We start from the raw sequence: 140,074 nt of genomic DNA on the forward strand, positions 1-140,074 counted from the left end.
GAGCGTTTTTTCCGGGGCAGGTAAGGGCGTATCAAGTCGAAATGAATATCACGTAGTGCGGTTGGTGGTAGCTTGGCGGGATCAAAGTTTTAAGATTGTAAGTGAAGGCAGCGAGGAGTTGCGGCCATTTACGTCGCGTGTTGTGAAAGACGGAGAGACGGGACGCGTCTCGACGCGAAGCGCCGCCTAGCCCAGAACCGTGAGACGCGTAAAGAAACAAAGTTTGACAGTACAACTGAAGGAAAGTGACGGAAAGTGTTTAATTTGTAACTACATAAGTCGAAACAGTGGCTTTTGCGTGAGTTTGTGTAATCCGTTTTTCGGTTACTATTTGCGTCTTTGAGAGCGTTTTTTCCGGGGCAGGTAAGGGCGTATCAAGTCGAAATGAATATCACGTAGTGCGGTTGGTGGTAGCTTGGCGGGATCAAAGTTTTAAGATTGTAAGTGAAGGCAGCGAGGAGTTGCGGCCATTTACGTCGCGTGTTGTGAAAGACGGAGAGACGGGACGCGACTCGACGCGAAGCGCCGCCTAGCCCAGAACCGTGAGACGCGTAAAGAAACAAAGTTTGACAGTACAACTGAAGGAAAGTGACGGAAAGTGTTTAATTTGTAACTACATAAGTCGAAACAGTGGCTTTTGCGTGAGTTTGTGTAATCCGTTTTTCGGTTACTATTTGCGTCTTTGAGAGCGTTTTTTCCGGGGCAGGTAAGGGCGTATCAAGTCGAAATGAATATCACGTAGTGCGGTTGGTGGTAGCTTGGCGGGATCAAAGTTTTAAGATTGTAAGTGAAGGCAGCGAGGAGTTGCGGCCATTTACGTCGCGTGTTGTGAAAGACGGAGAGACGGGACGCGTCTCGACGCGAAGCGCCGCCTAGCCCAGAACCGTGAGACGCGTAAAGAAACAAAGTTTGACAGTACAACTGAAGGAAAGTGACGGAAAGTGTTTAATTTGTAACTACATAAGTCGAAACAGTGGCTTTTGCGTGAGTTTGTGTAATCCGTTTTTCGGTTACTATTTGCGTCTTTGAGAGCGTTTTTTCCGGGGCAGGTAAGGGCGTATCAAGTCGAAATGAATATCACGTAGTGCGGTTGGTGGTAGCTTGGCGGGATCAAAGTTTTAAGATTGTAAGTGAAGGCAGCGAGGAGTTGCGGCCATTTACGTCGCGTGTTGTGAAAGACGGAGAGACGGGACGCGTCTCGACGCGAAGCGCCGCCTAGCCCAGAACCGTGAGACGCGTAAAGAAACAAAGTTTGACAGTACAACTGAAGGAAAGTGACGGAAAGTGTTTAATTTGTAACTACATAAGTCGAAACAGTGGCTTTTGCGTGAGTTTGTGTAATCCGTTTTTCGGTTACTATTTGCGTCTTTGAGAGCGTTTTTTCCGGGGCAGGTAAGGGCGTATCAAGTCGAAATGAATATCACGTAGTGCGGTTGGTGGTAGCTTGGCGGGATCAAAGTTTTAAGATTGTAAGTGAAGGCAGCGAGGAGTTGCGGCCATTTACGTCGCGTGTTGTGAAAGACGGAGAGACGGGACGCGACTCGACGCGAAGCGCCGCCTAGCCCAGAACCGTGAGACGCGTAAAGAAACAAAGTTTGACAGTACAACTGAAGGAAAGTGACGGAAAGTGTTTAATTTGTAACTACATAAGTCGAAACAGTGGCTTTTGCGTGAGTTTGTGTAATCCGTTTTTCGGTTACTATTTGCGTCTTTGAGAGCGTTTTTTCCGGGGCAGGTAAGGGCGTATCAAGTCGAAATGAATATCACGTAGTGCGGTTGGTGGTAGCTTGGCGGGATCAAAGTTTTAAGATTGTAAGTGAAGGCAGCGAGGAGTTGCGGCCATTTACGTCGCGTGTTGTGAAAGACGGAGAGACGGGACGCGTCTCGACGCGAAGCGCCGCCTAGCCCAGAACCGTGAGACGCGTAAAGAAACAAAGTTTGACAGTACAACTGAAGGAAAGTGACGGAAAGTGTTTAATTTGTAACTACATAAGTCGAAACAGTGGCTTTTGCGTGAGTTTGTGTAATCCGTTTTTCGGTTACTATTTGCGTCTTTGAGATCGTTTCTCCGGGGAAGGTAAGGGCGTATCAAGTCGAAATGAATATCGCGTAGTGCGGTTGGTGGTAGCTTGGCGGGCTCAAAGTTTTAAGATTGTAAGTGAAGGCAGCGAGGAGTTACGGCCATTTACGTCGCGTGTTGTGAAAGACGGAGAGACGGGAGGCGTCTCGACGCGAAGCGCCGCCTAGCCCAGAACCGTGAGACGCGTAAAGAAACAAAGTTTTACAGTACAACTGAAGGAAAGTGACGGAAAGTGTTTAATTTGTAACTACATAAGTCGAAACAGTGGCTTTTGCGTGAGTTTGTGTAATCCGTTTATCGGTTACTATTTGCGTCTTTGAGAGCGTTTTTTCCGGGGAAGGTAAGGGCGTATCAAGTCGAAATGAATATCGCGTAGTGCGGATGGTGGTAGCTTGGCGGGCTCAAAGTTTTAAGATTGTAAGTGAAGGCAGCGAGGAGTTACGGCCATTTACGTCGCGTGTTGTGAAAGACGGAGAGACGGGACGCGTCTCGACGCGAAGCGCCGCCTAGCCCAGAACCGTGAGACGCGTAAAGAAACAAAGTTTGACAGTACAACTGAAGGAAAGTGACGGAAAGTGTTTAATTTGTAACTACATAAGTCGAAACAGTGGCTTTTGCGTGAGTTTGTGTAATCCGTTTATCGGTTACTATTTGCGTCTTTGAGAGCGTTTTTTCCGGGGAAGGTAAGGGCGTATCAAGTCGAAATGAATATCACGTAGTGCGGTTGGTGGTAGCTTGGCGGGATCAAAGTTTTAAGATTGTAAGTGAAGGCAGCGAGGAGTTGCGGCCATTTACGTCGCGTGTTGTGAAAGACGGAGAGACGGGACGCGTCTCGACGCGAAGCGCCGCCTAGCCCAGAACCGTGAGACGCGTAAAGAAACAAAGTTTGACAGTACAACTGAAGGAAAGTGACGGAAAGTGTTTAATTTGTAACTACATAAGTCGAAACAGTGGCTTTTGCGTGAGTTTGTGTAATCCGTTTTTCGGTTACTATTTGCGTCTTTGAGAGCGTTTTTTCCGGGGCAGGTAAGGGCGTATCAAGTCGAAATGAATATCACGTAGTGCGGTTGGTGGTAGCTTGGCGGGATCAAAGTTTTAAGATTGTAAGTGAAGGCAGCGAGGAGTTGCGGCCATTTACGTCGCGTGTTGTGAAAGACGGAGAGACGGGACGCGTCTCGACGCGAAGCGCCGCCTAGCCCAGAACCGTGAGACGCGTAAAGAAACAAAGTTTGACAGTACAACTGAAGGAAAGTGACGGAAAGTGTTTAATTTGTAACTACATAAGTCGAAACAGTGGCTTTTGCGTGAGTTTGTGTAATCCGTTTTTCGGTTACTATTTGCGTCTTTGAGAGCGTTTTTTCCGGGGCAGGTAAGGGCGTATCAAGTCGAAATGAATATCACGTAGTGCGGTTGGTGGTAGCTTGGCGGGATCAAAGTTTTAAGATTGTAAGTGAAGGCAGCGAGGAGTTGCGGCCATTTACGTCGCGTGTTGTGAAAGACGGAGAGACGGGACGCGTCTCGACGCGAAGCGCCGCCTAGCCCAGAACCGTGAGACGCGTAAAGAAACAAAGTTTGACAGTACAACTGAAGGAAAGTGACGGAAAGTGTTTAATTTGTAACTACATAAGTCGAAACAGTGGCTTTTGCGTGAGTTTGTGTAATCCGTTTTTCGGTTACTATTTGCGTCTTTGAGAGCGTTTTTTCCGGGGCAGGTAAGGGCGTATCAAGTCGAAATGAATATCACGTAGTGCGGTTGGTGGTAGCTTGGCGGGATCAAAGTTTTAAGATTGTAAGTGAAGGCAGCGAGGAGTTGCGGCCATTTACGTCGCGTGTTGTGAAAGACGGAGAGACGGGACGCGTCTCGACGCGAAGCGCCGCCTAGCCCAGAACCGTGAGACGCGTAAAGAAACAAAGTTTGACAGTACAACTGAAGGAAAGTGACGGAAAGTGTTTAATTTGTAACTACATAAGTCGAAACAGTGGCTTTTGCGTGAGTTTGTGTAATCCGTTTTTCGGTTACTATTTGCGTCTTTGAGAGCGTTTTTTCCGGGGCAGGTAAGGGCGTATCAAGTCGAAATGAATATCACGTAGTGCGGTTGGTGGTAGCTTGGCGGGATCAAAGTTTTAAGATTGTAAGTGAAGGCAGCGAGGAGTTGCGGCCATTTACGTCGCGTGTTGTGAAAGACGGAGAGACGGGACGCGACTCGACGCGAAGCGCCGCCTAGCCCAGAACCGTGAGACGCGTAAAGAAACAAAGTTTGACAGTACAACTGAAGGAAAGTGACGGAAAGTGTTTAATTTGTAACTACATAAGTCGAAACAGTGGCTTTTGCGTGAGTTTGTGTAATCCGTTTTTCGGTTACTATTTGCGTCTTTGAGAGCGTTTTTTCCGGGGCAGGTAAGGGCGTATCAAGTCGAAATGAATATCACGTAGTGCGGTTGGTGGTAGCTTGGCGGGATCAAAGTTTTAAGATTGTAAGTGAAGGCAGCGAGGAGTTGCGGCCATTTACGTCGCGTGTTGTGAAAGACGGAGAGACGGGACGCGTCTCGACGCGAAGCGCCGCCTAGCCCAGAACCGTGAGACGCGTAAAGAAACAAAGTTTGACAGTACAACTGAAGGAAAGTGACGGAAAGTGTTTAATTTGTAACTACATAAGTCGAAACAGTGGCTTTTGCGTGAGTTTGTGTAATCCGTTTTTCGGTTACTATTTGCGTCTTTGAGATCGTTTCTCCGGGGAAGGTAAGGGCGTATCAAGTCGAAATGAATATCGCGTAGTGAGGTTGGTGGTAGCTTGGCGGGCTCAAAGTTTTAAGATTGTAAGTGAAGGCAGCGAGGAGTTACGGCCATTTACGTCGCGTGTTGTGAAAGACGGAGAGACGGGAGGCGTCTCGACGCGAAGCGCCGCCTAGCCCAGAACCGTGAGACGCGTAAAGAAACAAAGTTTTACAGTACAACTGAAGGAAAGTGACGGAAAGTGTTTAATTTGTAACTACATAAGTCGAAACAGTGGCTTTTGCGTGAGTTTGTGTAATCCGTTTATCGGTTACTATTTGCGTCTTTGAGAGCGTTTTTTCCGGGGAAGGTAAGGGCGTATCAAGTCGAAATGAATATCGCGTAGTGCGGATGGTGGTAGCTTGGCGGGCTCAAAGTTTTAAGATTGTAAGTGAAGGCAGCGAGGAGTTACGGCCATTTACGTCGCGTGTTGTGAAAGACGGAGAGACGGGACGCGTCTCGACGCGAAGCGCCGCCTAGCCCAGAACCGTGAGACGCGTAAAGAAACAAAGTTTGACAGTACAACTGAAGGAAAGTGACGGAAAGTGTTTAATTTGTAACTACATAAGTCGAAACAGTGGCTTTTGCGTGAGTTTGTGTAATCCGTTTATCGGTTACTATTTGCGTCTTTGAGAGCGTTTTTTCCGGGGAAGGTAAGGGCGTATCAAGTCGAAATGAATATCACGTAGTGCGGTTGGTGGTAGCTTGGCGCCCTCAAAGTCTTAAGATTGTAAGTGAAGGCAGCGAGGAGTTGCGGCCATTTACGTCGCGTGTTGTGAAAGACGGAGGGACGGGACGCGTCGCGACGCGAAGCGCCGCCTAGCCCAGAACCGTGAGACGCGTAAAAATACAAAGTTTGACAGTACAACTGTAGGAAAGTGACGGAAAGTGTTTAATTTGTAACTACATAAGTCGAAATAGTGGCTTTTGCGTGAGTTTGTGTAATCCGTTTTTCGGTTTGTATTTGCGTCTTTGAGAGCGTTTTTTCCGGGGAAGGTAAGGGCGTATCAAGTCGAAATGAATATCACGTAGTGCGGTTAGTGGTAGCTTGGCGGGCTCAAAGTTTTAAGATTGTAAGTGAAGGCAGCGAGGAGTTACGGCCATTTACGTCGCGTGTTGTGAAAGACGGAGAGACGGGAGGCGTCTCGACGCGAAGCGCCGCCTAGCCCAGAACCGTGAGACGCGTAAAGAAACAAAGTTTGACAGTACAACTGAAGGAAAGTGACGGAAAGTGTTTAATTTGTAACTACATAAGTCGAAATAGTGGCTTTTGCGTGAGTTTGTGTAATCCGTTTTTCGGTTTGTATTTGCGTCTTTGAGAGCGTTTTTTCCGGGGAAGGTAAGGGCGTATCAAGTCGAAATGAATATCACGTAGTGCGGTTGGTGGTAGCTTGGCGGGCTCAAAGTTTTAAGATTGTAAGTGAAGGCAGCGAGGAGTTACGGCCATTTACGTCGCGTGTTGTGAAAGACGGAGAGACGGGACGCGTCTCGACGCGAAGCGCCGCCGAGCACAGAACCGTGAGACGCGTAAAGAAACAAAGTTTGACAGTACAACTGAAGGAAAGTGACGGAAAGTGTTTAATTTGTAACTACATAAGTCGAAACAGTGGCTTTTGCGTGAGTTTGTGTAATCCGTTTTTCGGTTTGTATTTGCGTCTTTGAGAGCGTTTTTTCCGGGGAAGGAAAGGGCGTATCAAGTCGAAATGAATATCACGTAGTGCGGTTGGTGGTAGCTTGGCGGCCTCAAAGTCTTAAGATTGTAAGTGAAGGCAGCGAGGAGTTGCGGCCATTTACGTCGCGTGTTGTGAAAGACGGAGAGACGGGACGCGTCGCGACGCGAAGCGCCGCCTAGCCCAGAACCGTGAGACGCGTAAAAATACAAAGTTTGACAGTACAACTGTAGGAAAGTGACGGAAAGTGTTTAATTTGTAACTACATAAGTCGAAACAATGGCTTTTGCGTGAGTTTGTGTAATCCGTTTTTCGGTTACTATTTGCGTCTTTGAGAGCGTTTTTTCCGGGGAAGGTAAGGGCGTATCAAGTCGAAATGAATATCACGTAGTGCGGTTGGTGGTAGCTTGGCGGGCTCAAAGTTTTAAGATTGTAAGTGAAGGCAGCGAGGAGTTACGGCCATTTACGTCGCGTGTTGTGAAAGACGGAGAGACGGGACGCGTCTCGACGCGAAGCGCCGCCGAGCACAGAACCGTGAGACGCGTAAAGAAACAAAGTTTGACAGTACAACTGAAGGAAAGTGACGGAAAGTGTTTAATTTGTAACTACATAAGTCGAAACAGTGGCTTTTGCGTGAGTTTGTGTAATCCGTTTTTCGGTTTGTATTTGCGTCTTTGAGAGCGTTTTTTCCGGGGAAGGAAAGGGCGTATCAAGTCGAAATGAATATCACGTAGTGCGGTTGGTGGTAGCTTGGCGGCCTCAAAGTCTTAAGATTGTAAGTGAAGGCAGCGAGGAGTTGCGGCCATTTACGTCGCGTGTTGTGAAAGACGGAGAGACGGGACGCGTCGCGACGCGAAGCGCCGCCTAGCCCAGAACCGTGAGACGCGTAAAAATACAAAGTTTGACAGTACAACTGTAGGAAAGTGACGGAAAGTGTTTAATTTGTAACTACATAAGTCGAAACAGTGGCTTTTGCGTGAGTTTGTGTAATCCGTTTTTCGGTTACTATTTGCGTCTTTGAGAGCGTTTTTTCCGGGGAAGGTAAGGGCGTATCAAGTCGAAATGAATATCACGTAGTGCGGTTAGTGGTAGCTTGGCGGGCTCAAAGTTTTAAGATTGTAAGTGAAGGCAGCGAGGAGTTGCGGCCATTTACGTCGCGTGTTGTGAAAGACGGAGAGACGGGACGCGTCGCGACGCGAAGCGCCGCCTAGCCCAGAACCGTGAGACGCGTAAAAAAACAAAGTTTGACAGTACAACTGTAGGAAAGTGACGGAAAGTCTTTAATTTGTAACTACATAAGTCGAAACAGTGGCTTTTGCGTGAGTTTGTGTAATCCGTTTTTCGGTTACTATTTGCGTCTTTGAGAGCGTTTTTTCCGGGGAAGGTAAGGGCGTATCAAGTCGAAATGAATATCACGAAGTGCGGTTGGTGGTAACTTGGCGGGCTCAAAGTTTTAAGATTGTAAGTGAAGGCAGCGAGGAGTTACGGCCATTTACGTCGCGTGTTGTGAAAGACGGAGAGACGGGACGCGTCGCGACGCGAAGCGCCGCTTAGCCCAGAACCGTGAGACGCGTAAAGAAACAAAGTTTGACAGTACAACTGAAGGAAAGTGACGGAAAGTGTTTAATTTGTAACTACATAAGTCGAAACAGTGGCTTTTGCGTGAGTTTGTGTAATCCGTTTTTCGGTCACTATTTGCGTCTTTGAGAGCGTTTTTTCCGGGGAAGGTAAGGGCGTATCAAGTCGAAATGAATATCACGTAGTGCGGTTGGTGGTAGCTTGGCGGGCTCAAAGTTTTAAGATTGTAAGTGAAGGCAGCGAGGAGTTGCGGCCATTTACGTCGCGTGTTGTGAAAGACGGAGAGACGGGACGCGTCTCGACGCGAAGCGCCGCCTAGCCCAGAACCGTGAGACGCGTAAAGAAACAAAGTTTGACAGTACAACTGAAGGAAAGTGACGGAAAGTGTTTAATTTGTAACTACATAAGTCGAAACAGTGGCTTTTGCGTGAGTTTGTGTAATCCGTTTTTCGGTCACTATTTGCGTCTTTGAGAGCGTTTTTTCCGGGGAAGGTAAGGGCGTATCAAGTCGAAATGAATATCACGTAGTGCGGTTGGTGGTAGCTTGGCGGGCTCAAAGTTTTAAGATTGTAAGTGAAGGCAGCGAGGAGTTGCGGCCATTTACGTCGCGTGTTGTGAAAGACGGAGAGACGGGACGCGTCTCGACGCGAAGCGCCGCCTAGCCCAGAACCGTGAGACGCGTAAAGAAACAAAGTTTGACAGTACAACTGAAGGAAAGTGACGGAAAGTGTTTAATTTGTAACTACATAAGTCGAAACAGTGGCTTTTGCGTGAGTTTGTGTAATCCGTTTTTCGGTCACTATTTGCGTCTTTGAGAGCGTTTTTTCCGGGGAAGGTAAGGGCGTATCAAGTCGAAATGAATATCACGTAGTGCGGTTGGTGGTAGCTTGGCGGGCTCAAAGTTTTAAGATTGTAAGTGAAGGCAGCGAGGAGTTGCGGCCATTTACGTCGCGTGTTGTGAAAGACGGAGAGACGGGACGCGTCTCGACGCGAAGCGCCGCCTAGCCCAGAACCGTGAGACGCGTAAAGAAACAAAGTTTGACAGTACAACTGAAGGAAAGTGACGGAAAGTGTTTAATTTGTAACTACATAAGTCGAAACAGTGGCTTTTGCGTGAGTTTGTGTAATCCGTTTTTCGGTTACTATTTGCGTCTTTGAGAGCGTTTTTTCCGGGGAAGGTAAGGGCGTATCAAGTCGAAATGAATATCACGTAGTGCGGTTGGTGGTAGCTTGGCGGGCTCAAAGTTTTAAGATTGTAAGTGAAGGCAGCGAGGAGTTGCGGCCATTTACATCGCGTGTTGTGAAAGACAGAGAGACGGGACGCGTCGCGACGCGAAGCGCCGCCTAGCCCAGAACCGTGAGACGCGTAAAAAAACAAATTTTGACAGTACAACTGTAGGAAAGTGACGGAAAGTGTTTAATTTGTAACTACATAAGTCGAAACAGTGGCTTTTGCGTGAGTTTGTGTAATCCGTTTTTCGGTTACCATTTGCGTCTTTGAGAGCGTTTTTTCCGGGGAAGGTAAGGGCGTATCAAGTCGAAATGAATATCACGTAGTGCGGTTGGTGGTAGCTTGGCGGCCTCAAAGTCTTAAGATTGTAAGTGAAGGCAGCGACGAGTTACGGCCATTTACGTCGCGTGTTGTGAAAGACGGAGAGACGGGAGGCGTCTCGACGCGAAGCGCCGCCTAGCCCAGAACCGTGAGACGCGTAAAGAAACAAAGTTTGACAGTACAACTGAAGGAAAGTGACGGAAAGTGTTTAATTTGTAACTACATAAGTCGAAACAGTGGCTTTTGCGTGAGTTTGTGTAATCCGTTTTTCGGTTACTATTTGCGTCTTTGAGAGCGTTTTTCCGGGGAAGGTAAGGGCGTATCAAGTCGAAATGAATATCACGTAGTGCGGTTGGTGGTAGCTTGGCGGGCTCAAAGTTTTAAGATTGTAAGTGAAGGCAGCGAGGAGTTGCGGCCATTTACGTCGCGTGTTGTGAAAGACGGAGAGACGGGACGCGTCGCGACGCGAAGCGCCGCCTAGCCCAGAACCGTGAGACGCGTAAAAAAACAAAGTTTGACAGTACAACTGTAGGAAAGTGACGGAAAGTGTTTAATTTGTAACTACATAAGTCGAAACAGTGGGTTTTGCGTGAGTTCGTGTAATCCGTTTTTCGGTTTGTATTTGCGTCTTTGAGAGCGTTTTTTCCGGGGAAGGTAAGGGCGTATCAAGTCGAAATGAATATCACGTAGTGCGGTTGGTGGTAGCTTGGCGGGCTCAAAGTTTTAAGATTGTAAGTGAAGGCAGCGAGGAGTTCCGGCCATTTACGTCGCGTGTTGTGAAAGACAGAGAGACGGGACGCGTCGCGACGCGAAGCGCCGTCTAGCCCAGAACCGTGAGACGCGTAAAAAAACAAAGTTTGACAGTACAACTGTAGGAAAGTGACGGAAAGTGTTTAATTTGTAACTACATAAGTCGAAATAGTGGCTTTTGCGTGAGTTTGTGTAATCCGTTTTTTGGTTTGTATATTGCGTCTTTGAGAGCGTTTTTTCCGGGGAAGGGAAGGGCGTATCAAGTCGAAATGAATATCACGTAGTGCGGTTGGTGGTAGCTTGGCGGGCTCAAAGTTTTAAGATTGTAAGTGAAGGCAGCGAGGAGTTACGGCTATTTACGTCGCGTGTTGTGAAAGACGGGACGCGTCGCGACGCGAAGCGCCGTCTAGCCCAGAACCGTGAGACGGGTAAAAAAACAAAGTTTGACAGTACAACTGTAGGAAAGTCACGGAAAGTGTTTAATTTGTAACTACATAAGTCGAAACAGTGGCCTTTGCGTGAGTATGTGTAATCCGTTTTTCGGTTACTATTTGCGTCTTTGAGAGCGTGTTTCCGGGGAAGGTAAGGGCGTATCAAGTCGAAATGAATATCACGTAGTGCGGTTGGTGGTAGCTTGGCGGGCTCAAAGTTTTAAGATTGTAAGTGAAGGCAGCGAGGAGTTGCGGCCATTTACGTCGCGTGTTGTGAAAGACGGAGAGACGGGACGCGTCGCGACGCGAAGCGCCGCCTAGCCCAGAACCGTGAGACGCGTAAAGAAACAAAGTTTGACAGTACAACTGAAGGAAAGTGACGGAAAGTGTTTAATTTGTAACTACATAAGTCGAAACAGTGGCTTTTGCGTGAGTTTGTGTAATCCGTTTTTCGGTTTGTATTTGCGTCTTTGAGAGCGTTTTTTCCGGGGAAGGTAAGGGCGTATCAAGTCGAAATGAATATCACGTAGTGCGGTTGGTGGTAGCTTGGCGGGCTCAAAGTTTTAAGATTGTAAGTGAAGGCAGCGAGGAGTTACGGCCATTTACGTCGCGTGTTGTGAAAGACGGAGAGACGGGACGCGTCTCGACGCGAAGCGCCGCCTAGCCCAGAACCGTGAGACGCGTAAAGAAACAAAGTTTGACAGTACAACTGAAGGAAAGTGACGGAAAGTGTTTAATTTGTAACTACATAAGTCGAAACAGTTGCTTTTGCGTGAGTTTGTGTAATCCGTTTTTCGGTTACTATTTGCGTCTTTGAGAGCGTTTTTTCCGGGGAAGGTAAGGGCGTATCAAGTCGAAATGAATATCACGTACTGCGGTTGGTGGTAGCTTGGCGCGCTCAAAGTTTTAAGATTGTAAGTGAAGGCAGCGAGGTGTTGCGGCCATTTACGTCGCGTGTTGTGAAAGACGGAGAGACGGGACGCGTCGCGACGCGAAGCGGCGCCTAGCCCAGAACCGTGAGACGCGTAAAGAAACAAAGTTTGACAGTACAACTGAAGGAAAGTGACGGAAAGTGTTTAATTTGTAACTACATAAGTCGAAATAGTGGCTTTTGCGTGAGTTTGTGTAATCCGTTTTTCGGTTTGTATTTGCGTCTTTGAGAGCGTTTTTTCCGGGGAACGTAAGGGCGTATCAAGTCGAAATGAATATCACGTAGTGCGGTTGGTGGTAGCTTGGCGGGCTCAAAGTTTTAAGATTGTAAGTGAAGGCAGCGAGGAGTTGCGGCCATTTACGTCGCGTGTTGTGAAAGACGGAGAGACGGGACGCGTCGCGACGCGAAGCGCCGCCTAGCCCAGAACCGTGAGACGCGTAAAAAAACAAATTTTGACAGTACAACTGTAGGAAAGTGACGGAAAGTGTTTAATTTGTAACTACATAAGTCGAAACAGTGGCTTTTGCGTGAGTTTGTGTAATCCGTTTTTCGGTTACCATTTGCGTCTTTGAGAGCGTTTTTTCCGGGGAAGGTAAGGGCGTATCAAGTCGAAATGAATATCACGTAGTGCGGTTGGTGGTAGCTTGGCGGGCTCAAAGTTTTAAGATTGTAAGTGAAGGCAGCGAGGAGTTGCGGCCATTTACGTCGCGTGTTGTGAAAGACGGAGAGACGGGACGCGTCGCGACGCGAAGCGCCGTCTAGCCCAGAACCGTGAGACGCGTAAAAAAACAAAGTTTGACAGTACAACTGTAGGAAAGTGACGGAAAGTGTTTAATTTGTGACTACATAAGTCGTAACAGTGGCTTTTGCGTGAGTTTGTGTAATCCGTTTTTCGGTTACTAATTGCGTCTTTGAGAGCGTTTTTTCCGGGGAAGGTAAGGGCGTATCAAGTCGAAATGAATATCACGTAGTGCGGTTGGTGGTAGCTTGGCGGGCTCAAAGTTTTAAGATTGTAAGTGAAGGCAGCGAGGAGTCGCGGGCATTTACGTCGCGTGTTGTGAAAGACAGAGAGACGGGACGCGTCGCGACGCGAAGCGCCGTCTAGCCCAGAACCGTGAGACGCGTAAAAAAACAAAGTTTGACAGTACAACTGTAGGAAAGTGACGGAAAGTGTTTAATTTGTAACTACATAAGTCGAAATAGTGGCTTTTGCGTGAGTTTGTGTAATCCGTTTTTCGGTTTGTATTTGCGTCTTTGAGAGCGTTTTTTCCGGGGAAGGTAAGGGCGTATCAAGTCGAAATGAATATCACGTAGTGCGGTTGGTGGTAGCTTGGCGGACTCAAAGTTTTAAGATTGTAAGTGAAGGCAGCGAGGAGTTGCGGCCATTTACGTCGCGTGTTGTGAAAAGCGGGACGCGTCGCGACGCGAAGCGCCGTCTAGCCCAGAACCGTGAGACGCGTAAAAAAACAAAGTTTGACAGTACAACTGTAGGAAAGTGACGGAAAGTGTTTAATTTGTAACTACATAAGTCGAAACAGTGGCCTTTGCGTGAGTATGTGTAATCCGTTTTTCGGTTACTATTTGCGTCTTTGAGAGCGTGTTTCCGGGGAAGGTAAGGGCGTATCAAGTCGAAATGAATATCACGTAGTGCGGTTGGTGGTAGCTTGGCGGGCTCAAAGTTTTAAGATTGTAAGTGAAGGCAGCGAGGAGTTGCGGCCATTTACGTCGCGTGTTGTGAAAGACGGAGAGACGGGACGCGTCGCGACGCGAAGCGCCGTCTAGCCCAGAACCGTGAGACGCGTAAAGAAACAAAGTTTGACAGTACAACTGAAGGAAAGTGACGGAAAGTGTTTAATTAGTAACTACATAAGTCGAAACAGTGGCTTTTGCGTGAGTTTGTGTAATCCGTTTTTCGGTTACTATTTGCGTCTTTGAGAGCGTTTTTTCCGGGGAAGGTAAGGGCGTATCAAGTCCAATTGAATATCACGTAGTGCGGTTGGTGGTAGCTTGGCGGGCTCAAAGTTTTAAGATTGTAAGTGAAGGCAGCGAGGTGTTGCGGCCATATACGTCGCGTGTTGTGAAAGACGGAGAGACGGGACGCGTCGCGACGCGAAGCGCCGTCTAGCCCAGAACCGTGAGACGCGTAAAGAAACAAAGTTTGACAGTACAACTGAAGGAAAGTGACGGAAAGTGTTTAATTTGTAACTACATAAGTCAAAACAGTGGCTTTTGCGTGAGTTTGTGTAATCCGTTTTTCGGTTACTATTTGCGTCTTTGAAGCGTTTTTTCCGGGGAAGGTAAGGGCGTATCAAGTCGAAATGAATATCACGTAGTGCGGTTGGTGGTAGCTTGGCGGGCTCAAAGTTTTAAGATTGTAAGTGAAGGCAGCGAGGAGTTGCGGCCATTTACGTCGCGTGTTGTGAAAGACGGAGAGACGGGACGCGTCGCGACGCGAAGCGCCGCCTACCCCAGAACCGTGAGACTCGCAAAGAAACAACGTTTGACAGTACAACTGAAGGAAAGTGACGGAAAGTGTTTAATTTGTAACTACATAAGTCGAAAGAGTGGCTTTTGCGTGAGTTTGTGTAATCCGTTTTTCGGTTACTATTTGCGTCTTTGAGAGCTTTTTTTCCGGGGAAGGTAAGGGCGTATCAAGTCGAAATGAATATCACGTAGTGCGGTTGGTGGTAGCTTGGCGGGCTCAAAGTTTTAAGATTGTAAGTGAAGGCAGCGAGGAGTTGCGGCCATTTACGTCGCGTGTTGTGAAAGACGGAGAGACGGGACGCGTCTCGACGCGAAGCGCCGCCTAGCCCAGAACCGTGAGACGCGTAAAGAAACAAAGTTTTTACAGTACAACTGAACGAAAGTGACGGAAAGTGTTTAATTTGTAACTACATAAGTCGAAAAAGTGGCTTTTGCGTGAGTTTGTGTAATCCGTTTTTCGGTTACTATTTGCGTCTTTGAGAGCGTTTTTTCCGGGGAAGGTAAGGGCGTATCAAGTCGAAATGAATATCACGTAGTGCGGTTGGTGGTAGCTTGGCGGGCTCAAAGTTTTAAGATTGTAAGTGAAGGCAGCGAGGAGTTGCGGCCATTTGCGTCGCGTGTTGTGAAAGACGGAGAGACGGGACGCGTCGCGACGCGAAGCGCCGTCTAGCCCAGAACCGTGAGACGCGTAAAGAAACAAAGTTTGACAGTACAACTGAAGGAAAGTGACGGAAAGTGTTTAATTTGTAACTACATAAGTCGAAAAAGTGGCTTTTGCGTGAGTTTGTGTAATCCGTTTTTCGGTTTGTATTTGCGTCTTTGAGAGCGTTTTTTCCGGGGAAGGTAAGGGCGTATCAAGTCGAAATGGGTATCACGTAGTGCGGTTGGTGGTAGCTTGGCGGGCTCAAAGTTTTAAGATAGTAAGTGAAGGCAGCGAGGAGTTGCGGCCATTTACGTCGCGTGTTGTGAAAGACGGAGAGACGGGACGCGTCTCGACGCGAAGCGCCGCCTAGCCCTGAACCGTGAGACGCGTAAAGAAACAAAGTTTTTACAGTACAACTGAAGGAAAGTGACGGAAAGTGTTTAATTTGTAACTACATAAGTCGAAAAAGTGGCTTTTGCGTGAGTTTGTGTAATCCGTTTTTCGGTTACTATTTGCGTCTTTGAGAGCGTTTTTTCCGGGGAAGGTAAGGGCGTATCAAGTCGAAATGAATATCACGTAGTGCGGTCGGTGGTAGCTTGGCGGGCTCAAAGTTTTAAGATTGTAAGTGAAGGCAGCGAGGAGTTGCGGCCATTTGCGTCGCCTGTTGTGAAAGACGGAGAGACGGGACGCGTCGCGACGCGAAGCGCCGTCTAGCCCAGAACCGTGAGACGCGTAAAGAAACAAAGTTTGACAGCACAACTGAAGGAAAGTGACGGAAAGTGTTTAATTTGTAACTACATAAGTCGAAAAAGTAGCTTTTGCGTGGGTTTGTGTAATCCGTGTTTCGGTTACTATTTGCGTCTTTGAGAGCTTCTTTTCCGGGTAAGGTAAGGGCGTATCAAGTCGAAATGAATATCACGTAGTGCGGTTGGTGGTAGCTTGGCGGGCTCAAAGTTTTAAGATTGTAAGTGAAGGCAGCGGGAGCTGCGGCCATTTACGTCGCGTGTTGTGAAAGACGGAGAGACGGGACGCGTCGCGACGCGAAGCGCCGCCTAGCCCAGAACCGTGAGTCGCGTAAAGAAACAAAGTTTGACAGTACAACTGAAGGAAAGTGACGGAAAGTGTTTAATTTGTAACTACATAAGTCGAAACAGTGGCGTTTGCGTGAGTTTGTGTAATCCGTTTTTCGGTTACTATTTGCGTCTTTGAGAGCGTTTTTTCCGGGGAAGGTAAGGGCGTATCAAGTCGAAATGAATATCACGTAGTGCGGTTGGTGGTAGCTTGGCGGGCTCAAAGTTTTAGGATTGTAAGTGAAGGCAGCGAGGAGTTACGGCCATTTACGTCGCGTGTTGTGAAAGACGGAGAGACGGGACGCGTCGCGACGCGAAGCGCCGCCTAGCCCAGAACCGTGAGACGCGTAAAGAAACAAAGTTTGACAGTACAACTGAAGGAAAGTGACGGAAAGTGTTTAATTTGTAACTACATAAGTCGAAACAGTGGCTTTTGCATGAGTTTGTGTAATCCGTTTTTCGGTTTGTATTTGCGTCTTTGAGAGCGTTTTTTCGTGGGAAGGTAAGGGCGTATCAAGTCGAAATCGATATCACGTAGTGCGGTTGGTGGTAGCTTGGCGGGCTCAAAGTTTTAAGATAGTAAGTGAAGGCAGCGAGGAGTTGCGGCCATTTACGTCGCGTGTTGTGAAAGACGGAGAGACGGGACGCGTCGCGACGCGAAGCGCCGTCTAGCCCAGAACCGTGAGACGCGTAAAGAAACAAAGTTTGACAGTACAACTGAAGGAAAGTGACGGAAAGTGTTTAATTTGTAACTACATAAGTCGAAACAGTGGCTTTTGCGTGAGTTTGTGTAATCCGTTTTTCGGTTTGTATTTGCGTCTTTGAGAGCGTTTTTTCGTGGGAAGGTAAGGGCGTATCGAGTCGAAATCGATATCACGTAGTGCGGTTGGTGGTAGCTTGGCGGGCTCAAAGTTTTAAGATTGTAAGTGAAGGCAGCGAGGAGTTGCGGCCATTTACGTCGCGTGTTGTGAAAGACGGAGAGACGGGACGCGTCGCGACGCGAAGCGCCGCCTAGTCCAGAACCGTGAGTCGCGTAAAGAAACAAAGTTTGACAGTACAACTGAAGGAAAGTGACGGAAAGTGTTTAATTTGTAACTACATAAGTCGAAACAGTGGCGTTTGCGTGAGATTGTGTAATCCGATTTTCGGTTACTAGTTGCGTCTTTGAGAGCGTTTTTTCCGGGGAAGGTAAGGGCGTATCAAGTCGAAATGAATATCACGTAGTGCGGTTGGTGGTAGCTTGGCGGGCTCAAAGTTTTAGGATTGTAAGTGAAGGCAGCGAGGAATTACGGCCATTTACGTCGCGTGTTGTGAAAGACGGAGAGACGGGACGCGTCGCGACGCGAAGCGCCGTCTAGCCCAGATACGAAAGACGCGTAAAGAAACAAAGTTTGACAGTACAACTGAAGGAAAGTGACGGAAAGTGTTTAATTTGTAACTACATAAGTCGAAACAGTGGCTTTTGCGTGAGTTTGTGTAATCCGTTTTTCGGTTTGTATTTGCGTCTTTGAGAGCGTTTTTTCGTGGGAAGGTAAGGGCGTATCAAGTCGAAATCGATATCACGTAGTGCCGTTGGTGGTAGCTTGGCGGGCTCAAAGTTTTAAGATTGTAAGTGAAGGCAGCGAGGAGTTGCGGCCATTTACGTCGCGTGTTGTGAAAGACGGAGAGACGGGACGCGTCGCGACGCGAAGCGCCGCCTAGCCCAGAACCGTGAGTCGCGTAAAGAAACAAAGTTTGACAGTACAACTGAAGGAAAGTGACGGAGAGTGTTTAATTTGTAACTACATAAGTCGAAACAGTGGCGTTTGCGTGAGTTTGTGTAATCCGTTTTTCGGTTACTATTTGCGTCTTTGAGAGCGTTTTTTCCGGGGAAGGTAAGGGCGTATCAAGTCGAAATGAATATCACGTAGTGCGGTTGGTGGTAGCTTGGCGGGCTCAAAGTTTTAGGATTGTAAGTGAAGGCAGCGAGGAGTTACGGCCATTTACGTCGCGTGTTGTGAAAGACGGAGAGACGGGACGCGTCGCGACGCGAAGCGCCGCCTAGCCCAGAACCGTGAGACGCGTAAAGAAACAAAGTTTGACAGTACAACTGAAGGAAAGTGACGGAAAGTGTTTAATTTGTAACTACATAAGTCGAAACAGTGGCTTTTGCGTGAGTTTGTGTAATCCGTTTTTCGGTTTGTATTTGCGTCTTTGAGAGCGTTTTTTCCGGGGAAGGTAAGGGCGTATCAAGTCGAAATGGGTATCACGTAGTGCGGTTGGTGGTAGCTTGGCGGGCTCAAAGTTTTAAGATAGTAAGTGAAGGCAGCGAGGAGTTGCGGCCATTTGCGTCGCGTGTTGTGAAAGACGGAGAGACGGGACGCGTCGCGACGCGAAGCGCCGTCTAGCCCAGAACCGTGAGACGCGTAAAGAAACAAAGTTTGACAGTACAACTGAAGGAAAGTGACGGAAAGTGTTTAATTTGTAACTACATAAGTCAAAAAAGTGGCTTTTGCGTGGGTTTGTGTAATCCGTGTTTCGGTTACTATTTGCGTCTTTGAGAGCTTCTTTTCCGGGGAAGGTAAGGGCGTATCAAGTCGAAATGAATATCACGTAGTGCGGTTGGTGGTAGCTTGGCGGGCTCAAAGTTTTAAGATTGTAAGTGAAGGCAGCGAGGAGTTGCGGCCATTTACGTCGCGTGTTGTGAAAGACGGAGAGACGGGACGCGTCGCGACGCGAAGCGCCGTCTAGCCCAGAACCGTGAGACGCGTAAAGAAACAAAGTTTGACAGTACAACTGAAGGAAAGTGACGGAAAGTGTTTAATTTGTAACTACATAAGTCGAAAAAGTGGCTTTTGCGTGGGTTTGTGTAATCCGTGTTTCGGTTACTATTTGCGTCTTTGAGAGCTTCTTTTCCGGGGAAGGTAAGGGCGTATCAAGTCGAAATGAATATCACGTAGTGCGGTTGGTGGTAGCTTGGCGGGCTCAAAGTTTTAAGATAGTAAGTGAAGGCAGCGAGGAGTTGCGGCCATTTACGTCGCGTGTTGTGAAAGACGGAGAGACGGGACGCGTCGCGACGCGAAGCGCCGTCTAGCCCAGAACCGTGAGACGCGTAAAGAAACAAAGTTTGACAGTACAACTGAAGGAAAGTGACGGAAAGTGTTTAATTTGTAACTACATAAGTCGAAACAGTGGCTTTTGCGTGAGTTTGTGTAATCCGTTTTTCGGTTTGTATTTGCGTCTTTGAGAGCGTTTTTTCGTGGGAAGGTAAGGGCGTATCAAGTCGAAATCGATATCACGTAGTGCGGTTGGTGGTAGCTTGGCGGGCTCAAAGTTTTAAGATTGTAAGTGAAGGCAGCGAGGAGTTGCGGCCATTTACGTCGCGTGTTGTGAAAGACGGAGAGACGGGACGCGTCGCGACGCGAAGCGCCGCCTAGCCCAGAACCGTGAGTCGCGTAAAGAAACAAAGTTTGACAGTACAACTGAAGGAAAGTGACGGAAAGTGTTTAATTTGTAACTACATAAGTCGAAACAGTGGCGTTTGCGTGAGTTTGTGTAATCCGTTTTTCGGTTACTATTTGCGTCTTTGAGAGCGTTTTTTCCGGGGAAGGTAAGGGCGTATCAAGTCGAAATCGATATCACGTAGTGCGGTTGGTGGTAGCTTGGCGGGCTCAAAGTTTTAAGATTGTAAGTGAAGGCAGCGAGGAGTTGCGGCCATTTACGTCGCGTGTTGTGAAAGACGGAGAGACGGGACGCGTCGCGACGCGAAGCGCCGCCTAGCCCAGAACCGTGAGTCGCGTAAAGAAACAAAGTTTGACAGTACAACTGAAGAAAAGTGACGGACAGTGTTTAATTTGTAACTACATAAGTCGAAACAGTGGCTTTTGCGTGGGTTTGTGTAATCCGTTTTTCGGTTACTATTTGCGTCTTTGAGAGCTTTTTTTCCGGGGAAGGTAAGGGTGTATCAAGTCGAAATGAATATCACGTAGTGCGGTTGGTGGTAGCTTGGCGGGCTCAAAGTTTTAAGATTGAAGGTGAAGGCAGCGAGGAGTTGCGGCCATTTACGTCGCGTGTTGTGAAAGACGGAGAGACGGGACGCGTCGCGACGCGAAGCGCCGCCTAGTCCAGAACCGTGAGTCGCGTAAAGAAACAAAGTTTGACAGTACAACTGAAGGAAAGTGACGGAAAGTGTTTAATTTGTAACTACATAAGTCGAAACAGTGGCGTTTGCGTGAGATTGTGTAATCCGATTTTCGGTTACTAGTTGCGTCTTTGAGAGCGTTTTTTCCGGGGAAGGTAAGGGCGTATCAAGTCGAAATGAATATCACGTAGTGCGGTTGGTGGTAGCTTGGCGGGCTCAAAGTTTTAGGATTGTAAGTGAAGGCAGCGAGGAATTACGGCCATTTACGTCGCGTGTTGTGAAAGACGGAGAGACGGGACGCATCGCGACGCGAAGCGCCGTCTAGCCCAGATACGAAAGACGCGTAAAGAAACAAAGTTTGACAGTACAACTGAAGGAAAGTGACGGAAAGTGTTTAATTTGTAACTACATAAGTCGAAACAGTGGCTTTTGCGTGAGTTTGTGTAATCCGTTTTTCGGTTTGTATTTGCGTCTTTGAGAGCGTTTTTTCGTGGGAAGGTAAGGGCGTATCAAGTCGAAGTCGATATCACGTAGTGCGGTTGGTGGTAGCTTGGCGGGCTCAAAGTTTTAAGATTGTAAGTGAAGGCAGCGAGGAGTTGCGGCCATTTACGTCGCGTGTTGTGAAAGACGGAGAGACGGGACGCGTCGCGACGCGAAGCGCCGCCTAGCCCAGAACCGTGAGTCGCGTAAAGAAACAAAGTTTGACAGTACAACTGAAGGAAAGTGACGGAAAGTGTTTAATTTGTAACTACATAAGTCGAAACAGTGGCGTTTGCGTGAGTTTGTGTAATCCGTTTTTCGGTTACTATTTGCGTCTTTGAGAGCGTTTTTTCCGGGGAAGGTAAGGGCGTATCAAGTCGAAATGAATATCACGTAGTGCGGTTGGTGGTAGCTTGGCGGGCTCAAAGTTTTAGGATTGTAAGTGAAGGCAGCGAGGAGTTACGGCCATTTACGTCGCGTGTTGTGAAAGACGGAGAGACGGGACGCGTCGCGACGCGAAGCGCCTTCTAGCCCAGAACCGTGAGACGCGTAAAGAAACAAAGTTTGACAGTACAACTGAAGGAAAGTGACGGAAAGTGTTTAATTTGTAACTACATAAGTCGAAACAGTGGCTTTTGCGTGAGTTTGTGTAATCCGTTTTTCGGTTTGTATTTGCGTCTTTGAGAGCGTTTTTTCCGGGGAAGGTAAGGGCGTATCAAGTCGAAATGGGTATCACGTAGTGCGGTTGGTGGTAGCTTGCCGGGCTCAAAGTTTTAAGATAGTAAGTGAAGGCAGCGAGGAGTTGCGGCCATTTGCGTCGCGTGTTGTGAAAGACGGAGAGACGGGACGCGTCGCGACGCGAAGCGCCGTCTAGCCCAGAACCGTGAGACGCGTAAAGAAACAAAGTTTGACAGTACAACTGAAGGAAAGTGACGGAAAGTGTTTAATTTGTAACTACATAAGTCGAAACAGTGGCTTTTGCGTGAGTTTGTGTAATCCGTTTTTCGGTTTGTATTTGCGTCTTTGAGAGCGTTTTTTCCGGGGAAGGTAAGGGCGTATCAAGTCGAAATGGGTATCACGTAGTGCGGTTGGTGGTAGCTTGGCGGGCTCAAAGTTTTAAGATAGTAAGTGAAGGCAGCGAGGAGTTGCGGCCATTTACGTCGCGTGTTGTGAAAGACGGAGAGACGGGACGCGTCGCGACGCGAAGCGCCGCCTAGCCCAGAACCGTGAGTCGCGTAAAGAAACAAAGTTTGACAGTACAACTGAAGGAAAGTGACGGAAAGTGTTTAATTTGTAACTACATAAGTCGAAAAAGTGGCTTTTGCGTGGGTTTGTGTAATCCGTGTTTCGGTTACTATTTGCGTCTTTGAGAGCTTCTTCTCCGGGGAAGGTAAGGGCGTATCAAGTCGAAATGAATATCACGTAGTGCGGTTGGTGGTAGCTTGGCGGGCTCAAAGTTTTAAGATTGTAAGTGAAGGCAGCGAGGAGTTGCGGCCATTTACGTCGCGTGTTGTGAAAGACGGAGAGACGGGACGCGTCGCGACGCGAAGCGCCGCCTAGCCCAGAACCGTGAGTCGCGTAAAGAAACAAAGTTTGACAGTACAACTGAAGGAAAGTGACGGAAAGTGTTTAATTTGTAACTACATAAGTCGAAACAGTGGCGTTTGCGTGAGTTTGTGTAATCCGTTTTTCGGTTACTATTTGCGTCTTTGAGAGCGTTTTTTCCGGGGAAGGTAAGGGCGTATCAAGTCGAAATGAATATCACGTAGTGCGGTTGGTGGTAGCTTGGCGGGCTCAAAGTTTTAGGATTGTAAGTGAAGGCAGCGAGGAGTTACGGCCATTTACGTCGCGTGTTGTGAAAGACGGAGAGACGGGACGCGTCGCGACGCGAAGCGCCGCCTAGCCCAGAACCGTGAGACGCGTAAAGAAACAAAGTTTGACAGTACAACTGAAGGAAAGTGACGGAAAGTGTTTAATTTGTAACTACATAAGTCGAAACAGTGGCGTTTGCGTGAGTTTGTGTAATCCGTTTTTCGGTTACTATTTGCGTCTTTGAGAGCGTTTTTTCCGGGGAAGGTAAGGGCGTATCAAGTCGAAATCGATATCACGTAGTGCGGTTGGTGGTAGCTTGGCGGGCTCAAAGTTTTAAGATTGTAAGTGAAGGCAGCGAGGAGTTGCGGCCATTTACGTCGCGTGTTGTGAAAGACGGAGAGACGGGACGCGTCGCGACGCGAAGCGCCGCCTAGCCCAGAACCGTGAGTCGCGTAAAGAAACAAAGTTTGACAGTACAACTGAAGGAAAGTGACGGACAGTGTTTAATTTGTAACTACATAAGTCGAAACAGTGGCTTTTGCGTGGGTTTGTGTAATCCGTTTTTCGGTTACTATTTGCGTCTTTGAGAGCTTTTTTTCCGGGGAAGGTAAGGGTGTATCAAGTCGAAATGAATATCACGTAGTGCGGTTGGTGGTAGCTTGGCGGGCTCAAAGTTTTAAGATTGTAAGTGAAGGCAGCGAGGAGTTGCGGCCATTTACGTCGCGTGTTGTGAAAGACGGAGAGACGGGACGCGTCGCGACGCGAAGCGCCGCCTAGTCCAGAACCGTGAGTCGCGTAAAGAAACAAAGTTTGACAGTACAACTGAAGGAAAGTGACGGAAAGTGTTTAATTTGTAACTACATAAGTCGAAACAGTGGCGTTTGCGTGAGATTGTGTAATCCGTTTTTCGGTTACTATTTGCGTCTTTGAGAGCGTTTTTTCCGGGGAAGGTAAGGGCGTATCAAGTCGAAATGAATATCACGTAGTGCGGTTGGTGGTAGCTTGGCGGGCTCAAAGTTTTAGGATTGTAAGTGAAGGCAGCGAGGAATTACGGCCATTTACGTCGCGTGTTGTGAAAGACGGAGAGACGGGACGCGTCGCGACGCGAAGCGCCGTCTAGCCCAGAACCGTGAGGCGCGTAAACAAACAAAGTTTGACAGTACAACTGAGGGAAAGTGACGGAAAGTGTTTAATTTGTAACTACATAAGTCGAAACAGTGGCTTTTGCGTGAGTTTGTGTAATCCGTTTTTCGGTTTGTATTTGCGTCTTTGAGAGCGATTTTTCCGGGGAAGGTAAGGGCGTATCAAGTCGAAATCGATATCACGTAGTGCGGTTGGTGGTAGCTTGGCGGGCTCAAAGTTTTAAGATTGAAAGCGAAGGCAGCGAGGAGTTACGGCCATTTACGTCGCGTGTTGTGAAAGATGGAGAGACGGGACGCGTCGCGACGCGAAGCGCCGTCTAGCCCAGAACCGTGAGACGCGTAAAGAAACAAAGTTTGACAGTACAACTGAAGGAAAGTGACGGAAAGTGTTTAATTTGTAACTACATAAGTCGAAACAGTGGCTTTTGCGTGAGTTTGTGTAATCCGTTTTTCGGTTACTATTTGCGTCTTTGAGAGCGTTTTTTCCGGGGAAGGTAAGGGCGTATCAAGTCGAAATGAATATCACGTAGTGCGGTTGGTGGTAGCTTGGCGGGCTCAAAGTTTTAAGATTGTAAGTGAAGGCAGCGAGGAGCTGCGGCCATTTACGTCGCGCGTTGTGAAAAACGGAGAGACATGACGCGTCGCGACGCGAAGCGCCGTCTAGCCCAGAACCGTGAGACGCGTAAAGAAACAAAGTTTGACAGTACAACTGAAGGAAAGTGGCGGAAAGTGTTTAATTTGTAACTACATAAGTCGAAACAGTGGCTTTGCGTGAGTTTGTGTAATCCGTTTTTCGGTTTGTATTTGCGTCTTTGAGAGCTTTTTTTCCGGGGAAGGTAAGGGCGTATCAAGTCGAAATGAATATCACGTAGTGCGGTTGGTGGTAGCTTGGCGGGCTCAAAGTTTTAAGATTGTAAGTGAAGGCAGCGAGGTGTTGCGGCCATTTACGTCGCGTGTTGTGAAAGACGGAGAGACGGGACGCGTCGCGACGCGAAGCGCCGCCTAGCGCAGAACCGTGAGACGCGTAAAGAAACAAAGTTTGACAGTACAACTGAAGGAAAGTGACGGAAAGTGTTTAATTTGTAACTACATAAGTCGAAACAGTGGCTTTTGCGTGAGTTTGTGTAATCCGTTTTTCGGTTACTATTTGCGTCTTTGAGAGCGTTTTTTCCGGGGAAGGTAAGGGCGTATCAAGTCGAAATGGATATCACGTAGTGCGGTTGGTGGTAGCTTGGCGGGCTCAAAGTTTTAAGATTGTAAGTGAAGGCAGCGAGGAGTTGCGGCCATTTACGTCGCGTGTTGTGAAAGACGGAGAGACGGGACGCGTCGCGACGCGAAGCGCCGCCTAGCGCAGAACCGTAAGACGCGTAAAGAAACAAAGTTTGACAGTACAACTGAAGGAAAGTGACGGAAAGTGTGTAATTTGTAACTACATAAGTCGAAACAGTGGCTTTTGCGTGAGTTTTTGTAATCCGCTTTTCGGTTTGTATTTGCGTCTTTGAGAGCGTTTTTTCCGGGGAAGGTAAGGGCGTATCAACTCGAAATGGATATCACGTAGTGCGGTTGGTGGTAGCTTGGCGGGCTCAAAGTTTTAAGATTGAAAGCGAAGGCAACGAGGAGTTACGGCCATTTACGTCGCGGGTTGCGAAAGACGGAGAGACGGGACGCGTCGCGACGCGAAGCGCCGTCTAGCCCAGAACTGTGAGACGCGTAAAGAAACAAAGTTTGACAGTACAACTGAAGGAAAGTGACGGAAAGTGTTTAATTTGTAACTACATAAGTCGAAACAGTGGCTTTTGCGTGAGTTTGTGTAATCCGTTTTTCGGTTACTATTTGCGTCTTTGAGAGCGTTTTTTCCGGGGAAGGTAAGGGCGTATCAAGTCGAAATGAATATCACGTAGTGCGGTTGGTGGTAGCTTGGCGGGCTCAAAGTTTTAAGATTGTAAGTGAAGGCAGCGAGGAGTTGCGGCCATTTACGTCGCGTGTTGTGAAAGACGGAGAGACGGGACGCGTCGCGACGCGAAGCGCCGTCTAGCCCAGAACCGTGAGACGCGTAAAGAAACAAAGTTAGTCAGTACAACTGAAGGAAAGAGACGGAAAGTGTTTAATTTGTAACTACATAAGTCGAAAAAGTGGCTTTTGCGTGAGTTTGTGTAATCCGTTTTTCGGTTTGTATTTGCGTCTTTGAGAGTGTTTTTTCCGGGGAAGGTAAGGGCGTATCAAGTCGAAATGGATATCACGTAGTGCGGTTGGTGGTAGCTTGGCGGGCTCAAAGTTTTAAGATTGTAAGTGAAGGCAGCGAGGAGTTGCGGCCATTTACGTCGCGTGTTGTGAAAGACGGAGAGACGGGACGCGTCGCGACGCGAAGCGCCGCCTAGCCCAGAACCGTGAGACGCGTAAAGAAACAAAGTTTGACAGTACAACTGAAGGAAAGTGACGGAAAGTGTTTAATTAGTAACTACATAAGTCGAAACAGTGGCTTTTGCGTGAGTTTGTGTAATCCGTTTTTCGGTTACTAGTTGCGTCTTTGAGAGCGTTTTTTCCGGGGAAGGTAAGGGCGTATCAAGTCGAAATGAATATCACGTAGTGCGGTTGGTGGTAGCTTGGCGGGCTCAAAGTTTTAGGATTGTAAGTGAAGGCAGCGAGGAGTTGCGGCCATTTGCGTCGCGTGTTGTGAAAGACGGAGAGACGGGACGCGTCGCGACGCGAAGCGCCGCCTAGCCCAGAACCGTGAGACGCGTAAAGAAACAAAGTTTGACAGTACAACTGAAGGAAAGTGACGGAAAGTGTTTAATTAGTAACTTCATAAGTCGAAACAGTGGCTTTTGCGTGAGTTTGTGTAATCCGTTTTTCGGTTACTATTTGCGTCTTTGAGAGCGTTTTTTCCGGGGAAGGTAAGGGCGTAACAAGTCGAAATGAATATCACGTAGTGCGGTTGGTGGTAGCTTGGCGGGCTCAAAGTTTTAAGATTGTAAGTGAAGGCAGCGAGGAGTTGCGGTCATTTACGTCACGTGTTGTGAAAGACGGAGAGACGGGACGCGTCGCGACGCGAAGCGCCGTCTAGCCCAGAACCGTGAGACGCGTAAAGAAACAAAGTTTGACAGTACAACTGAAGGAAAGTGACGGAAAGTGTTTAATTTGTAACTACATAAGTCGAAACAGTGGCTTTTGCGTGAGTTTGTGTAATCCGTTTTTCGGTTTGTATTTGCGTCTTTGAGAGCGTTTTTTCCGGGGAAGGTAAGGGCGTATCAAGTCGAAATGAATATCACGTAGTGCGGTTGGTGGTAGCTTGGCGGGCTCAAAGTTTTAAGATAGTAAGTGAAGGCAGCGAGGAGTTGCGGCCATTTACGTCGCGTGTTGTGAAAGACGGAGAGACGGGACGCGTCGCGACGCGAAGCGCCGCCTAGCCCAGAACCGTGAGACGCGTAAAGAAGCAAAGTTTGACAGTACAACTGAAGGAAAGTGACGGAATGTGTTTAATTAGTAACTACATAAGTCGAAACAGTGGCTTTTGCGTGAGTTTGTGTAATCCGTTTTTCGGTTACTATTTGCGTCTTTGAGAGCGTTTTTTCCGGGGAAGGTAAGGGCGTATCAAGTCGAAATGGATATCACGTAGTGCGGTTGGTGGTAGCTTGGCGGGCTCAAAGTTTTAAGATAGTAAGTGAAGGTAGCGAGGAGTTGCGGCCATTTACGTCGCATGTTGTGAAAGACGGAGAGACGGGACGCGTCGCGACGCGAAGCGCCGCCTAGCCCAGAACAGTGAGACGCGTAAAGAAACAAAGTTTGACAGTACAACTGAAGGAAAGTTACGGATAGTGTTTAATTTGTAACTACATAAGTCGAAACAGTGGCTTTTGCGTGAGTTTGTGTAACCCGTTTTTCGGTTACTATTTGCGTCTTTGAGAGCGTTTTTTCCGGGGAAGGGAAGGGCGTATCAAGTCGAAATGGTTATCACGTAGTGCGGTTGGTGGTAGCTTGGCGGGCTCAAAGTTTTAAGATAGTAAGTGAAGGTAATGAGGAGTTGCGGCCATTTACGTCGCGTGTTGTGAAAGACGGAGAGACGGGACGCGTCGCGACGCGAAGCGCCGCCTAGCCCAGAACAGTGAGACGCGTAAAGAAACAAAGTTTGACAGTACAACTGAAGGAAAGTGACGGATAGTGTTTAATTTGTAACTACATAAGTCGAAACAGTGGCTTTTGCGTGAGTTTGTGTAATCCGTTTTTCGGTTTGTATTTGCGTCTTTGAGAGCGTTTTTTCCGGGGAAGGTAAGGGCGTATCAATTTGAAATGAATATCACGTAGTGCGGTTGGTGGTAGCTTGGCGGGCTCAAAGGTTTAAGATTGTAAGTGAAGGCAGCGAGGTGTTGCGGCCATTTACGTCGCGTGTTGTGAAAGACGGAGAGACGGGACGCGTCGCGACGCGAAGCGCCGCCTAGCCCAGAACAGTGAGACGCGTAAAGAAACAAAGTTTGACAGTACAACTGAAGGAAAGTGACGGATAGTGTTTCATTTGTAACTACATAAGTCGAAACAGTGGCTTTTGCGTGAGTTTGTGTAATCCGATTTTCGGTTACTATTTGCGTCTTTGAGAGCGTTTTTTCCGGGGAAGGTAAGGGCGTATCAAGTCGAAATGGATATCACGTAGTGCGGTTGGTGGTAGCTTGGCGGGCTCAAAGTTTTAAGATAGTAAGTGAAGGTAGCGAGGAGTTGCGGCCATTTACGTCGCGTGTTGCGAAAGACGGAGAGACGGGACGCGTCGCGACGCGAAGCGCCGCCTAGCCCAGAACAGTGAGACGCGTAAAGAAACAAAGTTTGACAGTACAACTGAAGGAAAGTGACGGATAGTGTTTAATTTGTGACTACATAAGTCGAAACAGTGGCTTTTGCGTGAGTTTGTGTAATCCGTTTTTCGGTTACTATTTGCGTCTTTGAAAGCATTTTTTCCGGGGAAGGTAAGGGCGTATCAATTTGAAATGAATATCACGTAGTGCGGTTGGTGGTAGCTTGGCGGGCTCAAAGTTTTAAGATTGTAAGTGAAGGCAGCGAGGTGTTGCGGCCATTTACGTCGCGTGTTGTGAAAGACGGAGAAACGGGACGCGTCGCGACGCGAAGCGCCGCCTAGCCCAGAACAGTGAGACGCTTAAAAAAACAAAGTTTGACAGTACAACAGAAGGAAAGTGACGGAAAGTGTTTAATTTGTAACTACATAAGTCGAAACAGTGGCTTTTGCGTGAGTTTGTGTAATCCGTTTTCGGTTAGTATTTGCGTCTTTGAGAGCGTTTTTTCCGGGGAAGGTAGGGGCGTATCAAGTCAAAATGAATATCACGTAGTGCGGTTGGTGGTAGCTTGGCGGGCTCAAAGTTTTAAGATTGTAAGTGAAGGCAACGAGGAGTTGCGGCCATTTACGTCGCGTGTTGTGAAAGACGGAGAGACGGGACGCGTCGCGACGCGAAGCGCCGCCTAGCCCAGAACCGTGAGACGCTTGAAGAAACAAAGTTTGACAGTACAACTGAAGGAAAGTGACGGAAAGTGTTTAATTTGTAACTACATAAGTCGAAACAGTGGCTTTTGCGTGAGTTTGTGTAATCCGTTTTTCGGTTACTATTTGCGTCTTTGAGAGCGTTTTTTTCCGGGGAAGGTAAGGGCGTATCAAGTCGAAATGAATATCACATAGTGCGGTTGGTTGGTAGCTTGGCGGGCTCAAAGTTTTAAGATTGTAAGTGAAGGCAGCGAGGAGTTGCGGCCATTTACGTCGCGTGTTGTGAAAGACGGAGAGACGGGACGCGTCGCGACGCGAAGCGCCGCCTAGCCCAGAACCGTGAGACGCGTAAAGAAACAAAGTTTGACAGTACAACTGAAGGAAAGTGACGGAAAGTGTTTAATTTGTAACTACATAAGTCGAAACAGTGGCTTTTGCGTGAGTTTGTGTAATCCGTTTTTCGGTTACTATTTGCGTCTTTGAGAGCGTTTTTTCCGGGGAAGGTAAGGGCGTATCAAGTCGAAATGAATATCACGCAGTGCGGTTGGTGGTAGCTTGGCGGGCTCAAAGTTTTAAGACTGTAAGTGAAGGCAGCGATTAGTTGCGGCCATTTACGTCGCGTGTTGTGAAAGACGGAGAGACGGGACGCGTCGCGACGCGAAGCGCCGCCTAGCCCAGAACCGTGAGACGCGTAAAGAAACAAAGTTTGACAGTACAACTGAAGGAAAGTGACGGAAAGTGTTTAATTTGTAACTACATAAGTCGAAACAGTGGCTTTTGCGTGAGTTTGTGTAATCCGTTTCTCGGTTTGTATTTGCGTCTTTGTGAGCGTTTTTTCCGGGGAAGGTAAGGGTGTATCAAGTCGAAATGGATATCACGTAGTGCGGTTGGTGGTAGCTTGGCGGGCCCAAAGTTTTAAGATTGTAAGTGAAGGCAGCGGGGAGTTACGGCCATTTACGTCGGGTGTTGTGAAAGACGGAGAGACGGGACGCTTCGCGACGCGAAGCGCCGTCTCGCCCAGAACCGTGAGACGCGTAAAGAAACAAAGTTTGACAGTACAACTGAAGGAAAGTGACGGAAAGTGTTTAATTTGTAACTACATAAGTCGAAACAGTGGCTTTTGCGTGAGTTTGTGTAATCCGTTTTTCGGTTACTATTTGCGTCTTTGAGAGCGTTTTTTCCGGGGAAGGTAAGGGCGTATCAAGTCGAAATGAAAATCACGTAGTGCGGTTGGTGGTAGCTTGGCGGGCTCAAAGTTTTAAGATTGTAAGTGAAGGCAGCGAGGAGTTGCGGCCATTTACGTCGCGTGTTGTGAAAGACGGAGAGACGGGACGCGTCGCGACGCGAAGCGCCGCCTAGCCCAGAACCGTGAGACGCGTAAAGAAACAAAGTTTGACAGTACAACTGAAGGAAAGTGACGGAAAGTGTTTAATTTGTAACTACATAAGTCGAAACAGTGGCTTTTGCGTGAGTTTGTGTAATCCGTTTTTCGGTTACTATTTGCGTCTTTGAGAGCGTTTTTTCCGGGGAAGGTAAGGGCGTATCAAGTCGAAATGAATATCACGTAGTGCGGTTGGTTGGTAGCTTGGCGGGCTCAAAGTTTTAAGATTGTAAGTGAAGGCAGCGAGGAGTTGCGGCCATTTACGTCGCGTGTTGTGAAAGACGGAGAGACGGGACGCGTCGCGACGCGAAGCGCCGCCTAGCCCGGAACCGTGAGACGCGTAAAGAAACAAAGTTTGACAGTACAACTGAAGGAAAGTGACGGAAAGTGTTTAATTTGTAACTACATAAGTCGAAAAAGTGGCTTTTGCGTGAGTTTGTGTAATCCGTTTTTCGGTTTGTATTTGCGTCTTTGAGAGCGTTTTTTCCGGGGAAGGTAAGGGCGTATCAAGTCGAAATGAATATCACGTAGTGCGGTTGGTGGTAGCTTGGCGGGCTCAAAGTTTTAAGATTGTAAGTGAAGGCAGCGGGGAGTTAGGGCCATTTACGTCGCGTGTTGTGAAAGACGGAGAGACGGGACACGTCGCGACGCGAAGCGCCGCCTAGCCCAGAACCGTGAGACGCGTAAAGAAACAAAGTTTGACAGTACAACTGAAGGAAAGTGACGGAAAGTGTTTAATTTGTAACTACATAAGTCGAAACAGTGGCTTTTACGTGAGTTTGTGTAATCCGTTTTTCGGTTACTATTTGCGTCTGTGAGAGCTTCTGTTCCGGGGAAGGTAAGGGCGTAACAAGTCGAAATGGATATCACGTAGTGCGGTTGGTGGTAGCTTGGCGGACACAAAGTTTTAAGATTGTAAGTGAAGGCAGCGGGGAGTTGCGGCCATTTACGTCGCGTGTTGTGAAAGACGGAGAGACGGGACGCGTCGCGACGCGAAGCGCCGCCTAGCCCAGAACCGTGAGACGCGTAAAGAAACAAAGTTTGACAGTACAACTGAAGGAAAGTGACGGAAAGTGTTTAATTTGTAACTACATAAGTCGAAAAAGTGGCTTTTGCGTGAGTTTGTGTAATCCGTTTTTCGGTTTGTATTTGCGTCTTTGAGAGCGTTTTTTCCGGGGAAGGTAAGGGCGTATCAAGTCGAAATGAATATCACGTAGTGCGGTTGGTGGTAGCTTGGCGGGCTCAAAGTTTTAAGATTGTAAGTGAAGGCAGCGGGGAGTTAGGGCCATTTACGTCGCGTGTTGTGAAAGACGGAGAGACGGGACGCGTCGCGACGCGAAGCGCCGCCTAGCCCAGAACCGTGAGACGCGTAAAGAAACAAAGTTTGACAGTACAACTGAAGGAAAGTGACGGAAAGTGTTTAATTTGTAACTACATAAGTCGAAACAGTGGCTTTTGCGTGAGTTTGTGTAATCCGTTTTTCGGTTTCTATTTGCGTCTTTGAAAGCGTTTTTTCCGGGGAAGGTAAGGGCGTATCAAGTCGAAATGAATATCACGTAGTGCGGTTGGTGGTAGCTTGGCGGGCTCAAAGTTTTAAGATTGTAAGTGAAGGCAGCGAGGAGTTGCGGCCATTTACGTCGCGTGTTGTGAAAGACGGAGAGACGGGACGCGTCGCGACGCGAAGCGCCGTCTAGCCCAGAACCGTGAGACGCGTAAAGAAACATAGTTTGACAGTACAACTGAAGGAAAGTGACGGAAAGTGTTTAATTTGTAACTACATAAGTCGAAACAGTGGCTATTGCGTGAGTTTGTGTAATCCGTTTTTCGGTTAGTATTTGCGTCTTTGAGAGCGTTTTTGCGGGGAAGGTAAGGGCGTATCAGGTCAAAATAAATATCACGTAGTGCGGTTGGTGGTAGCTTGGCGGGCTCAAAGTTTTAAGATTGTAAGTGAAGGCAGCGAGGAGTTGCGGCCATTTACGTCGCGTGTTGTGAAAGACGGAGAGACGGGACGCGTCGCGACGCGAAGCGCCGCCTAGCCCAGAACCGTGAGACGCGTAAAGAAACAAAGTTTGACAGTACAACTGAAGGAAAGTGACGGAAAGTGTTTAATTTGTAACTACATAAGTCGAAACAGTGGCTTTTGCGTGAGTTTGTGTAATCCGTTTTTCGGTTTCTATTTGCGTCTTTGAAAGCGTTTTTTCCGGGGAAGGTAAGGGCGTATCAAGTCGAAATGAATATCACGTAGTGCGGTTGGTGGTAGCTTGGCGGGCTCAAAGTTTTAAGATTGTAAGTGAAGGCAGCGAGGAGTTGCGGCCATTTACGTCGCGTGTTGTGAAAGACGGAGAGACGGGACGCGTCGCGACGCGAAGCGCCGCCTAGCCCAGAACCGTGAGACGCGTAAAGAAACATAGTTTGACAGTACAACTGAAGGAAAGTGACGGAAAGTGTTTAATTTGTAACTACATAAGTCGAAACAGTGGCTATTGCGTGAGTTTGTGTAATCCGTTTTTCGGTTAGTATTTGCGTCTTTGAGAGCGTTTTTGCGGGGAAGGTAAGGGCGTATCAGGTCAAAATAAATATCACGTAGTGCGGTTGGTGGTAGCTTGGCGGGCACAAAGTTTTAAGATAGTAAGTGAAGGCAGCGAGGAGTTGCGGCCATTTACGTCGCGTGTTGTGAAAGACGGAGAGACGGGACGCGTCGCGACGCGAAGCGCCGCCTAGCCCAGAACCGTGAGACGCGTGAAGAAACAAAGTTTGACAGTACAACTGAAGGAAAGTGACGGAAAGTGTTTAATTTGTAACTACATAAGTCGAAAAAGTGGCTTTTGCGTGAGTTTGTGTAATCCGTTTTTCGGTTTGTATTTGCGTCTTTGAGAGCGTTTTTTCCGGGGAAGGTAAGGGCGTATCAAGTCGAAATGGATATCACGTAGTGCGGTTGGTGGTAGCTTGGCGGGCTCAAAGTTTTAAGATTGTAAGTGAAGGCAGCGGGGAGTTAGGGCCATTTACGTCGCGTGTTGTGAAAGACGGAGAGACGGGACGCGTCGCGACGCGAAGCGCCGCCTAGCCCAGAACCGTGAGACGCGTAAAGAAACAAAGTTTGACAGTACAACTGAAGGAAAGTGACGGAAAGTGTTTAATTTGTAACTACATAAGTCGAAACAGTGGCTTTTACGTGAGTTTGTGTAATCCGTTTTTCGGTTACTATTTGCGTCTGTGAGAGCTTCTGTTCCGGGGAAGGTAAGGGCGTAACAAGTCGAAATGGATATCACGTAGTGCGGTTGGTGGTAGCTTGGCGGACACAAAGTTTTAAGATTGTAAGTGAAGGCAGCGGGGAGTTGCGGCCATTTACGTCGCGTGTTGTGAAAGACGGAGAGACGGGACGCGTCGCGACGCGAAGCGCCGCCTAGCCCAGAACCGTGAGACGCGTAAAGAAACAAAGTTTGACAGTACAACTGAAGGAAAGTGACGGAAAGTGTTTAATTTGTAACTACATAAGTCGAAAAAGTGGCTTTTGCGTGAGTTTGTGTAATCCGTTTTTCGGTTTGTATTTGCGTCTTTGAGAGCGTTTTTTCCGGGGAAGGTAAGGGCGTATCAAGTCGAAATGAATATCACGTAGTGCGGTTGGTGGTAGCTTGGCGGGCTCAAAGTTTTAAGATTGTAAGTGAAGGCAGCGGGGAGTTAGGGCCATTTACGTCGCGTGTTGTGAAAGACGGAGAGACGGGACGCGTCGCGACGCGAAGCGCCGCCTAGCCCAGAACCGTGAGACGCGTAAAGAAACAAAGTTTGACAGTACAACTGAAGGAAAGTGACGGAAAGTGTTTAATTTGTAACTACATAAGTCGAAACAGTGGCTTTTGCGTGAGTTTGTGTAATCCGTTTTTCGGTTTCTATTTGCGTCTTTGAAAGCGTTTTTTCCGGGGAAGGTAAGGGCGTATCAAGTCGAAATGAATATCACGTAGTGCGGTTGGTGGTAGCTTGGCGGGCTCAAAGTTTTAAGATTGTAAGTGAAGGCAGCGAGGAGTTGCGGCCATTTACGTCGCGTGTTGTGAAAGACGGAGAGACGGGACGCGTCGCGACGCGAAGCGCCGTCTAGCCCAGAACCGTGAGACGCGTAAAGAAACATAGTTTGACAGTACAACTGAAGGAAAGTGACGGAAAGTGTTTAATTTGTAACTACATAAGTCGAAACAGTGGCTATTGCGTGAGTTTGTGTAATCCGTTTTTCGGTTAGTATTTGCGTCTTTGAGAGCGTTTTTGCGGGGAAGGTAAGGGCGTATCAGGTCAAAATAAATATCTTGTAGTGCGGTTGGTGGTAGCTTGGCGGGCTCAAAGTTTTAAGATTGTAAGTGAAGGCAGCGAGGAGTTGCGGCCATTTACGTCGCGTGTTGTGAAAGACGGAGAGACGGGACGCGTCGCGACGCGAAGCGCCGCCTAGCCCAGAGCCGTGAGACGCGTAAAGAAACAAAGTTTGACAGTACAACTGAAGGAAAGTGACGGAAAGTGTTTAATTTGTAACTACATAAGTCGAAACAGTGGCGTTTGCGTGAGTTTGTGTAATCCGTTTTTCGGTTTCTATTTGCGTCTTTGAAAGCGTTTTTTCCGGGGAAGGTAAGGGCGTATCAAGTCGAAATGAATATCACGTAGTGCGGTTGGTGGTAGCTTGGCGGGCTCAAAGTTTTAAGATTGTAAGTGAAGGCAGCGAGGAGTTGCGGCCATTTACGTCGCGTGTTGTGAAAGACGGAGAGACGGGACGCGTCGCGACGCGAAGCGCCGCCTAGCCCAGAACCGTGAGACGCGTAAAGAAACATAGTTTGACAGTACAACTGAAGGAAAGTGACGGAAAGTGTTTAATTTGTAACTACATAAGTCGAAACAGTGGCTATTGCGTGAGTTTGTGTAATCCGTTTTTCGGTTAGTATTTGCGTCTTTGAGAGCGTTTTTGCGGGGAAGGTAAGGGCGTATCAGGTCAAAATAAATATCACGTAGTGCGGTTGGTGGTAGCTTGGCGGGCACAAAGTTTTAAGATAGTAAGTGAAGGCAGCGAGGAGTTGCGGCCATTTACGTCGCGTGTTGTGAAAGACGGAGAGACGGGACGCGTCGCGACGCGAAGCGCCGCCTAGCCCAGAACCGTGAGACGCGTGAAGAAACAAAGTTTGACAGTACAACTGAAGGAAAGTGACGGAAAGTGTTTAATTTGTAACTACATAAGTCGAAAAAGTGGCTTTTGCGTGAGTTTGTGTAATCCGTTTTTCGGTTTGTATTTGCGTCTTTGAGAGCGTTTTTTCCGGGGAAGGTAAGGGCGTATCAAGTCGAAATGGATATCACGTAGTGCGGTTGGTGGTAGCTTGGCGGGCTCAAAGTTTTAAGATTGTAAGTGAAGGCAGCGGGGAGTTACGGCCATTTACGTCGCGTGTTGTGAAAGACGGAGAGACGGGACGCGTCGCGACGCGAAGCGCCGTCTAGCCCAGAACCGTGAGACGCGTAAAGAAACAAAGTTTGACAGTACAACTGAAGGAAAGTGACGGAAAGTGTTTATTTTGTAACTACATAAGTCGAAACAGTGGCTTTTGCGTGAGTTTGTGTAATCCGTTTTTCGGTTTCTATTTGCGTCTTTGAAAGCGTTTTTTCCGGGGAAGGTAAGGGCGTATCAAGTCGAAATGAATATCACGTAGTGCGGTTGGTGGTAGCTTGGCGGGCTCAAAGTTTTAAGATTGTAAGTGAAGGCAGCGAGGAGTTGCGGCCATTTACGTCGCGTGTTGTGAAAGACGGAGAGACGGGACGCGTCGCGACGCGAAGCGCCGCCTAGCCCAGAACCGTGAGACGCTTGAAGAAACAAAGTTTGACAGTACAACTGAAGGAAAGTGACGGAAAGTGTTTAATTTGTAACTACATAAGTCGAAAAAGTGGCTTTTGCGTGAGTTTGTGTAATCCGTTTTTCGGTTTGTATTTGCGTCTTTGAGAGCGTTTTTTCCGGGGAAGGTAAGGGCGTATCAAGTCGAAATGGATATCACGTAGTGCTGTTGGTGGTAGCTTGGCGGGCTCAAAGGTTTAAGATTGTAAGTGAAGGCAGCGGGGAGTTAGGGCCATTTACGTCGCGTGTTGTGAAAGACGGAGAGACGGGACGCGTCGCGACGCGAAGCGCCGCCTAGCCCAGAACCGTGAGACGCTTGAAGAAACAAAGTTTGACAGTACAACTGAAGGAAAGTGACGGAAAGTGTTTAGTTTGTAACTACATAAGTCGAAAAAGTGGCTTTTGCGTGAGTTTGTGTAATCCGTTTTTCGGTTTGTATTTGCGTCTTGAGAGCGTTTTTTCCGGGGAAGGTAAGGGCGTATCAAGTCGAAATGGATATCACGTAGTGCTGTTGGTGGTAGCTTGGCGGGCTCAAAGTTTTAAGATTGTAAGTGAAGGCAGCGGGGAGTTACGGCCATTTACGTCGCGTGTTGTGAAAGACGGAGAGACGGGCCGCGTTGCGACGCGAAGCGCCGTCTAGCCCAGAACCGTGAGACGCGTGAAGAAACAAAGTTTGACAGTACAACTGAAGGAAAGTGACGGAAAGTGTTTAATTTGTAACTACATAAGTCGAAAAAGTGCCTTTTGCGTGAGTTTGTGTAATCCGTTTTTCGGTTTGTATTTGCGTCTTTGAGAGCGTTTTTTCCGGGAAGGTAAGGGCGTATCAAGCCGAAATGGATATCATGTAGTGCGGTTGGTTGGTAGCTTGGCGGGCTCAAAGTTTTAAGATTGTAAGTGAAGGCAGCGAGGAGTTGCGGCCATTTACGTCGCGTGTTGTGAAAGACGGAGAGACGGGACGCGTCGCGACGCGAAGCGCCGCCTAGCCCAGAACCGTGAGACGCGTAAAGAAACAAAGTTTGACAGTACAACTGAAGGAAAGTGACGGAAAGTGTTTAATTTGTAACTACATAAGTCGAAACAGTGGCTTTTGCGTGAGTTTGTGTAATCCGTTTTTCGGTTACTATTTGCGTCTTTGAGAGCGTTTTTTCCGGGGAAGGTAAGGGCGTATCAAGTCGAAATGAATATCACGTAGTGCGGTTGGTGGTAGCTTGGCGAGCTCAAAGTTTTAAGATTGTAAGTGAAGGCAGCGAGGAGTTGCGGCCATTTACGTCGCGTGTTGTGAAAGACGGAGAGACGGGACGCATCGCGACGCGAAGCGCCGCCTAGCCCAGAACCGTGAGACGCGTAAAGAAACAAAGTTTGACAGTACAACTGAAGGAAAGTGACGGAAAGTGTTTAATTTGTAACTACATAAGTCGAAACAGTGGCTTTTGCGTGAGTTTGTGTAATCCGTTTTTCGGTTACTATTTGCGTCTTTGAGAGCGTTTTTTCCGGGGAAGGTAAGGGCGTATCAAGTCGAAATGAATATCACGTAGTGCGGTTGGTGGTAGCTTGGCGGGCTCAAAGTTTTAAGATTGAAGGCAGCGAGGAGTTGCGGCCATTTACGTCGCGTGTTGTGAAAGACGGAGAGACGGGACGCGTCGCGACGCGAAGCGCCGCCTAGCCCAGAACCGTGAGACGCGTAAAGAAACAAAGTTTGACAGTACAACTGAAGGAAAGTGACGGAAAGTGTTTAATTTGTAACTACATAAGTCGAAACAGTGGCTTTTGCGTGAGTTTGTGTAATCCGTTTTTCGGTTTCTATTTGCGTCTTTGAAAGCGTTTTTTCCGGGGAAGGTAAGGGCGTATCAAGTCGAAATGAATATCACGTAGTGCGGTTGGTGGTAGCTTGGCGGGCTCAAAGTTTTAAGATTGTAAGTGAAGGCAGCGAGGTGTTGCGGCCATTTACGTCGCGTGTTGTGAAAGACGGAGAGACGGGACGCGTCGCGACGCAAGCGCCGCCTAGCCCAGAACCGTGAGACGCGTAAAGAAACAAAGTTTGACAGTACAACTGAAGGAAAGTGACGGAAAGTGTTTAATTTGTAACTACATAAGTCGAAACAGTGGCTATTGCGTGAGTTTGTGTAATCCGTTTTTCGGTTAGTATTTGCGTCTTTGAGAGCGTTTTTGCGGGGAAGGTAAGGGCGTATCAGGTCAAAATAAATATCACGTAGTGCGGTTGGTGGTAGCTTGGCGGGCACAAAGTTTTAAGATAGTAAGTGAAGGCAGCGAGGAGTTGCGGCCATTTACGTCGCGTGTTGTGAAAGACGGAGAGACGGGACGCGTCGCGACGCGAAGCGCCGCCTAGCCCAGAACCGTGAGACGCGTGAAGAAACAAAGTTTGACAGTACAACTGAAGGAAAGTGACGGAAAGTGTTTAATTTGTAACTACATAAGTCGAAAAAGTGCTTTTGCGTGAGTTTGTGTAATCCGTTTTTCGGTTTGTATTTGCGTCTTTGAGAGCGTTTTTTCCGGGGAAGGTAAGGGCGTATCAAGTCGAAATGGATATCACGTAGTGCGGTTGGTGGTAGCTTGGCGGGCTCAAAGTTTTAAGATTGTAAGTGAAGGCAGCGGGGAGTTACGGCCATTTACGTCGCGTGTTGTGAAAGACGGAGAGACGGGACGCGTCGCGACGCGAAGCGCCGTCTAGCCCAGAACCGTGAGACGCGTAAAGAAACAAAGTTTGACAGTACAACTGAAGGAAAGTGACGGAAAGTGTTTATTTTGTAACTACATAAGTCGAAACAGTGGCTTTTGCGTGAGTTTGTGTAATCCGTTTTTCGGTTTCTATTTGCGTCTTTGAAAGCGTTTTTTCCGGGGAAGGTAAGGGCGTATCAAGTCGAAATGAATATCACGTAGTGCGGTTGGTGGTAGCTTGGCGGGCTCAAAGTTTTAAGATTGTAAGTGAAGGCAGCGAGGAGTTGCGGCCATTTACGTCGCGTGTTGTGAAAGACGGAGAGACGGGACGCGTCGCGACGCGAAGCGCCGCCTAGCCCAGAACCGTGAGACGCTTGAAGAAACAAAGTTTGACAGTACAACTGAAGGAAAGTGACGGAAAGTGTTTAATTTGTAACTACATAAGTCGAAAAAGTGGCTTTTGCGTGAGTTTGTGTAATCCGTTTTTCGGTTTGTATTTGCGTCTTTGAGAGCGTTTTTTCCGGGGAAGGTAAGGGCGTATCAAGTCGAAATGGATATCACGTAGTGCTGTTGGTGGTAGCTTGGCGGGCTCAAAGTTTTAAGATTGTAAGTGAAGGCAGCGGGGAGTTAGGGCCATTTACGTCGCGTGTTGTGAAAGACGGAGAGACGGGACGCGTCGCGACGCGAAGCGCCGTCTAGCCCAGAACCGTGAGACGCGTAAAGAAACAAAGTTTGACAGTACAACTGAAGGAAAGTGACGGAAAGTGTTTATTTTGTAACTACATAAGTGAAACAGTGGCTATTGCGTGAGTTTGTGTAACCCGTTTTTCGGTTTCTATTTGCGTCTTTGAAAGCGTTTTTTCCGGGGAAGGTAAGGGCGTATCAAGTCGAAATGAATATCACGTAGTGCGGTTGGTGGTAGCTTGGCGGGCTCAAAGTTTTAAGATTGTAAGTGAAGGCAGCGAGGAGTTGCGGCCATTTACGTCGCGCGTTGTGAAAGACGGAGAGACGGGACGCGTCGCGACGCGAAGCGCCGCCTAGCCCAGAACCGTGAGACGCTTGAAGAAACAAAGTTTGACAGTACAACTGAAGGAAAGTGACGGAAAGTGTTTAATTTGTAACTACATAAGTCGAAAAAGTGGCTTTTGCGTGAGTTTGTGTAATCCGTTTTTCGGTTTGTATTTGCGTCTTGAGAGCGTTTTTTCCGGGGAAGGTAAGGGCGTATCAAGTCGAAATGAATATCACGTAGTGCGGTTGGTGGTAGCTTGTCGGGCTCAAAGTTTTAAGATTGTAAGTGAAGGCAGCGGGGAGTTACGGCCATTTACGTCGCGTGTTGTGAAAGACGGAGAGACGGGCCGCGTTGCGACGCGAAGCGCCGTCTAGCCCAGAACCGTGAGACGCGTGAAGAAACAAAGTTTGACAGTACAACTGAAGGAAAGTGACGGAAAGTGTTTAATTTGTAACTACATAAGTCGAAAAAGTGCCTTTTGCGTGAGTTTGTGTAATCCGTTTTTCGGTTTGTATTTGCGTCTTTGAGAGCGTTTTTTCCGGGAAGGTAAGGGCGTATCAAGTCGAAATGGATATCATGTAGTGCGGTTGGTTGGTAGCTTGGCGGGCTCAAAGTTTTAAGATTGTAAGTGAAGGCAGCGAGGAGTTGCGGCCATTTACGTCGCGTGTTGTGAAAGACGGAGAGACGGGACGCGTCGCGACGCGAAGCGCCGCCTAGCCCAGAACCGTGAGACGCGTAAAGAAACAAAGTTTGACAGTACAACTGAAGGAAAGTGACGGAAAGTGTTTAATTTGTAACTACATAAGTCGAAACAGTGGCTTTTGCGTGAGTTTGTGTAATCCGTTTTTCGGTTACTATTTGCGTCTTTGAGAGCGTTTTTTCCGGGGAAGGTAAGGGCGTATCAAGTCGAAATGAATATCACGTAGTGCGGTTGGTGGTAGCTTGGCGAGCTCAAAGTTTTAAGATTGTAAGTGAAGGCAGCGAGGAGTTGCGGCCATTTACGTCGCGTGTTGTGAAAGACGGAGAGACGGGACGCGTCGCGACGCGAAGCGCCGCCTAGCCCAGAACCGTGAGACGCGTAAAGAAACAAAGTTTGACAGTACAACTGAAGGAAAGTGACGGAAAGTGTTTAATTTGTAACTACATAAGTCGAAACAGTGGCTTTTGCGTGAGTTTGTGTAATCCGTTTTTCGGTTACTATTTGCGTCTTTGAGAGCGTTTTTTCCGGGGAAGGTAAGGGCGTATCAAGTCGAAATGAATATCACGTAGTGCGGTTGGTGGTAGCTTGGCGGGCTCAAAGTTTTAAGATTGTAAGTGAAGGCAGCGAGGAGTTGCGGCCATTTACGTCGCGTGTTGTGAAAGACGGAGAGACGGGACGCGTCGCGACGCGAAGCGCCGCCTAGCCCAGAACCGTGAGACGCGTAAAGAAACAAAGTTTGACAGTACAACTGAAGGAAAGTGACGGAAAGTGTTTAATTTGTAACTACATAAGTCGAAACAGTGGCTTTTGCGTGAGTTTGTGTAATCCGTTTTTCGGTTTCTATTTGCGTCTTTGAAAGCGTTTTTTCCGGGGAAGGTAAGGGCGTATCAAGTCGAAATGAATATCACGTAGTGCGGTTGGTGGTAGCTTGGCGGGCTCAAGGTTTTAAGATTGTAAGTGAAGGCAGCGAGGAGTTGCGGCCATTTACGTCGCGTGTTGTGAAAGACGGAGAGACGGGACGCGTCGCGACGCGAAGCGCCGCCTAGCCCAGAACCGTGAGACGCGTAAAGAAACAAAGTTTGACAGTACAACTGAAGGAAAGTGACGGAAAGTGTTTAATTTGTAACTACATAAGTCGAAACAGTGGCTATTGCGTGAGTTTGTGTAATCCGTTTTTCGGTTAGTATTTGCGTCTTTGAGAGCGTTTTTGCGGGGAAGGTAAGGGCGTATCAGGTCAAAATAAATATCACGTAGTGCGGTTGGTGGTAGCTTGGCGGGCACAAAGTTTTAAGATAGTAAGTGAAGGCAGCGAGGAGTTGCGGCCATTTACGTCGCGTGTTGTGAAAGACGGAGAGACGGGACGCGTCGCGACGCGAAGCGCCGCCTAGCCCAGAACCGTGAGACGCGTGAAGAAACAAAGTTTGACAGTACAACTGAAGGAAAGTGACGGAAAGTGTTTAATTTGTAACTACATAAGTCGAAAAAGTGGCTTTTGCGTGAGTTTGTGTAATCCGTTTTTCGGTTTGTATTTGCGTCTTTGAGAGCGTTTTTTCCGGGGAAGGTAAGGGCGTATCAAGTCGAAATGAATATCACGTAGTGCGGTTGGTGGTAGCTTGGCGGGGTCAAAGTTTTAAGATTGTAAGTGAAGGCAGCGAGGAGTTGCGGCCATTTACGTCGCGTGTTGTGAAAGACGGAGAGACGGGACGCGTCGCGACGCGAAGCGCCGCCTAGCCCAGAACCGTGAGACGCGTAAAGAAACAAAGTTTGACAGTACAACTGAAGGAAAGTGACGGAAAGTGTTTAATTTGTAACTACATAAGTCGAAACAGTGGCTTTTACGTGAGTTTGTGTAATCCGTTTTTCGGTTACTATTTGCGTCTGTGAGAGCTTCTTTTCCGGGGAAGGTAAGGGCGTATCAAGTCGAAATGGATATCACGTAGTGCGGTTGGTGGTAGCTTGGCGGACACAAAGTTTTAAGATTGTAAGTGAAGGCAGCGAGGTGTTGCGGCCATTTACGTCGCTTGTTGTGAAAGACGGAGAGACGGGACGCGTCGCGACGCGAAGCGCCGCCTAGCCCAGAACCGTGAGACGCGTAAAGAAACAAAGTTTGACAGTACAACTGAAGGAAAGAGACGGAAAGTGTTTAATTTGTAACTACATAAGTCGAAACAGTGGCTTTTGCGTGAGTTTGTGTAATCCGTTTTTCGGTTACTATTTGCGTCTTTGAGAGCGTTTCTTCCGAGGAAGGTAAGGGCGTATCAAGTCAAAATGAATATCACGTAGTGCGGTTGGTGGTAGCTTGGCGGGCACAAAGTTTTAAGATTGTAAGTGAAGGCAGCGAGTAGTTGCGGCCATTTACGTCGCGTGTTGTGAAAGACGGAGAGACGGGACGCGTCGCGACGCGAAGCGCCGTCTAGCCCAGAACCGTGAGACGCGTAAAGAAACAAGTTTGACAGTACAACTGAAGGAAAGTGACGGAAAGTGTTTAATTTGTAACTACATAAGTCGAAACAGTGGCTTTTGCGTGAGTTTGTGTAATCCGTTTTTCGGTTTGTATTTGCATCTTTGAGAGCGTTTTTTCCGGGGAAGGTAAGGGCGTATCAAGTCGAAATGGATATCACGTAGTGCGGTTGGTGGTAGCTTGGCGGGCTCAAAGTTTTAAGATTGTAAGTGAAGGCAGCGGGGAGTTACGGCCATTTACGTCGCGTGTTGTGAAAGACGCAGAGACGGGACGCGTCGCGACGCGAAGCGCCGTCTAGCCCAGAACCGTGAGACGCGTAAAGAAACAAAGTTTGACAGTACAACTGAAGGAAAGTGACGGAAAGTGTTTATTTTGTAACTACATAAGTCAAAACAGTGGCTTTTGCGTGAGTTTGTGTAATCCGTTTTTCGGTTTCTATTTGCGTCTTTGAAAGCTTTTTTTCCGGGGAAGGTAAGGGCGTATCAAGTCGAAATGAATATCACGTAGTGCGGTTGGTGGTAGCTTGGCGGGCTCAAAGTTTTAAGATTGTAAGTGAAGGCAGCGAGGAGTTGCGGCCATTTACGTCGCGTGTTGTGAAAGACGGAGAGACGGGACGCGTCGCGACGCGAAGCGCCGCCTAGCCCAGAACCGTGAGACGCTTGAAGAAACAAAGTTTGACAGTACAACTGAAGGAAAGTGACGGAAAGTGTTTAATTTGTAACTACATAAGTCGAAAAAGTGGCTTTTGCGTGAGTTTGTGTAATCCGTTTTTCGGTTTGTATTTGCGTCTTTGAGAGCGTTTTTTCCGGGGAAGGTAAGGGCGTATCAAGTCGAAATGGATATCACGTAGTGCGGTTGGTGGTAGCTTGGCGGGCTCAAAGTTTTAAGATTGTAAGTGAAGGCAGCGGGGAGTTAGGGCCATTTACGTCGCGTGTTGTGAAAGACGGAGAGACGGGACGCGTCGCGACGCGAAGCGCCGTCTAGCCCAGAACCGTGAGACGCGTAAAGAAACAAAGTTTGACAGTACAACAGAAGGAAAGTGACGGAAAGTGTTTAATTTGTAACTACATAAGTCGAAACAGTGGCTTTTGCGTGAGTTTGTGTAATCCGTTTTTCGGTTACTATTTGCGTCTTTGAGAGCGTTTTTTCCGGGGAAGGTAAGGGCGTATCAAGTCGAAATGGATATCACGTAGTGCGGTTGGTGGTAGCTTGGCGGGCTCAAAGTTTTAAGATAGTAAGTGAAGGCAGCGAGGAGTTGCGGCCATTTACGTCGCGTGTTGTGAAAGACGGAGAGACGGGACGCGTCGCGACGCGAAGCGCCGTCTAGCCCAGAACCGTGAGACGCGTAAAGAAACAAAGTTTGACAGTACAACTGAAGGAAAGTGACGGAAAGTGTTTAATTTGTAACTACATAAGTCGAAAAAGTGACTTTTGCGTGAGTTTGTGTAATCCGTTTTTCGCTTTGTATATGCGTCTTTGAGAGCTTTTTTTCCGGGGAAGGTAAGGGCGTATCAAGTTGAAATGAATATCACGTAGTGCGGTTGGTGGTAGCTTGGCGGGCTCAGAGTTTTAAGATTGTAAGTGAAGGCAGGGAGGAGTTGCGGCCATTTACGTCGCGTGTTGTGAAAGGCGGAGAGACGGGACGCGTCGCGACGCGAAGCGCGGTCTAGCCCAGAACCGTGAGACGCGTAAAGAAACAAAGTTTGACAGTACAACTGAAAGAAAGTGACGGAAAGTGTTTAATTTGTAACTACATAGGTCGAAAAAGTGGCTTTTGCGTGCGTTTGTGTAATCGTTTTTCGGTTAGTATTTGCGTCTTTGAGAGCTTTTTTTCCGGGGAAGGTAAGGGCGTATCAAATCGAAATGAATATCACGTAGTGCGGTTGGTGGTAGCTTGGCGGGCTCAAAGTTTTAAGATTGTAAGTGAAGGCAGCGAGGAGTTGCCTCCATTTACGTCGCGTGTTGTGAAAGGCGGAGAGACGGGACGCGTCGCGACGCGAAGCGCCGTCTAGCCCAGAACCGTGAGACGCGTAAAGAAACAAAGTTTGACAGTACAACTGAAGGAAAGTGACGGAAAGTGTTTAATTTGTAACTAGATAAGTCGAAAAAGTGGCTTTTGCGTGAGTTTGTGTAATCCGTTTTTCGGTTTGTATTTGCGTCTTTGAGAGCTTTTTTTCCTGGGAAGGTAAGGGCGTATCAAGTCGAAATGAATATCACGTAGTGCGGTTGGTGGTAGCTTGGCGGGGTCACAGTTTTAAGATTGTAAGTGAAGGCAGCGAGGAGTTGCGGCCATTTACGTCGCGTGTTGTGAAAGGCGGAGAGACGGGACGCGTCGCGACGCGAAGCGCCGTCTAGCCCAGAACCGTGAGACGCGTAAAGAAACAAAGTTTGACAGTACAACTGAAGGAAAGTGACGGAAAGTGTTTAATTTGTAACTACATAAGTCGAAAAAGTGGCTTTTGCGTGAGTTTGTGTAATCCGTTTTTCGGTTAGTATTTGCGTCTTTGAGAGCTTTTTTTCCGGGGAAGGTAAGGGCGTATCAAGTCGAAATGCATTTCACGTAGTGCGGTTGGTGGTAGCTTGGCGGGCTCAAAGTTTTAAGATTGTAAGTGACGGCAGCGAGGAGTTGCGGCCATTTACGTCGCGTGTTGTGAAAGGCGGAGAGACGGGACGCGTCGCGACGCGAAGCGCCGTCTAGCCCAGAACCGTGAGACGCGTAAAGAAACAAAGTTTGACAGTACAACTGAAGGAAAGTGACGGAAAGTCTTTAATTTGTAACTACATAAGTCGAAAAAGTGGCTTTTGCGTGAGTTTGTGTAATCCGTTTTTCGGTTAGTATTTGCGTCTTTGAGAGCTTTTTTTCCGGGGAAGGTAAGGGCGTATCAAGTCGAAATGCATTTCACGTAGTGCGGTTGGTGGTAGCTTGGCGGGCTCAAAGTTTTAAGTTTGTTAGTAAAGGCAGCGAGGAGTTGCGGCCATTTACGTCGCGTGTTGTGAAAGGCGGAGAGACGGGACGCGTCGCGACGCGAAGCGCCGCCTAGCCCAGAACCGTGAGACGCGTAAAGAAACAAAGTTTGACAGTACAACTGAAGGAAAGTGACGGAAAGTGTTTAATTTGTAACTACATAAGTCGAAAAAGTGGCTTTTGCGTGAGTTTGTGTAATCCGTTTTTCGGTTAGTATTTGCGTCTTTGAGAGCTTTTTTTCCGGGGAAGGTAAGGGCGTATCAAGTCGAAATGAATATCACGTAGTGCGGTTGGTGGTAGCTTGGCGGGCTCAAAGTTTTAAGATTGTAAGTGACGGCAGCGAGGAGTTGCGGCCATTTACGTCGCGTGTTGTGAAAGACGGAGAGACGGGACGCGTCGCGACGCGAAGCGCCGCCTAGCCCAGAACCGTGAGACGCGTAAAGAAACAAAGTTTGACAGTACAACTGAAGGAAAGTGACGGAAAGTGTTTAATTTGTAACTACATAAGTCGAAAAAGTGACTTTTGCGTGAGTTTGTGTAATCCGTTTTTCGGTTTGTATATGCGTCTTTGAGAGCTTTTTTTCCGGGGAAGGTAAGGGCGTATCAAGTTGAAATGAATATCACGTAGTGCGGTTGGTGGTAGCTTGGCGGGCTCAAAGTTTTAAGATTGTAAGTGAAGGCAGGGAGGAGTTGCGGCCATTTACGTCGCGTGTTGTGAAAGGCGGAGAGACGGGACGCGTCGCGACGCGAAGCGCGGTCTAGCCCAGAACCGTGAGACGCGTAAAGAAACAAAGTTTGACAGTACAACTGAAAGAAAGTGACGGAAAGTGTTTAATTTGTAACTACATAAGTCGAAAAAGTGGCTTTTGCGTGCGTTTGTGTAATCGTTTTTCGGTTAGTATTTGCGTCTTTGAGAGCTTTTTTTCCGGGGAAGGTAAGGGCGTATCAAATCGAAATGAATATCACGTAGTGCGGTTGGTGGTAGCTTGGCGGGCTCAAAGTTTTAAGATTGTAAGTGAAGGCAGCGAGGAGTTGCCTCCATTTACGTCGCGTGTTGTGAAAGGCGGAGAGACGGGACGCGTCGCGACGCGAAGCGCCGTCTAGCCCAGAACCGTGAGACGCGTAAAGAAACAAAGTTTGACAGTACAACTGAAGGAAAGTGACGGAAAGTGTTTAATTTGTAACTAGATAAGTCGAAAAAGTGGCTTTTGCGTGAGTTTGTGTAATCCGTTTTTCGGTTTGTATTTGCGTCTTTGAGAGCTTTTTTTCCGGGGAAGGTAAGGGCGTATCAAGTCGAAATGAATATCACGTAGTGCGGTTGGTGGTAGCTTGGCGGGGTCACAGTTTTATGATTGTAAGTGAAGGCAGCGAGGAGTTGCGGCCATTTACGTCGCGTGTTGTGAAAGGCGGAGAGACGGGACGCGTCGCGACGCGAAGCGCCGTCTAGCCCAGAACCGTGAGACGCGTAAAGAAACAAAGTTTGACAGTACAACTGAAGGAAAGTGACGGAAAGTGTTTAATTTGTAACTACATAAGTCGAAAAAGTGGCTTTTGCGTGAGTTTGTGTAATCCGTTTTTCGGTTAGTATTTGCGTCTTTGAGAGCTTTTTTTCCGGGGAAGGTAAGGGCGTATCAAGTCGAAATGCATTTCACGTAGTGCGGTTGGTGGTAGCTTGGCGGGCTCAAAGTTTTAAGATTGTAAGTGACGGCAGCGAGGAGTTGCGGCCATTTACGTCGCGTGTTGTGAAAGGCGGAGAGACGGGACGCGTCGCGACGCGAAGCGCCGTCTAGCCCAGAACCGTGAGACGCGTAAAGAAACAAAGTTTGACAGTACAACTGAAGGAAAGTGACGGAAAGTCTTTAATTTGTAACTACATAAGTCGAAAAAGTGGCTTTTGCGTGAGTTTGTGTAATCCGTTTTTCGGTTAGTATTTGCGTCTTTGAGAGCTTTTTTTCCGGGGAAGGTAAGGGCGTATCAAGTCGAAATGCATTTCACGTAGTGCGGTTGGTGGTAGCTTGGCGGGCTCAAAGTTTTAAGTTTGTTAGTGAAGGCAGCGAGGAGTTGCGGCCATTTACGTCGCGTGTTGTGAAAGGCGGAGAGACGGGACGCGTCGCGACGCGAAGCGCCGCCTAGCCCAGAACCGTGAGACGCGTAAAGAAACAAAGTTTGACAGTACAACTGAAGGAAAGTGACGGAAAGTGTTTAATTTGTAACTACATAAGTCGAAAAAGTGGCTTTTGCGTGAGTTTGTGTAATCCGTTTTTCGGTTAGTATTTGCGTCTTTGAGAGCTTTTTTTCCGGGGAAGGTAAGGGCGTATCAAGTCGAAATGAATATCACGTAGTGCGGTTGGTGGTAGCTTGGCGGGCTCAAAGTTTTAAGATTGTAAGTGACGGCAGCGAGGAGTTGCGGCCATTTACGTCGCGTGTTGTGAAAGGCGGAGTGACGGGACGCGTCGCGACGCGAAGCGCCGTCTAGCCCAGAACCGTGAGACGCGTAAAGAAACAAAGTTTGACAGTACAACTGAAGGAAAGTGACGGAAAGTGTTTAATTTGTAACTACATAAGTCGAAAAAGTGGCTTTTGCGTGAGTTTGTGTAATCCGTTTTTCGGTTAGTATTTGCGTCTTTGAGAGCTTTTTTTCCGGGGAAGGTAAGGGCGTATCAAGTCGAAATGCATTTCACGTAGTGCGGTTGGTGGTAGCTTGGCGGGCTCAAAGTTTTAAGTTTGTTAGTGAAGGCAGCGAGGAGTTGCGGCCATTTACGTCGCGTGTTGTGAAAGGCGGAGAGACGGGACGCGTCGCGACGCGAAGCGCCGCCTAGCCCAGAACCGTGAGACGCGTAAAGAAACAAAGTTTGACAGTACAACTGAAGGAAAGTGACGGAAAGTGTTTAATTTGTAACTACATAAGTCGAAAAAGTGGCTTTTGCGTGAGTTTGTGTAATCCGTTTTTCGGTTAGTATTTGCGTCTTTGAGAGCTTTTTTTCCGGGGAAGGTGAGGGCGTATCAAGTCGAAATGAATATCACGTAGTGCGGTTGGTGGTAGCTTGGCGGGCTCAAAGTTTTAAGTTTGTTAGTGAAGGCAGCGAGGAGTTGCGGCCATTTACGTCGCGTGTTGTGAAAGGCGGAGAGACGGGACGCGTCGCGACGCGAAGCGCCGTCTAGCCCAGAACCGTGAGACGCGTAAAGAAACAAAGTTTGACAGTACAACTGAAGGAAAGTGACGGAAAGTGTTTAATTTGTAACTACATATGTCGAAAAAGTGGCTTTTGCGTGAGTTTGTGTAATCCGTTTTTCGGTTAGTATTTGCGTCTTTGAGAGCTTTTTTTCCGGGGAAGGTAAGGGCGTATCAAGTCGAAATGAATATCACGTAGTGCGGTTGGTGGTAGCTTGGCGGGCTCAAAGTTTTAAGATTGTTAGTGAAGGCAGCGAGGAGTTGCGGCCATTTACGTCGCGTGTTCTGAAAGACGGAGAGACGGGACGCGTCGCGACGCGAAGCGCCGCCTAGCCCAGAACCGTGAGACGCGTAAAGAAACAAAGTTTGACAGTACAACTGAAGGAAAGTGACGGAAAGTGTTTAATTTGTAACTACATAAGTCGAAAAAGTGGCTTTTGCGTGAGTTTGTGTAATCCGTTTTTCGGTTAGTATTTGCGTCTTTGAGAGCTTTTTTTCCGGGGAAGGTGAGGGCGTATCAAGTCGAAATGAATATCACGTAGTGCGGTTGGTGGTAGCTTGGCGGGCTCAAAGTTTTAAGTTTGTTAGTGAAGGCAGCGAGGAGTTGCGGCCATTTACGTCGCGTGTTGTGAAAGGCGGAGAGACGGGACGCGTCGCGACGCGAAGCGCCGTCTAGCCCAGAACCGTGAGACGCGTATAGAAACAAAGTTTGACAGTACAACTGAAGGAAAGTGACGGAAAGTGTTTAATTTGTAACTACATATGTCGAAAAAGTGGCTTTTGCGTGAGTTTGTGTAATCCGTTTTTCGGTTAGTATTTGCGTCTTTGAGAGCTTTTTTTCCGGGGAAGGTAAGGGCGTATCAAGTCGAAATGAATATCACGTAGTGCGGTTGGTGGTAGCTTGGCGGGCTCAAAGTTTTAAGATTGTTAGTGAAGGCAGCGAGGAGTTGCGGCCATTTACGTCGCGTGTTCTGAAAGACGGAGAGACGGGACGCGTCGCGACGCGAAGCGCCGCCTAGCCCAGAACCGTGAGACGCGTAAAGAAACAAAGTTTGACAGTACAACTGAAGGAAAGTGACGGAAAGTGTTTGATTTGTAACTAGATAAGTCGAAAAAGTGGCTTTTGCGTGAGTTTGTGTAATCCGTTTTTCGGTTAGTATTTGCGTCTTTGAGAACGTTTTTTCCGGGGAAGGTATAGGGCGTATCAAATCGAAATGAATATCACGTAGTGCGGTTGGTGGTAGCTTGGCGGGCTCAAAGTTTTAAGATTGTAAGTGACGGCAGCGAGGAGTTGCGGCCATTTACGTCGCGTGTTGTGAAAGGCGGAGAGACGGGACGCGTCGCGACGCGAAGCGCCGTCTAGCCCAGAACCGTGAGACGCGTAAAGAAACAAAGTTTGACAGTACAACTGAAGGAAAGTGACGGAAAGTGTTTAATTTGTAACTACATAAGTCGAAAAAGTGGCTTTTGCGTGAGTTTGTGTAATCCGTTTTTCGGTTACTATTTGCGTCTTTGAGAGCTTTTTTTCCGGGGAAGGTAAGGGCGTATCAAGTCGAAATGAATATCACGTAGTGCGGTTGGTGGTAGCTTGGCGGGGTCAAAGTTTTAAGGTTGTAAGTGAAGGCAGCGAGGAGTTGCGGCCATTTACGTCGCGTGTTGTGAAAGGCGGAGAGACGGGACGCGTCGCGACGCGAAGCGCCGTCTAGCCCAGAACCGTGAGACGCGTAAAGAAACAAAGTTTGACAGTACAACTGAAGGAAAGTGACGGAAAGTGTTTAATTTGTAACTACATAAGACGAAAAAGTGGCTTTTGCGTGAGTTTGTGTAATCCGTTTTTCGGTTAGTATTTGCGTCTTTGAGAGCTTTTTTTCCGGGGAAGGTAAGGGCGTATCAAGTCGAAATGAATATCACGTAGTGCGGTTGGTGGTAGCTTGGCGGGCTCAAAGTTTTAAGATTGTAAGTGAAGGCTGCGAGGAGTTGCGGCCATTTACGTCGCGTGTTGTGAAAGACGGAGAGACGGGACGCGTCGCGAGGCGAAGCGCCGCCTAGCCCAGAACCGTGAGACGCGTAAAGAAACAAAGTTTGACAGTACAACTGAAGGAAAGTGACGGAAAGTGTTTAATTTGTAACTAGATAAGTCGAAAAAGTGGCATTTTCGTGAGTTTGTGTAATCCGTTTTTCGGTTTGTATTTGCGTCTTTGAGAGCGTTTTTTCCGGGGAAAGTATAGGGCGTATCAAATCGAAATGAATATCACGTAGTGCGGTTGGTGGTTGCTTGGCGGGCTCAAAGTTTTAAGATTGTAAGTGAAGGCAGCGAGGAGTTGCCTCCATTTACGTCGCGTGTTGTGAAAGGCGGAGAGACGGGACGCGTCGCGACGCGAAGCGCCGTCTAGCCCAGAACCGTGAGACGCGTAAAGAAACAAAGTTTGACAGTACAACTGAAGGAAAGTGACGGAAAGTGTTTAAATTGTAACTACATAAGTCGAAAAAGTGGCTTTTGCGTGAGTTTGTGTAATCCGTTTTTCGGTTAGTATTTGCGTCTTTGAGAGCTTTTTTTCCGGGGAAGGTAAGGGCGTATCAAGTCGAAATGAATATCACGTAGTGCGGTTGGTGGTAGCTTGGCGGGGTCAAAGTTTTAAGATTGTAAGTGAAGGCAGCGAGGAGTTGCCTCCATTTACGTCGCGTGTTGTGAAAGGCGGAGAGACGGGACGCGTCGCGACGCGAAGCGCCGTCTAGCCCAGAACCGTGAGACGCGTAAAGAAACAAAGTTTGACAGTACAACTGAAGGAAAGTGACGGAAAGTGTTTAAATTGTAACTACATAAGTCGAAAAAGTGGCTTTTGCGTGAGTTTGTGTAATCCGTTTTTCGGTTAGTATTTGCGTCTTTGAGAGCTTTTTTTCCGGGGAAGGTAAGGGCGTATCAAGTCGAAATGAATATCACGTAGTGCGGTTGGTGGTAGCTTGGCGGGGTCAAAGTTTTAAGGTTGTAAGTGGAGGCAGCGAGGAGTTGCGGCCATTTACGTCGCGTGTTGTGAAAGGCGGAGAGACGGACCGCTTCGCGACGCGAAGCGCCGTCTAGCCCAGAACCGTGAGACGCGTAAAGAAACAAAGTTTGACAGTACAACTGAAGGAAAGTGACGGAAAGTGTTTAATTTGTAACTACATTAGTCGAAAAAGTGGCTTTTGCGTGAGTTTGTGTAATCCGATTTTCGGTTAGTTTTTGCGTCTTTGAGAGCTTATTTCCGGGGAAGGTAACGGCGTATCAAGTCGAAATGAATATCACGTAGTGCGGTTGGTGGTAGCTTGGCGGGGTCAAAGTTTTAAGATTGTAAGTGAAGGCAGCGAGGAGTTGCGGCCATTTACGTCGCGTGTTGTGAAAGGCAGAGAGACGGAGCGCTTCGCGACGCGAAGCGCCGTCTAGCCCAGAACCGTGAGACGCGTAAAGAAACAAAGTTTGACAGTACAACTGAAGGAAAGTGACGGAAAGTGTTTAATTTGTAACTACATAAGTCGATAAAGTGGCTTTTGCGTGAGTTTGTGTAATCCGTATTTCGGTTAGTATTTGCGTCTTTGAGAGCTTTTTCTCCGGGGAAGGTAAGGGCGTATCAAGTCGAAATGAATATCACGTAGTGCGGTTGGTGGTAGCTTGGCGGGGTCAAAGTTTTAAGATTGTAAGTGAAGGCAGCGAGGAGTTGCGGCCATTTACGTCGTGTGTTGTGAAAGGCAGAGAGACGGACCGCTTCGCGACGCGAAGCGCCGTCTAGCCCAGAACCGTGAGACGCGTAAAGAAACAAAGTTTGACAGTACAACTGAAGGAAAGTGACGGAAAGTGTTTAATTTGTAACTACATAAGTCGATAAAGTGGCTTTTGCGTGAGTTTGTGTAATCCGTTTTTCGGTTAGTATTTGCGTCTTTGAGAGCTTTTTCTCCGGGGAAGGTAAGGGCGTATCAAGTCGAAATGAATATCACGTTGTGCGGTTGGTGGTAGCTTGGCGGGGTCAAAGTTTTAAGATTGTAAGTGAAGGCAGCGAGGAGTTGCGGCCATTTACGTCGCGTGTTGTGAAAGGCAGAGAGACGGACCGCTTCGCGACGCGAAGCGCCGTCTAGCCCAGAACCGTGAGACGCGTAAAGAACCAAAGTTTGACAGTACATGTGAAGGAAAGTAACGGAAAGTGTTTAATTTGTAACTACATAAGTCGAAAAAGTGGCCTTTGCGTGAGTTTGTGTAATCCATTTTTCGGTTAGTATTTGCGTCTTTGAGAGCTTTTTTTCCGGGGAAGGTAAGGGCGTATCAAGTCGAAATGAATATCACGTAGTGCGGTTGGTGGTAGCTTGGCGGGGTCAAAGTTTTAAGATTGTAAGTGAAGGCAGCGAGGAGTTGCGGCCATTTACGTCGCGTGTTGTGAAAGGCAGAGAGACGGACCGCTTCGCGACGCGAAGCGCCGTCTAGCCCAGAACCGTGAGACGAGTAAAGAAACAAAGTTTGACAGTACAACTGAAGGAAAGTGACGGAAAGTGGTTAATTTGTAACTACATAAGTCGAAAAAGTGGCTTTTGCGTGAGTTTGTGTAATCCGATTTTCGGTTAGTATTTGCGTCTTTGAGAGCTTTTTTTCCGGGGAAGGTAAGGGCGTATCAAGTCGAAATGAATATCACGTAGTGCGGTTGGTGGTAGCTTGGCGGGGTCAAAGTTTTAAGATTGTAAGTGAAGGCAGCGAGGAGTTGCGGCCATTTACGTCGCGTGTTGTGAAAGGCGGAGAGACGGACCGCTTCGCGACGCGAAGCGCCGTCTAGCCCAGAACCGTGAGACGCGTAAAGAAACAAAGTTTGACAGTACAACTGAAGGAAAGTAACGGAAAGTGTTTAATTTGTAACTACATAAGTCGATAAAGTGGCTTTTGCGTGAGTTTGTGTAATCCGTTTTTCGGTTTGTATTTGCGTCTTTGAGAGCTTTTTCTCCGGGGAAGGTAAGGGCGTATCAAGTCGAAATGAATATCACGTAGTGCGGTTGGTGGTAGCTTGGTGGGGTCAAAGTTTTAAGATTGTAAGTGAAGGCAGCGAGGAGTTGCGGCCATTTACGTCGAGTGTTGTGAAAGGCGGAGAGACGGGACGCGTCGCGACGCGAATCGCCGTCTAGCCCAGAACCGTGAGACGCGTAAAGAAACAAAGTTTGACAGTACGACTGAAGGAAAGTGACGAAAAGTGTTTAATTTGTAACTACATAAGTCGAAAAAGTGGCTTTTGCGTGAGTTTGTGTAATCCGATTTTCGGTTAGTATTTGGTCTTTGAGAGCTTTTTTTCCGGGGAATGTAAGGGCGTATCAAGTCGAAATGAATATCACGTAGTGCGGTTGGTGGTAGCTTGGCGGGGTCAAAGTTTTAAGATTGTAAGTGAAGGTAGCGAGGAGTTGCGGCCATTTACGTCGCGTGTTGTGAAAGGCGGAGAGACGGACCGCTTCGCGACGCGAAGCGCCGTCTAGCCCAGAACCGTGAGACGCGTAAAGAAACAAAGTTTGACAGTACAACTGAAGGAAAGTGACGGAAAGTGTTTAATTTGTAACTACATAAGTCGAAAAAGTGGCTTTTGCGTGAGTTTGTGTAATCCGATTTTCGGTTAGTATTTGCGTCTTTGAGAGCTTTTTTTCCGGGGAAGGTAAGGGCGTATCAAGTCGAAATGAATATCACGTAGTGCGGTTGGTGGTAGCTTGGCGGGGTCAAAGTTTTAAGATTGTAAGTGAAGGCAGCGAGGAGTTGCGGCCATTTACGTCGCGTGTTGTGAAAGGCGGAGAGACGGACCGCTTCGCGACGCGAAGCGCCGTCTAGCCCAGAACCGTGAGACGCGTAAAGAAACAAAGTTTGACAGTACAACTGAAGGAAAGTGACGGAAAGTGTTTAATTTGTAACTAAATAAGTCGATAAAGTGGCTTTTGCGTGAGTTTGTGTCATCCGATTTTCGGTTAGTATTTGCGTCTTTGAGAGCTTTTTTTCCGGGGAAGGTAAGGGCGTATCAAGTCGAAATGAATATCACGTAGTGCGGTTGGTGGTAGCTTGGCGGGGTCAAAGTTTTAAGATTGTAAGTGAAGGCAGCGAGGAGTTGCGGCCATTTACGTCGCGTGTTGTGAAAGGCGGAGAGACGGACCGCTTCGCGACGCGAAGCGCCGTCTAGCCCAGAACCGTGAGACGCGTAAAGAAACAAAGTTTGACAGTACAACTGAAGGAAAGTGACGGAAAGTGTTTAATTTGTAACTACATAAGTCGATAAAGTGGCTTTTGCGTGAGTTTGTGTAATCCGATTTTCGGTTAGTATTTGCGTCTTTGAGAGCTTTTTTTCCGGGGAAGGTAACGGCGTATCAAGTCGAAATGAATATCACGTAGTGCGGTTGGTGGTAGCTTGGCGGGGTCAAAGTTTTAAGATTGTAAGTGAAGGCAGCGAGGAGTTGCAGCCATTTACGTCGCGTGTTGTGAAAGGCGGAGAGACGGACCGCTTCGCGACGCGAAGCGCCGTCTAGCCCAGAACCGTGAGACGCGTAAAGAAACAAAGTTTGACAGTACAACTGAAGGAAAGTGACGGAAAGTGTTTAATTTGTAACTACACAAGTCGAAAAAGTGGCTTTTGCGTGAGTTTGTGTAATCCGATTTTCGGTTAGTATTTGCGTCTTTGAGAGCTTTTTTTCCGGGGTAGGTAAGGGCGTATCAAGTCGAAATGAATATCACGTAGTGCGGTTGGTGGTAGCTTGGCGGGGTCAAAGTTTTAAGATTGTAAGTGAAGGCAGTGAGGAGTTGCGGCCATTTACGTCGCTTGTTGTGAAAGGCGGAGAGACGGACCGCTTCGCGACGCGAAGCGCCGTCTTGCCCAGAACCGTGAGACGCGTAAAGAAACAAAGTTTGACAGTACAACTGAAGGAAAGTGACGGAAAGTGTTTAATTTGTAACTACATAAGTCGAAAAAGTGGCTTTTGCGTGAGTTTGTGTAATCCGTTTTTCGGTTAGTATTTGCGTCTTTGAGAGCCTTTTTTCCGGGGAAGGTAAGGGCGTATCAAGTCGAAATGAATATCACGTAGAGCGGTTGGTGGTAGCTTGGCGGGGTCAAAGTTTTAAGGTTGTAAGTGAAGGCAGCGAGGAGTTGCGGCCATTTACGTCGCGTGTTGTGAAAGGCGGAGAGACGGGACGCGTCGCGACGCGAAGCGCCGTCTAGCCCAGAACCGTGAGACGCGTAAAGAAACAAAGTTTGACAGTACAACTGAAGGAAAGTGACGGAAAGTGTTTAATTTGTAACTACATAAGTCGAAAAAGTGGCTTTTGCGTGAGTTTGTGTAATCCGTTTTTCGGTTAGTATTTGCGTCTTTGAGAGCTTTTTTTCCGGGGAAGGTAAGGGCGTATCAAGTCGAAATGAATATCACGTAGAGCGGTTGGTGGTAGCTTGGCGGGGTCAAAGTTTTAAGGTTGTAAGTGAAGGCAGCGAGGAGTTGCGGCCATTTACGTCGCGTGTTGTGAAAGGCGGAGAGACGGGACGCTTCGCGACGCGAAGCGCCGTGTAGCCCAGAACCGTGAGACGCGTAAAGAAACAAAGTTTGACAGTACAACTGAAGGAAAGTGACGGAAAGTGTTTAATTTGTAACTAAATAAGTCGAAAAAGTGGCTTTTGCGTGAGTTTGTGTAATCCGTTTTTCGGTTAGTATTTGCGTCTTTGAGAGCTTTTTTTCCGGGGAAGGTAAGGGCGTATCAAGTCGAAATGAATATCACGTAGAGCGGTTGGTGGTAGCTTGGCGGGGTCAAAGTTTTAAGGTTGTAAGTGAAGGCAGCGAGGAGTTGCGGCCATTTACGTCGCGTGTTGTGAAAGGCGGAGATACGGGAAGCGTCGCGACGCGAAGCGCCGTCTAGCCCAGAACCGTGAGACGCGTAAAGAAACAAAGTTTGACAGTACAACTGAAGGAAAGTGACGGAAAGTGTTTAATTTGTAACTACATAAGTCGAAAAAGTGGCTTTTGCGTGAGTTTGTGTAATCCGATTTTCGGTTAGTATTTGCGTCTTTGAGAGCTTTTTTTCCGGGGAAGGTAAGGGCGTATCAAGTCGAAATGAATATCACGTAGTGCGGTTGGTGGTAGCTTGGCGGGGTCAAAGTTTTAAGATTGTAAGTGAAGGCAGCGAGGAGTTGCGGCCATTTACGTCGCGTGTTGTGAAAGGCGGAGAGACGGACCGCTTCGCGACGCGAAGCGCCGTCTAGCCCAGAACCGTGAGACGCGTAAAGAAACAAAGTTTGACAGTACAACTGAAGGAAAGTGACGGAAAGTGTTTAATTTGTAACTACATAAGTCGAAAAAGTGGCTTTTGCGTGAGTTTGTGTAATCCGTTTTTCGGTTAGTATTTGCGTCTTTGAGAGCTTTCTTTCCGGGGAAGGTAAGGGCGTATCAAGTCGAAATGAATATCACGTAGTGCGGTTGGTGGTAGCTTGGCGGGGTCAAAGTTTTAAGGTTGTAAGTGAAGGCAGCGAGGAGTTGCGGCCATTTACGTCGCGTGTTGTGAAAGGCGGAGAGACGGGACGCGTCGCGACGCGAAGCGCCGTCTAGCCCAGAACCGTGAGACGCGTAAAGAAACAAAGTTTGACAGTACAAGTGAAGGAAAGTGACGGAAAGTGTTTAATTTGTAACTACATAAGTCGAAAAAGTGGCTTTTGCGTGAGTTTGTGTAATCCGATTTTCGGTTAGTATTTGCGTCTTTGAGAGCTTTTTTTCCGGGGAAGGTAACGGCGTATCAAGTCGAAATGAATATCACGTAGTGCGGTTGGTGGTAGCTTGGCGGGGTCAAAGTTTTAAGATTGTAAGTGAAGGCAGCGAGGAGTTGCGGCCATTTACGTCGCGTGTTGTGAAAGGCGGAGAGACGGACCGCTTCGCGACGCGAAGCGCCGTCTAGCCCAGAACCGTGAGACGCGTAAAGAAACATAGTTTGACAGTACAACTGAAGGAAAGTGACGGAAAGTGTTTAATTTGTAACTACATAAGTCGAAAAAGTGGCTTTTGCGTGAGTTTGTGTAATCCGATTTTCGGTTAGTATTTGCGTCTTTGAGAGCTTTTTTTCTGGGGAAGGTAACGGCGTATCAAGTCGAAATGAATATCACGTAGTGCGGTTGGTGGTAGCTTGGCGGGGTCAAAGTTTTAAGATTGTAAGTGAAGGCAGCGAGGAGTTGCGGCCATTTACGTCGCGTGTTGTGAAAGGCGGAGAGACGGACCGCTTCGCGACGCGAAGCGCCGTCTAGCCCAGAACCGTGAGACGCGTAAAGAAACAAAGTTTGACAGTACAACTGAAGGAAAGTGACGGAAAGTGTTTAATTTGTAACTACATAAGTCGAAAAAGTGGCTTTTGCGTGAGTTTGTGTAATCCGATTTTCGGTTAGTATTTGGTTTTTGAGAGCTTTTTTTCCGGGGAAGGTAAGGGCGTATCAAGTCGAAATGAATATCACGTAGTGCGGTTGGTGGTAGCTTGGCGGGGTCAAAGTTTTAAGATTGTAAGTGAATCAGCGAGGAGTTGCGGCCATTTACGTCGCGTGTTGTGAAAGGCGGAGAGACGGACCGCTTCGCGACGCGAAGCGCCGTCTAGCCCAGAACCGTGAGACGCGTAAAGAAACAAAGTTTGACAGTACAACTGAAGGAAAGTGACGGAAAGTGTTTAATTTGTAACTACATAAGTCGATAAAGTGGCTTTTGCGTGAGTTTGTGTAATCCGATTTTCGGTTAGTACTTGCGTCTTTGAGAGCTTTTTTTCCGGGGAAGGTAAGGGCGTATCAAGTCGAAATGAATATCACGTAGTGCGGTTGGTGGTAGCTTGGCGGGGTCAAAGTTTTAAGATTGTAAGTGAAGGCAGCGAGGAGTTGCGGCCATTTACGTCGCGTGTTGTGAAAGGCGGAGAGACGGACCGCTTCGCGACGCGAAGCGCCGTCTAGCCCAGAACCGTGAGACGCGTAAAGAAACAAAGTTTGACAGTACAACTGAAGGAAAGTGACGGAAAGTGTTTAATTTGTAACTACATAAGTCGAAAAAGTGGCTTTTGCGTGAGTTTGTGTAATCCGATTTTCGGTTAGTATTTGCGTCTTTGAGAGCTTTTTTTCCGGGGAAGGTAAGGGCGTATCAAGTCGAAATGAATATCACGTAGTGCGGTTGGTGGTAGCTTGGCGGGGTCAAAGTTTTAAGATTGTAAGTGAAGGCAGCGAGGAGTTGCGGCCATTTACGTCGCGTGTTGTGAAAGGCGGAGAGACGGACCGCTTCGCGACGCGAAGCGCCGTCTAGCCCAGAACCGTGAGACGCGTAAAGAAACAAAGTTTGACAGTACAACTGAAGGAAAGTGACGGAAAGTGTTTAATTTGTAACTACATAAGTCGAAAAAGTGGCTTTTGCGTGAGTTTGTGTAATCCGTTTTTCGGTTAGTATTTGCGTCTTTGAGAGCTTTCTTTCCGGGGAAGGTAAGGGCGTATCAAGTCGAAATGAATATCACGTAGTGCGGTTGGTGGTAGCTTGGCGGGGTCAAAGTTTTAAGGTTGTAAGTGAAGGCAGCGAGGAGTTGCGGCCATTTACGTCGCGTGTTGTGAAAGGCGGAGAGACGGGACGCGTCGCGACGCGAAGCGCCGTCTAGCCCAGAACCGTGAGACGCGTAAAGAAACAAAGTTTGACAGTACAAGTGAAGGAAAGTGACGGAAAGTGTTTAATTTGTAACTACATAAGTCGAAAAAGTGGCTTTTGCGTGAGTTTGTGTAATCCGATTTTCGGTTAGTATTTGCGTCTTTGAGAGCTTTTTTTCCGGGGAAGGTAACGGCGTATCAAGTCGAAATGAATATCACGTAGTGCGGTTGGTGGTAGCTTGGCGGGGTCAAAGTTTTAAGATTGTAAGTGAAGGCAGCGAGGAGTTGCGGCCATTTACGTCGCGTGTTGTGAAAGGCGGAGAGACGGACCGCTTCGCGACGCGAAGCGCCGTCTAGCCCAGAACCGTGAGACGCGTAAAGAAACAAAGTTTGACAGTACAACTGAAGGAAAGTGACGGAAAGTGTTTAATTTGTAACTACATAAGTCGAAAAAGTGGCTTTTGCGTGAGTTTGTGTAATCCGATTTTCGGTTAGTATTTGCGTCTTTGAGAGCTTTTTTTCTGGGGAAGGTAACGGCGTATCAAGTCGAAATGAATATCACGTAGTGCGGTTGGTGGTAGCTTGGCGGGGTCAAAGTTTTAAGATTGTAAGTGAAGGCAGCGAGGAGTTGCGGCCATTTACGTCGCGTGTTGTGAAAGGCGGAGAGACGGACCGCTTCGCGACGCGAAGCGCCGTCTAGCCCAGAACCGTGAGACGCGTAAAGAAACAAAGTTTGACAGTACAACTGAAGGAAAGTGACGGAAAGTGTTTAATTTGTAACTACATAAGTCGAAAAAGTGGCTTTTGCGTGAGTTTGTGTAATCCGATTTTCGGTTAGTATTTGGTTTTTGAGAGCTTTTTTTCCGGGGAAGGTAAGGGCGTATGAAGTCGAAATGAATATCACGTAGTGCGGTTGGTGGTAGCTTGGCGGGCTCAAAGTTTTAAGATTGTAAGTGAAGGCAGCGAGGAGTTGCGGCCATTTACGTCGCGCGTTGTGAAAGGCGGAGAGACGGACCGCTTCGCGACGCGAAGCGCCGTCTAGCCCAGAACCGTGAGACGCGTAAAGAAACAAAGTTTGACAGTACAACTGAAGGAAAGTGACGGAAAGTGTTTAATTTGTAACTACATAAGTCGAAAAAGTGGCTTTTGCGTGAGTTTGTGTAATCCGATTTTCGGTTAGTATTTTCGTCTTTGAGAGCTTTTTTTCCGGGGAAGGTAACGGCGTATCAAGTCGAAATGAATATCACGTAGTGCGGTTGGTGGTAGCTTGGCGGGGTCAAAGTTTTAAGATTGTAAGTGAAGGCAGCGAGGAGTTGCGGCCATTTACGTCGCGTGTTGTGAAAGGCGGAGAGACGGACCGCTTCGCGACGCGAAGCGCCGTCTAGCCCAGAACCGTGAGACGCGTAAAGAAACAAAGTTTGACAGTACAACTGAAGGAAAGTGATGGAAAGTGTTTAATTTGCAACTACATAAGTCGAAAAAGTGGCTATTGCGTGAGTTTGTGTAATCCGATTTTCGGTTAGTATTTGCGTCTTTGAGAGCTTTTTTTCCGGGGAAAGTAAGGGCGTATCAAGTCGAAATGAATATCACGTAGTGCGGTTGGTGGTAGCTTGGCGGGGTCAAAGTTTTAAGATTGTAAGTGAAGGCAGCGAGGAGTTGCGGCCATTTACGTCGCGTGTTGTGAAAGGCGGAGAGACGGACCGCTTCGTGACGCGAAGCGCCGTCTAGCCCAGAACCGTGAGACGCGTAAAGAAACAAAGTTTGACAGTACAACTGAAGGAAAGTGACGGAAAGTGTTTAATTTGTAACTACATTAGTCGATAAAGTGGCTTTTGCGTGAGTTTGTGTAATCCGATTTTCGGTTAGTATTTGCGTCTTTGAGAGCTTTTTTTCCGGGGAAGGTAACAGCGTATCAAGTCGAAATGAATATCACGTAGTGCGGTTGGTGGTAGCTTGGCGGGGTCAAAGTTTTAAGATTGTAAGTGAATCAGCGAGGAGTTGCGGCCATTTACGTCGCGTGTTGTGAAAGGCGGAGAGACGGACCGCTTCGCGACGCGAAGCGCCGTCTAGCCCAGAACCGTGAGACGCGTAAAGAAACAAAGTTTGACAGTACAACTGAAGGAAAGTGACGGAAAGTGTTTAATTTGTAACTACATAAGTCGAAAAAGTGGCTTTTGCGTGAGTTTGTGTAATCCGATTTTCGGTTAGTACTTGCGTCTTTGAGAGCTTTTTTTCCGGGGAAGGTAAGGGCGTATCAAGTCGAAATGAATATCACGTAGTGCGGTTGGTGGTAGCTTGGCGGGGTCAAAGTTTTAAGATTGTAAGTGAAGGCAGCGAGGAGTTGCGGCCATTTACGTCGCGTGTTGTGAAAGGCGGAGAGACGGACCGCTTCGCGACGCGAAGCGCCGTCTAGCCCAGAACCGTGAGACGTGTAAAGAAACAAAGTTTGACAGTACAACTGAAGGAAAGTGACGGAAAGTGTTTAATTTGTAACTACATAAGTCGAAAAAGTGGCTTTTGCGTGAGTTTGTGTAATCCGATTTTCGGTTAGTATTTGCGTCTTTGAGAGCTTTTTTTCCGGGGAAGGTAAGGGCGTATCAAGTCGAAATGAATATCACGTAGTGCGGTTGGTGGTAGCTTGGCGGGGTCAAAGTTTTAAGATTGTAAGTGAAGGCAGCGAGGAGTTGCGGCCATTTACGTCGCGTGTTGTGAAAGGCGGAGAGACGGACCGCTTCGCGACGCGAAGCGCCGTCTAGCCCAGAACCGTGAGACGCGTAAAGAAACAAAGTTTGACAGTACAACTGAAGGAAAGTGACGGAAAGTGTTTAATTTGTAACTACATAAGTCGAAAAAGTGGCTTTTGCGTGAGTTTGTGTAATCCGTTTTTCGGTTAGTATTTGCGTCTTTGAGAGCTTTCTTTCCGGGGAAGGTAAGGGCGTATCAAGTCGAAATGAATATCACGTAGTGCGGTTGGTGGTAGCTTGGCGGGGTCAAAGTTTTAAGGTTGTAAGTGAAGGCAGCGAGGAGTTGCGGCCATTTACGTCGCGTGTTGTGAAAGGCGGAGAGACGGGACGCGTCGCGACGCGAAGCGCCGTCTAGCCCAGAACCGTGAGACGCGTAAAGAAACAAAGTTTGACAGTACAAGTGAAGGAAAGTGACGGAAAGTGTTTAATTTGTAACTACATAAGTCGAAAAAGTGTCTTTTGCGTGAGTTTGTGTAATCCGATTTTCGGTTAGTATTTGCGTCTTTGAGAGTTTTTTTTCCGGGGAAGGTAAGGGCGTATCAAGTCGAAATGAATATCACGTAGTGCGGTTGGTGGTAGCTTGGCGGGGTCAAAGTTTTAAGATTGTAAGTGAAGGCAGCGAGGAGTTGCGGCCATTTACGACGCGTGTTGTGAAAGGCGGAGAGACGGACCGCTTCGCGACGCGAAGCGCCGTCTAGCCCAGAACCGTGAGACGCGTAAAGAAACAATGTTTGACAGAACAACTGAAGGAAAGTGACGGAAAGTGTTTAATTTGTAACTACATAAGTCGAAAAAGTGGCTTTTGCGTGAGTTTGTGTAATCCGTTTTTCGGTTAGTATTTGCGTCTTTGAGAGCTTTCTTTCCGGGGAAGGTAAGGGCGTATCAAGTCGAAATGAATATCACGTAGAGCGGTTGGTGGTAGCTTGGCGGGGTCAAAGTTTTAAGGTTGTAAGTGAAGGCAGCGAGGAGTTGCGGCCATTTACGTCGCGTGTTGTGAAAGGCGGAGAGACGGACCGCTTCGCGACGCGAAGCGCCGTCTAGCCCAGAACCGTGAGACGCGTAAAGAAACAAAGTTTGACAGTACAACTGAAGGAAAGTGACGGAAAGTGTTTAATTTGTAACTACATAAGTCGAAAAAGTGGCTTTTGCGTGAGTTTGTGAAATCCGATTTTCGGTTAGTATTTGCGTCTTTGAGAGCTTTTTTTCCGGGGAAGGTAAGGGCGTATCAAGTCGAAATGAATATCACGTAGTGCGGTTGGTGGTAGCTTGGCGGGGTCAAAGTTTTAAGATTGTAAGTGAAGGCAGCGAGGAGTTGCGGCCATTTACGTCGCGTGTTGTGAAAGGCGGAGAGACGGACCGCTTCGCGACGCGAAGCGCCGTCTAGCCCAGAACCGTGAGACGCGTAAAGAAACAAAGTTTGACAGTACAACTGAAGGAAAGTGACGGAAAGTGTTTAATTTGTAACTACATAAGTCGAAAAAGTGGCTTTTGCGTGAGTTTGTGTAATCCGTTTTTCGGTTAGTATTTGCGTCTTTGAGAGCTTTTTTTCCGGGGAAGGTAAGGGCGTATCAAGTCGAAATGAATATCACGTAGAGCGGTTGGTGGTAGCTTGGCGGGGTCAAAGTTTTAAGGTTGTAAGTGAAGGCAGCGAGGAGTTGCGGCCATTTACGTCGCGTGTTGTGAAAGGCGGAGAGACGGGACGCGTCGCGACGCGAAGCGCCGTCTAGCCCAGAACCGTGAGACGCGTAAAGAAACAAAGTTTGACAGTACAACTGAAGGAAAGTGACGGAAAGTGTTTAATTTGTAACTACATAAGTCGAAAAAGTGGCTTTTGCGTGAGTTTGTGTAATCCGTTTTTCGGTTAGTACTTGCGTCTTTGAGAGCTTTCTTTCCGGGGAAGGTAAGGGCGTATCAAGTCGAAATGAATATCACGTAGAGCGGTTGGTGGTAGCTTGGCGGGGTCAAAGTTTTAAGGTTGTAAGTGAAGGCAGCGAGGAGTTGCGGCCATTTACGTCGCGTGTTGTGAAAGGCGGAGAGACGGACCGCTTCGCGACGCGAAGCGCCGTCTAGCCCAGAACCGTGAGACGCGTAAAGAAACAAAGTTTGACAGTACAACTGAAGGAAAGTGACGGAAAGTGTTTAATTTGTAACTACATAAGTCGAAAAAGTGGCTTTTGCGTGAGTTTGTGTAATCCGTTTTTCGGTTAGTATTTGCGTCTTTGAGAGCTTTTTTTCCGGGGAAGATAAGGGCGTATCAAGTCGAAATGAATATCACGTAGTGCGGTTGGTGGTAGCTTGGCGGGGTCAAAGTTTTAAGATTGTAAGTGAAGGCAGCGAGGAGTTGCGGCCATTTACGTCGCGTGTTGTGAAAGGCGGAGAGACGGACCGCTTCGCGACGCGAAGCGCCGTCTAGCCCAGAACCGTGAGACGCGTAAAGAAACAAAGTTTGACAGTACAACTGAAGGAAAGTGACGGAAAGTGTTTAATTTGTAACTACATAAGTCGAAAAAGTGGCTTTTGCGTGAGTTTGTGTAATCCGTTTTTCGGTTAGTATTTGCGTCTTTGAGAGCTTTCTTTCCGGGGAAGGTAAGCGCGTATCAAGTCGAAATGAATATCACGTAGAGCGGTTGGTGGTAGCTTGGCGGGGTCAAAGTTTTAAGGTTGTAAGTGAAGGCAGCGAGGAGTTACGGCCATTTACGTCGCGTGTTGTGAAAGGCAGAGAGACGGGACGCGTCGCGACGCGAAGCGCCGTCTAGCCGAGAACCGTGAGACGCGTAAAGAAACAAAGTTTGACAGTACAACTGAAGGAAAGTGACGGAAAGTGTTTAATTTGTAACTACATAAGTCGAAAAAGTGGCTTTTGCGTGAGTTTGTGTAATCCGATTTTCGGTTAGTATTTGCGTCTTTGAGAGCTTTTTTTCCGGGGAAGGTAAGGGCGTATCAAGTCGAAATGAATATCACGTAGTGCGGTTGGTGGTAGCTTGGCGGGGTCAAAGTTTTAAGATTGTAAGTGAAGGCAGCGAGGAGTTGCGGCCCTTTCCGACGCGTGTTGTGAAAGGCGGAGAGACGGACCGCTTCGCGACGCGAAGCGCCGTCTAGCCCAGAACCGTGAGACGCGTAAAGAAACAAAGTTTGACAGTACAACTGAAGGAAAGTGACGGAAAGTGTTTAATTTGTAACTACATAAGTCGAAAAAGTGGCTTTTGCGTGAGTTTGTGTAATCCGTTTTTCGGTTAGTATTTGCGTCTTTGAGAGCTTTCTTTCCGGGGAAGGTAAGGGCGTATCAAGTCGAAATGAATATCACGTAGAGCGGTTGGTGGTAGCTTGGCGGGGTCAAAGTTTTAAGATTGTAAGTGAAGGCAGCGAGGAGTTGCGGCCATTTACGTCGCGTGTTGTGAAAGGCGGAGAGACGGACCGCTTCGCGACGCGAAGCGCCGTCTAGCCCAGAACCGTGAGACGCGTAAAGAAACAAAGTTTGACAGTACAACTGAAGGAAAGTGACGGAAAGTGTTTAATTTGTAACTACATAAGTCGAAAAAGTGGCTTTTGCGTGAGTTTGTGTAATCCGTTTTTCGGTTAGTATTTGCGTCTTTGAGAGCTTTTTTTCCGGGGAAGGTAAGGGCGTATCAAGTCGAAATGAATATCACGTAGTGCGGTTGGTGGTAGCTTGGCGGGGTCAAAGTTTTAAGATTGTAAGTGAAGGCAGCGAGGAGTTGCGGCCATTTACGTCGCGTGTTGTGAAAGGCGGAGAGACGGACCGCTTCGCGACGCGAAGCGCCGTCTAGCCCAGAACCGTGAGACGCGTAAAGAAACAAAGTTTGACAGTACAACTGAAGGAAAGTGACGGAAAGTGTTTAATTTGTAACTACATAAGTCGAAAAAGTGGCTTTTGCGTGAGTTTGTGTAATCCGTTTTTCGGTTAGTATTTGCGTCTTTGAGAGCTTTCTTTCCGGGGAAGGTAAGGGCGTATCAAGTCGAAATGAATATCACGTAGAGCGGTTGGTGGTAGCTTGGCGGGGTCAAAGTTTTAAGGTTGTAAGTGAAGGCAGCGAGGAGTTGCGGCCATTTACGTCGCGTGTTGTGAAAGGCGGAGAGACGGACCGCTTCGCGACGTGAAGCGCCGTCTAGCCCAGAACCGTGAGACGCGTAAAGAAACAAAGTTTGACAGTACAACTGAAGGAAAGTGACGGAAAGTGTTTAATTTGTAACTACATAAGTCGAAAAAGTGGCTTTTGCGTGAGTTTGTGTAATCCGTTTTTCGGTTAGTATTTGCGTCTTTGAGAGCTTTTTTTCCGGGGAAGGTAAGGGCGTATCAAGTCGAAATGAATATCACGTAGAGCGGTTGGTGGTAGCTTGGCGGGGTCAAAGTTTTAAGGTTGTAAGTGAAGGCAGCGAGGAGTTGCGGCCATTTACGTCGCGTGTTGTGAAAGGTGGAGAGACGGGACGCGTCGCGACGCGAAGCGCCGTCTAGCCCAGAACCGTGAGACGCGTAAAGAAACAAAGTTTGACAGTACAACTGAAGGAAAGTGACGGAAAGTGTTTAATTTGTAACTACATAAGTCGGAAAAGTGGCTTTTGCGTGAGTTTGTGTAATCCGTTTTTCGGTTAGTATTTGCGTCTTTGAGAGCTTTTTTTCCGGGGAAGGTAAGGGCGTATCAAGTCGAAATGAATATCACGTAGTGCGGTTGGTGGTAGCTTGGCGGGGTCAAAGTTTTAAGATTGTAAGTGAAGGCAGCGAGGAGTTGCGGCCCTTTCCGACGCGTGTTGTGAAAGGCGGAGAGACGGACCGCTTCGCGACGCGAAGCGCCGTCTAGCCCAGAACCGTGAGACGCGTAAAGAAACAAAGTTTGACAGTACAACTGAAGGAAAGTGACGGAAAGTGTTTAATTTGTAACTACATAAGTCGAAAAAGTGGCTTTTGCGTGAGTTTGTGTAATCCGTTTTTCGGTTAGTATTTGCGTCTTTGAGAGCTTTCTTTCCGGGGAAGGTAAGGGCGCATCAAATCGAAATGAATATCACGTAGAGCGGTTGGTGGTAGCTTGGCGGGGTCAAAGTTTTAAGGTTGTAAGTGAAGGCAGCGAGGTGTTGCGGCCATTTACGTCGCGTGTTGTGAAAGGCGGAGAGACGGGACGCGTCGCGACGCGAAGCGCCGTCTAGCCCAGAACCGTGAGACGCGTAAAGAAACAAAGTTTGACAGTACAACTGAAGGAAAGTGACGGAGAGTGTTTAATTTGTAACTACATAAGTCGAAAAAGTGGCTTTTGCGTGAGTTTGCGTAATCCGATTTTCGGTTAGTATTTGCGTCTTTGAGAGCTTTTTTTCCGGGGAAGGTAAGGGCGTATCAAGTCGAAATGAATATCACGTAGTGCGGTTGGTGGTAGCTTGGCGGGGTCAAAGTTTTAAGATTGTAAGTGAAGGCAGCGAGGAGTTGCGGCCATTTACGTCGCGTGTTGTAAAGGCGGAGAGACGGACCGCTTCGCGACGCGAAGCGCCGTCTAGCCCAGAACCGTGAGACGCGTAAAGAAACAAAGTTTGACAGTACAACTGAAGGAAAGTGACGGAAAGTGTTTAATTTGTAACTACATAAGTCGAAAAAGTGGCTTTTGCATGAGTTTGTGTAATCCGTTTTTCGGTTAGTATTTGCGTCTTTGAGAGCTTTTTTTCCGGGGAAGGTAAGGGCGTATCAAGTCGAAATGAATATCACGTAGAGCGGTTGGTGGTAGCTTGGCGGGGTCAAAGTTTTAAGATTGTAAGTGAAGGCAGCGAAGAGTTGCGGCCATTTACGTCGCGTGTTGTGAAAGGCGGAGAGACGGACCGCTTCGCGACGCGAAGCGCCGTCTAGCCCAGAACCGTGAGACGCGTAAAGAAACAAAGTTTGACAGTACAACTGAAGGAAAGTGACGGAAAGTGTTTAATTTGTAACTACATAAGTCGAAAAAGTGGCTTTTGCGTGAGTTTGTGTAATCCGATTTTCGGTTAGTATTTGCGTCTTTGAGAGCTTTTTTTCCGGGGAAGGTAAGGGCGTATCAAGTCGAAATGAATATCACGTAGTGCGGTTGGTGGTAGCTTGGCGGGGTCAAAGTTTTAAGATTGTAAGTGAAGGCAGCGAGGAGTTGCGGCCATTTACGTCGCGTGTTGTGAAAGGCGGAGAGACGGACCGCTTCGCGACGCGAAGCGCCGTCTAGCCCAGAACCGTGAGACGCGTAAAGAAACAAAGTTTGACAGTACAACTGAAGGAAAGTGACGGAAAGTGTTTAATTTGTAACTACATAAGTCGAAAAAGTGGCTTTTGCGTGAGTTTGTGTAATCCGATTTTCGGTTAGTACTTGCGTCTTTGAGAGCTTTTTTTCCGGGGAAGGTAACGGCGTATCAAGTCGAAATGAATATCACGTAGTGCGGTTGGTGGTAGCTTGGCGGGGTCAAAGTATTAAGATTGTAAGTGAAGGCAGCGAGGAGTTGCGGCCATTTACGTCGCGTGTTGTGAAAGGCGGAGAGACGGACTGCTTCGCGACGCGAAGCGCTGTCTAGCCCAGAACCGTGAGACGCGTAAAGATACAAAGTTTGACAGTACAACTGAAGGAAAGTGACGGAAAGTGTTTAATTTGTAACTACATAAGTCGAAAAAGTGGCTTTTGCGTGAGTTTGTGTAATCCGATTTTCGGTTAGTATTTGCGTCTTTGAGAGCTTTTTTTCCGGGGAAGGTAACGGCGTATCAAGTCGAAATGAATATCACGTAGTGCGGTTGGTGGTTGCTTGGCGGGGTCAAAGTTTTAAGATTGTAAGTGAAGGCAGCGAGGAGTTGCGGCCATTTACATCGCGTGTTGTGAAAGGCGGAGAGACGGACCGCTTCGCGACGCGAAGCGCCGTCTAGCCCAGAACCGTGAGACGCGTAAAGAAACAAAGTTTGACAGTACAACTGAAAGAAAGTGACGGAAAGTGTTTAATTTGTAACTACATAAGTCGATAAAGTGGCTTTTGCGTGAGTTTGTGTAATCCGATTTTCGGTTAGTACTTGCGTCTTTGAGAGCTTTTTTTCCGGGGAAGGTAACGGCGTATCAAGTCGAAATGAATATCACGTAGTGCGGTTGGTGGTAGCTTGGCGGGGTCAAAGTTTTAAGATTGTAAGTGAAGGCAGCGAGGAGTTGCGGCCATTTACGTCGCGTGTTGTGAAAGGCGGAGAGACGGACCGCTTCGCGACGCGAAGCGCCGTCTAGCCCAGAACCGTGAGACGCGTAAAGAAACAAAGTTTGACAGTACAACTGAAGGAAAGTGACGGAAAGTGTTTAATTTGTAACTACATAAGTCGAAAAAGTGGCTTTTGCGTGAGTTTGTGTAATCCGATTTTCGGTTAGTATTTGCGTCTTTGAGAGCTTTTTTTCCGGGGAAGGTAAGGGCGTATCAAGTCGAAATGAATATCACGTAGTGCGGTTGGTGGTAGCTTGGCGGGGTCAAAGTTTTAAGATTGTAAGTGAAGGCAGCGAGGAGTTGCGGCCCTTTCCGACGCGTGTCGTGAAAGGCGGAGAGACGGACCGCTTCGCGACGCGAAGCGCCGTCTAGCCCAGAACCGTGAGACGCGTAAAGAAACAAAGTTTGACAGTACAACTGGAGGAAAGTGACGGAAAGTGTTTAATTTGTAACTACATAAGTCGAAAAAGTGGCTTTTGCGTGAGTTTGTGTAATCCGTTTTTCGGTTAGTATTTGCGTCTTTGAGAGCTTTCTTTCCGGGGAAAGTAAGGGCGTATCAAGTCGAAATGAATATCACGTAGAGCGGTTGGTGGTAGCTTGGCGGGGTCAAAGTTTTAAGGTTGTAAGTGAAGGCAGCGAGGAGTTGCGGCCATTTACGTCGCGTGTTGTGAAAGGCGGAGGGACGGACCGCTTCGCGACGCGAAGCGCCGTCTAGCCCAGAACCGTGAGACGCGTAAAGAAACAAAGTTTGACAGTACAACTGAAGGAAAGTGACGGAAAGTGTTTAATTTGTAACTACATAAGTCGAAAAAGTGGCTTTTGCGTGAGTTTGTGTAATCCGTTTTTCGGTTAGTATTTGCGTCTTTGAGAGCTTTTTTTCCGGGGAAGGTAAGGGCGTATCAAGTCGAAATGAATATCACGTAGTGCGGTTGGTGGTAGCTTGGCGGGGTCAAAGTTTTAAGATTGTAAGTGAAGGCAGCGAGGAGTTGCGGCCATTTACGTCGCGTGTTGTGAATGGCGGAGAGACGGACCGCTTCGCGACGCGAAGCGCCGTTAGCCCAGAACCGTGAGACGCGTAAAGAAACAAAGTTTGACAGTACAACTGAAGGAAAGTGACGGAAAGTGTTTAATTTGTAACTACATAAGTCGAAAAAGTGGCTTTTGCGTGAGTTTGTGTAATCCGTTTTTCGGTTAGTATTTGCGTCTTTGAGAGCTTTCTTTCCGGGGAAGGTAAGGGGGTATCAAGTCGAAATGAATATCACGTAGAGCGGTTGGTGGTAGCTTGGCGGGGTCAAAGTTTTAAGGTTGTAAGTGAAGGCAGCGAGGAGTTGCGGCCATTTACGTCGCGTGTTGTGAAAGGCGGAGAGACGGACCGCTTCGCGACGCGAAGCGCCGTCTAGCCCAGAACCGTGAGACGCGTAAAGAAACAAAGTTTGACAGTACAACTGAAGGAAAGTGACGGAAAGTGTTTAATTTGTAACTACATAAGTCGAAAAAGTGGCTTTTGCGTGAGTTTGTGTAATCCGTTTTTCGGTTAGTATTTGCGTCTTTGAGAGCTTTTTTTCCGGGGAAGGTAAGGGCGTATCAAGTCGAAATGAATATCACGTAGAGCGGTTGGTGGTAGCTTGGCGGGGTCAAAGTTTTAAGGTTGTAAGTGAAGGCAGCGAGGAGTTGCGGCCATTTACGTCGCGTGTTGTGAAAGGCGGAGAGACGGGACGCGTCGCGACGCGAAGCGCCGTCTAGCCCAGAACCGTGAGACGCGTAAAGAAACAAAGTTTGACAGTACAACTGAAGGAAAGTGACGGAAAGTGTTTAATTTGTAACTACATAAGTCGAAAAAGTGGCTTTTGCGTGAGTTTGTGTAATCCGTTTTTCGGTTAGTATTTGCGTCTTTGAGAGCTTTTTTTCCGGGGAAGGTAAGGGCGTATCAAGTCGAAATGAATATCACGTAGAGCGGTTGGTGGTAGCTTGGCGGGGTCAAAGTTTTAAGGTTGTAAGTGAAGGCAGCGAGGAGTTGCGGCCATTTACGTCGCGTGTTGTGAAAGGCGGAGAGACGGACCGCTTCGCGACGCGAAGCGCCGTCTAGCCCAGAACCGTGAGACGCGTAAAGAAACAAAGTTTGACAGTACAACTGAAGGAAAGTGACGGAAAGTGTTTAATTTGTAACTACATAAGTCGAAAAAGTGGCTTTTGCGTGAGTTTGTGTAATCCGTTTTTCGGTTAGTATTTGCGTCTTTGAGAGCTTTCTTTCCGGGGAAGGTAAGGGCGTATCAAGTCGAAATGAATATCACGTAGAGCGGTTGGTGGTAGCTTGGCGGGGTCAAAGTCTTAAGGTTGTAAGTGAAGGCAGCGAGGAGTTGCGGCCATTTACGTCGCGTGTTGTGAAAGGCGGAGAGACGGACTGCTTCGCGACGCGAAGCGCCGTCTAGCCCAGAACTGTGAGACGCGTAAAGTAACAAAGTTTGACAGTACAACTGAAGGAAAGTGACGGAATGTGTTTAATTTGTAACTACATAAGTCGAAAAAGTGGCTTTTGCGTGAGTTTGTGTAATCCGTTTTTCGGTTAGTATTTGCGTCTTTGAGAGCTTTTTTTCCGGGGAAGGTAAGGGCGTATCAAGTCGAAATGAATATCACGTAGTGCGGTTGGTGGTAGCTTGGCGGGGTCAAAGTTTTAAGATTGTAAGTGAAGGCAGCGAGGAGTTGCGGCCATTTACGTCGCGTGTTGTGAAAGGCGGAGAGACGGACCGCTTCGCGACGCGAAGCGCCGTCTAGCCCAGAACCGTGAGACGCGTAAAGAAACAAAGTTTGACAGTACAACTGAAGGAAAGTGACGGAAAGTGTTTAATTTGTAACTACATAAGTCGAAAAAGTGGCTTTTGCGTGAGTTTGTGTAATCCGTTTTTCGGTTAGTATTTGCGTCTTTGAGAGCTTTCTTTCCGGGGAAGGTAAGGGGGTATCAAGTCGAAATGAATATCACGTAGAGCGGTTGGTGGTAGCTTGGCGGGGTCAAAGTTTTAAGGTTGTAAGTGAAGGCAGCGAGGAGTTGCGGCCATTTACGTCGCGTGTTGTGAAAGGCGGAGAGACGGACCGCTTCGCGACGCGAAGCGCCGTCTAGCCCAGAACCGTGAGACGCGTAAAGAAACAAAGTTTGACAGTACAACTGAAGGAAAGTGACGGAAAGTGTTTAATTTGTAACTACATAAGTCGAAAAAGTGGCTTTTGCGTGAGTTTGTGTAATCCGTTTTTCGGTTAGTATTTGCGTCTTTGAGAGCTTTTTTTCCGGGGAAGGTAAGGGCGTATCAAGTCGAAATGAATATCACGTAGAGCGGTTGGTGGTAGCTTGGCGGGGTCAAAGTTTTAAGGTTGTAAGTGAAGGCAGCGAGGAGTTGCGGCCATTTACGTCGCGTGTTGTGAAAGGCGGAGAGACGGGACGCGTCGCGACGCGAAGCGCCGTCTAGCCCAGAACCGTGAGACGCGTAAAGAAACAAAGTTTGACAGTACAACTGAAGGAAAGTGACGGAAAGTGTTTAATTTGTAACTACATAAGTCGAAAAAGTGGCTTTTGCGTGAGTTTGTGTAATCCGTTTTTCGGTTAGTATTTGCGTCTTTGAGAGCTTTTTTTCCGGGGAAGGTAAGGGCGTATCAAGTCGAAATGAATATCACGTAGAGCGGTTGGTGGTAGCTTGGCGGGGTCAAAGTTTTAAGGTTGTAAGTGAAGGCAGCGAGGAGTTGCGGCCATTTACGTCGCGTGTTGTGAAAGGCGGAGAGACGGACCGCTTCGCGACGCGAAGCGCCGTCTAGCCCAGAACCGTGAGACGCGTAAAGAAACAAAGTTTGACAGTACAACTGAAGGAAAGTGACGGAAAGTGTTTAATTTGTAACTACATAAGTCGAAAAAGTGGCTTTTGCGTGAGTTTGTGTAATCCGTTTTTCGGTTAGTATTTGCGTCTTTGAGAGCTTCCTTTCCGGGGAAGGTAAGGGCGTATCAAGTCGAAATGAATATCACGTAGAGCGGTTGGTGGTAGCTTGGCGGGGTCAAAGTCTTAAGGTTGTAAGTGAAGGCAGCGAGGAGTTGCGGCCATTTACGTCGCGTGTTGTGAAAGGCGGAGAGACGGACTGCTTCGCGACGCGAAGCGCCGTCTAGCCCAGAACTGTGAGACGCGTAAAGTAACAAAGTTTGACAGTACAACTGAAGGAAAGTGACGGAAAGTGTTTAATTTGTAACTACATAAGTCGAAAAAGTGGCTTTTGCGTGAGTTTGTGTAATCCGTTTTTCGGTTAGTATTTGCGTCTTTGAGAGCTTTTTTTCCGGGGAAGGTAAGGGCGTATCAAGTCGAAATGAATATCACGTAGAGCGGTTGGTGGTAGCTTGGCGGGGTCAAAGTTTTAAGGTTGTAAGTGAAGGCAGCGAGGAGTTGCGGCCATTTACGTCGCGTGTTGTGAAAGGCGGAGAGACGGGACGCGTCGCGACGCGAAGCGCCGTCTAGCCCAGAACCGTGAGACGCGTAAAGAAACAAAGTTTGACAGTACAACTGAAGGAAAGTGACGGAAAGTGTTTAATTTGTAACTACATAAGTCGAAAAAGTGGCTTTTGCGTGAGTTTGTGTAATCCGATTTTCGGTTAGTATTTGCGTCTTTGAGAGCTTTTTTTCCGGGGAAGGTAAGGGCGTATCAAGTCGAAATGAATATCACGTAGTGCGGTTGGTGGTAGCTTGGCGGGGTCAATGTTTTAAGATTGTAAGTGAAGGCAGCGAGGAGTTGCGGCCCTTTCCGACGCGTGTTGTGAAAGGCGGAGAGACGGACCGCTTCGCGACGCAAAGCCCCGTCTAGCCCAGAACCGTGAGACGCGTAAAGAAACAAAGTTTGACAGTACAACTGAAGGAAAGTGACGGAAAGTGTTTAATTTGTAACTACATAAGTCGAAAAAGTGGCTTTTGCGTGAGTTTGTGTAATCCGATTTTCGGTTAGTATTTGCGTCTTTGAGAGCTTTTTTCCCGGGGAAGGTAAGGGCGTATCAAGTCGAAATGAATATCACGTAGTGCGGTTGGTGGTAGCTTGGCGGGGTCAAAGTTTTAAGATTGTAAGTGAAGGCAGCGAGGAGTTGCGGCCATTTACGTCGCGTGTTGTGAAAGGCGGAGAGATGGACCGCTTCGCGACGCGAAGCGTCGTCTAGCCCAGAACCGTGAGACGCGTAAAGAAACAAAGTTCGACAGTACAACTGAAGGAAAGTGACGGAAAGTGTTTAATTTGTAACTACATAAGTCGAAAAAGTGGCTTTTGCATGAGTTTGTGTAATCCGTTTTTCGGTTAGTATTTGCGTCTTTGAGAGCTTTTTTTCCGGGGAAGGTAAGGGCGTATCAAGTCGAAATGAATATCACGTAGAGCGGTTGGTGGTAGCTTGGCGGGGTCAAAGTTTTAAGATTGTAAGTGAAGGCAGCGAGGAGTTGCGGCCATTTACGTCGCGTGTTGTGAAAGGCGGAGAGACGGACCGCTTCGCGACGCGAAGCGCCGTCTAGCCCAGAACCGTGAGACGCGTAAAGAAACAAAGTTTGACAGTACAACTGAAGGAAAGTGACGGAAAGTGTTTAATTTGTAACTACATAAGTCGAAAAAGTGGCTTTTGCGCGAGTTTGTGTAATCCGATTTTCGGTTAGTATTTGCGTCTTTGAGAGCTTTTTTTCCGGGGAAGGTAAGGGCGTATCAAGTCGAAATGAATATCACGTAGTGCGGTTGGTGGTAGCTTGGCGGGGTCAAAGTTTTAAGATTGTAAGTGAAGGCAGCGAGGAGTTGCGGCCATTTACGTCGCGTGTTGTGAAAGGCGGAGAGACGGACCGCTTCGCGACGCGAAGCGCCGTCTAGCCCAGAACCGTGAGACGCGTAAAGAAACAAAGTTTGACAGTACAACTGAAGGAAAGTGACGGAAAGTGTTTAATTTGTAACTACATAAGTCGAAAAAGTGGCTTTTGCGTGAGTTTGTGTAATCCGATTTTCGGTTAGTACTTGCGTCTTTGAGAGCTTTTTTTCCGGGGAAGGTAACGGCGTATCAAGTCGAAATGAATATCACGTAGTGCGGTTGGTGGTAGCTTGGCGGGGTCAAAGTTTTAAGATTGTAAGTGAAGGCAGCGAGGAGTTGCGGCCATTTTCGTCGCGTGTTGTGAAAGGCGGAGAGACGGACTGCTTCGCGACGCGAAGCGCTGTCTAGCCCAGAACCGTGAGACGCGTAAAGAAACAAAGTTTGACAGTACAACTGAAGGAAAGTGGCGGAAAGTGTTTAATTTGTAACTACATAAGTCGAAAAAGTGGCTTTTGCGTGAGTTTGTGTAATCCGATTTTCGGTTAGTATTTGCGTCTTTGAGAGCTTTTTTTCCGGGGAAGGTAACGGCGTATCAAGTCGAAATGAATATCACGTAGTGCGGTTGGTGGTTGCTTGGCGGGGTCAAAGTTTTAAGATTGTAAGTGAAGGCAGCGAGGAGTTGCGGCCATTTACGTCGCGTGTTGTGAAAGGCGGAGAGACGGACCGCTTCGCGACGCGAAGCGCCGTCTAGCCCAGAACCGTGAGACGCGTAAAGAAACAAAGTTTGACAGTACAACTGAAGGAAAGTGACGGAAAGTGTTTAATTTGTAACTACATAAGTCGATAAAGTGGCTTTTGCGTGAGTTTGTGTAATCCGATTTTCGGTTAGTACTTGCGTCTTTGAGAGCTTTTTTTCCGGGGAAGGTAACGGCGTATCAAGTCGAAATGAATATCACGTAGTGCGGTTGGTGGTTGCTTGGCGGGGTCAAAGTTTTAAGATTGTAAGTGAAGGCAGCGAGGATTTGCGGCCATTTACGTCGCGTGTTGTGAAAGGCGGAGAGACGGACCGCTTCGCGACGCGAAGCGCCGTCTAGCCCAGAACCGTGAGACGCGTAAAGAAACAAAGTTTGACAGTACAACTGAAGGAAAGTGACGGAAAGTGTTTAATTTGTAACTACATAAGTCGAAAAAGTGGCTTTTGCGTGAGTTTGTGTAATCCGATTTTCGGTTAGTACTTGCGTCTTTGAGAGCTTTATTTCCGCGGAAGGTAACGGCGTATCAAGTCGAAATGAATATCACGTAGTGCGGTTGGTGGTAGCTTGGCGGGGTCAAAGTTTTAAGATTGTAAGTGAAGGCAGCGAGGAGTTGCGGCCATTTACGTCGCGTGTTGTGAAAGGCGGAGAGACGGACTGCTTCGCGACGCGAAGCGCTGTCTAGCCCAGAACCGTGAGACGCGTAAAGAAACAAAGTTTGACAGTACAACTGAAGGAAAGTGACGGAAAGTGTTTAATTTGTAACTACATAAGTCGATAAAGTGGCTTTTGCGTGAGTTTGTGTAATCCGATTTTCGGTTAGTATTTGCGTCTTTGAGAGCTTTTTTTCCGGGGAAGGTAAGGGCGAATCAAGTCGAAATGAATATCACGTAGTGCGGTTGGTGGTTGCTTGGCGGGGTCAAAGTTTTAAGATTGTAAGTGAAGGCAGCGAGGAGTTGCGGCCATTTACGTCGCGTGTTGTGAAAGGCGGAGAGACGGACCGCTTCGCGACGCGAAGCGCCGTCTAGCCCAGAACCGTGAGACGCGTAAAGAAACAAAGTTTGACAGTACAACTGAAGGAAAGTGACGGAAAGTGTTTAATTTGTAACTACATAAGTCGAAAAAGTGGCTTTTGCGTGAGTTTGTGTTATCCGATTTTCGGTTAGTATTTGCGTCTTTGAGAGCTTTTTTTCCGGGGAAGGTAAGGGCGTATCAAGTCGAAATGAATATCACGTAGTGCGGTTGGTGGTAGCTTGGCGGGGTCAAAGTTTTAAGATTGTAAGTGAAGGCAGCGAGGAGTTGCGGCCATTTACGTCGCGTGTTGTGAAAGGCGGAGAGACGGACCGCTTCGCGACGCGAAGCGCCGCCTAGCCCAGAACCGTGAGACGCGTAAAGAAACAAAGTTTGACAGTACAACTGAAGGAAAGTGACGGAAAGTGTTTAATTTGTAACTACATAAGTCGAAAAAGTGGCTTTTGCGTGAGTTTGTGTAATCCGTTTTTCGGTTTGTATTTGCGTCTTTGAGAGCTTTTTTTCCGGGGAAAGTATAGGGCGTATCAAGTCGAAATGAATATCACGTAGTGCGGTTGGTGGTAGCTTGGCGGGGTCAAAGTTTTAAGATTGTAAGTGAAGGCAGCGAGGAGTTGCGGCCATTTACGTCGCGTGTTGTGAAAGGCGGAGAGACGGGACGCGTCGCGACGCGAAGCGCCGTCTAGCCCAGAACCGTGAGACGCGTAAAGAAACAAAGTTTGACAGTACAACTGAAGGAAAGTGACGGAAAGTGTTTAATTTGTTACTACATAAGTCGAAAAAGTGGCTTTTGCGTGAGTTTGTGTAATCCGTTTTTCAGTTAGTATTTGCGTCTTTGAGTGCTTTTTTCCGGGGAAGGTAAGGGCGTATCAAGTCGAAATGAATATCACGTAGTGCGGTTGGTGGTAGCTTGGCGGGCTCAAAGTTTTAAGATTGTAAGTGAAGGCAGCGAGGAGTTGCAGCCATTTACGTCGCGTGTTGTGAAAGACGGAGAGACGGGACGCGTCGCGACGCGAAGCGCCGCCTAGCCCAGAACCGTGAGACGCGTAAAGAAACAAAGTTTGACAGTACAACTGAAGGAAAGTGACGGAAAGTATTTAATTTGTAACTACATAAGTCGAAAAAGTGGCTTTTGCGTGAGTTTGTGTAATCCGTTTTTCGGTTTGTATTTGCGTCTTTGAGAGCGTTTTTTCCGGGGAAGGTAAGGGCGTATCAAGTCGAAATGAATATCACGTAGGGCGGTTGGTGGTAGCTTGGCGGGCTCAAAGTTTTAAGATTGTAAGTGAAGGCAGCGAGGAGTTGCGGCCATTTACGTCGCGTGTTGTGAAAGACGGAGAGACGGGACGCGTCGCGACGCGAAGCGCCGCCTAGCCCAGAACCGTGAGACGCGTAAAGAAACAAAGTTTGACAGTAGAACTGAAGGAAAGTGACGGAAAGTCTTTAATTTGTAACTACATAAGTCGAAAAAGTGGCTTTTGCGTGAGTTTGTGTAATCCGTTTTTCGGTTTGTATTTGCGTCTTTGAAAGCGTTTTTTCCGGGGAAGGTATAGGGCGTATCAAGTCGAAATGAATATCACGTAGTGCGGTTGGTGGTAGCTTGGCGGGCTCAAAGTTTTAAGATTGTAAGTGAAGGCAGCGTGGAGTTGCCTCCATTTACGTCGCGTGTTGTGAAAGGCGGAGAGACGGGACGCTTCGCCACGCGAAGCGCCGTCTAGCCCAGAACCGTGAGACTCGTAAAGAAACAAAGTTTGACAGTACAACTGAAGGAAAGTGACGGAAAGTGTTTAATTTGTAACTACATAAGACGAAAAAGTGGCTTTTGCGTGAGTTTGTGTAATCCGTTTTTCCGTTAGTATTTGCGTCTTTGAGAGCTTTTTTTCCGGGGAAGGTAAGGGCGTATCAAGTCGAAATGAATTTCACGTAGTGCGGTTGGTGGTAGCTTGGCGGGCTCAAAGTTTTAAGATTGTAAGTGAAGGCAGCGAGGAGTTGCGGCCATTTACGTCGCGTGTTGTGAAAGGCGGAGAGACGGGACGCGTCGCGACGCGAAGCGCCGTCTAGCCCAGAACCGTGAGACGCGTAAAGAAACAAAGTTTGACAGTACAACTGAAGGAAAGTGACGGAAAGTGTTTAATTTGTAACTACATAAGTCGAAAAAGTGGCTTTTGCGTGAGTTTGTGTAATCCGTTTTCGGTTAGTATTTGCGTCTTTGAGAGCTTTTTTTCCGGGGAAGGTAAGGGCGTATCAAGTCGAAATGAATATCACGTAGTGCGGTTGGTGGTAGCTTGTCGGGCTCAAAGTTTTAAGATTGTAAGTGAAGGCAGCGAGGAGTTGCGGCCATTTACGTCGCGTGTTGTGAAAGGCGGAGAGACGGACCGCTTCGCGACGCGAAGCGCCGTCTACCCCAGATCGGTGAGACGCGTAAAGAAACAAAGTTTGACAGTACAACTGAAGGAAAGTGACGGAAAGTGTTTAATTGGTAACTACATAAGTCGAAAAAGTGGCATTTGCGTGAGTTTGTGTAATCCGTTTTTCGGTTAGTATTTGCGTCTTTGAGAGCGTTTTTTCCGGGGAAGGTAAGGGCGTATCAAGTCGAAATGAATATCACGTAGTGCGGTTGGTGGTAGCTTGGCGGGCTCAAAGTTTTAAGATTGTAAGTGAAGGCAGCGAGGAGTTGCGGCCATTTACGTCGCGTGTTGTGAAAGACGGAGAGACGGGACACGTCGCGACGCGAAGCGCCTTCTACCCCAGATCGGTGAGACGAGTAAAGAAACAAAGTTTGACAGTACAACTGAAGGAAAGTGACGGAAAGTGTTTAATTTGTAACTACATAAGTCGAAAAAGTGGCATTTGCGTGAGTTTGTGTAATCCGTTTTTCGGTTTGTATTTGCGTCTTTGAGAGCGTTTTTTCCGGGGAAGGTAAGGGCGTATCAAGTCGAAATGAATATCACGTAGTGCGGTTGGTGGTAGCTTGGCGGGCTCAAAGTTTTAAGATTGTAAGTGAAGGCAGCGAGGAGTTGCGGCCATTTACGTCGCGTGTTGTGAAAGACGGAGAGACGGGACGCGTCGCGACGCGAAGCGCCGCCTAGCCCAGAACCGTGAGACGCGTAAAGAAACAAAGTTTGACAGTAGAACTGAAGGAAATTGACGGAAAGTCTTTAATTTGTAACTACATAAGTCGAAAAAGTGGCTTTTGCGTGAGTTTGTGTAATCCGTTTTTCGGTTTGTATTTGCGTCTTTGAAAGCGTTTTTTCCGGGGAAGGTATAGGGCGTATCAAGTCGAAATCAATATCACGTAGTGCGGTTGGTGGTAGCTTGGCGGGCTCAAAGTTTTAAGATTGTAAGTGAAGGCAGCGTGGAGTTGCCTCCATTTACGTCGCGTGTTGTGAAAGGCGGAGAGACGGGACGCGTCGCGACGCGAAGCGCCGTCTAGCCCAGAACCGTGAGACTCGTAAAGAAACAAAGTTTGACAGTACAACTGAAGGAAAGTGACGGAAAGTGTTTAATTTGTAACTACATAAGACGAAAAAGTGGCTTTTGCGTGAGTTTGTGTAATCCGTTTTTCGGTTAGTATTTGCGTCTTTGAGAGCTTTTTTTCCGGGGAAGGTAAGGGCGTATCAAGTCGAAATGAATTTCACGTAGTGCGGTTGGTGGTAGCTTGGCGGGCTCAGTTTTAAGATTGTAAGTGAAGGCAGCGAGGAGTTGCGGCCATTTACGTCGCGTGTTGTGAAAGACGGAGAGACGGGACGCGTCGTGACGCGAAGCGCCGTCTAGCCCAGAACCGTGAGACGCGTAAAGAAACAAAGTTTGACAGTACAACTGAAGGAAACTGACGGAAAGTGTTTAATTTGTTACTACATAAGTCGAAAAAGTGGCTTTTGCGTGAGTTTGTGTAATCCGTTTCTCAGTTAGTATTTGCGTCTTTGAGTGCTTTTTTCCGGGGAAGGTATAGGGCGTATCAAGTCGAAATGAATATCACGTAGTGCGGTTGGTGGTAGCTTGGGGGGCTCAAAGTTTTAAGATTGTAAGTGAAGGCAGCGAGGAGTTGCAGCCATTTACGTCGCGTGTTGTGAAAGCCGGAGAGACGAGACGCGTCGCGACGCGAAGCGCCGCCTAGCCCAGAACCGTGAGACGCGTAAAGAAACAAAGTTTGACAGTACAACTGAAGGAAAGTGACGGAAAGTCTTTAATTTGTAACTACATAAGTCGAAAAAGTGGCTTTTGCGTGAGTTTGTGTAATCCGTTTTTCGGTTTGTATTTGCGTCTTTAAGAGCGTTTTTTCCGGGGAAGGTAAGGGCGTATCAAGTCGAAATGAATATCACGTAGGGCGGTTGGTGGTAGCTTGGCGGGCTCAAAGTTTTAAGATTGTAAGTGAAGGCAGCGAGGAGTTGCGGCCATTTACGTCGCGTGTTGTGAAAGACGGAGAGACGGGACGCGTCGCGACGCGAAGCGCCGCCTAGCCCAGAACCGTGAGACGCGTAAAGAAACAAAGTTTGACAGTACAACTGAAGGAAAGTGACGGAAAGTCTTTAATTTGTAACTACATAAGTCGAAAAAGTGGCTTTTGCGTGAGTTTGTGTAATCCGTTTTTCGGTTTGTATTTGCGTCTTTGAAAGCGTTTTTTCCGGGGAAGGTATAGGGCGTATCAAGTCGAAATGAATATCACGTAGTGCGGTTGGTGGTAGCTTGGCGGGCTCAAAGTTTTAAGATTGTAAGTGAAGGCAGCGAGGAGTTGCGGCCATTTACGTCGCGTGTTGTGAAAGGCGGAGAGACGGGACGCGTCGCGACGCGAAGCGCCGTCTAGCCCAGAACCGTGAGACGCGTAAAGAAACAAAGTTTGACAGTACAACTGAAGGAAAGTGACGGAAAGTGTTTAATTTGTAACTACATAAGTCGAAAAAGTGGCTTTTGCGTGAGTTTGTGTAATCCGTTTTCGGTTAGTATTTGCGTCTTTGAGAGCTTTTTTTCCGGGGAAGGTAAGGGCGTATCAAGTCGAAATGAATATCACGTAGTGCGGTTGGTGGTAGCTTGTCGGGCTCAAAGTTTTAAGATTGTAAGTGAAGGCAGCGAGGAGTTGCGGCCATTTACGTCGCGTGTTGTGAAAGGCGGAGAGACGGACCGCTTCGCGACGCGAAGCGCCGTCTACCCCAGATCGGTGAGACGCGTAAAGAAACAAAGTTTGACTGTACAACTGAAGGAAAGTGACGGAAAGTGTTTAATTTGTAACTACATAAGTCGAAAAAGTGGCATTTGCGTGAGTTTGTGTAATCCGTTTTTCGGTTAGTATTTGCGTTTTTGAGAGCGTTTTTTCCGGGGAAGGTAAGGGCGTATCAAGTCGAAATGAATATCACGTAGTGCGGTTGGTGGTAGCTTGGCGGGCTCAAAGTTTTAAGATTGTAAGTGAAGGCAGCGAGGAGTTGCGGCCATTTACGTCGCGTGTTGTGAAAGACGGAGAGACGGGACACGTCGCGACGCGAAGCGCCGTCTACCCCAGATCGGTGAGACGCGTAAAGAAACAAAGTTTGACAGTACAACTGAAGGAAAGTGACGGAAAGTGTTTAATTTGTAACTACATAAGTCGAAAAAGTGGCATTTGCGTGAGTTTGTGTAATCCGTTTTTCGGTTTGTATTTGCGTCTTTGAGAGCGTTTTTTCCGAGGAAGGTAAGGGCGTATCAAGTCGAAATGAATATCACGTAGTGCGGTTGGTGGTAGCTTGGCGGGCTCAAAGTTTTAAGATTGTAAGTGAAGGCAGCGAGGAGTTGCGGCCATTTACGTCGCGTGTTGTGAAAGACGGAGAGACGGGACGCGTCGCGACGCGAAGCGCCGCCTAGCCCAGAACCGTGAGACGCGTAAAGAAACAAAGTTTGACAGTAGAACTGAAGGAAATTGACGGAAAGTCTTTAATTTGTAACTACATAAGTCGAAAAAGTGGCTTTTGCGTGAGTTTGTGTAATCCGTTTTTCGGTTTGTATTTGCGTCTTTGAAAGCGTTTTTTCCGGGGAAGGTATAGGGCGTATCAAGTCGAAATGAATATCACGTAGTGCGGTTGGTGGTAGCTTGGCGGGCTCAAAGTTTTAAGATTGTAAGTGAAGGCAGCGTGGAGTTGCCTCCATTTACGTCGCGTGTTGTGAAAGGCGGAGAGACGGGACGCGTCGCGACGCGAAGCGCCGTCTAGCCCAGAACCGTGAGAGTCGTAAAGAAACAAAGTTTGACAGTACAACTGAAGGAAAGTGACGGAAAGTGTTTAATATGTAACTACATAAGACGAAAAAGTGGCTTTTGCGTGAGTTTGTGTAATCCGTTTTTCGGTTAGTATTTGCGTCTTTGAGAGCTTTTTTTCCGGGGAAGGTAAGGGCGTATCAAGTCGAAATGAATTTCACGTAGTGCGGTTGGTGGTAGCTTGGCGGGCTCAAAGTTTTAAGATTGTAAGTGAAGGCAGCGAGGAGTTGCGGCCATTTACGTCGCGTGTTGTGAAAGACGGAGAGACGGGACGCGTCGCGACGCGAAGCGCCGCCTAGCCCAGAACCGTGAGACGCGTAAAGAAACAAAGTTTGACAGTAGAACTGAAGGAAAGTGACGGAAAGTCTTTAATTTGTAACTACATAAGTCGAAAAAGTGGCTTTTGCGTGAGTTTGTGTAATCCGTTTTTCGGTTTGTATTTGCGTCTTTGAAAGCGTTTTTTCCGGGGAAGGTATAGGGCGTATCAAGTCGAAATGAATATCACGTAGTGCGGTTGGTGGTAGCTTGGCGGGCTCAAAGTTTTAAGATTGTAAGTGAAGGCAGCGAGGAGTTGCGGCCATTTACGTCGCGTGTTGTGAAAGACGGAGAGACGGGACGCGTCGCGACGCGAAGCGCCGCCTAGCCCAGAACCGTGAGACGCGTAAAGAAACAAAGTTTGACAGTAGAACTGAAGGAAAGTGACGGAAAGTCTTTAATTTGTAACTACATAAGTCAAAAAAGTGGCTTTTGCGTGAGTTTGTGTAATCCGTTTTTCGGTTTGTATTTGCGTCTTTGAAAGCGTTTTTTCCGGGGAAGGTATAGGGCGTATCAAGTCGAAATGAATATCACGTAGTGCGGTTGGTGGTAGCTTGGCGGGCTCAAAGTTTTAAGATTGTAAGTGAAGGCAGCGAGGAGTTGCGGCCATTTACGTCGCGTGTTGTGAAAGACGGAGAGACGGGACGCGTCGCGACGCGAAGCGCCGCCTAGCCCAGAACCGTGAGACGCGTAAAGAAACAAAGTTTGACAGTAGAACTGAAGGAAAGTGACGGAAAGTCTTTAATTTGTAACTACATAAGTCGTCTGGCGTGAGGTCAGTCGCTTGACGGCGCGTTTCGGCGCGGGCCCGCCCGTTGCCGGCGCGCCGTAAGGCACGGAGGCTCGCACTGGGGCGTATCGCTTTCCAGTCGGGCGTGCCGCGGCAGTCCTCACTCGGGGAAGTGAAGCGTCTCTTACAGCCTCTCCTTCCCAAGTAGCTCTTTCCGCCTTCCCGTGGTGCCAGACGTCAAGCTCGGCATTCTGCCTTGCGTCAAAAGGGAGAGCTGCGACCCAACCCGATGCGAAAGCGAAGGGTGCGTGGCACAGGGGGAGCTGTGTCGAGGGACCGAACACCAGTCCCTTTCTGTTCGCAGGGCACAGACCAGCAGGTGCTCTGCATGCCGGCGACCTCGTTCATCGGCGCGGGATCGCGGCGCGAGTCGGCAAGGGTGCTTCGCCGCGCCCCTGGGTAACCGGGGCGTGTTCTGCCAAACCCAGGAGGTGGTGACATCGCCTGGGCTAGGTTAGATGGGCCCAGACCGCCGAACGACTGGGGGACCGACCCACCACCTGAGTAGGAGTGGGTCCTTGGCCTTCAGGTGGAAACTCGGGCTAGTAGGCGGCGAAGGGCGAGGGGTGCATCCGCCTCTCCGGAGTGCGGGGTGCACTTGCCGAGGAGCGTCGAGTGAAATCGTCGACGACGAGGCCTTCGACGGGGACCAGTGCGCTGGCAACGGCGCGCTGAACCCTGCAGCTCAGGAGTGCCCTTGACCTAGGGGCGAGGTCGGTGGGCGAGCTGCAACAGTCCCCCCCCATGCCAGAGGAGCCGGTCCGGGGCAAGAGACGGGCTCCCAACTTTTTTCACTCGTCAATAAATCATGGCTGACCAAGAGACGAGTGAGTCGAGTGTTATTTCGAGGTGTTCGACACTTACTGTTCCCACCCCTGAAGAGGGCCTGGGGCAGAACGCAGAGAACGTGACAGAATGGCATACTAAGATAAATCAATTGTTGGACACTAGTATCAAAAACGGTAAAATTAGTAACACAGCAGTACTCTCAATTAAGAAGGAGCTCGCCGCCTGGGCTATCGCTAGCGCGAAGCTCGAGGGACGACTCGAGGAATTGGAAAAGGAAAATGAACGACTACGGAAACAGCCCACCAAAACGTGGGCAGGAGTGGTCGCACAAGCGGCCACCAAAGCACAATCCACAAAAGAGACAATTGAAAAGGTATCCAAAAAGCCTGACACGGCTGTCTTCTTAAGACCCCTGCCAGGCCAGGATATCAAAAAAGTACAGGAATTATTTACAACTACCATAAATCCTGCAGCAGACAAAATAAAAATAAACAAGGTAAAGGCAACAAAAAACGTTGTTATAGTAGATGTTGCGACTGAAGAGGACAGGGACAAAATATTAAAACATGAAAAACTCAAAAAGGTTGTCAAGTGTGAACCGCCCAAAAAGCGGAATCCCTTAGTAATCCTATACGACGTACCCACTGCAATAAATGAAAACGACATCTATGAGACAATAAATCAACAAAATTTTGAGAACATGAGTCTGGACGATTTCAAAAAAGAGTTCAAATTACGATTTAGAACTGGACCCAGAGAGCGCGATGTTGTACACCATGTAGCTGAAGTTTCGGGGAATATGTGGCGTAAGCTCACTACTATGGGCAGAATCTACATGGGGTTCCACTCGATAAACGTTAGGGACTACCTTGTAGTTCCCCGGTGTCATAATTGTGGAGACCTCGATCATGTTCACAAACACTGTGAGCGAAAGCCGGCTTGCTCCAGGTGTGGTGCAGAAGATCACACCAGGAAAACGTGTGGCAAAACAGGGATATGTATCCCTTGTACAAGACGAGGAAAAAAGAACTGTAATGCCACGGGAAGAAATTGCCCCACATATAGGTTATTAGAACAGAGACTTATCTCGAGAACTGATTATGGCTGAGTCCATATCAGGCGGCAGGAAGCCTAAGAGGAAGTCTCCGAGTAAAAGGGCGAGGGATGCACTAAGGGCCAGCAGATTTAGGGAGTTCTTACAAGGAGTTACCAATATCCGAATCATGAAAGTAGACACGAAAGATGCTGGTGTACAAACGGACCCCTGTGGTTACATTGGTGCTTCCTCTCCCCCAAGACGGGGACTAGGGTCGCTTAAAGAGCTAGAACGACCAAAAGGGCATCCTGTGGCAAAACCACAGACGAACGTACCAGAGAAACAAGACATACAAGTCAATGTAATAGACAGTACATTTTCCTCTACCAACTCTGGTATACAAAAAGGTTTGGGCGTAGATCCCAAAAGGGTATACCCCAACCTAGAACACGCACTACAATTAGCACGCCTGGAGGAGCCGGCGGTCCTCACCACAGCCCTGAGGCATGTGGTACGTGTCGGTCATGAATACGGCAGAGACGTCACCTTCTCGGTGATGGAGGCTGTCGACAGAATACAGCTGAAGACAATGAATCTCCCCACCGACTTTGGAGCCCTGCGTGACCTGATCAAAAAAGTATTTGACAGACGAAATGAGAAATTTGATCTAGATGAACTCTACAGTCAATCTGTCATAACAAATGGAAGAATAGCCCACGACTGGAATAGGAACTGGCCCGAATCACATATAAGAACATATTATGCACGAGACCCATTTAAACGTAGGACAGATTAACTCACATAACAGCAAATTAGTCATGCAGGAACTCCGCAGAGTCGTGGAGGAGAGGAGTCTGGATGTGCTCTGTTTGCAGGAACCATACTCCCTGGCTGGGCGAATCCCATTTGCGGCAGCAAGTTGGCAGGTCATTCACAGTGGAGCAGAACCCAGAGCAGCTATAATGATCATCAACAAAGCGCTAAGAGCCACAGTTCTCTCCCAGTTTTCCGACGATCACTGCAACGTCGTGGAACTACAAACACCAGCTGGAGTACTATACATCATAAACATGTACTTCCAGTACGGCCGGACAATAGATGAATTCCTTGACAAGCTTACACAAGTAACCACGGCGTTGCGGGGACGTCGATGTGTTATTACAGCAGACATAAATGCCAAGTCCCCCCTGTGGTTCAGCGGCACACGAGATGACCGAGGAGAAAAGGCTGAAGAGACCATCATGGCGCTACAGCTAATGGTCGCCAATAAGCAAGGAAACCCGCCCACCTACGCAGGAGGTGGGGGAGAGGGCACCAACATTGACGTTACATTGGTCACGCCCAATCTCGCCACCAAAGTAACAAACTGGATGGTCTGGGACCAGGTAACAACCAGTGACCACAATCTTATCACATTCTCATTGGGAGACGAAGAATGCCGCTGGGACATGGGGTGGGAGACACAGCTAAACTACAACAGAGCTGACTGGGATCGCCTGGCAAGGGAGTGTGAAATACCGACATTGCCCGACGGTGACGAAAATGTCGAGGGATACGCAGAGGAGCTGGTGAAAGCAGTCGTAAGGGCGGTAAAGGCCGCTGTACCAACCAGGAGGAGAGCCGTAGCGGCCTCTCCGTCACCATGGTCAACCGAGCTGGGACAGATGCGCCAGTCTGTCAGGAGGGCCAGGAGGTACTACCAGCGAAGTGTCGTCTGGGAAGAAAAGCAACGTTGGCTGCTGAGATATAGAGAGGCCAAGGAGCACTTCCAGCAAGAGCTCAAAGCCGTGAGGCTACAGAGCTGGGAAAAGTATGTACAAACGCAACTAGCTACAGACCCATGGGGTGTACCATATAAGTTGGTGCGGGAAAAGATCAGGTCACCCATGGTGTTGTCCACCGTCAGGGATCAGGGCAGGATGACGGAAACCTGGCAGGAGACTGCTGAGGTCCTCCTCCGTGTCCTGCTGCCTGACGATGGCGAAAATGAGGACTCTGAGGCACAGCAGCAGATTCGGAGACAAGATCTAGAGGAATACCGAAACAACAATATGGTATATCCCTTCTCCGAGGAAGAAGTAGCTACACAAATAAAAGCCCTTAAAAGAGGCAAGGCTCCAGGCCCAGACGGCATCACCGCGGAGGTGGTGCAATTCCTGGCTCCCCAATTGGTGGCACCTCTCACAAAGTTGTACAACGAGTGTCTGCGGCTCGGGAAATTCCCCCAAATATGGAAAAGGGCTACAGTTGTAATAATCAAGAAAAGTCGAGACAAAGATCCACGAGAACCCAAATCCTACAGGCCCATATGTCTATTAGACACACTGGGGAAACTTTTTGAGAGGTTGCTGGCAGACAGACTGGCAGCACATCGAGTGTTGTGCGGGATGAGTAACAGACAATTCGGTTTCAGGACAGGGAGATCGGCGTCTGACGCCATCGCCCTGGCTGCTGAGGTCTGCGCCTCTACCCCGCACAAATACGTGGTCGGCATCATGGTGGATATCAGTGGCGCCTTTGACAGCCTGTGGTGGCCCTCGCTCTTCTCTCGATTGCGAGAGAAGGAGTGCCCTGCGTCGCTATATGGCTGTCTCAGGAGCTATTGTGAGAATAGGGAGGTCTGGCTATCGTCCCCTAGCGGAAGAGTAAGCAAAAAGATCACCAAGGGGTGTCCACAGGGGTCAGTCCTGGGGCCACTCTTTTGGGATGTTAATATGGAACCTCTTTTGGACAACCTTCAGAACAGCGACGATGTGCTAGAGGGCATAGCCTACGCGGACGACCTCCTCCTGCTGGTTGGTGGCCGTAGCCGCGAAGACTTAGAGCCGAAAATTGAAAGGGCTATAACAATCCTAAGTACATGGTGCCACCTGTCCAAAATGAAGATTTCTCCAACAAAATCTACATATCTACTCTTAAAAGGACAACTAGTTAGAAATCCAACTGTGAGGATAGACGGCTCACCAGTTCTTCGACGCCATGAAGCGCGATACCTGGGCGTAGTCGTCGATGAGAGGTGGACATATACATCACACATAGATACCGTTACACAAAAATCCTTGGAAACATTAAATCATCTCATTGCAATTGGACACAAGCGATTTCACCTACCACCAGAACTAATCAAATTATATCATAATAGCATATTGACTTCAATTGTAGGATATGGATCAGGAATCTGGGCCCACAGACTCACGAGGGTTATGCCTGCCATGGCTGTGAGAAGAGTGCAGCGGAGCATGTTACTAAGATCAGTGGGAGCATACAGAACTACACCTGGAGGAGCCCTAACAGTACTGATGGGGCTCTGCCCGCTCGACATTAAAATCCGGGAGCAGGCAGCATGGTACTGGATAAAAAAGGGAAACAGGGACAAAGTAGCTGAATTGATGGGGATATACGTGGGGAACAAAATTGAAATCAAACGAAGGGGGGAAGAACTTTGGCAAGAACAATGGGATAAAGAGGAAACCGGTCGGCGAACACATGAACTGCTCCCCAATATTAGGGAAAGGTTACAACTAAAGCACTTCACACCATCACGAGGACTGCTGCACTTCCTCACAGGTCATGGACCCTACCCGGCATATCTATGCCGGTTCGGGAAACAGGCGACACCAGCGTGTGACTGTGGGGCCACACCAGGCACCCCGGAACACGTGGTGTATGAGTGCCACCTCTTCGACGATGTAGCCGCGCAACTTCGTCAGCAATTACCAAATCACGACACGTATCACCTGCTCAGGCATGAGGACCACTTTACAATCTTGAATAAATTATCTAACGAAATATCACTCAAAGTGATAAGGGACTATTTAAGGAACAACAATTAAGACCTAACTATTCCCAAATTAGACTCTGCGCATTCTAACCTGTTCCGCCGAGGCGAGGACCTGGCCAGCCGCTTTACGGCTGGAATCCGCCATGCCTGGGATTAGGAGGTAGGGTGCGCCCAACAACCGATTGAGACACTCACCAACTTCGACACTAGGTTAAGATAGAGTAGACGTAGGATAAGCTAGGATAGAAACCATTAGTATAGTACTGCAGCGTATTGAAACTCCGGCCAGCCTGGTGCCAGGGGCACGTTCACCGGGATTAGCTCGGTGAACAAGGCCAACAATGTAGGTTTATACTATTCTGGCACAAATGTAAACGCTGCAGGTAGAAGTAGCTTAGCATAAGTAGAATATAACAATGTAGGAAAATAGACAGAAGTGCCCATAGTGTGAGCAACAGAAAAGTAACAAATTGTGTTAGCTGTAGTACTAATATAAAATACAAATGTATCAAATAGGACCCACTAATTGTATAAGGTGGTGGGTTGTTTGTATGATATAAGAATATTGAGAATAAAGATTTTTTTTTTTTTTTTAACTACATAAGTCGAAAAAGTGGCTTTTGCGTGAGTTTGTGTAATCCGTTTTTCGGTTTGTATTTGCGTCTTTGAAAGCGTTTTTTCCGGGGAAGGTATAGGGCGTATCAAGTCGAAATGAATATCACGTAGTGCGGTTGGTGGTAGCTTGGCGGGCTCAAAGTTTTAAGATTGTAAGTGAAGGCAGCGAGGAGTTGCGGCCATTTACGTCGCGTGTTGTGAAAGACGGAGAGACGGGACGCGTCGCGACGCGAAGCGCCGCCTAGCCCAGAACCGTGAGACGCGTAAAGAAACAAAGTTTGACAGTAGAACTGAAGGAAAGTGACGGAAAGTCTTTAATTTGTAACTACATAAGTCGAAAAAGTGGCTTTTGCGTGAGTTTGTGTAATCCGTTTTTCGGTTTGTATTTGCGTCTTTGAAAGCGTTTTTTCCGGGGAAGGTATAGGGCGTATCAAGTCGAAATGAATATCACGTAGTGCGGTTGGTGGTAGCTTGGCGGGCTCAAAGTTTTAAGATTGTAAGTGAAGGCAGCGAAGAGTTGCCTCCATTTACGTCGCGTGTTGTGAAAGGCGGAGAGACGGGACGCGTCGCGACGCAAAGCGCCGTCTAGCCCAGAACCGTGAGACTCGTAAAGAAACTAAGTTTGACAGTACAACTGAAGGAATGTGACGGAAAGTGTTTAATTTGTAACTACATAAGACGAAAAAGTGGCTTTTGCGTGAGTTTGTGTAATCCGTTTTTCGGTTAGTATTTGCGTCTTTGAGAGCTTTTTTTCCGGGGAAGGTAAGGGCGTATCAAGTCGAAATGAATTTCACGTAGTGCGGTTGGTGGTAGCTTGGCGGGCTCAAAGTTTTAAGATTGTAAGTGAAGGCAGCGAGGAGTTGCGGCCATTTACGTCGCGTGTTGTGAAAGGCGGAGAGACGGGACGCGTCGCGACGCGAAGCGCCGTCTAGCCCAGAACCGTGAGACGCGTAAAGAGACAAAGTTTGACAGTACAACTGAAGGAAAGTGACGGAAAGTGTTTAATTTGTAACTACATAAGTCGAAAAAGTGGCCTTTGCGTGAGTTTGTGTAATCCGTTTTTCGGTTTGTATTTGGGTCTTCGAGAGCGTTTTTTCCGGGGAAGGTATAGGGCGTATCAAGTCGAAATGAATATCACGTAGTGCGGTTGGTGGTAGCTTGGCGGGCTCAAAGTTTTAAGATTGTAAGTGAAGGCAGCGAGGAGTTGCCTCCATTTACGTCGAGTGTTGTGTAAGGCGGAGAGACGGGACGCGTCGCGACGCGAAGCGCCGTCTAGCCCAGAACCGTGAGACGCGTAAAGAAACAAAGTTTGACAGTACAACTGAAGGAAAGTGACGGAAAGTGTTTCATTTGTTAAATACATAAGTCGAAAAAGTGGCTTTTGCGTGAGTTTGTGTAATCCGTTTTCGGTTAGTATTTGCGTCTTTGAGAGCTTTTTTTCCGGGGAAGGTAAGGGCGTATCAAGTCGAAATGAATATCACGTAGTACGGTTGGTGGTAGCTTGGCGGGCTCAAAGTTTTAAGATTGTAAGTGAAGGCAGCGAGGAGTTGCGGCCATTTACGTCGCGTGTTGTGAAAGACGGAGAGACGGGACGCGTCGCGACGCGAAGCGCCGCCTAGCCCAGAACCGTGAGACGCGTAAACAAACAAAGTTTGACAGTAGAACTGAAGGAAATCGACGGAAAGTCTTTAATTTGTAACTACATAAGTCGAAAAAGTGGCTTTTGCGTGAGTTTGTGTAATCCGTTTTTCGGTTTGTATTTGCGTCTTTGAAAGCGTTTTTTCCGGGGAAGGTATAGGGCGTATCAAGTCGAAATGAATATCACGTAGTGCGGTTGGTGGTAGCTTGGCGGGCTCAAAGTTTTAAGATTGTAAGTGAAGGCAGCGAGGAGTTGCCTCCATTTACGTCGCGTGTTGTGAAAGGCGGAGAGACGAGAAGCGTCGCGACGCGAAGCGCCGCGTAGCCCAGAACCGTGAGACTCGTAAAGAAACAAAGTTTGACAGTACAACTGAAGGAAAGTGACGGAAAGTGTTTAATTTGTAACTACATAAGATGAAAAAGTGGCTTTTGCGTGAGTTTGTGTAATCCGTTTTTCGGTTAGTATTTGCGTCTTTGAGAGCTTTTTTTCCGGGGAAGGTAAGGGCGTATCAAGTCGAAATGAATTTCACGTAGAGCGGTTGGTGGTAGCTTGGCGGGCTCAAAGTTTTAAGATTGTAAGTGAAGGCAGCGAGGAGTTGCGGCCATTTACGTCGCGTGTTGTGAAAGGCGGAGAGACGGGACGCGTCGCGACGCGAAGCGCCGTCTAGCCCAGAACCGACAGACGCGTAAAGAAACAAAGTTTGACAGTACAACTGAAGGAAAGTGACGGAAAGTGTTTAATTTGTAACTACATAAGTCGAAAAAGTGGCTTTTGCGTGAGTTTGTGTAATCCGTTTTCGGTTAGTATTTGCGTCTTTGAGAGCTTTTTTTCCGGGGAAGGTAAGGGCGTATCAAGTCGAAATGAATATCACGTAGTGCGGTTGGTGGTAGCTTGGCGGGCTCAAAGTTTTAAGATTGTAAGTGAAGGCAGCGAGGAGTTGCGGCCATTTACGTCGCGTGTTGTGAAAGACGGAGAGACGGGACACGTCGCGACGCGAAGCGCCGTCTACCCCAGATCGGTGAGACGCGTAAAGAAACAAAGTTTGACAGTACAACTGAAGGAAAGTGACGGAAAGTGTTTAATTTGTAACTACATAAGTCGAAAAAGTGGCATTTGCGTGAGTTTGTGTAATCCGTTTTTCGGTTAGTATTTGCGTCTTTGAGAGCGTTTTTTCCGGGGAAGGTAAGGGCGTATCAAGTCGAAATGAATATCACGTAGTGCGGTTGGTGGTAGCTTGGCGGGCTCAAAGTTTTAAGATTGTAAGTGAAGGCAGCGAGGAGTTGCGGCCATTTACGTCGCGTGTTGTGAAAGACGGAGAGACGGGACACGTCGCGACGCGAAGCGCCGTCTACCCCAGATCGGTGAGACGCGTAAAGAAACAAAGTTTGACAGTACAACTGAAGGAAAGTGACGGAAAGTGTTTAATTTGTAACTACATAAGTCGAAAAAGTGGCATTTGCGTGAGTTTGTGTAATCCGTTTTTCGGTTTGTATTTGCGTCTTTGAGAGCGTTTTTTCCGGGGAAGGTAAGGGCGTATCAAGTCGAAATGAATATCACGTAGTGCGGTTGGTGGTAGCTTGGCGGGCTCAAAGTTTTAAGATTGTAAGTGAAGGCAGCGAGGAGTTGCGGCCATTTACGTCGCGTGTTGTGAAAGACGGAGAGACGGGACGCGTCGCGACGCGAAGCGCCGTCTAGCCCAGAACCGTGAGACGCGTAAAGAAACAAAGTTTGACAGTACAACTGAAGGAAAGTGACGGAAAGTGTTTAATTTGTAACTACATAAGTCGAAAAAGTGGCTTTTGCGTGAGCTTGTGTAATCCGTTTTTCGGTTAGTATTTGCGTCTTTGAGAGCGTTTTTTCCGGGGAAGGTAAGGGCGTATCAAGTCGAAATAAATATCACGTAGTGCGGTTGGTGGTAGCTTGGCTGGGTCAAAGTTTTAAGATTGTAAGTGAAGCCAGCGAGGAGTTGCGGCCATTTACGTCGCGTGTTGTGAAAGACGGAGAGACGGGACGCGTCGTGACGCGAAGCGCCGTCTAGCCCAGAACCGTGAGACGCGTAAAGAAACAAAGTTTGACAGTACAACTGAAGGAAAGTGACGGAAAGTGTTTAATTTGAAACTACATAAGTCGAAAAAGTGGCTTTTGCGTGTGTTTGTGTAATCCGTTTTTCGGTTAGTATTTGCGTCTTTGAGAGCGTTTTTTCCGAGGAAGCTAAGGGCGTATCAAGTCGAAATGAATATCACGTAGTGCGGTTGGTGGTAGATTGGCGGGGTCAAAGTTTTAAGATTGTAAGTGAAGGCAGCGAGGAGTTACGGCCATTTACGTCGCGTGTTGTGAAAGACGGAGAGACGGGACGCGTCGTGACGCGAAGCGCCGTCTAGCCCAGAACCGTGAGACGCGTAAAGAAACAAAGTTTGACAGTACAACTGAAGGAAAGTGACGGAAAGTGTTTAATTTGAAACTACATAAGTCGAAAAAGTGGCTTTTGCGTGTGTTTGTGTAATCCGTTTTTCGGTTAGTATTTGCGTCTTTGAGAGCGTTTTTTCCGGGGAAGGTAAGGGCGTATCAAGTCGAAATAAATATCACGTAGTGCGGTTGGTGGTAGCTTGGCTGGGTCAAAGTTTTAAGATTGTAAGTGAAGCCAGCGAGGAGTTGCGGCCATTTACGTCGCGTGTTGTGAAAGACGGAGAGACGGGACGCGTCGTGACGCGAAGCGCCGTCTAGCCCAGAACCGTGAGACGCGTAAAGAAACAAAGTTTGACAGTACAACTGAAGGAAAGTGACGGAAAGTGTTTAATTTGAAACTACATAAGTCGAAAAAGTGGCTTTTGCGTGTGTTTGTGTAATCCGTTTTTCGGTTAGTATTTGCGTCTTTGAGAGCGTTTTTTCCGGGGAAGGTAAGGGCGTATCAAGTCGAAATAAATATCACGTAGTGCGGTTGGTGGTAGCTTGGCTGGGTCAAAGTTTTAAGATTGTAAGTGAAGCCAGCGAGGAGTTGCGGCCATTTACGTCGCGTGTTGTGAAAGACGGAGAGACGGGACGCGTCGTGACGCGAAGCGCCGTCTAGCCCAGAACCGTGAGACGCGTAAAGAAACAAAGTTTGACAGTACAACTGAAGGAAAGTGACGGAAAGTGTTTAATTTGAAACTACATAAGTCGAAAAAGTGGCTTTTGCGTGTGTTTGTGTAATCCGTTTTTCGGTTAGTATTTGCGTCTTTGAGAGCGTTTTTTCCGGGGAAGGTAAGGGCGTATCAAGTCGAAATAAATATCACGTAGTGCGGTTGGTGGTAGCTTGGCTGGGTCAAAGTTTTAAGATTGTAAGTGAAGCCAGCGAGGAGTTGCGGCCATTTACGTCGCGTGTTGTGAAAGACGGAGAGACGGGACGCGTCGTGACGCGAAGCGCCGTCTAGCCCAGAACCGTGAGACGCGTAAAGAAACAAAGTTTGACAGTACAACTGAAGGAAAGTGACGGAAAGTGTTTAATTTGAAACTACATAAGTCGAAAAAGTGGCTTTTGCGTGTGTTTGTGTAATCCGTTTTTCGGTTAGTATTTGCGTCTTTGAGAGCGTTTTTTCCGAGGAAGCTAAGGGCGTATCAAGTCGAAATGAATATCACGTAGTGCGGTTGGTGGTAGCTTGGCGGGGTCAAAGTTTTAAGATTGTAAGTGAAGGCAGCGAGGAGTTACGGCCATTTACGTCGCGTGTTGTGAAAGACGGAGAGACGGGACGCGTCGTGACGCGAAGCGCCGCCTAGCCCAGAACCGTGAGACGCGTAAAGAAACAAAGCTTGACAGTACAACTGAAGGAAAGTGACGGAAAGTGTTTAATTGGTAACTACATTAGTCGAAAAAGTGGCTTTTGCGTGAGTCTGTGTAATCCGTTTTTCGGTTAGTATTTGCGTCTTTGAGAGCGTTTTTTCCGGGGAAGGTAAGGGCGTATCAAGTCGAAATGAATATCAAGTAGTGCGGTCAGTGGTAGCTTGGCGGGGTCAGAGTTTTAAGATTGTAAGTGAAGGCAGCGAGGAGTTACGGCCATTTACGTCGCGTGTTGTGAAAGACGGAGAGACGGGACGCGTCGTGACGCGAAGCGCCGTCTAGCCCAGAACCGTGAGACGCGTAAAGAAACAAAGTTTGACAGTACAACTGAAGGAAAGTGACGGAGAGTGTTTAATTTGTAACTACATAAGTCGAAAAAGTGGCTTTTGCGTGAGTTTGTGTAATCCGATTTTCGGTTAGTATTTGCGTCTTTGAGAGCTTTTTTTCCGGGGAAGGTAAGGGCGTATCAAGTCGAAATGAATATCACGTAGTGCGGTTGGTGGTAGCTTGGCGGGGTCAAAGTTTTAAGATTGTAAGTGAAGGCAGCGAGGAGTTGCGGCCATTTACGTCGCGTGTTGTGAAAGGCGGAGAGACGGACCGCTTCGCGACGCGAAGCGCCGTCTAGCCCAGAACCGTGAGACGCGTAAAGAAACAAAGTTTCACAGTACAACTGAAGCAAAGTGACGGAAAGTGTTTAATTTGTAACTACATAAGTAGAAAAAGTGGCTTTTGCGTGAGTTTGTGTAATCCGTTTTTCGGTTTGTATTTGCGTCTTTGAGAGCGTTTTTTCCGGGGAAGGTAAGGGCGTATCAAGTCGAAATGAATATCACGTAGTGCGGTTGGTGGTAGCTTGGCTGGGTCAAAGTTTTAAGATTGTAAGTGAAGCCAGCGAGGAGTTGCGGCCATTTACGTCGCGTGTTGTGAAAGACGGAGAGACGGGACGCGTCGTGACGCGAAGCGCCGTCTAGCAAAGAACCGTGAGACGCGTAAAGAAACAAAGTTTGACAGTACAACTGAAGGAAAGTGACGGAAAGTGTTTAATTGGTAACTACATTAGTCGAAAAAGTGGCTTTTGCGTGAGTCTGTGTAATCCGTTTTTCGGTTAGTATTTGCGTCTTTGAGAGCGTTTTTTCCGGGGAAGGTAAGGGCGTATCAAGTCGAAATGAATATCAAGTAGTGCGGTCAGTGGTAGCTTGGCGGGGTCAGAGTTTTAAGATTGTAAGTGAAGGCAGCGAGGAGTTACGGCCATTTACGTCGCGTGTTGTGAGAGACGGAGAGACGGGACGCGTCGTGACGCGAAGCGCCGTCTAGCCCAGAACCGTGAGACGCGTAAAGAAACAAAGTTTGACAGTACAACTGAAGGAAAGTGACGGAAAGTGTTTGATTTGTAACTACATAAGTCGAAAAAGTGGCTTTTGCGTGAGTCTGTGTAATCCGTTTTCCGGTTTGTATTTGCGTCTTTGATGGCGTTTTTTCCGGGGAAGGTAAGGGCGTATCAAGACGAAATGAATATCACGTAGTGCCGTCGGTGGTAGCTTGGCGGGGTCAAAGTTTTAAGATTGTAAGTGAAGGCAGCGAGGAGTTACGGCCATTTACATCGCGTGTTGTGAAAGACGGAGAGACGGGACGCGTCGCGACGCGAAGCGCCGCCTAGCCCAGAACCGTGAGACGCGTAAAGAAACAAAGCTTGACAGTACAACTGAAGGAAAGTGACGGAAAGTGTTTAATTGGTAACTACATTAGTCGAAAAAGTGGCTTTTGCGTGAGTCTGTGTAATCCGTTTTTCGGTTTGTATTTGCGTCTTTGAGAGCGTTTTTTCCGGGGAAGGTAAGGGCGTATCAAGTCGAAATGAATATCACGTAGTGCGGTTGGTGGTAGCTTGGCGGGCTCAAAGTTTTAAGATTGTAAGTGAAGGCAGCGAGGAGTTGCGGCCATTTACGTCGCGTGTTGTGAAAGACGGAGAGACGGGACACGTCGCGACGCGAAGCGCCGTCTACCCCAGATCGGTGAGACGCGTAAAGAAACAAAGTTTGACAGTACAACTGAAGGAAAGTGACGGAAAGTGTTTAATTTGTAACTACATAAGTCGAAAAAGTGGCATTTGCGTGAGTTTGTGTAATCCGTTTTTCGGTTAGTATTTGCGTCTTTGAGAGCGTTTTTTCCGGGGAAGGTAAAGGCGTATCAAGTCGAAATGAATATCACGTAGTGCGGTTGGTGGTAGCTTGGCGGGCTCAAAGTTTTAAGATTGTAAGTGAAGGCAGCGAGGAGTTGTGGCCATTTACGTCGCGTGTTGTGAAAGACGGAGAGACGGGACACGTCGCGACGCGAAGCGCCGTCTACCCCAGATCGGTGAGACGCGTAAAGAAACAAAGTTTGACAGTACAACTGAAGGAAAGTGACGGAAAGTGTTTGATTTGTAACTACATAAGTCGAAAAAGTGGCTTTTGCGTGAGTCTGTGTAATCCGTTTTCCGGTTTGTATTTGCGTCTTTGATGGCGTTTTTTCCAGGGAAGGTAAGGGCGTATCAAGACGAAATGAATATCACGTAGTGCCGTCGGTGGTAGCTTGGCGGGGTCAAAGTTTTAAGATTGTAAGTGAAGGCAGCGAGGAGTTACGGCCATTTACATCGCGTGTTGTGAAAGACGGAGAGACGGGACGCGTCGCGACGCGAAGCGCCGCCTAGCCCAGAACCGTGAGACGCGTAAAGAAACAAAGCTTGACAGTACAACTGAAGGAAAGTGACGGAAAGTGTTTAATTGGTAACTACATTAGTCGAAAAAGTGGCTTTTGCGTGAGTCTGTGTAATCCGTTTTTCGGTTTGTATTTGCGTCTTTGAGAGCGTTTTTTCCGGGGAAGGTAAGGGCGTATCAAGTCGAAATGAATATCACGTAGTGCGGTTGGTGGTAGCTTGGCGGGCTCAAAGTTTTAAGGTTGTAAGTGAAGGCAGCGAGGAGTTGCGGCCATTTACGTCGCGTGTTGTGAAAGACGGAGAGACGGGACACGTTGCGACGCGAAGCGCCGTCTACCCGAGATCGGTGAGACGCGTAAAGAAACAAAGTTTGACAGTACAACTGAAGGAAAGTGACGGAAAGTGTTTAATTTGTAACTACATAAGTCGAAAAAGTGGCATTTGCGTGAGTTTGTGTAATCCGTTTTTCGGTTAGTATTTGCGTCTTTGAGAGCGTTTTTTCCGGGGAAGGTAAGGGCGTATCAAGTCGAAATGAATATCACGTAGTGCGGTTGGTGGTAGCTTGGCGGGCTCAAAGTTTTAAGATTGTAAGTGAAGGCAGCGAGGAGTTGCGGCCATTTACGTCGCGTGTTGTGAAAGACGGAGAGACGGAACACGTCGCGACGCGAAGCGCCGTCTACCCCAGATCGGTGAGACGCGTAAAGAAACAAAGTTTGACAGTACAACTGAAGGAAAGTGACGGAAAGTGTTTAATTTGTAACTACATAAGTCGAAAAAGTGGCATTTGCGTGAGTTTGTGTAATCCGTTTTTCGGTTTGTATTTGCGTCTTTGAAAGCGTTTTTTCCGGGGAAGGTAAGGGCGTATCAAGTCGAAATGAATATCACGTAGTGCGGTTGGTGGTAGCTTGGCGGGCTCAAAGTTTTAAGATTGTAAGTGAAGGCAGCGAGGAGTTGCGGCCATTTACGTCGCGTGTTGTGAAAGACGGAGAGACGGGACGCGTCGCGACGCGAAGCGCCGTCTAGCCCAGAACCGTGAGACGCGTAAAGAAACAAAGTTTGACAGTACAACTGAAGGAAAGTGACGGAAAGTGTTTAATTTGTAACTACATAAGTCGAAAAAGTGGCTTTTGTGTGAGCTTGTGTAATCCGTTTTTCGGTTAGTATTTGCGTCTTTGAGAGCGTTTTTTCCGGGGAAGGTAAGGGCGTATCAAGTCGAAATGAATATCACGTAGTGCGGTTGGTGGTAGCTTGGCTGGGTCAAAGTTTTAAGATTGTAAGTGAAGCCAGCGAGGAGTTGCGGCCATTTACGTCGCGTGTTGTGAAAGACGGAGAGACGGGACGCGTCGTGACGCGAAGCGCCGTCTAGCCCAGAACCGTGAGAAGCGTAAAGAAACAAAGTTTGACAGTACAACTGAAGGAAAGTGACGGAAAGTGTTTAATTTGAAACTACATAAGTCGAAAAAGTGGCTTTTGCGTGAGTTTGTGTAATCCGTTTTTCGGTTAGTATTTGCGTTTTTGAGAGCGTTTTTTCCGAGGAAGCTAAGGGCGTATCAAGTCGAAATGAATATCACGTAGTGCGGTTGGTGGTAGCTTGGCGGGGTCAAAGTTTTAAGATTGTAAGTGAAGGCAGCGAGGAGTTACGGCCATTTACGTCGCGTGTTGTGAAAGACGGAGAGACGGGACGCGTCGTGACGCGAAGCGCCGTCTAGCCCAGAACCGTGAGACGCGTAAAGAAACAAAGTTTGACAGTACAACTGAAGGAAAGTGACGGAAAGTGTTTAATTGGTAACTACATTAGTCGAAAAAGTGGCTTTTGCGTGAGTCTGTGTAATCCGTTTTTCGGTTAGTATTTGCGTCTTTGAGAGCGTTTTTTCCGGGGAAGGTAAGGGCGTATCAAGTCGAAATGAATATCAAGTAGTGCGGTCAGTGGTAGCTTGGCGGGGTCAGAGTTTTAAGATTGTAAGTGAAGGCAGCGAGGAGTTACGGCCATTTACGTCGCGTGTTGTGAAAGACGGAGAGACGGGACGCGTCGTGACGCGAAGCGCCGTCTAGCCCAGAACCGTGAGACGCGTAAAGAAACAAAGTTTGACAGTACAACTGAAGGAAAGTGACGGAGAGTGTTTAATTTGTAACTACATAAGTCGAAAAAGTGGCTTTTGCGTGAGTTTGTGTAATCCGATTTTCGGTTAGTATTTGCGTCTTTGAGAGCTTTTTTTCCGGGGAAGGTAAGGGCGTATCAAGTCGAAATGAATATCACGTAGTGCGGTTGGTGGTAGCTTGGCGGGGTCAAAGTTTTAAGATTGTAAGTGAAGGCAGCGAGGAGTTGCGGCCATTTACGTCGCGTGTTGTGAAAGGCGGAGAGACGGACCGCTTCGCGACGCGAAGCGCCGTCTAGCCCAGAACCGTGAGACGCGTAAAGAAACAAAGTTTGACAGTACAACTGAAGGAAAGTGACGGAAAGTGTTTAATTTGTAACTACATAAGTCGAAAAAGTGGCTTTTGCGTGAGCTTGTGTAATCCGTTTTTCGGTTAGTATTTGCGTCTTTGAGAGCGTTTTTTCCGGGGAAGGTAAGGGCGTATCAAGTCGAAATGAATATCACGTAGTGCGGTTGGTGGTAGCTTGGCTGGGTCAAAGTTTTAAGATTGTAAGTGAAGCCAGCGAGGAGTTGCGGCCATTTACGTCGCGTGTTGTGAAAGACGGAGAGACGGGACGCGTCGTGACGCGAAGCGCCGTCTAGCCCAGAACCGTGAGAAGCGTAAAGAAACAAAGTTTGACAGTACAACTGAAGGAAAGTGACGGAAAGTGTTTAATTTGAAACTACATAAGTCGAAAAAGTGGCTTTTGCGTGAGTTTGTGTAATCCGTTTTTCGGTTAGTATTTGCGTCTTTGAGAGCGTTTTTTCCGAGGAAGCTAAGGGCGTATCAAGTCGAAATGAATATCACGTAGTGCGGTTGGTGGTAGCTTGGCGGGGTCAAAGTTTTAAGATTGTAAGTGAAGGCAGCGAGGAGTTACGGCCATTTACGTCGCGTGTTGTGAAAGACGGAGAGACGGGACGCGTCGTGACGCGAAGCGCCGTCTAGCCCAGAACCGTGAGACGCGTAAAGAAACAAAGTTTGACACTACAACTGAAGGAAAGTGACGGAAAGTGTTTGATTTGTAACTACATAAGTCGAAAAAGTGGCTTTTGCGTGAGTTTGTGTAATCCGATTTTCGGTTAGTATTTGCGTCTTTGAGAGCTTTTTTTCCGGGGAAGGTAAGGGCGTATCAAGTCGAAATGAATATCACGTAGTGCGGTTGGTGGTAGCTTGGCGGGGTCAAAGTTTTAAGATTGTAAGTGAAGGCAGCGAGGAGTTGCGGCCATTTACGTCGCGTGTTGTGAAAGGCGGAGAGACGGACCGCTTCGCGACGCGAAGCGCCGTCTAGCCCAGAACCGTGAGACGCGTAAAGAAACAAAGTTTCACAGTACAACTGAAGCAAAGTGACGGAAAGTGTTTAATTTGTAACTACATAAGTAGAAAAAGTGGCTTTTGCGTGAGTTTGTGTAATCCGTTTTTCGGTTTGTATTTGCGTCTTTGAGAGCGTTTTTTCCGGGGAAGGTAAGGGCGTATCAAGTCGAAATGAATATCACGTAGTGCGGTTGGTGGTAGCTTGGCTGGGTCAAAGTTTTAAGATTGTAAGTGAAGCCAGCGAGGAGTTGCGGCCATTTACGTCGCGTGTTGTGAAAGACGGAGAGACGGGACGCGTCGTGACGCGAAGCGCCGTCTAGCCCAGAACCGTGAGACGCGTAAAGAAACAAAGTTTGACAGTACAACTGAAGGAAAGTGACGGAAAGTGTTTAATTTGAAACTACATAAGTCGAAAAAGTGGCTTTTGCGTGAGTTTGTGTAATCCGTTTTTCGGTTAGTATTTGCGTCTTTGAGAGCGTTTTTCCGAGGAAGCTAAGGGCGTATCAAGTCGAAATGAATATCACGTAGTGCGGGTGGTGGTAGCTTGGCGGGGTCAAAGTTTTAAGATTGTAAGTGAAGGCAGCGAGGAGTTACGGCCATTTACGTCGCGTGTTGTGAAAGACGGAGAGACGGGACGCGTCGTGACGCGAAGCGACGTCTAGCCCAGAACCGTGAGACGCGTAAAGAAACAAAGTTTGACAGTACAACTGAAGGAAAGTGACGGAAAGTGTTTGATTTGTAACTACATAAGTCGAAAAAGTGGCTTTTGCGTGAGTCTGTGTAATCCGTATTCCGGTTTGTATTTGCGTCTTTGATGGCGTTTTTTCCGGGGAAGGTAAGGGCGTATCAAGACGAAATGAATATCACGTAGTGCCGTCGGTGGTAGCTTGGCGGGGTCAAAGTTTTAAGATTGTAAGTGAAGGCAGCGAGGAGTTACGGCCATTTACGTCGCGTGTTGTGAAAGACGGAGAGACGGGACGCGTCGCGACGCGAAGCGCCGCCTAGCCCAGAACCGTGAGACGCGTAAAGAAACAAAGCTTGACAGTACAACTGAAGGAAAGTGACGGAAAGTGTTTAATTGGTAACTACATTAGTCGAAAAAGTGGCTTTTGCGTGAGTCTGTGTAATCCGTTTTTCGGTTAGTATTTGCGTCTTTGAGAGCGTTTTTTCCGGGGAAGGTAAGGGCGTATCAAGTCGAAATGAATATCAAGTAGTGCGGTCAGTGGTAGCTTGGCGGGGTCAGAGTTTTAAGATTGTAAGTGAAGGCAGCGAGGAGTTACGGCCATTTACGTCGCGTGTTGTGAAAGACGGAGAGACGGGACGCGTCGTGACGCGAAGCGCCGTCTAGCCCAGAACCGTGAGACGCGTAAAGAAACAAAGTTTGACAGTACAACTGAAGGAAAGTGACGGAAAGTGTTTGATTTGTAACTACATAAGTCGAAAAAGTGGCTTTTGCGTGAGTCTGTGTAATCCGTTTTCCGGTTTGTATTTGCGTCTTTGATGGCGTTTTTTCCGGGGAAGGTAAGGGCGTATCAAGACGAAATGAATATCACGTAGTGCCGTCGGTGGTAGCTTGGCGGGGTCAAAGTTTTAAGATTGTAAGTGAAGGCAGCGAGGAGTTGCGGCCATTTACGTCGCGTGTTGTGAAAGACGGAGAGACGGGACACGTCGCGACGCGAAGCGCCGTCTACCCCAGATCGGTGAGACGCGTAAAGAAACAAAGTTTGACAGTACAACTGATGGAAAGTGACGGAAAGTGTTTAATTTGTAACTACATAAGTCGAAAAAGTGGCATTTGCGTGAGTTTGTGTAATCCGTTTTTCGGTTAGTATTTGCGTCTTTGAGAGCGTTTTTTCCGGGGAAGGTAAGGGCGTATCAAGTCGAAATGAATATCACGTAGTGCGGTTGGTGGTAGCTTGGCGGGCTCAAAGTTTTAAGATTGTTGGAGGGCAGCGTGGAGGGTAAAAATCGTAGAGGGAGACCAAGAGATGAATACACTAAGCAGATTCAGAAGGATGTAGGTTGCAGTAGGTACTGGGAGATGAAAAAGCTTGCACAGGATAGAGTAGCATGGAGAGCTGCATCAGACCAGTCTCAGGACTGAAGACCACAACAACAACAACAAGTGAAGGCAGCGAGGAGTTGCGGCCATTTACGTCGCGTGTTGTGAAAGACGGAGAGACGGGACACGTCGCGACGCGAAGCGCCGTCTACCCCAGATCGGTGAGACGCGTAAAGAAACAAAGTTTGACAGTACAACTGAAGGAAAGTGACGGAAAGTGTTTAATTTGTAACTACATAAGTCGAAAAAGTGGCATTTGCGTGAGTCTGTGTAATCCGTTTTTCGGTTAGTGTTTGCGTCTTTGAGAGCGTTTTTTCCGGGGAAGGTAAGGGCGTATCAAGTCGAAATGAATATCAAGTAGTGCGGTCAGTGGTAGCTTGGCGGGGTCAGAGTTTTAAGATTGTAAGTGAAGGCAGCGAGGAGTTACGGCCATTTACGTCGCGTGTTGTGAAAGACGGAGAGACGGGACGCGTCGTGACGCGAAGCGCCGTCTAGCCCAGAACCGTGAGACGCGTAAAGAAACAAAGTTTGACAGTACAACTGAAGGAAAGTGACGGAGAGTGTTTAATTTGTAACTACATAAGTCGAAAAAGTGGCTTTTGCGTGAGTTTGTGTAATCCGATTTTCGGTTAGTATTTGCGTCTTTGAGAGCTTTTTTTCCGGGGAAGGTAAGGGCGTATCAAGTCGAAATGAATATCACGTAGTGCGGTTGGTGGTAGCTTGGCGGGGTCAAAGTTTTAAGATTGTAAGTGAAGGCAGCGAGGAGTTGCGGCCATTTACGTCGCGTGTTGTGAAAGGCGGAGAGACGGACCGTTTCGCGACGCGAAGCGCCGTCTAGCCCAGAACCGTGAGACGCGTAAAGAAACAAAGTTTCACAGTACAACTGAAGCAAAGTGACGGAAAGTGTTTAATTTGTAACTACATAAGTAGAAAAAGTGGCTTTTGCGTGAGTTTGTGTAATCCGTTTTTCGGTTTGTATTTGCGTCTTTGAGAGCGTTTTTTCCGGGGAAGGTAAGGGCGTATCAAGTCGAAATGAATATCACGTAGTGCGGTTGGTGGTAGCTTGGCTGGGTCAAAGTTTTAAGATTGTAAGTGAAGGCAGCGAGGAGTTGCGGCCATTTACGTCGCGTGTTGTGAAAGACGGAGAGACGGGACGCGTCGTGACGCGAAGCGCCGTCTAGCCCAGAACCGTGAGACGCGTAAAGAAACAAAGTTTGACAGTACAACTGAAGGAAAGTGACGGAAAGTGTTTGATTTGTAACTACATAAGTCGAAAAAGTGGCTTTTGCGTGAGTCTGTGTAATCCGTTTTCCGGTTTGTATTTGCGTCTTTGATGGCGTTTTTTCCGGGGAAGGTAAGGGCGTATCAAGACGAAATGAATATCACGTAGTGCCGTCGGTGGTAGCTTGGCGGGGTCAAAGTTTTAAGATTGTAAATGAAGGCAGCGAGGAGTTACGGCCATTTACGTCGCGTGTTGTGAAAGACGGAGAGACGGGACGCGTCGCGACGCGAAGCGCCGCCTAGCCCAGAACCGTGAGACGCGTAAAGAAACAAAGCTTGACAGTACAACTGAAGGAAAGTGACGGAAAGTGTTTAAATGGTAACTACATTAGTCGAAAAAGTGGCTTTTGCGTGAGTCTGTGTAATCCGTTTTTCGGTTTGTATTTGCGTCTTTGAGAGCGTTTTTTCCGGGGAAGGTAAGGGCGTATCAAGTCGAAATGAATATCAAGTAGTGCGGTCGGTGGTAGCTTGGCGGGGTTAAAGTTTTAAGATTGTAAGTGAAGGCAGCGAGGAGTTACGGCCATTTACGTCGCGTGTTGTGAAAGACGGAGAGACGGGACGCGTCGCGACGCGAAGCGCCGTCTAGCCCAGAACCGTGAGACGCGTAAAGAAACAAAGTTTGACAGTACAACTGAAGGAAAGTGACGGAAAGTGTTTAATTTGTAACTACATAAGTCGAATAAGTAGCTTTTGCGTGAGTTTGTGTAATCCGTTTTTCGGTTTGTATTTGCGTCTTTGAGAGCGTTTTTTCCGGGGAAGGTAAGGGCGTATCAAGTCGAAATGAATATCAAGTAGTGCGGTCAGTGGTAGCTTGGCGGGGTCAAAGTTTTAAGATTGTAAGTGAAGGCAGCGAGGAGTTACGGCCATTTACGTCGCGTGTTGTGAAAGACGGAGAGACGGGACGCGTCGCGACGCGAAGCGCCGTCTAGCCCAGAACCGTGAGACGCGTAAAGACACAAAGTTTGACAGTACAACTGAAGGAAAGTGACGGAAAGTGTTTAATTGGTAACTACATATGTCGAAAAAGTGGCTTTTGCGTGAGTCTGTGTAATTCGTTTTTCGGTTTGTATTTGCGTCTTTGAGAGCGTTTTCTCCGGGGAAGTAAGGGCGTATCAAGTCGAAATGAATATCAAGTGGTGCGGTCGGTGGTAGCTTGGCGGGGTCAAAGTTTTAAGATTGTAAGTGAAGGCAGCGAGGAGTTACGGCCATTTACGTCGCGTGTTTTGAAAGACGGAGAGACGGGACGCGTCGTGACGCGAAGCGCCGTCTAGCCCAGAACCGTGAGACGCGTAAAGAAACAAAGTTTGACAGTACAACTGAAGGAAAGTGACGGAAAGTGTTTAATTGGTAACTACATATGTCGAAAAAGTGTGTTTTGCGTGAGTCTGTGTAATCCGTTTTTCGGTTTGTATTTGCGTCTTTGAGAGCGATTTTTCCGGGGAAGGTAAGGGCGTATCAAGTGGAAATGAATATCAAGTAGTGCGGTCGGTGGTAGCTTGGCGGGGTCAAAGTTTTAAGATTGTAAGTGAAGGCAGCGAGGAGTTACGGCCATTTACGTCGCGTGTTGTGAAAGACGGAGAGACGGTACGCGTCGTGACGCGAAGCGCCGTCTAGCCCAGAACCGTGAGACGCGTAAAGAAACAAAGTTTGACAGTACAACTGAAGGAAAGTGACGGAAAGTGTTTAATTGGTAACTACATAAGTCGAAAAAGTGGCTTTTGCGTGAGTCTGTGTAATCCGTTTTTCGGTTTGTATTTGCGTCTTTGAGAGCGCTTTTTCCGGGGAAGGTAAGGGCGTATCAAGTCGAAATGAATATCAAGTAGTGCGGTCAGTGGTAGCTTGGCGGGGTCAAAGTTTTAAGATTGTAAGTGAAGGCAGCGAGGAGTTACGGCCATTTACGTCGCGTGTTGTGAGAGACGGAGAGACGGGACGCGTCGCGACGCGAAGCGCCGCCTAGCCCAGAACCGTGAGACGCGTAAAGAAACAAAGTTTGACAGTACAACTGAAGCAAAGTGACGGAAAGTGTTTAATTGGTAACTACATAAGTCGAAAAAGTGGCTTTTGCGTGAGTCTGTGTAATCCGTTTTTCGGTTTGTATTTGCGTCTTTGAGAGCGTTTTTTCCGGGGAAGGTAAGGGCGTATCAAGTCGAAATGAATATCACGTGGTGCGGCTGGTGGTAGCTTCGCGGGCACAAAGTTTTAAGATTGTAAGTGAAGGCAGCGAGGAGTTGCGGCCATTTACGTCGCGTGTTGTGAAAGGCGGAGAGACGGGACGCGTCGCGACGCGAAGCGCCGTCTAGCCCAGAACCGTGAGACGCGTAAAGAAACAAAGTTTGACAGTACAACTGAAGGAAAGTGACGGAAAGTGTTTAATTTGTAACTACATAAGTCGAAAAAGTGGCTTTTGCGTGAGCTTGTGTAATCCGTTTTTCGGTTAGTATTTGCGTCTTTGAGAGCGTTTTTTCCGGGGAAGGTAAGGGCGTATCAAGTCGAAATGAATATCACGTAGTGCGGTTGGTAGTAGCTTGGCTGGGTCAAAGTTTTAAGATTGTAAGTGAAGCCAGCGACGAGTTGCGGCCATTTACGTCGCGTGTTGTGAAAGACGGAGAGACGGGACGCGTCGCGACGCGAAGCGCCGTCTAGCCCAGAACCGTGAGACGCGTAAAGAAACAAAGTTTGACAGTACAACTGAAGGAAAGTGACGGAAAGTGTTTAATTTGTAACTACATAAGTCGAAAAAGTGGCTTTTGCGTGAGTTTGTGTAAACCGTTTTTCGGTTAGTATTTGCGTCTTTGAGAGCGTTTTTTCCGGGGAAGGTAAGGGCGTATCAAGTCGAAATGAATATCACGTAGTGCGGTTGGTGGTAGCTTGGCGGGGTCAAAGTTTTAAGATTGTAAGTGAAGGCAGCGAGGAGTTACGGCCATTTACGTCGCGTGTTGTGAAAGACGAAGAGACGGGACGCGTCGTGACGCGAAGCGCCGTCTAGCCCAGAACCGTGAGACGCGTAAAGAAACAAAGTTTGACAGTACAACTGAAGGAAAGTGACGGAAAGTGTTTGATTTGTAACTACATAAGTCGAAAAAGTGGCTTTTGCGTGAGTTTGTGTAATCCGTTTTTCGGTTTGTATTTGCGTCTTTGAGAGCGTTTTTTCCGGGGAAGGTAAATGCGTATCAAGTCGAAATGAATATCACGTAGTGCGGTTGGTGGTAGCTTGGCCGGCTCAAAGTTTTAAGATTGTAAGTGAAGGCAGCGAGGAGTTACGGCCATTTACGTCGCGTGTTGTGAAAGACGGAGAGACGGGACGCGTCGCGACGCGAAGCGCCGTCTAGCCCAGAACCGTGAGACGCGTAAAGAAACAAAGTTTGACAGTACAACTGAAGGAAAGTGACGGAAAGTGTTTAATTGGTAACTACATAAGTCGAAAAAGTGGCTTTTGCGTGAGTCTGTGTAATCCGTTTTTCGGTTTGTATTTGCGTCTTTGAGGGCGTTTTTTCCGGGGAAGGTAAGGGCGTATCAAGTCGAAATGAATATCAAGTAGTGCGGTCGGTGGTAGCTTGGCGGTGTCAATGTTTCAAGATTGTAAGTGAAGGCAGCGAGGAGTTACGGCCATTTACGTCGCGTGTTGTGAAAGACGGAGAGACGGGACGCGACGCGACGCGAAGCGCCGCCTAGCCCAGAACCGTGAGACGCGTAAAGAAACAAAGTTTGACAGTACAACTGAAGGAAAGTGGCGGAAAGTGTTTAATTGGTAACTACATATGTCGAAAAAGTGGCTTTTGCGTGAGTCTGTGTAATCCGTTTTGCGGTTTGTATTTGCGTCTTTGAGAGCGTTTTTTCCGGGGAAGGTAAGGGCGTATCAAGTCGAAATGAATATCAAGTGGTGCGGTCGGTGGTAGCTTGGCGGGGTCAAAGTTTTAAGATTGTAAGTGAAGGCAGCGAGGAGTTACGGCCATTTACGTCGCGTGTTGTGAAAGACGGAGAGACGGGACGCGTCGTGACGCGAAGCGCCGTCTAGCCCAGAACCGTGAGACGCGTAAAGAAACAAAGTTTGACAGTACAACTGAAGCAAAGTGACGGAAAGTGTTTAATTGGTAACTACATAAGTCGAAAAAGTGGCTTTTGCCTGAGTCTGTGTAATCCGTTTTTCGGTTTGTATTTGCGTCTTTGAGAGCGTTTTTTCCGGGGAAGGTAAGGGCGTATCAAGTCGAAATGAATATCAAGTATTGCGGTCAGTGGTAGCTTGGCGGGGTCAAAGTTTTAAGATTGTAAGTGAAGGCAGCGAGGAGTTACGGCCATTTACGTCGCGTGTTGTGAAAGACGGAGAGACGGGACGCGTCGTGACGCGAAGCGCCGTCTAGCCCAGAACCGTGAGACGCGTAAAGAAACAAAGTTTGACAGTACAACTGAAGCAAAGTGACGGAAAGTGTTTAATTGGTAACTACATAAGTCGAAAAAGTGGCTTTTGCGTGAGTCTGTGTAATCCGTTTTTCGGTTTGTATTTGCGTCTTTGAGAGCGTTTTTTCCGGGGAAGGTAAGGGCGTATCAAGTCGAAATGAATATCAAGTAGTGCGGTCGGTGGTAGCTTGGCGGAGTCAAAGTTTTAAGATTGTAAGTGAAGGCAGCGAGGAGTTACGGCCATTTACGTCGCGTGTTGTGAAAGACGGAGAGACGGGACGCGTCGCGACGCGAAGCGCCGTCTAGCCCAGAACCGTGAGACGCGTAAAGAAGCAAAGTTTGACAGTACAACTGAAGGAAAGTGACGGAAAGTGTTTAATTGGTAACTACATAAGTCGAAAAAGTGGCTTTTGCGTGAGTCTGTGTAATCCGTTTTTCGGTTTGTATTTGCGTCTTTGAGAGCGTTTTTTCCGGGGAAGGTAAGGGCGTATCAAGTCGAAATGAATATCAAGTAGTGCGGTCGGTGGTAGCTTGGCGGGGTCAAAGTTTTAAGATTGTAAGTGAAGGCAGCGAGTAGTTACGGCCATTTACGTCGCGTGTTGTGAAAGACGGAGAGACGGGACGCGTCGCGACGCGAAGCGCCGTCTAGCCCAGAACCGTGAGACGCGTAAAGAAACAAAGTTTGACAGTACAACTGAAGGAAAGTGACGGAAAGTGTTTAATTGGTAACTACATAAGTCGAAAAAGTGGCTTTTGCGTGACTTTGTGTAATCCGTTTTTCGGTTTGTATTTGCGTCTTTGAGAGCGTTTTTGCCGGGGAAGGTAAGGGCGTATGAAGTCGAAATGAATATCAAGAAGTGCTGTCGGTGGTAGCTTGGCGGGGTCAAAGTTTTAAGATTGTAAGTGAAGGCAGCGAGGTGTTACGGCCATTTACGTCGCGTGTTGTGAAAGACGGAGAGACGGGACGCGTCGTGACGCGAAGCGCCGTCTAGCCCAGACCCGTGAGACGCGCAAAGAAACAAAGTTTGACAGTACAACTGAAGGAAAGTGACGGAAAGTGTTTAATTGGTAACTACATAAGTCGAAAAAGTGGCTTTTGCGTGACTTTGTGTAATCCGTTTTTCGGTTTGTATTTGCGTCTTTGAGAGCGTTTTTGCCGGGGAAGGTAAGGGCGTATCAAGTCGAAATGAATATCAAGAAGTGCTGTCGGTGGTAGCTTGGCGGGGTCAAAGTTTTAAGATTGTAAGTGAAGGCAGCGAGGAGTTACGGCCATTTACGTCGCGTGTTGTGAAAGACGGAGAGACGGGACGCGTCGTGACGCGAAGCGCCGTCTAGCCCAGAACCGTGAGACGCGTAAAGAAACAAAGTTTGACAGTACAACTGAAGGAAAGTGACGGAAAGTGTTTAATTGGTAACTACATAAGTCGAAAAAGTGGCTTTTGCGTGAGTCTGTGTAATCCGTTTTTCGGTTTGTATTTGCGTCTTTGAGAGCGTTTTTTCCGGGGAAGGTAAGGGCGTATCAAGTCGAAATGAATATCAAGTAGTGCGGTCGGTGGTAGCTTGGCGGGGTCAAAGTTTTAAGATTGTAAGTGAAGGCAGCGAGGAGTTACGGCCATTTACGTCGCGTGTTGTGAAAGACGGAGAGACGGGACGCGTCGCGACGCGAAGCGCCGTCTAGCCCAGAACCGTGAGACGCGTAAAGAAACAAAGTTTGACAGTACAACTGAAGGAAAGTGACGGAAAGTGTTTAATTGGTAACTACATAAGTCGAAAAAGTGGCTTTTGCGTGACTTTGTGTAATCCGTTTTTCGGTTTGTATTTGCGTCTTTGAGAGCGTTTTTGCCGGGGAAGGTAAGGGCGTATCAAGTCGAAATGAATATCAAGAAGTGCTGTCGGTGGTAGCTTGGCGGGGTCAAAGTTTTAAGATTGTAAGTGAAGGCAGCGAGGTGTTACGGCCATTTACGTCGCGTGTTGTGAAAGACGGAGAGACGGGACGCGTCGTGACGCGAAGCGCCGTCTAGCCCAGACCCGTGAGACGCGCAAAGAAACAAAGTTTGACAGTACAACTGAAGGAAAATGACGGAAAGTGTTTAATTGGTAACTACATAAGTCGAAAAAGTGGCTTTTGCGTGAGTTTGTGTAATCCGTTTTTCGGTTTGTATTTGCGTCTTTGAGAGCGTTTTTGCCGGGGAAGGTAAGGGCGTATCAAGTCGAAATGAATATCAAGAAGTGCTGTCGGTGGTAGCTTGGCGGGGTCAAAGTTTTAAGATTGTAAGTGAAGGCAGCGAGGAGTTACGGCCATTTACGTCGCGTGTTGTGAAAGACGGAGAGACGGGACGCGTCGTGACGCGAAGCGCCGTCTAGCCCAGAACCGTGAGACGCGTAAAGAAACAAAGTTTGACAGTACAACTGAAGGAAAGTGACGGAAAGTGTTTAATTGGTAACTACATAAGTCGAAAAAGTGGCTTTCGCGTGAGTCTGTGTAATCCGTTTTTCGGTTTGTATTTGCGTCTTTGAGAGCGTTTTTTCCGGGGAAGGTAAGGGCGTATCAAGTCGAAATGAATATCAAGTAGTGCGGTCGGTGGTAGCTTGGCGGGGTCAAAGTTTTAAGATTGTAAGTGAAGGCAGCGAGGAGTTACGGCCATTTACGTCGCGTGTTGTGAAAGACGGAGAGACGGGACGCGTCGTGACGCGAAGCGCCGTCTAGCCCAGAACCGTGAGACGCGTAAAGAAACCAAGTTTGACAGTACAACTGAAGGAAAGTGACGGAAAGTGTTTAATTGGTAACTACATAAGTCGAAAAAGTGGCTTTTGCCTGAGTCTGTGTAATCCGTTTTTCGGTTTGTATTTGCGTCTATGAGAGCGTTTTTTCCGGGGAAGGTAAGGGCGTATCAAGTCGAAATGAATATCAAGTAGTGCGGTCGGTGGTAGCTTGGCGGGGTCAAAGTTTTAAGATTGTAAGTGAAGGCAGCGAGGAGTTACGGCCATTTACGTCGCGTGTTGTGAAAGACGGAGAGACGGGACGCGTCGTGACGCGAAGCGCCGTCTAGCCCAGAACCGTGAGACGCGTAAAGAAACAAAGTTTGACAGTACAACTGAAGCAAAGTGACGGAAAGTGTTTAATTGGTAACTACATAAGTCGAAAAAGTGGCTTTTGCGTGAGTTTGTGTAATCCGTTTTTCGGTTTGTATTTGCGTCTTTGAGAGCGTTTTTGCCGGGGAAGGTAAGGGCGTATCAAGTCGAAATGAATATCAAGTAGTGCGGTCGGTGGTAGCTTGGCGGGGTCAAAGTTTTAAGATTGTAAGTGAAGGCAGCGAGGAGTTACGGCCATTTACGTCGCGTGTTGTGAAAAACGGAGAGACGGGACGCGTCGTGACGCGAAGCGCCGTCTAGCCCAGAACCGTGACACGCGTAAAGAAACAAAGTTTGACAGTACAACTGAAGGAAAGTGACGGAAAGTGTTTAATTGGTAACTACATAAGTCGAAAAAGTGGCTTTTGCGTGAGTCTGTGTAATCCGTTTTTCGGTTTGTATTTGCGTTTTTGAGAGCGTTTTTTCCGGGGAAGGTAAGGGCGTATCAAGTCGAAATGAATATCAAGTAGTGCGGTCGGTGGTAGCTTGGCGGGGTCAAAGTTTTAAGATTGTAAGTGAAGGCAGCGAGGAGTTACGGCCATTTACGTCGCGTGTTCTGAAAGACGGAGAGACGGGACGCGTCGTGACGCGAAGCGCCGTCTAGCCCAGAATCGTGAGACGCGTAAAGAAACAAAGTTTGACAGTACAACTGAAGGAAAGTGACGGAAAGTGTTTAATTGGTAACAACATAAGTCGAAAAAGTAGCTTTTGCGTGAGTCTGTGTAATCCGTTTTTCGGTTTGTATTTGCGTCTTTGAGAGCGTTTTTTCCGGGGAAGGTAAGGGCGTATCAAGTCGAAATGAATATCAAGTAGTGCGGTCGGTGGTAGCTTGGCGGGGTCAAAGTTTTAAGATTGTAAGTGAAGGCAGCGAGGAGTTACGGCCATTTACGTCGTGTGTTGTGAAAGACGGAGAGACGGGACGCGTCGTGACGCGAAGCGCCGTCTAGCCCACAACCGTGAGACGCGTAAAGAAACAAAGTTTGACAGTACAACTGAAGGAAAGTGACGGAAAGTGTTTAATTGGTAACTACATAAGTCGAAAAAGTGGCTTTTGCGTGAGTTTGTGTAATCCGTTTTTCGGTTTGTATTTGCGTCTATGAGAGCGTTTTTTCCGGGGAAGGTAAGGGCGTATCAAGTCGAAATGAATATCAAGTAGTGCGGTCGGTGGTAGCTTGGCGGGGTCAAAGTTTTAAGATTGTAAGTGAAGGCAGCGAGGTGTTACGGCCATTTACGTCGCGTGTTGTGAAAGACGGAGAGACGGGACGCGTCGTGACGCGAAGCGCCGTCTAGCCCAGACCCGTGAGACGCGCAAAGAAACAAAGTTTGACAGTACAACTGAAGGAAAGTGACGGAAAGTGTTTAATTGGTAACTACATAAGTCGAAAAAGTGGCTTTTGCGTGACTTTGTGTAATCCGTTTTTCGGTTTGTATTTGCGTCTTTGAGAGCGTTTTTGCCGGGGAAGGTAAGGGCGTATCAAGTCGAAATGAATATCAAGAAGTGCTGTCGGTGGTAGCTTGGCGGGGTCAAAGTTTTAAGATTGTAAGTGAAGGCAGCGAGGAGTTACGGCCATTTACGTCGCGTGTTGTGAAAGACGGAGAGACGGGACGCGTCGTGACGCGAAGCGCCGTCTAGCCCAGAACCGTGAGACGCGTAAAGAAACAAAGTTTGACAGTACAACTGAAGGAAAGTGACGGAAAGTGTTTAATTGGTAACTACATAAGTCGAAAAAGTGGCTTTTGCGTGAGTCTGTGTAATCCGTTTTTCGGTTTGTATTTGCGTCTTTGAGAGCGTTTTTTCCGGGGAAGGTAAGGGCGTATCAAGTCGAAATGAATATCAAGTAGTGCGGTCGGTGGTAGCTTGGCGGGGTCAAAGTTTTAAGATTGTAAGTGAAGGCAGCGAGGAGTTACGGCCATTTACGTCGCGTGTTGTGAAAGACGGAGAGACGGGACGCGTCGCGACGCGAAGCGCCGTCTAGCCCAGAACCGTGAGACGCGTAAAGAAACAAAGTTTGACAGTACAACTGAAGGAAAGTGACGGAAAGTGTTTAATTGGTAACTACATAAGTCGAAAAAGTGGCTTTTGCGTGACTTTGTGTAATCCGTTTTTCGGTTTGTATTTGCGTCTTTGAGAGCGTTTTTGCCGGGGAAGGTAAGGGCGTATCAAGTCGAAATGAATATCAAGAAGTGCTGTCGGTGGTAGCTTGGCGGGGTCAAAGTTTTAAGATTGTAAGTGAAGGCAGCGAGGTGTTACGGCCATTTACGTCGCGTGTTGTGAAAGACGGAGAGACGGGACGCGTCGTGACGCGAAGCGCCGTCTAGCCCAGACCCGTGAGACGCGCAAAGAAACAAAGTTTGACAGTACAACTGAAGGAAAATGACGGAAAGTGTTTAATTGGTAACTACATAAGTCGAAAAAGTGGCTTTTGCCTGAGTCTGTGTAATCCGTTTTTCGGTTTGTATTTGCGTCTATGAGAGCGTTTTTTCCGGGGAAGGTAAGGGCGTATCAAGTCGAAATGAATATCAAGTAGTGCGGTCGGTGGTAGCTTGGCGGGGTCAAAGTTTTAAGATTGTAAGTGAAGGCAGCGAGGAGTTACGGCCATTTACGTCGCGTGTTGTGAAAGACGGAGAGACGGGACGCGTCGTGACGCGAAGCGCCGTCTAGCCCAGAACCGTGAGACGCGTAAAGAAACAAAGTTTGACAGTACAACTGAAGGAAAGTGACGGAAAGTGTTTAATTGGTAACTACATAAGTCGAAAAAGTGGCTTTTGCCTGAGTCTGTGTAATCCGTTTTTCGGTTTGTATTTGCGTCTATGAGAGCGTTTTTTCCGGGGAAGGTAAGGGCGTATCAAGTCGAAATGAATATCAAGTAGTGCGGTCGGTGGTAGCTTGGCGGGGTCAAAGTTTTAAGATTGTAAGTGAAGGCAGCGAGGAGTTACGGCCATTTACGTCGCGTGTTGTGAAAGACGGAGAGACGGGACGCGTCGTGACGCGAAGCGCCGTCTAGCCCAGAACCGTGAGACGCGTAAAGAAACAAAGTTTGACAGTACAACTGAAGCAAAGTGACGGAAAGTGTTTAATTGGTAACTACATAAGTCGAAAAAGTGGCTTTTGCGTGAGTTTGTGTAATCCGTTTTTCGGTTTGTATTTGCGTCTTTGAGAGCGTTTTTGCCGGGGAAGGTAAGGGCGTATCAAGTCGAAATGAATATCAAGTAGTGCGGTCGGTGGTAGCTTGGCGGGGTCAAAGTTTTAAGATTGTAAGTGAAGGCAGCGAGGAGTTACGGCCATTTACGTCGCGTGTTGTGAAAAACGGAGAGACGGGACGCGTCGTGACGCGAAGCGCCGTCTAGCCCAGAACCGTGACACGCGTAAAGAAACAAAGTTTGACAGTACAACTGAAGGAAAGTGACGGAAAGTGTTTAATTGGTAACTACATAAGTCGAAAAAGTGGCTTTTGCGTGAGTCTGTGTAATCCGTTTTTCGGTTTGTATTTGCGTTTTTGAGAGCGTTTTTTCCGGGGAAGGTAAGGGCGTATCAAGTCGAAATGAATATCAAGTAGTGCGGTCGGTGGTAGCTTGGCGGGGTCAAAGTTTTAAGATTGTAAGTGAAGGCAGCGAGGAGTTACGGCCATTTACGTCGCGTGTTGTGAAAGACGGAGAGACGGGACGCGTCGTGACGCGAAGCGCCGTCTAGCCCAGACCCGTGAGACGCGTAAAGAAATAAAGTTTGACAGTACAACTGAAGGAAAGTGACGGAAAGTGTTTAATTGGTAACTACATAAGTCGAAAAAGTGGCTTTCGCGTGAGTCTGTGTAATCCGTTTTTCGGTTTGTATTTGCGTCTTTGAGAGCGTTTTTTCCGGGGAAGGTAAGGGCGTATCAAGTCGAAATGAATATCAAGTAGTGCGGTCGGTGGTAGCTTGGCGGGGTCAAAGTTTTAAGATTGTAAGTGAAGGCAGCGAGGAGTTACGGCCATTTACGTCGCGTGTTGTGAAAGACGGAGAGACGGGACGCGTCGTGACGCGAAGCGCCGTCTAGCCCAGAACCGTGAGACGCGTAAAGAAACCAAGTTTGACAGTACAACTGAAGGAAAGTGACGGAAAGTGTTTAATTGGTAACTACATAAGTCGAAAAAGTGGCTTTTGCCTGAGTCTGTGTAATCCGTTTTTCGGTTTGTATTTGCGTCTATGAGAGCGTTTTTTCCGGGGAAGGTAAGGGCGTATCAAGTCGAAATGAATATCAAGTAGTGCGGTCGGTGGTAGCTTGGCGGGGTCAAAGTTTTAAGATTGTAAGTGAAGGCAGCGAGGAGTTACGGCCATTTACGTCGCGTGTTGTGAAAGACGGAGAGACGGGACGCGTCGTGACGCGAAGCGCCGTCTAGCCCAGAACCGTGAGACGCGTAAAGAAACAAAGTTTGACAGTACAACTGAAGCAAAGTGACGGAAAGTGTTTAATTGGTAACTACATAAGTCGAAAAAGTGGCTTTTGCGTGAGTTTGTGTAATCGGTTTTTCGGTTTGTATTTGCGTCTTTGAGAGCGTTTTTGCCGGGGAAGGTAAGGGCGTATCAAGTCGAAATGAATATCAAGTAGTGCGGTCGGTGGTAGCTTGGCGGGGTCAAAGTTTTAAGATTGTAAGTGAAGGCAGCGAGGAGTTACGGCCATTTACGTCGCGTGTTGTGAAAAACGGAGAGACGGGACGCGTCGTGACGCGAAGCGCCGTCTAGCCCAGAACCGTGACACGCGTAAAGAAACAAAGTTTGACAGTACAACTGAAGGAAAGTGACGGAAAGTGTTTAATTGGTAACTACATAAGTCGAAAAAGTGGCTTTTGCGTGAGTCTGTGTAATCCGTTTTTCGGTTTGTATTTGCGTTTTTGAGAGCGTTTTTTCCGGGGAAGGTAAGGGCGTATCAAGTCGAAATGAATATCAAGTAGTGCGGTCGGTGGTAGCTTGGCGGGGTCAAAGTTTTAAGATTGTAAGTGAAGGCAGCGAGGAGTTACGGCCATTTACGTCGCGTGTTCTGAAAGACGGAGAGACGGGACGCGTCGTGACGCGAAGCGCCGTCTAGCCCAGAATCGTGAGACGCGTAAAGAAACAAAGTTTGACAGTACAACTGAAGGAAAGTGACGGAAAGTGTTTAATTGGTAACAACATAAGTCGAAAAAGTGGCTTTTGCGTGAGTCTGTGTAATCCGTTTTTCGGTTTGTATTTGCGTCTTTGAGAGCGTTTTTTCCGGGGAAGGTAAGGGCGTATCAAGTCGAAATGAATATCAAGTAGTGCGGTCGGTGGTAGCTTGGCGGGGTCAAAGTTTTAAGATTGTAAGTGAAGGCAGCGAGGAGTTACGGCCATTTACGTCGTGTGTTGTGAAAGACGGAGAGACGGGACGCGTCGTGACGCGAAGCGCCGTCTAGCCCACAACCGTGAGACGCGTAAAGAAACAAAGTTTGACAGTACAACTGAAGGAAAGTGACGGAAAGTGTTTAATTGGTAACTACATAAGTCGAAAAAGTGGCTTTTGCGTGAGTTTGTGTAATCCGTTTTTCGGTTTGTATTTGCGTCTATGAGAGCGTTTTTTCCGGGGAAGGTAAGGGCGTATCAAGTCGAAATGAATATCAAGTAGTGCGGTCGGTGGTAGCTTGGCGGGGTCAAAGTTTTAAGATTGTAAGTGAAGGCAGCGAGGTGTTACGGCCATTTACGTCGCGTGTTGTGAAAGACGGAGAGACGGGACGCGTCGTGACGCGAAGCGCCGTCTAGCCCAGACCCGTGAGACGCGCAAAGAAACAAAGTTTGACAGTACAACTGAAGGAAAGTGACGGAAAGTGTTTAATTGGTAACTACATAAGTCGAAAAAGTGGCTTTTGCGTGAGTTTGTGTAATCCGTTTTTCGGTTTGTATTTGCGTCTTTGAGAGCGTTTTTGCCGGGGAAGGTAAGGGCGTATCAAGTCGAAATGAATATCAAGTAGTGCGGTCGGTGGTACCTTGGCGGGGTCAAAGTTTTAAGATTGTAAGTGAAGGCAGCGAGGAGTTACGGCCATTTACGTCGCGTGTTGTGAAAGACGGAGAGACGGGACGCGTCGTGACGCGAAGCGCCGTCTAGCCCAGAACCGTGAGACGCGTAAAGAAACCAAGTTTGACAGTACAACTGAAGGAAAGTGACGGAAAGTGTTTAATTGGTAACTACATAAGTCGAAAAAGTGGCTTTTGCTTGAGTCTGTGTAATCCGTTTTTCGGTTTGTATTTGCGTCTATGAGAGCGTTTTTTCCGGGGAAGGTAAGGGCGTATCAAGTCGAAATGAATATCAAGTAGTGCGGTCGGTGGTAGCTTGGCGGGGTCAAAGTTTTAAGATTGTAAGTGAAGGCAGCGAGGAGTTACGGCCATTTACGTCGCGTGTTGTGAAAGACGGAGAGACGGGACGCGTCGTGACGCGAAGCGCCGTCTAGCCCAGAACCGTGAGACGCGTAAAGAAACCAAGTTTGACAGTACAACTGAAGGAAAGTGACGGAAAGTGTTTAATTGGTAACTACATAAGTCGAAAAAGTGGCTTTTGCTTGAGTCTGTGTAATCCGTTTTTCGGTTTGTATTTGCGTCTATGAGAGCGTTTTTTCCGGGGAAGGTAAGGGCGTATCAAGTCGAAATGAATATCAAGTAGTGCGGTCGGTGGTAGCTTGGCGGGGTCAAAGTTTTAAGATTGTAAGTGAAGGCAGCGAGGAGTTACGGCCATTTACGTCGCGTGTTGTGAAAGACGGAGAGACGGGACGCGTCGTGACGCGAAGCGCAGTCTAGCCCAGAATCGTGAGACGCGTAAAGAAACAAAGTTTGACAGTACAACTGAAGGAAAGTGACGGAAAGTGTTTAATTGGTAACAACATAAGTAGAAAAAGTGGCTTTTGCGTGAGTCTGTGTAATCCGTTTTTCGGTTTGTATTTGCGTCTTTGAGAGCGTTTTTTCCGGGGAAGGTAAGGGCGTATCAAGTCGAAATGAATATCAAGTAGTGCGGTCGGTGGTAGCTTGGCGGGGTCAAAGTTTTAAGATTGTAAGTGAAGGCAGCGAGGAGCTACGGCCATTTACGTCGCGTGTTGTGAAAGACGGAGAGACGGGACGCGTCGTGACGCGAAGCGCCGTCTAGCCCACAACCGTGAGACGCGTAAAGAAACAAAGTTTGACAGTACAACTGAAGGAAAGTGACGGAAAGTGTTTAATTGGTAACTACATAAGTCGAAAAAGTGGCTTTTGCCTGAGTCTGTGTAATCCGTTTTTCGGTTTGTATTTGCGTCTATGAGAGCGTTTTTTCCGGGGAAGGTAAGGGCGTATCAAGTCGAAATGAATATCAAGTAGTGCGGTCGGTGGTAGCTTGGCGGGGTCAAAGTTTTAAGATTGTAAGTGAAGGCAGCGAGGAGTTACGGCCATTTACGTCGCGTGTTGTGAAAGACGGAGAGACGGGACGCGTCGTGACGCGAAGCGCCGTCTAGCCCAGAACCGTGAGACGCGTAAAGAAACAAAGTTTGACAGTACAACTGAAGGAAAGTGACGGAAAGTGTTTAATTGGTAACTACATAAGTCGAAAAAGTGGCTTTTGCCTGAGTCTGTGTAATCCGTTTTTCGGTTTGTATTTGCGTCTTTGAGAGCGTTTTTTCCGGGGAAGGTAAGGGCGTATCAAGTCGAAATGAATATCAAGTAGTGCGGTCGGTGGTAGCTTGGCGGGGTCAAAGTTTTAAGATTGTAAGTGAAGGCAGCGAGGAGTTACGGCCATTTACGTCGCGTGTTGTGAAAGACGGAGAGACGGGACGCGTCGTGACGCGAAGCGCCGTCTAGCCCAGAACCGTGAGACGCGTAAAGAAACAAAGTTTGACAGTACAACTGAAGGAAAGTGACGGAAAGTGTTTAATTGGTAACTACATAAGTCGAAAAAGTGGCTTTTGCCTGAGTCTGTGTAATCCGTTTTTCGGTTTGTATTTGCGTCTTTGAGAGCGTTTTTTCCGGGGAAGGTAAGGGCGTATCAAGTCGAAATGAATATCAAGTAGTGCGGTCGGTGGTAGCTTGGCGGGGTCAAAGTTTTAAGATTGTAAGTGAAGGCAGCGAGGAGTTACGGCCATTTACGTCGCGTGTTGTGAAAGACGGAGAGACGGGACGCGTCGTGACGCGAAGCGCCGTCTAGCCCAGAACCGTGAGACGCGTAAAGAAACAAAGTTTGACAGTACAACTGAAGGAAAGTGACGGAAAGTGTTTAATTGGTAACTACATAAGTCGAAAAAGTGGCTTTTGCCTGAGTCTGTGTAATCCGTTTTTCGGTTTGTATTTGCGTCTTTGAGAGCGTTTTTTCCGGGGAAGGTAAGGGCGTATCAAGTCGAAATGAATATCAAGTAGTGCGGTCGGTGGTAGCTTGGCGGGGTCAAAGTTTTAAGATTGTAAGTGAAGGCAGCGAGGAGTTACGGCCATTTACGTCGCGTGTTGTGAAAGACGGAGAGACGGGACGCGTCGTGACGCGAAGCGCCGTCTAGCCCAGAACCGTGAGACGCGTAAAGAAACAAAGTTTGACAGTACAACTGAAGGAAAGTGACGGAAAGTGTTTAATTGGTAACTACATAAGTCGAAAAAGTGGCTTTTGCGTGAGTCTGTGTAGTCCGTTTTTCGGTTTGTATTTGCGTCTTTGAGAGCGTTTTTTCCGGGGAAGGTAAAGGCGTATCAAGTCGAAATGAATATCAAGTAGTGCGGTCGGTGGTAGCTTGGCGGGGTCAAAGTTTTAAGATTGTAAGTGAAGGCAGCGAGGAGTTACGGCCATTTACGTCGCGTGTTGTGAAAGACGGAGAGATGGGACGCGTCGTGACGCGAAGCGCCGTCTAGCCCAGAACCGTGAGACGCGTAAAGAAACAAAGTTTGACAGTACAACTGAAGGAAAGTGACGGAAAGTGTTTAATTGGTAACTACATAAGTCGAAAAAGTGGCTTTTGCGTGAGTCTGTGTAATCCGTTTTTCGGTTTGTATTTGCGTCTTTGAGAGCATTTTTTCCGGGGAAGGTAAGGGCGTATCAAGTCGAAATGAATATCAAGTAGTGCGGTCGGTGGTAGCTTGGCGGGGTCAAAGTTTTAAGATTGTAAGTGAAGGCAGCGAGGAGTTACGGCCATTTACGTCGCGTGTTGTGAAAGACGGAGAGACGGGACGCGTCGTGACGCGAAGCGCCGTCTAGCCCAGAACCGTGAGACGCGTAAAGAAACAAAGGTTGACAGTACAACTGAAGGAAAGTGACGGAAAGTGTTTAATTGGTAACTACATAAGTCGAAAAAGTGGCTTTTGCGTGAGTCTGTGTAATTCGTTTTTCGGTTTGTATTTGCGTCTTTGAGAGCGTTTTTTCCGGGGAAGGTAAGGGCGTATCAAGTCGAAATGAATATCAAGAAGTGCTGTCGGTGGTAGCTTGGCGGGGTCAAAGTTTTAAGATTGTAAGTGAAGGCAGCGAGGAGTTACGGCCATTTACGTCGCGTGTTGTGAAAGACGGAGAGACGGGACGCGTCGTGACGCGGAGCGCCGTCTAGCCCAGAACCGTGAGACGCGTAAAGAAACAAAGTTTGACAGTACAACTGAAGGAAAGTGACGGAAAGTGTTTAATTGGTAACTACATAAGTCGAAAAAGTGGCTTTTGCGTGAGTCTGTGTAATTCGTTTTTCGGTTTGTATTTGCGTCTTTGAGAGCGTTTTTTCCGGGGAAGGTAAGGGCGTATCAAGTCGAAATGAATATCAAGTAGTGCGGTTAGGTGGTAGCTTGGCGGGGTCAAAGTTTTAAGATTGTAAGTGAAGGCAGCGAGGAGTTACGGCCATTTACGTCGCGTGTTGTGAAAGACGGAGAGACGGGACGCGTCGTGACGCGAAGCGCCGTCTAGCCCAGAACCGTGAGACGCCTAAAGAAACAAAGTTTGACAGTACAACTGAAGGAAAGTGACGGAAAGTGTTTAATTGGTAACTACATAAGTCGAAAAAGTGGCTTTTGCGTGAGTCTGTGTAATCCGTTTCTCGGTTTGTATTTGCGTCTTTGAGAGCGTTTTTTCCGGGGAAGGTAAGGGCGTATCAAGTCGAAATGAATATCAAGAAGTGCTGTCGGTGGTAGCTTGGCGGGGTCAAAGTTTTAAGATTGTAAGTGAAGGCAGCGAGGAGTTACGGCCATTTACGTCGCGTGTTGTGAAAGACGGAGAGACGGGACGCGTCGTGACGCGAAGCGCCGTCTAGCCCAGAACCGTGAGACGCGTAAAGAAACAATGTTTGACAGTACAACTGAAGGAAAGTGACGGAAAGTGTTTAATTGGTAACTACATAAGTCGAAAAAGTGGCTTTTGCGTGAGTCTGTGTAATCCGTTTTTCGGTTTGTATTTGCGTCTTTGAGAGCGTTTTTTCCGGGGAAGGTAAGGGCGTATCAAGTCGAAATGAATATCAAGTAGTGCGGTCGGTGGTAGCTTGGCGGGGTCAAAGTTTTAAGATTGTAAGTGAAGGCAGCGAGGAGTTACGGCCATTTACGTCGCGTGTTGTGAAAGACGGAGAGACGGGACGCGTCGTGACGCGAAGCGCCGTCTAGCCCAGAACCGTGAGACGCGTAAAGAAATAAAGTTTGACAGTGCAACTGAAGGAAAGTGACGGAAAGTGTTTAATTGGTAACTACATAAGTCGAAAAAGTGGCTTTTGCGTGAGTCTGTGTAATCCGTTTTGCGGTTTGTATTTGCGTCTATGAGAGCGTTTTTTCCGGGGAAGGTAAGGGCGTATCAAGTCGAAATGAATATCAAGTAGTGCGGTCGGTGGTAGCTTGGCGGGGTCAAAGTTTTAAGATTGTAAGTGAAGGCAGCGAGGAGTTACGGCCATTTACGTCGCGTGTTGTGAAAGACGGAGAGACGGGACGCGTCGTGACGCGAAGCGCCGTCTAGCCCAGAACCGTGAGACGCGTAAAGAAACAAAGTTTGACAGTACAGCTGAAGGAAAGTGACGGAAAGTGTTTAATTGGTAACTACATAAGTCGAAAAAGTGGCTTTTGCGTGAGTCTGTGTAATCCGTTTCTCGGTTTGTATTTGCGTCTTTGAGAGCGTTTTTTCCGGGGAAGGTAAGGGCGTATCAAGTCGAAATGAATATCAAGAAGTGCTGTCGGTGGTAGCTTGGCGGGGTCAAAGTTTTAAGATTGTAAGTGAAGGCAGCGAGGAGTTACGGCCATTTACGTCGCGTGTTGTGAAAGACGGAGAGACGGGACGCGTCGTGACGCGAAGCGCCGTCTAGCCCAGAACCGTGAGACGCGTAAAGAAACAATGTTTGACAGTACAACTGAAGGAAAGTGACGGAAAGTGTTTAATTGGTAACTACATAAGTCGAAAAAGTGGCTTTTGCGTGAGTCTGTGTAATCCGTTTTTCGGTTTGTATTTGCGTCTTTGAGAGCGTTTTTTCCGGGGAAGGTAAGGGCGTATCAAGTCGAAATGAATATCAAGTAGTGCGGTCGGTGGTAGCTTGGCGGGGTCAAAGTTTTAAGATTGTAAGTGAAGGCAGCGAGGAGTTACGGCCATTTACGTCGCGTGTTGTGAAAGACATAGAGACGGGACGCGTCGTGACGCGAAGCGCCGTCTAGCCCAGAACCGTGAGACGCGTAAAGAAACAAAGTTTGACAGTACAACTGAAGGAAAGTGACGGAAAGTGTTTAATTGGTAACTACATAAGTCGAAAAAGTGGCTTTTGCGTGAGTCTGTGTAATCCGTTTTTCGGTTTGTATTTGCGTCTTTGAGAGCGTTTTTTCCGGGGAAGGTAAGGGCGTATCAAGTCGAAATGAATATCAAGTAGTGCGGTCGGTGGTAGCTTGGCGGGGTCAAAGTTTTAAGATTGTAAGTGAAGGCAGCGAGGAGTTACGGCCATTTACGTCGCGTGTTGTGAAAGACGGAGAGACGGGACGCGTCGTGACGCGAAGCGCCGTCTAGCCCAGAACCGTGAGACGCCTAAAGAAACAAAGTTTGACAGTACAACTGAAGGAAAGTGACGGAAAGTGTTTAATTGGTAACTACATAAGTCGAAAAAGTGGCTTTTGCGTGAGTCTGTGTAATCCGTTTCTCGGTTTGTATTTGCGTCTTTGAGAGCGTTTTTTCCGGGGAAGGTAAGGGCGTATCAAGTCGAAATGAATATCAAGAAGTGCTGTCGGTGGTAGCTTGGCGGGGTCAAAGTTTTAAGATTGTAAGTGAAGGCAGCGAGGAGTTACGGCCATTTACGTCGCGTGTTGTGAAAGACGGAGAGACGGGACGCGTCGTGACGCGAAGCGCCGTCTAGCCCAGAACCGTGAGACGCGTAAAGAAACAATGTTTGACAGTACAACTGAAGGAAAGTGACGGAAAGTGTTTAATTGGTAACTACATAAGTCGAAAAAGTGGCTTTTGCGTGAGTCTGTGTAATCCGTTTTTCGGTTTGTATTTGCGTCTTTGAGAGCGTTTTTTCCGGGGAAGGTAAGGGCGTATCAAGTCGAAATGAATATCAAGTAGTGCGGTCGGTGGTAGCTTGGCGGGGTCAAAGTTTTAAGATTGTAAGTGAAGGCAGCGAGGAGTTACGGCCATTTACGTCGCGTGTTGTGAAAGACGGAGAGACGGGACGCGTCGTGACGCGGAGCGCCGTCTAGCCCAGAACCGTGAGACGCGTAAAGAAACAAAGTTTGACAGTACAACTGAAGGAAAGTGACGGAAAGTGTTTAATTGGTAACTACATAAGTCGAAAAAGTGTCTTTTGCGTGAGTCTGTGTAATCCGTTTCTCGGTTTGTATTTGCGTCTTTGAGAGCGTTTTTTCCGGGGAAGGTAAGGGCGTATCAAGTCGAAATGAATATCAAGTAGTGCGGTCGGTGGTAGCTTGGCGGGGTCAAAGTTTTAAGATTGTAAGTGAAGGCAGCGAGGAGTTACGGCCATTTACGTCGCGTGTTGTGAAAGACGGAGAGACGGGACGCGTCGCGACGCGAAGCGCCGTCTAGCCCACAACCGTGAGACGCGTAAAGAAACAAAGTTTGACAGTACAGCTCAAGGAAAGTGACGGAAAGTGTTTAATTGGTAACTACATAAGTCGAAAAAGTGGCTTTTGAGTGAGTCTGTTTAATCCGTTGTTCGGTTTGTATTTGCGTCTTTGAGAGCGTTTTTTCCGGGGAAGGTAAGGGCGCATCAAGTCGAAATGAATATCAAGTAGTGCGGTCGGTGGTAGCTTGGCGGGGTCAAAGTTTTAAGATTGTAAGTGAAGGCAGCGAGGAGTTACGGCCATTTACGTCGCGTGTTGTGAAAGACGGAGAGACGGGACGCGTCGTGACGCGAAGCGCCGTCTAGCCCAGAACCGTGAGACGCGTAAAGAAATAAAGTTTGACAGTACAACTGAAGGAAAGTGACGGAAAGTGTTTAATTGGTAACTACATAAGTCGAAAAAGTGGCTTTTGCGTGAGTTTGTGTAATCCGTTTTTCGGTTTGTATTTGCGTCTTTGAGAGAGTTTTTTCCGGGGAAGGTAAGGGCGTATCAAGTAGAAATGAATATCAAGTAGTGCGGTCGGTGGTAGCTTGGCGGGGTCAAAGTTTTAAGATTGTAAGTGAAGGCAGCGAGGAGTTACGGCCATTTACGTCGCGTGTTGTGAAAGACGGAGAGACGGGACGCGTCGTGACGCGAAGCGCCGTCTAGCCCAGAACCGTGAGACGCCTAAAGAAACAAAGTTTGACAGTACAACTGAAGGAAAGTGACGGAAAGTGTTTAATTGGTAACTACATAAGTCGAAAAAGTGTCTTTTGCGTGAGTCTGTGTAATCCGTTTCTCGGTTTGTATTTGCGTCTTTGAGAGCGTTTTTTCCGGGGAAGGTAAGGGCGTATCAAGTCGAAATGAATATCAAGTAGTGCGGTCGGTGGTAGCTTGGCGGGGTCAAAGTTTTAAGATTGTAAGTGAAGGCAGCGAGTAGTTACGGCCATTTACGTCGCGTGTTGTGAAAGACGGAGAGACGGGACGCGTCGTGACGCGAAGCGCCGTTTAGCCCAGAACCGTGAGACGCCTAAAGAAACAAAGTTTGACAGTACAACTGAAGGAAAGTGACGGAAAGTGTTTAATTGGTAACTACATAAGTCGAAAAAGTGGCTTTTGCGTGAGTCTGTGTAATCCGTTTCTCGGTTTGTATTTGCGTCTTTGAGAGCGTTTTTTCCGGGGAAGGTAAGGGCGTATCTAGTCGAAATGAATATCAAGAAGTGCTGTCGGTGGTAGCTTGGCGGGGTCAAAGTTTTAAGATTGTAAGTGAAGGCAGCGAGGAGTTACGGCCATTTACGTCGCGTGTTGTGAAAGACGGAGAGACGGGACGCGTCGTGACGCGAAGCGCCGTCTAGCCCAGAACCGTGAGACGCGTAAAGAAACAATGTTTGACAGTACAACTGAAGGAAAGTGACGGAAAGTGTTTAATTGGTAACTACATAAGTCGAAAAAGTGGCTTTTGCGTGAGTCTGTGTAATCCGTTTTGCGGTTTGTATTTGCGTCTTTGAGAGCGTTTTTTCCGGGGAAGGTAAGGGCGTATCAAGTCGAAATGAATATCAAGTAGTGCGGTCGGTGGTAGCTTGGCGGGGTCAAAGTTTTAAGATTGTAAGTGAAGGCAGCGAGGAGTTACGGCCATTTACGTCGCGTGTTGTGAAAGACGGAGAGACGGGACGCGTCGTGACGCGAAGCGCCGTCTAGCCCAGAACCGTGAGACGCGTAAAGAAATAAAGTTTGACAGTACAACTGAAGGAAAGTGACGGAAAGTGTTTAATTGGTAACTACATAAGTCGAAAAAGTGGCTTTTGCGTGAGTCTGTGTAATCCGTTTTTCGGTTTGTGTTTGCGTCTTTGAGAGCGTTTTTTCCGGGGAAGGTAAGGGCGTATCAAGTCGAAATGAATATCAAGAAGTGCTGTCGGTGGTAGCTTGGCGGGGTCAAAGTTTTAAGATTGTAAGTGAAGGCAGCGAGGAGTTACGGCCATTTGCGTCGCGTGTTGTGAAAGACGGAGAGACGGGACGCGTCGTGACGCGAAGCGCCGTCTAGCCCAGAACCGTGAGACGCGTAAAGAAACAAAGTTTGACAGTACAACTGAAGGAAAGTGACGGAAAGTGTTTAATTGGTAACTACATAAGTCGAAAAAGTGGCTTTTGCGTGAGTCTGTGTAATCCGTTTTTCGGTTTGTGTTTGCGTCTTTGAGAGCGTTTTTTCCGGGGAAGGTAAGGGCGTATCAAGTCGAAATGAATATCAAGAAGTGCTGTCGGTGGTAGCTTGGCGGGGTCAAAGTTTTAAGATTGTAAGTGAAGGCAGCGAGGAGTTACGGCCATTTGCGTCGCGTGTTGTGAAAGACGGAGAGACGGGACGCGTCGTGACGCGAAGCGCCGTCTAGCCCAGAACCGTGAGACGCGTAAAGAAACAAAGTTTGACAGTACAACTGAAGGAAAGTGACGGAAAGTGTTTAATTGGTAACTACATAAGTCGAAAAAGTTGCTTTTGCGTGAGTCTGTGTAGTCCGTTTTTCGGTTTGTATTTGCGTCTTTGAGAGCGTTTTTTCCGGGGAAGGTAAGGGCGTATCAAGTCGAAATGAATATCAAGTAGTGCGGTCGGTGGTAGCTTGGCGGGGTCAAAGTTTTAAGATTGTAAGTGAAGGCAGCGAGGAGTTACGGCCATTTACGTCGCGTGTTGTGAAAGACGGAGAGACGGGACGCGTCGTGACGCGAAGCGCCGTCTAGCCCAGAACCGTGAGACGCGTAAAGAAACAAAGTTTGACAGTACAACTGAAGGAAAGTGACGGAAAGTGTTTAATTGGTAACTACATAAGTCGAAAAAGTGGCTTTTGCGTGAGTCTGTGTAATCGGTTTTTCGGTTTGTATTTGCGTCTTTGAGAGCATTTTTGCCGGGGAAGGTAAGGGCGTATCAAGTCGAAATGAATATTAAGTAGTGCGGTCGGTGGTAGCTTGGCGGGGTCAAAGTTTTAAGATTGTAAGTGAAGGCAGCGAGGAGTTACGGCCATTTACGTCGCGTGTTGTGAAAGACGGAGAGACGGGACGCGTCGTGACGCGAAGCGCCGTCTTGCCCAGAACCGTGAGACGCGTAAAGAAACAAAGTTTGACAGTACAACTGAAGGAAAGTGACGGAAAGTGTTTAATTGGTAACTACATAAGTCGAAAAAGTGGCTTTTGCGTGAGTCTGTGTAATTCGTTTTTCGGTTTGTATTTGCGTCTTTGAGAGCGTTTTTTCCGGGGAAGGTAAGGGCGTATCAAGTCGAAATGAATATCAAGAAGTGCTGTCGGTGGTAGCTTGGCGGGGTCAAAGTTTTAAGATTGTAAGTGAAGGCAGCGAGGAGTTACGGCCATTTACGCCGCGTGTTGTGAAAGACGGAGAGACGGGACGCGTCGTGACGCGAAGCGCCGTCTAGCCCAGAACCGTGAGACGCGTAAAGAAACAAAGTTTGACAGTACAACTGAAGGAAAGTGACGGAAAGTGTTTAATTGGTAACTACATAAGTCGAAAAAGTGGCTTTTGCGTGAGTCTGTGTAATCCGTTTTTCGGTTTGTATTTGTGTCTTTGAGAGCGTTTTTTCCGGGGAAGGTAAGGGCGTATCAAGTCGAAATGAATATCAAGTAGTGCGGTCGGTAGTAGCTTGGCGGGGTCAAAGTTTTAAGATTGTAAGTGAAGGCAGCGAGGAGTTACGGCCATTTACGTCGCGTGTTGTGAAAGACGGAGAGACGGGACGCGTCGTGACGCGGAGCGCCGTCTAGCCCAGAACCGTGAGACGCGTAAAGAAACAAAGTTTGACAGTACAACTGAAGGAAAGTGACGGAAAGTGTTTAATTGGTAACTACATAAGTCGAAAAAGTGTCTTTTGCGTGAGTCTGTGTAATCCGTTTCTCGGTTTGTATTTGCGTCTTTGAGAGCGTTTTTTCCGGGGAAGGTAAGGGCGTATCAAGTCGAAATGAATATCAAGTAGTGCGGTCGGTGGTAGCTTGGCGGGGTCAAAGTTTTAAGATTGTAAGTGAAGGCAGCGAGGAGTTACGGCCATTTACGTCGCGTGTTGTGAAAGACGGAGAGACGGGACGCGTCGCGACGCGAAGCGCCGTCTAGCCCACAACCGTGAGACGCGTAAAGAAACAAAGTTTGACAGTACAGCTCAAGGAAAGTGACGGAAAGTGTTTAATTGGTAACTACATAAGTCGAAAAAGTGGCTTTTGAGTGAGTCTGTTTAATCCGTTGTTCGGTTTGTATTTGCGTCTTTGAGAGCGTTTTTTCCGGGGACGGTAAGGGCGCATCAAGTCGAAATGAATATCAAGTAGTGCGGTCGGTGGTAGCTTGGCGGGGTCAAAGTTTTAAGATTGTAAGTGAAGGCAGCGAGGAGTTACGGCCATTTACGTCGCGTGTTGTGAAAGACGGAGAGACGGGACGCGTCGTGACGCGAAGCGCCGTCTAGCCCAGAACCGTGAGACGCGTAAAGAAACAAAGTTTGACAGTACAACTGAAGGAAAGTGACGGAAAGTGTTTAATTGGTAACTACATAAGTCGAAAAAGTGGCTTTTGCCTGAGTCTGTGTAATCCGTTTTTCGGTTTGTATTTGCGTCTATGAGAGAGTTTTTTCCGGGGAAGGTAAGGGCGTATCAAGTAGAAATGAATATCAAGTAGTGCGGTCGGTGGTAGCTTGGCGGGGTCAAAGTTTTAAGATTGTAAGTGAAGGCAGCGAGGAGTTACGGCCATTTACGTCGCGTGTTGTGAAAGACGGAGAGACGGGACGCGTCGCGACGCGAAGCGCCGTCTAGCCCAGAACCGTGAGACGCGAAAAGAAACAAAGTTTGACAGTACAACTGAAGGAAAGTGACGGAAAGTATTTAATTTGTAACTACATAAGTCGAAAAAGTGGCTTTTGCGTGAGTTTGTGTAATCCGTTTTTCGGTTTGTATTTGCGTCTTTAAGAGAGTTTTTTCCGGGGAAGGTAAGGGCGTATCAAGTCGAAATGAATATCAAGTAGTGCGGTCGGTGGTAGCTTGGCGGGGTCAAAGTTTTAAGATTGTAAGTGAAGGCAGCGAGGAGTTACGGCCATTTACGTCGCGTGTTGTGAAAGACGGAGAGACCGGACGCGTCGTGACGCGAAGCGCCGTCTAGCCCAGAACCGTGAGACGCCTAAAGAAACAAAGTTTGACAGTACAACTGAAGGAAAGTGACGGAAAGTGTTTAATTGGTAACTACATAAGTCGAAAAAGTGGCTTTTGCCTGAGTCTGTGTAATCCGTTTTTCGGTTTGTATTTGCGTCTTTGAGAGAGTTTTTTCCGGGGAAGGTAAGGGCGTATCAAGTAGAAATGAATATCAAGTAGTGCGGTCGGTGGTAGCTTGGCGGGGTCAAAGTTTTAAGATTGTAAGTGAAGGCAGCGAGGAGTTACGGCCATTTACGTCGCGTGTTGTGAAAGACGGAGAGACGGGACGCGTCGCGACGCGAAGCGCCGTCTAGCCCAGAACCGTGAGACGCGAAAAGAAACAAAGTTTGACAGTACAACTGAAGGAAAGTGACGGAAAGTATTTAATTTGTAACTACATAAGTCGAAAAAGTGGCTTTTGCGTGAGTTTGTGTAATCCGTTTTTCGGTTTGTATTTGCGTCTTTAAGAGAGTTTTTTCCGGGGAAGGTAAGGGCGTATCAAGTCGAAATGAATATCAAGTAGTGCGGTCGGTGGTAGCTTGGCGGGGTCAAAGTTTTAAGATTGTAAGTGAAGGCAGCGAGGAGTTACGGCCATTTACGTCGCGTGTTGTGAAAGACGGAGAGACGGGACGCGTCGTGACGCGAAGCGCCGTCTAGCCCAGAACCGTGAGACGCGTAAAGAAACAAAGTTTGACAGTACAACTGAAGGAAAGTGACGGAAAGTGTTTAATTGGTAACTACATAAGTCGAAAAAGTGGCTTTTGCCAGAGGCTGTGTAATCCGTTTTTCGGTTTGTATTTGCGTCTTTGAGAGAGTTTTTTCCGGGGAAGGTAAGGGCGTATCAAGTAGAAATGAATATCAAGTAGTGCGGTCGGTGGTAGCTTGGCGGGGTCAAAGTTTTAAGATTGTAAGTGAAGGCAGCGAGGAGTTACGGCCATTTACGTCGCGTGTTGTGAAAGACGGAGAGACGGGACGCGTCGTGACGCGAAGCGCCGTCTAGCCCAGAACCGTGAGACGCGTAAAGAAACAAAGTTTGACAGTACAACTGAAGGAAAGTGACGGAAAGTGTTTAATTGGTAACTACATAAGTCGAAAAAGCGGCTTTTGCCAGAGGCTGTGTAATCCGTTTTTCGGTTTGTATTTGCGTCTTTGAGAGAGTTTTTTCCGGGGAAGGTAAGGGCGTATCAAGTAGAAATGAATATCAAGTAGTGCGGTCGGTGGTAGCTTGGCGGGGTCAAAGTTTTAAGATTGTAAGTGAAGGCAGCGAGGAGTTACGGCCATTTACGTCGCGTGTTGTGAAAGACGGAGAGACGGGACGCGTCGTGACGCGAAGCGCCGTCTAGCCCAGAACCGTGAGACGCGTAAAGAAACAAAGTTTGACAGTACAGCTCAAGGAAAGTGACGGAAAGTGTTTAATTGGTAACTACATAAGTCGAAAAAGTGGCTTTTGAGTGAGTCTGTTTAATCCGTTGTTCGGTTTGTATTTGCGTCTTTGAGAGAGTTTTTTCCGGGGAAGGTAAGGGCGCATCAAGTCGAAATGAATATCAAGTAGTGCGGTCGGTGGTAGCTTGGCGGGGTCAAAGTTTTAAGATTGTAAGTGAAGGCAGCGAGGAGTTACGGCCATTTACGTCGCGTGTTGTGAAAGACGGAGAGACGGGACGCGTCGTGACGCGAAGCGCCGTCTAGCCCAGAACCGTGAGACGCGTAAAGAAACAAAGTTTGACAGTACAACTGAAGGAAAGTGACGGAAAGTGTTTAATTGGTAACTACATAAGTCGAAAAAGTGGCATTTGCCTGAGTCTGTGTAATCCGTTTTTCGGTTTGTATTTGCGTCTTTGAGAGAGTTTTTTCCGGGGAAGGTAAGGGCGTATCAAGTAGAAATGAATATCAAGTAGTGCGGTCGGTGGTAGCTTGGCGGGGTCAAAGTTTTAAGATTGTAAGTGAAGGCAGCGAGGAGTTACGGCCATTTACGTCGCGTGTTGTGAAAGACGGAGAGACGGGACGCGTCGCGACGCGAAGCGCCGTCTAGCCCAGAACCGTGAGACGCGAAAAGAAACAAAGTTTGACAGTACAACTGAAGGAAAGTGACGGAAAGTATTTAATTTGTAACTACATAAGTCGAAAAAGTGGCTTTTGCGTGAGTTTGTGTAATCCGTTTTTCGGTTTGTATTTGCGTCTTTGAGAGAGTTTGTTCCGGGGAAGGTAAGGGCGTATCAAGTCGAAATGAATATCAAGTAGTGCGGTCGGTGGTAGCTTGGCGGGGTCAAAGTTTTAAGATTGTAAGTGAAGGCAGCGAGGAGTTACGGCCATTTACGTCGCGTGTTGTGAAAGACGGAGAGACGGGACGCGTCGTGACGCGAAGCGCCGTCTAGCCCAGAACCGTGAGACGCGTAAAGAAACAAAGTTTGACAGTACAACTGAAGGAAAGTGACGGAAAGTGTTTAATTGGTAACTACATAAGTCGAAAAAGTGGCTTTTGCCTGAGTCTGTGTAATCCGTTTTTCGGTTTGTATTTGCGTCTTTGAGAGAGTTTTTTCCGGGGAAGGTAAGGGCGTATCAAGTAGAAATGAATCTCAAGTAGTGCGGTCGGTGGTAGCTTGGCGGGGTCAAAGTTTTAAGATTGTAAGTGAAGGCAGCGAGGAGTTACGGCCATTTACGTCGCGTGTTGTGAAAGACGGAGAGACGGGACGCGTCGTGACGCGAAGCGCCGTCTAGCCCAGAACCGTGAGACGCGTAAAGAAACAAAGTTTGACAGTACAACTGAAGGAAAGTGACGGAAAGTGTTTAATTGGTAACTACATAAGTCGAAAAAGTGGCTTTTGCCAGAGGCTGTGTAATCCGTTTTTCGGTTTGTATTTGCGTCTTTGAGAGAGTTTTTTCCGGGGAAGGTAAGGGCGTATCAAGTAGAAATGAATATCAAGTAGTGCGGTCGGTGGTAGCTTGGCGGGGTCAAAGTTTTAAGATTGTAAGTGAAGGCAGCGAGGAGTTACGGCCATTTACGTCGCGTGTTGTGAAAGACGGAGAGACGGGACGCGTCGTGTCGCGAAGCGCCGTCTAGCCCAGAACCGTGAGACGCGTAAAGAAACAAAGTTTGACAGTACAACTGAAGGAAAGTGACGGAAAGTGTTTAATTGGTAACTACATAAGTCGAAAAAGTGGCTTTTGCCAGAGGCTGTGTAATCCGTTTTTCGGTTTGTATTTGCGTCTTTGAGAGAGTTTTTTCCGGGGAAGGTAAGGGCGTATCAAGTAGAAATGAATATCAAGTAGTGCGGTCGGTGGTAGCTTGGCGGGGTCAAAGTTTTAAGATTGTAAGTGAAGGCAGCGAGGAGTTACGGCCATTTACGTCGCGTGTTGTGAAAGACGGAGAGACGGGACGCGTCGTGACGCGAAGCGCCGTCTAGCCCAGAACCGTGAGACGCGTAAAGAAACAATGTTTGACAGTACAACTGAAGGAAAGTGACGGAAAGTGTTTAATTGGTAACTACATAAGTCGAAAAAGTGGCTTTTGCCTGAGTCTGTGTAATTCGTTTTTCGGTTTGTATTTGCGTCTTTGAGAGAGTTTTTTCCGGGGAAGGTAAGGGCGTATCAAGTAGAAATGAATATCAAGTAGTGCGGTCGGTGGTAGCTTGGCGGGGTCAAAGTTTTAAGATTGTAAGTGAAGGCAGCGAGGAGTTACGGCCATTTACGTCGCGTGTTGTGAAAGACGGAGAGACGGGACGCGTCGTGACGCGAAGCGCCGTCTAGCCCAGAACCGTGAGACGCGTAAAGAAACAAAGTTTGACAGTACAGCTCAAGGAAAGTGACGGAAAGTGTTTAATTGGTAACTACATAAGTCGAAAAAGTGGCTTTTGAGTGAGTCTGTTTAATCCGTTGTTCGGTTTGTATTTGCGTCTTTGAGAGCGTTTTTTCCGGGGAAGGTAAGGGCGCATCAAGTCGAAATGAATATCAAGTAGTGCGGTCGGTGGTAGCTTGGCGGGGTCAAAGTTTTAAGATTGTAAGTGAAGGCAGCGAGGAGTTACGGCCATTTACGTCGCGTGTTGTGAAAGACGGAGAGACGGGACGCGTCGTGACGCGAAGCGCCGTCTAGCCCAGAACCGTGAGACGCGTAAAGAAACAAAGTTTGACAGTACAACTGAAGGAAAGTGACGGAAAGTGTTTAATTGGTAACTACATAAGTCGAAAAAGTGGCTTTTGCCAGAGGCTGTGTAATCCGTTTTTCGGTTTGTATTTGCGTCTTTGAGAGAGTTTTTTCCGGGGAAGGTAAGGGCGTATCAAGTCGAAATGAATATCAAGTAGTGCGGTCGGTGGTAGCTTGGCGGGGTCAAAGTTTTAAGATTGTAAGTGAAGGCAGCGAGGAGTTACGGCCATTTACGTCGCGTGTTGTGAAAGACGGAGAGACGGGACGCGTCGTGACGCGAAGCGCCGTCTAGCCCAGAACCGTGAGACGCGTAAAGAAACAAAGTTTGACAGTACAGCTCAAGGAAAGTGACGGAAAGTGTTTAATTGGTAACTACATAAGTCGAAAAAGTGGCTTTTGAGTGAGTCTGTTTAATCCGTTGTTCGGTTTGTATTTGCGTCTTTGAGAGCGTTTTTTCCGGGGAAGGTAAGGGCGCATCAAGTCGAAATGAATATCAAGTAGTGCGGTCGGTGGTAGCTTGGCGGGGTCAAAGTTTTAAGATTGTAAGTGAAGGCAGCGAGGAGTTACGGCCATTTACGTCGCGTGTTGTGAAAGACGGAGAGACGGGACGCGTCGTGACGCGAAGCGCCGTCTAGCCCAGAACCGTGAGACGCGTAAAGAAACAAAGTTTGACAGTACAACTGAAGGAAAGTGACGGAAAGTGTTTAATTGGTAACTACATAAGTCGAAAAAGTGGCTTTTGCCAGAGGCTGTGTAATCCGTTTTTCGGTTTGTATTTGCGTCTTTGAGAGAGTTTTTTCCGGGGAAGGTAAGGGCGTATTAAGTAGAAATGAATATCAAGTAGTGCGGTCGGTGGTAGCTTGGCGGGGTCAAAGTTTTAAGATTGTAAGTGAAGGCAGCGAGGAGTTACGGCCATTTACGTCGCGTGTTGTGAAAGACGGAGAGACGGGACGCGTCGTGTCGCGAAGCGCCGTCTAGCCCAGAACCGTGAGACGCGTAAAGAAACAAAGTTTGACAGTACAACTGAAGGAAAGTGACGGAAAGTGTTTAATTGGTAACTACATAAGTCGAAAAAGTGGCTTTTGCCAGAGGCTGTGTAATCCGTTTTTCGGTTTGTATTTGCGTCTTTGAGAGAGTTTTTTCCGGGGAAGGTAAGGGCGTATCAAGTCGAAATGAATATCAAGTAGTGCGGTCGGTGGTAGCTTGGCGGGGTCAAAGTTTTAAGATTGTAAGTGAAGGCAGCGAGGAGTTACGGCCATTTACGTCGCGTGTTGTGAAAGACGGAGAGACGGGACGCGTCGTGACGCGAAGCGCCGTCTAGCCCAGAACCGTGAGACGCGTAAAGAAACAAAGTTTGACAGTACAACTGAAGGAAAGTGACGGAAAGTGTTTAATTGGTAACTACATAAGTCGAAAAAGTGGCTTTTGCCTGAGTCTGTGTAATCCGTTTTTCGGTTTGTATTTGCGTCTTTGAGAGAGTTTTTTCCGGGGAAGGTAAGGGCGTATCAAGTAGAAATGAATATCAAGTAGTGCGGTCGGTGGTAGCTTGGCGGGGTCAAAGTTTTAAGATTGTAAGTGAAGGCAGCGAGGAGTTACGGCCATTTACGTCGCGTGTTGTGAAAGACGGAGAGACGGGACGCGTCGTGACGCGAAGCGCCGTCTAGCCCAGAACCGTGAGACGCGTAAAGAAACAAAGTTTGACAGTACAGCTCAAGGAAAGTGACGGAAAGTGTTTAATTGGTAACTACATAAGTCGAAAAAGTGGCTTTTGAGTGAGTCTGTTTAATCCGTTGTTCGGTTTGTATTTGCGTCTTTGAGAGCGTTTTTTCCGGGGAAGGTAAGGGCGCATCAAGTCGAAATGAATATCAAGTAGTGCGGTCGGTGGTAGCTTGGCGGGGTCAAAGTTTTAAGATTGTAAGTGAAGGCAGCGAGGAGTTACGGCCATTTACGTCGCGTGTTGTGAAAGACGGAGAGACGGGACGCGTCGTGACGCGAAGCGCCGTCTAGCCCAGAACCGTGAGACGCGTAAAGAAACAAAGTTTGACAGTACAACTGAAGGAAAGTGACGGAAAGTGTTTAATTGGTAACTACATAAGTCGAAAAAGTGGCTTTTGCCTGAGTCTGTGTAATCCGTTTTTCGGTTTGTATTTGCGTCTTTGAGAGAGTTTTTTCCGGGGAAGGTAAGGGCGTATCAAGTAGAAATGAATATCAAGTAGTGCGGTCGGTGGTAGCTTGGCGGGGTCAAAGTTTTAAGATTGTAAGTGAAGGCAGCGAGGAGTTACGGCCATTTACGTCGCGTGTTGTGAAAGACGGAGAGACGGGACGCGTCGCGACGCGAAGCGCCGTCTAGCCCAGAACCGTGAGACGCGAAAAGAAACAAAGTTTGACAGTACAACTGAAGGAAAGTGACGGAAAGTATTTAATTTGTAACTACATAAGTCGAAAAAGTGGCTTTTGCGTGAGTTTGTGTAATCCGTTTTTCGGTTTGTATTTGCGTCTTTGAGAGAGTTTTTTCCGGGGAAGGTAAGGGCGTATCAAGTCGAAATGAATATCAAGTAGTGCGGTCGGTGGTAGCTTGGCGGGGTCAAAGTTTTAAGATTGTAAGTGAAGGCAGCGAGGAGTTACGGCCATTTACGTCGCGTGTTGTGAAAGACGGAGAGACGGGACGCGTCGTGACGCGAAGCGCCGTCTAGCCCAGAACCGTGAGACGCGTAAAGAAACAAAGTTTGACAGTACAACTGAAGGAAAGTGACGGAAAGTGTTTAATTGGTAACTACACTCCTGGAAATGGAAAAAAGAACACATTGACACCGGTGTGTCAGACCCACCATACTTGCTCCGGACACTGCGAGAGGGCTGTACAAGCAATGATCACACGCACGGCACAGCGGACACACCAGGAACCGCGGTGTTGGCCGTCGAATGGCGCTAGCTGCGCAGCATTTGTGCACCGCCGCCGTCAGTGTCAGCCAGTTTGCCGTGGCATACGGAGCTCCATCGCAGTCTTTAACACTGGTAGCATGCCGCGACAGCGTGGACGTGAACTGTATGTGCAGTTGACGGACTTTGAGCGAGGGCGTATAGTGGGCATGCGGGAGGCCGGGTGGACGTACCGCCGAATTGCTCAACACGTGGGGCGTGAGGTCTCCACAGTACATCGATGTTGTCGCCAGTGGTCGGCGGAAGGTGCACGTGCCCGTCGACCTGGGACCGGACCGCAGCGACGCACGGATGCACGCCAAGACCGTAGGATCCTACGCAGTGCCGTAGGGGACCGCACCGCCACTTCCCAGCAAATTAGGGACACTGTTGCTCCTGGGGTATCGGCGAAGACCATTCGCAACCGTCTCCATGAAGCTGGGCTGCGGTCCCGCACACCGTTAGGCCGTCTTCCGCACACGTCCCAACATCGTGCAGCCCGCCTCCAGTGGTGTCGCGACAGGCGTGAATGGAGACGTGTCGTCTTCAGCGATGAGAGTCGCTTCTGCCTTGGTGCCAATGATGGTCGTATGCGTGTTTGGCGCCGTGCAGGTGAGCGCCACAATCAGGACTGCATACGACCGAGGCACACAGGGCCAACACCCGGCATCATGGTGTGGGGAGCGATCTCCTACACTGGCCGTACACCACTGGTGATCGTCGAGGGGACACTGAATAGTGCACGGTACATCCAAACCGTCATCGAACCCATCGTTCTACCATTCCTAGACCGGCAAGGGAACTTGCTGTTCCAACAGGACAATGCACGTCCGCATGTATCCCGTGCCACCCAACGTGCTCTAGAAGGTGTAAGTCAACTACCCTGGCCAGCAAGATCTCCGGATCTGTCCCCCATTGAGCATGTTTGGGACTGGATGAAGCGTCGTCTCACGCAGTCTGCACGTCCAGCACGAACGCTGGTCCAACTGAGGCGCCAGGTGGAAATGGCATGGCAAGCCGTTCCACAGGACTACATCCAGCATCTCTACGATCGTCTCCATGGGAGAATAGCAGCCTGCATTGCTGCGAAAGGTGGATATACACTGTACTAGTGCCGACATTGTGCATGCTCTGTTGCCTGTGTCTATGTGCCTGTGGTTCTGTCAGTGTGATCATGTGATGTATCTGACCCCAGGAATGTGTCAATAAAGTTTCCCCTTCCTGGGACAATGAATTCACGGTGTTCTTATTTCAATTTTCAGGAGTGTACATAAGTCGAAAAAGTGGCTTTTGCCTGAGTCTGTGTAATCCGTTTTTCGGTTTGTATTTGCGTCTTTGAGAGAGTTTTTTCCGGGGAAGGTAAGGGCGTATCAAGTAGAAATGAATATCAAGTAGTGCGGTCGGTGGTAGCTTGGCGGGGTCAAAGTTTTAAGATTGTAAGTGAAGGCAGCGAGGAGTTACGGCCATTTACGTCGCGTGTTGTGAAAGACGGAGAGACGGGACGCGTCGTGACGCGAAGCGCCGTCTAGCCCAGAACCGTGAGACGCGTAAAGAAACAAAGTTTGAC

The sequence above is a fragment of the Schistocerca piceifrons genome, chromosome 11 (genome assembly GCF_021461385.2).
Source record: "Schistocerca piceifrons isolate TAMUIC-IGC-003096 chromosome 11, iqSchPice1.1, whole genome shotgun sequence".
In the NCBI taxonomy this organism is placed as follows: domain Eukaryota; kingdom Metazoa; phylum Arthropoda; class Insecta; order Orthoptera; family Acrididae; genus Schistocerca; species Schistocerca piceifrons.